At 42.7% G+C, this 107,215-nt stretch overlaps 6 protein-coding genes across 8 annotated transcripts; 3 read left to right on the forward strand and 3 right to left on the reverse strand.

The window, feature by feature from the left end:
- The first annotated feature begins 329 nt into the window (after positions 1-329).
- On the forward strand, positions 330-12,340 carry cmya5 (cardiomyopathy associated 5). The gene is made up of 14 exons (XM_006784159.3): positions 330-792; positions 1,609-2,254; positions 2,381-5,065; positions 7,996-8,091; positions 8,181-8,399; positions 8,488-8,510; positions 9,062-9,186; positions 9,279-9,413; positions 9,597-9,743; positions 9,973-10,120; positions 10,225-10,358; positions 10,818-10,935; positions 11,009-11,185; positions 11,277-12,340. The coding sequence occupies exons 1-14, from the start codon at positions 677-679 to the stop codon at positions 11,527-11,529; spliced, it is 5,022 nt and encodes a 1,673-aa protein (XP_006784222.2). The 5' UTR covers positions 330-676; the 3' UTR covers positions 11,530-12,340.
- Positions 12,341-13,886: 1,546 nt separating this feature from the next.
- Positions 13,887-19,868, reverse strand: mtx3 (metaxin 3). 3 transcript variants are annotated; one of them, XM_006784161.3, is made up of 9 exons: positions 19,776-19,868; positions 17,874-17,943; positions 17,255-17,331; positions 17,078-17,170; positions 16,821-17,003; positions 16,631-16,707; positions 15,584-15,762; positions 15,258-15,346; positions 13,887-15,113 (listed from the first exon to the last, which is right to left on the reverse strand). In XM_006784161.3, the coding sequence occupies exons 1-9, from the start codon at positions 19,866-19,868 to the stop codon at positions 15,018-15,020; spliced, it is 957 nt and encodes a 318-aa protein (XP_006784224.3). In that variant the 3' UTR covers positions 13,887-15,017. The 3 variants fall into 3 exon arrangements, with proteins under 3 accessions (XP_006784224.3, XP_087705216.1, XP_006784225.2); XM_087849090.1 differs by having other exon boundaries at positions 15,605-15,762; positions 19,776-19,867; XM_006784162.3 differs by lacking the exon at positions 15,258-15,346 and having other exon boundaries at positions 19,776-19,867.
- Positions 19,869-22,599: 2,731 nt separating this feature from the next.
- thbs4a (thrombospondin 4a) lies at positions 22,600-32,087 on the forward strand. The gene is made up of 23 exons (XM_006784160.2): positions 22,600-22,687; positions 23,461-23,658; positions 23,762-24,009; positions 25,701-25,803; positions 25,898-25,989; positions 26,761-26,812; positions 26,900-27,099; positions 27,266-27,403; positions 27,500-27,580; positions 27,659-27,811; positions 27,941-28,045; positions 28,141-28,248; positions 28,683-28,842; positions 29,756-29,874; positions 29,957-30,009; positions 30,093-30,177; positions 30,284-30,380; positions 30,469-30,647; positions 30,723-30,771; positions 30,856-31,052; positions 31,174-31,346; positions 31,434-31,573; positions 31,668-32,087. The coding sequence occupies exons 1-23, from the start codon at positions 22,606-22,608 to the stop codon at positions 31,721-31,723; spliced, it is 2,868 nt and encodes a 955-aa protein (XP_006784223.2). The 5' UTR covers positions 22,600-22,605; the 3' UTR covers positions 31,724-32,087.
- Positions 32,088-32,097: 10 nt separating this feature from the next.
- Positions 32,098-49,873, reverse strand: serinc5 (serine incorporator 5). The gene is made up of 12 exons (XM_006784163.3): positions 49,682-49,873; positions 41,802-41,969; positions 39,179-39,357; positions 38,882-38,964; positions 38,500-38,593; positions 37,360-37,571; positions 36,742-36,834; positions 35,651-35,777; positions 35,112-35,181; positions 34,901-34,937; positions 34,374-34,518; positions 32,098-33,877 (listed from the first exon to the last, which is right to left on the reverse strand). Exons 1-12 carry the CDS (start codon positions 49,706-49,708, stop codon positions 33,733-33,735), a joined length of 1,380 nt encoding a protein of 459 aa, XP_006784226.2. The 5' UTR covers positions 49,709-49,873; the 3' UTR covers positions 32,098-33,732.
- Positions 49,874-51,580: 1,707 nt separating this feature from the next.
- cdk7 (cyclin-dependent kinase 7) lies at positions 51,581-59,740 on the reverse strand. Its single transcript, XM_006784164.3, has 12 exons — positions 59,638-59,740; positions 59,346-59,405; positions 59,220-59,253; positions 59,068-59,135; positions 58,858-58,926; positions 56,203-56,313; positions 55,979-56,097; positions 55,648-55,747; positions 55,449-55,535; positions 55,175-55,324; positions 52,695-52,833; positions 51,581-52,023 (listed from the first exon to the last, which is right to left on the reverse strand). The coding sequence occupies exons 1-12, from the start codon at positions 59,701-59,703 to the stop codon at positions 51,995-51,997; spliced, it is 1,032 nt and encodes a 343-aa protein (XP_006784227.1). The 5' UTR covers positions 59,704-59,740; the 3' UTR covers positions 51,581-51,994.
- Positions 59,741-66,897: 7,157 nt separating this feature from the next.
- setbp1 (SET binding protein 1) lies at positions 66,898-104,546 on the forward strand. Its single transcript, XM_006784165.2, has 7 exons — positions 66,898-67,690; positions 73,202-73,794; positions 90,998-91,419; positions 91,647-93,587; positions 93,709-93,916; positions 94,038-95,106; positions 99,635-104,546. The coding sequence occupies exons 2-7, from the start codon at positions 73,360-73,362 to the stop codon at positions 100,138-100,140; spliced, it is 4,581 nt and encodes a 1,526-aa protein (XP_006784228.2). The 5' UTR covers positions 66,898-67,690; positions 73,202-73,359; the 3' UTR covers positions 100,141-104,546.
- The last annotated feature ends 2,669 nt before the right edge of the window (positions 104,547-107,215 follow it).

Here is a 107,215-nt window from a genome sequence, read left to right on the forward strand (position 1 = left end):
TTGGTTTCCTCAAAGTAATGCAGTTTATTCACCCTCACCCTCATGAGCTTATGCGTATAATCTTTTCTAAAGCTCTTTATAGAAATTAGGATCTTTTTTTATTATATTATTTGCAGCCTCCTCTGGCATCAGTGTGCCACTTGCTTTTTGTTCTATGGTTTGACGCCCTATTACAACTTGTTTTATGACTCCTGTATAGTTCTGGTCAGCGGTTAGATAGCTTACAAGATATGTGGGTGCGTGTGTGTTGCCACCAGCAGCAGGGTGGCAGGCGTAGTGTTTCAGCACATGGCCTATATTTAACTGGGGGAAGGGGATTTTGAACTTAAAGTCATATTGCCTCTGTCAGCTGCCACTGGCACACACAAAGGTGCAATGAAACATTGCTTTTTTTAAAATTTTGAAACTCTAAATTCTTAATGTTCACTGTGTTTGACTCAGTCTCTACTGATATGCACTCCCACCAATTGCTTTGCCCTTGTCTTACTTGATTCCCCACTTTTCATTCCCGGCTCTGTCTATTTCTGTCCCTCGCTGAGTCAGATGGACATCTCCCAACTTAGAATGACACAAACAGGCGGACTGACTACCAATTCAGAGTGGCTCAAAACATCAGGAGGACTCTAAAAAACAATACTTGGAGTTGAAAAGAGAAGATTTGGGGGAAATTACCAAGATGGACGAATGTGAGAGTCTGTATTCGGAGATGACGGAGCTGCAGGAGTTTCAGTGTGAAGCTTCAGATGTCATGAGCCAGGATGATGAAGATGAATTGGAAGAACTACAAAACAGGTAATTAAAAAAAAAAAAAAAAAAAGAATCTGAATAACCTTATTTTTATTCATATTATCCCTGTTTTAGAGTGATTTTTTAAAATGTTAGCTCTTTGTCTCTGAGCTTTTTAACATCAAATAATTTGTTATAAACAAGGAAAGGAGAAGATGTAGCTCATCTCCATCTGGAAAACATAAACTCAATTTAGTTTCCATTAATCTCCATTAATCTAACTTAATGCCTTAAATAATCACGTAAAGAAGTGTCAGTGTGGCAGCTATATCAATGTTCGATGTTGTTCACCACCCCATGTTTTACATCTCATTTTTATACTAGTTTCCTCTACTTATTCTTCCCATTTCATAAATAGTAGAAGAAACTGATATGTTGGAGGCATCCCAGAAGGCCAGGTTTCGCTTTTCTAATATTACATGAATGACGCCTTGGGACGTCACCTTTCAGGGGGCTCTGGTGTATTCATAGCTGGAGGGATGGCTCAGAGCGCATCAGATCATTATTTTTTTCAGATCATCACTCTCACTGGCAGCCCGGCACCAAACACCTGGTCTAATGCTGGAGATCTGCAAATCTCAAGTGATCATCTTGAGAAAAGATTAACTGGTGTTACTGTGCTTTCATCTTAGATTAACTCAGCTGCCTCGGTGGTCCAAAATGTTGCTCGAATATGTTTTGATTTGATTAATTGCTTTGTCCTCAGGTTATATTTCCATGAGCTGTGCCAAAAAGATCTCCTCTTGCAGTCAGACTGTTTACTCATGCCGTTCCTTCCTCCCTCCTCATTCCTCTCACTCTGTCAACTCCTCTCTCCTTCAGTCTCCGAGAAGTTGTCCAGGACCCATCGGTGAAGCCCAAGCTCCAATGCCTAATGGTGGATCCGTCGTTCTCGATGGTAACAGTTCAGAGCGAGGACAGTGGTATTGTTTGGGAGACTGCCTCTAGCCGCTGCTCTACTCCGTGGGCCTCTGAGACGAGCTCCACCTCTGAAGCTTACAGCATGGAGGGCTCTGGAGCTGCAGGAAAGATCACCATCGTCTTTGATGAGGAGAAAGTAGTCCGCAGGAGGACGAGGTCTGGAGGAAGAAGCAGTAGGCTCGGGGACAGGCTGAGCCGACCTGGTAGCTCAAGATCGGCTTCAGCTCTAGGAGTGGAGAGACCGGAGATGGCAGAGGTTTCACTTCCCAATGTCAAGCAGGAAAACAGCAAAACAGAGACGGACTTGGAGGAAATCAAAAGCAAAGATCAGCAGCTTTTTAGTTTGATTTCAGAGGGCTATGAGATTCTTAACATTAGAGTCCCCTCTAAACTACCCACTGTGGACGAGGAGGAGAGTACAGAGCTGCAGGACAATTTGTCTTATCTGGATCAGACTCCAAAGATCAAGTCTCATAATCACATTGAGTGGATGTTGCAACATAATCAAGTCCTGCCAGAGGGGGAGGAAATACTGGAACACCAGGAGGTACTTTTCTGTTTCATTTGAAAGATTGTTATAATGAACTTTTTGATCTTTATTATGTTTCATTTGTCAGTTTAAGTGTTACAGTGCACTTTTTGGATTGAGATGCTGATTTTAATTTCTCCACAGCCCTCAATGCAAGATTCTTCTCAGCCATCAGCAGACACAGAGCGTGGACACACACCCACTCAGAGAGAAAGCACCAGTGACATTGACTATTTCGAGAAGTTTACCCTTTTGGATGTGGTGGCTCCTGGAGAACAAGCAGAGCTGCAGGAGGAGTTTAAACAGCCTGCAGCAAAACTCCAAGCTGAGGAACAAAAGCCTGCTGGAGAAACAGCCACAGGCGCCCCCTCTGCATCTGAGGACTCTTTCGTGTTTGTTTCGGACGTAGATATAGTTGGGGAACACCTTGATGAGGTCTTCTATGGAGAAGGACTTCCTGCTGATGCACTACATCAGAGAGAAGAGGACAAGACTGAAAGCCGAGGAGGGATGAGAAGCAGACGAGAAAGCCAGAGGTCAATGAAGGGGAGCGGATCAGTGTTGTTTGAGAGTGAAGAGACCACTCTCACGCCCATCTTTATCTCTCCTGGACCTCCTAAGATCATTGACCCGATCCTGCTGGAGGAGCCCACTGCCATGTCCTTCATGTACTCTGACCTTTACGAGGATGCTGTGGGTGAGAGGAGGAAGAGTGATGAGGAATACTCTGAGGCAGAGAGCGTGGCATCTGAGAAGTCTTACAGGAGACGTTTGTCAGATTCAGAGGAGGCACATGGGTACCTGGAGAAGTTCATTTTAAAAGACGAATCTCCTACGCTGGATGTTCAACCAGAGCCGGTGGCCAGTGAGAGCGAAGGAAGGATGATGTGGCCGCAGAGTAAGTTTGAAATGACAGGATGTTTAATACGAGTGCCAGAAGAAGAAAAGAAAGAAAAGGTAAAGAAGGAGGAACCAGAGGTGCAGGAAGTGCAACTCTCTGAGGCTACTCAGGAGGAGACTATAGGAGTGACCTCGGAAGATTCAGGTCAAGAGTCTAAACCACCAGAGAAAAAAATGGAAGATCAACAAATGAAGCTTGAAGATAAGACAGACAAGACCGAGTCTTCTGAGTGCAGCTCAGAAAAGCCACTTCCTGAAACTCCCCAGGTGGACTGTAAAGTAGACCACACACAACAGAGTGAGGGTCATCAGAGAGAAGAAGAAAAAAAGTGTGAGCAAAGCTGCACTGAACCTGAGCATGGCTGTGAGGAGGTGTTAGAAAAGACTGATGAGAAGACACCTGTAGTGCGTGCAGATATAGAAGCACCTGTAAGCAGCGAGGTGCCTCCTGCGGTCAATATATCTGAAGTACAAGCAGAAGCCTGGAAGATGAGTTTGTCTGAGGAGGTTGTTTCTGACACCAAAATAGAGTCTGCTGATGAAGAACTAGTAACCAAAGCAGAGGACTTAGCTGAAGTGAAGGAACCTGAGACTGTAACACAGGAAACGTTCACTCTGACTGAACCCTCAGCTCAAACACCAGCGTCACAGCACAAAGAAGCCGAAGATGTTGGACCCGTTGAGGTTATCACAGACTGTGATGCTGCAGTGCACACTGTTGTGGAGGTAACGGAAAAAGCAGTGAATGAAAAAGAGATTCAAACCCAAGTTTGTGTTGATCTTCAGGAAGTGAGAAGTATTCCTGAAGGACACGAACCTCTGACAGGGGAAACTACTGCTGAGGACAAGTTGGATAAAGAAGGGTTAGAGGTCACAGCCACGTCCATTGAAGTAACCAAGCCTGTTTCAGAAGCAGTCATGACAGATGCAGATGAGAAACTTCATGCAACCCTTAAAACTCAGCAGAAGCAACAAGACATGGCTGATGGTGAATCAGACAAAACAAACTCTAAAGTACCCGCAGAGACCAGTAGGACTTTGGTTCAAGACATAGTGACCGTAGGTGATGAGCTAATCCTCCTCGTCCCCAAAGGAGAAGCTGTAGAGATGGATGTAGAGATCAGCCAGTGGTCAGAGAAAGGTACGGTTCCTCTCCCTGAGTCTAACAGCACAGCTGAACTTCAGGCACCAGCAGAAGAAACAATGATGGAGCCTGAAGTCAAAGTAGAACCAGAAACCTCTGCAGAAGAACAAACCAGGAATGATTTCGATATGGACTATTCGCCACCTGCACCTGTAGAGGAAGCTGACTCCAAGGAGGCAAAGATTCAGAGACCCATAGAAGAAGACAAAATCATCTTTACTCCCCAAGAGGATTCATATGAAGTGCACAGAGAGGAAATACATCCTGAACAAACAGTCGTAGAACAGATGGCAGAGATTCACGAGATGGAAGAAACGAGCGTTATTACAGCAGATCTAGTTCCACATGTTGATCTGCACAGAGAGGATGTTGAGCAACAAATGGAGCAAGATTGGGGATTAGCAGAGCACCCAGATGTGCCTGATGTTGAGATGGAATATGAAGTGATTTCTAAACAGGATGCAAAGGAGATGCCAGAACCTGAAACACAGAGAGATGTGGCTGGGCTATTACCACAGCCTACTCTGAAGAAAGAAGAGGATGAAGAGATGGTGGTAGAGAAGGTAGATTATTTCCCAGAAGAAGAAGAAGAAGAAATGATTGAGGCCGACTATGAAATAATCGACGCAGAGGAGGAAATGCAGGCCCAGTTAGCTGCTGAGCTACAGGGGATGGACTGGTTCTGTCTCACCTGTGGACTTCTGATGTCAGAGAAAGACTGCATGTCTGGAGAGCATCACAGCCACGATGTGACTGCCGTGGATACGGCTTACGAAGAAATAAAGGTAATCTAATATTGAAGCACAGCTACACACGCAGGGCAGCACAGTGGAGCAGCGGTTAGCACTATCTGTGTGGAGTTTGCATGTCTGGTTCTCTCTGGTTCATGCAGTTCGCGGGGTTAGGTTTATTGATGTTTCTAATTTACCTCTTGGTGTGAATTTGAACGGCCATCTGTCCAGATTGTGCTCTGCCTTTCGCCTTATGGCAGCTGGGATAGGACCTACATCCTACAACTAATGCTGATGTAATTGCTCTCTATGGTACCTCACCTGATTTTGTCTAAAACAGCCTGTAAGGGGTTACCTAGCCTACAGTGGTTATTTCCTAAAGCCTGAAAACAAAGCCAAGAGCAGTAGTCAGGATATAGTTTCCTTTCTGAACTACGATATAGAGTGGAAAACAAAAGGTGGCACAGCATCATGAACTGAACAAAGCAGAACACCAGTTTTTATACCGTAAAATCAAATCAAAATTTTTTATTTTCTCTGGTTCTAGAAGGTCAAAGTGGCTCCCGACTGTTTCATCATTCAAACATGTAGCTGCTGACACAGCACAAAAACCACACTCATGACTGACGAGTACTGCAATCAAACAGCAGCTCATTATCCTACATCTCACCAGTGTTATGAACTCTTGTTATGAACATCACACATTTTACAGGCATTAGTATATAATAAACTGGTCTTAGATTAGTCAACATTTCCATTCAATGCCAACAGGCCGCCACTTCTCAGGCTGCAGCCAAGCACATTGAATTGTAGTGATGCAATGCTCTGCTTTGATCGGTGCAAAGGTCCAGTGTGACATCATCACGTAGAAAATGATATGCGATCCGTACACACACACACACAGGCGCGCTTTCCTCTCTCGCTGTACCTCTGGGTGAGCTTAGGGTCAGCCATCACGTGTGGAAATGAAACCTTCTAACAATCAGCTATTTTAGTCTTTTTCCTCAAATTAAAATGTAAACAAACACAGATCTGTGTTTTTGGGCTGAAGGTTCAAGACACATTTTACTGCAACAATCAGAGAAAACGCCTAGACACACACGCCTCACTAAGGCATAAGTTATTTAGGCTTTTCTGTGTGGTCTGTCAGGAAACACCTGACAACAGGAGAGGGGTATGTCGGACTTCTGGCACTTAAATGATGAGAAAGTTGGAACAATTTTAAGAAAGATTGAATGTCATTTCCAGCTGATATTTGAACCAGGTCTTGGTGATGTGTGATCCACCATATTTATGTGAAGTATTGACAGCTGTAGAGAGTAAACAACATAAAGATCAAAAGAGCAAAGCTCTAATCTAAGTCTGACTTCAGCACCAAGAAGTGCAGTATATTCAAGTACTCCACAGAGGAGGAAAATTGATCCTGGCATGCTCACCATGGAAACTTAGCAAACTCGTGTCCGGTCCAGTTCTCCAAGCTAGAAATTACATTGCACCGCTTCACTTTGTTTGGGCTGTTTGTCAAACATGTGTTAAACTGCTCTGTAATGTTATAAATCTGCTCTTAGATGAGAAATTCATGGCATTCAGAAAAATAAAGACTGGCTTATTTTAAGCATAAAACATTACCCAGCTGACCCGCAGACTAATTTAGAACTAAGATGTCAGGGCCCATAATTTGTGGTTGAATATTATGGAGCCAGCAGTGTGAAGGGAAATACCTTTTCAAGACCACAGTTACTGCTTTGAAAATTTACTGTGGTTATGATTGCTAATAACTCAAAGAAGTGGCTGTTGTTTGGGAAAAAAATCTTAATTGAATACATTCAGACATATGACTAAAGTCTGGCTGTTGGTAAAGCTAAAGGCTATCTCTGTGTGACTGGCCCAGGATTGTGTGTGCAGGTATGTTCACACGTTCTCCTTCAAACACCTGTTCTGACTCTTAGCAGTGAGGAGGTTGTTGTCAAGAAGCAGAGAGCAGGGAGCGATCAGTGACCACATCTTGACCCTGTTAAATGTGAGCTGCTTGTGCTGAAGCGGTGACAGGGGATCGCCGCTGCTCTTCTTCCTGGAATAGCGTCTCTGATGGCTCTCCTTAAAGCTGCAGCAGACTCGTGTTTTAACTTCAGGATGAACCCGTTTTATCTCTCTGAATAGTAACAACTTGCGGGAGGGATTTGTTTAATCTTTAAACAAGATAAAGAACTCAACAGAGCAACTGAGAAGTTGTTATAATGAGTAAAAAAGAAAGCATGTTGTTTTCAGTTGGTTAATAATGTTGTAAAAGATGAAACACCTTCTGTGAAACCCTGGCAGAGATACCAGCCCACAAAGAGATCTGTATTCTTGTTTATCTGCTAGATTTTCTTTAAAACTTTATAATCTTTTGAGGTTACAAACTCTGAGAGAGCTTTGGCTCAGCTTTGGCATCATATGCAAAATATTTCACTTTGCACATTTGCATTATTGTCAGAGTGCTTACAACTGATATTTCAATAAGAAGAGATCACTTGGAAGAACTGAACATCATTTATTGAGACAGAAAAACTTTTTAGCAATCAGACTTTGACGATGGTGGTACAAAATCCCAGCACTGACAGGATTTAGGACAGGAGCCCCCCGAAGTCTAGATGCTGGTGGTGGTGAAGATGATGACTACATCCAAGCCTTCTTGGATGGAGCTTTAACTGAGGTGTCTGTGAGGTGGAGATGGGGAGGAGAGTCTGAAAGGGAGAATGACGAGAACACAGATTTAAACCACACAAAGTGGATGCTGATTGGCTCAAAGAAGGTGGGCAAGAAGATGACTGGACTAGAGTAATGATGTCAGTATTGAGACTGACAGGATGGGGAAGCAGTAGTGATGTAAAGAACAGAAAAGCAGCTGAGCACCCAGGAAAGCAGGGAGATGAGTGATTGCAGATCTTCCTTACTGAACTTACGCACAAGCTTCATTTAACCTGTAAGTGTTTGTAAAACAGGAGTCGCTGAGTGGTTTGATCTCAGAGCTTCAGGAGAGATCGGAGAACATCGAGGACTTGGTGTCAGAGCTGGAGCTTGCCTACAACTCTGTGGAGGTAAAGCATGCTTTAGTTGCTCTAAGCAGCACTGTTAGCTCGTGGTAGAGTTTAATCAAAAGCCTCTCTTTGCTGTTCGTCTGGCTCAGGATCAGTTCATAGAGAGCGAGGCGGCCATGAAGGCTCAGAACAAGGAGATGATGGATGTGGTGATGGAGCAGTACAATAACATGTCTGTCAGCATGGAGGAGGAAAAGAAGACCAAGCTGGAGCAGCTTTATGATCAGATTGTCTCCTTCCAGGAGAGCATTGACTCGGCCAAGGCCATTCTGGAGACCGCAAGCAGAGAGGCTGAGACTGAGGCCAGCGTGAGTCCTGAAGCTCCTCTGGTTCATTGCTCATGAGGGTTTGTGTCAAATTTCTAATAAAATCTTCTTCAATCTGCCCCCCCACTAGTCGCCTGAAGACATTCATGCAAGGTAATTTGCTTTCAATTAAAGATTTGGGAACGAGTGTGGTTTCCCAGGACTTTAGTGGCAACCAGTTTGGCATGCTGCTTGACCTCCAGAACCTTAACCTGTGGAGCATGCCAGTATGCTGGATATTAAAATGCATGAGTGAATTTTTGTTTTATTATTACATATCTAAGAAGCCGTGACAAAAAGTCAAAAAGTGCTAATTTATTTAACCAAAAACATGAATTTAACACAAAAATGTTTTGCCAAGAGGTGTGAAGGTCAGTATCATCAGAAGACAGATTTTATAATTATACTGATTGCCACAAAATAAAGATCCATGTGGTGTGAGCATGGGTGAGGGTTTCTAACTGATCTACCATAGCATACAACATATAGGCTGCGTTTCCCAGGCATGGATTAAATGTAGTCTTTATAATGGAGATCGTCACTGAATTTTTCTTTAAGGTTAGGTTCAGGCTTAATCTATGTCTGGGAAACTGGATGATAAAGTTGGACAAGTGAGCAGATCGCTCACACTTTTAATGCTGATTCACGTTGTGGTTTATGGTCAGACTTACAGCAGCTCTGGATTCAGCCTCGACAATGGAGCTGGGTCCCAAGGGACTGCTGGTGTTTGAGGACTATGCCAAGGCCAACACTTCAAGCTCAAACCTCGCTCAGCGAAAAGGAATCCCAGGTGGGTCTGCTGTGAGCTTACCCTGTGTTTGCAGATCTCGTGATATCACATGTACGTATATGTGGCATAAAGCTTCCTGGTGTGTGTCTCAGTGCCCCAGAAGCCGACACTGCTGCCGCAGGAGCCGGGCTCAGCCACCAGCACCAGCGTCACAGTTTACTGGAAAGTCAACCCTGGAGATATCATAGACTGCTTCCAGGTCTACTGCATGGAAGATCCACAGGGTGGTAAATACTTAGAGGATGTTTCTTAAACTGAAAAATTGTGGAAGACTAATAGTTGTAGATCTTTTTAAAAAATAATGATGTTGAACAGTGAACAAATTAAAAGGTTTCTGAGTATATAAATGTAAGGAGATGTTTGTCTTCAGGGTTACATTTGAGGTGTTTTATATCTGCTGTGGTCCACAGCTGTGTCAGAGGAGTACCGTGTGACAGTAAAGGAGAGTTACTGTGTCCTGGAGGACCTAGAATCTGACAAGATGTACAAGGTTTGGGTGATGGCTGTCAACTATACAGGCTGCTCTCTGCCCAGCGAGAGACTCACCTTCAGAACTGGTCAGTCTGCACGCCGGACTTATAGCAACACATCTGTTGTCTGATAAAAAAAGTTGAAGAACTGCTTTCATTTTTTCCTGACATGCTTGACAGAATTCAGATTTCTCCTCTGCTATATTAAGACAATGTGCTTGGAAGCAATCTGGCTGTTTGTAGTTTACAGACGAAGCAAGAAAAGTCCTGCAAAACCATAAAGGTGTACTTTTCATTAGTTGTCTCTCTCTGGCAGCTCCTTCAGTGCCAGTGATTGACACAGAGCGCTGCAGCATCCTGTGGGATTCAGCTACTCTGAGGTGGAGCTCAGCAGAACGGGCTCCTGGACAGAGTTACACTTTGGAGTACTGCCGACAGTATGAACTGGAAGGAGAAGGGCTCAGGTGGGTGTTAACCAGACCGGTAAGCACACTGACACATGTTACTATACTAGGTGTTTATGTAAAATGTTTGTTTGTGCATATATTTTTGCTGATGTGACTCCCAGATCCATCTCAGGTATCAAAACCTGTGAGCAAAAGATTCTCCTGCAGCCCAGTGAGAATTACCTGTTTTACATCAAAGCTGTGAACCAGGCTGGGGCCAGTGAACAGAGCGAGGCTGCACTCGTTTCCACAAAAGGTATCAAGAACACACATTTCACAAATCATGTTTAGAAATTTAAAGGATGTACATGACATCATGGGCATGAATGGTACAGTAATGTGGTGCTTTAGATTACTTTGTATTGTTCTTTTTCCAGGCTGTAATGATTGTGCAGCATACATCTTTAATGCCTTACAAGAAAACAAGAATTGTTTTGTTTTTTCTCTAATCCACACAGGGTCAAAAGTGTGCATGCAGGCTTAGCAAGTTGCACCCAAGAGATGTTTTTTGGTAGCCATCAATAAGCTTCTGGTATAATTCTGACTGAATACTACTCTACTTGGCAGAATCAGTAGAGTTAATTTAAATTGGTAAAAAGAACAGTCCACGGAAATCTTGATTATGATGATTTTATGTTCACAGGTGTACAACCACCCTACAGAATTTCTGCTCCCCTGCTTATGTTTTTATACTCTCTGTTACTTTTGTCTTGAGGGACGAGGTTCCACCTGCTGAAGGCATCAGCTCATCCTGCTCTCCAGCTCTCAGAGAACCAGACCACTCTGCACTATTCCCAGGATGCACACAAAACCGCCTCGCTCACAGACACACAGTAAGTGTAACCCAAGAACACATCCAGTAGACCTTATTAGGAAAACTCTTTTTAAAATCATCGTGTCCTAAAGGTGTCCATCCATCCTTGGTGAGCTGCTGCCAGCACGAGGGATCTATTACTGGGAAACCAGCGTGTCACAAAGTACGGCCTACAGGCTCGGAGTGGAATACAGCACAGCCAACAGAAACAGCTCAGTGGGGGAAAACAGCCTGTCCTGGTGTTTGCAGTGTACTCCCTCACCATCAGGGTAAACATAAGGAATTTTCACCCATTGCTGTGATGTTTCTGATAGTTTTGGTCTTTAACTTCCACTTTTCTCTGTCTTTCTGTCCCTCCAGTTTCAGGTATCAGTTACTCCATAATGACATTCAGTCCAGCGTGTTTGTAACTGAGACGCCTGACAGAGTGGGCACTCTCCTGGACTACCAGCTCGGTCGTCTGTCTTTCTACAATGCCCAAAGCGGTCAGTTATTAGGCACCTTCAGACAGAACTTCACTCAGCCATGCCAACCCGCTCTGGCTTTGGAGTTGCCTGGCAGCCTGGAGCTCAGCATGGTGCCGATGGTGCCGGAGTTTACCAAGGACAGCTAGCTCTGCTAGTAGCCTAACACAGTGGAGAGTTTACAGGTCACGATGGACTCTTAAAATGTTGAAGAATAATGTAGAAGAGATGATTCCTCTAAAGCTAATATATGGGTTTGTGTGTTGTTAGCTGATGGAAGAACGATCGCTTCAAGCATCCTTGGGTTTCTTGAAAGGTGGAATACAAATCGAAGTTATTATTATCAGTACTTCAACCACATAAAGCTTTAAAAGCTAGTTTTCTGCAATTGAATTCAAATTATATCTGTATCTAGGTAAAAAAAAAATACCTAAAAAGGACACTGTCAATTTAAAAAATAGAGGTTCTATTTCATATAAATGGATTTAAATTAAGTGCTTTGATTTATTTCCCCCATTGATGAGCGTGAATGAAAAATGAAATGTGAAAAATGTTATAATTCTGAACATGTGACAATCTTTTACTGTTTTTGTAGATGTTTTTCTAATTTCTAATTTCACCCTGTTCATTCAATCCCTTCATCACAGATGCTGTTAGTAAATGCTCTAATAACATATAGACGTTCGAACACAACCACTGCATAATTAGTCCTTTAACAAATTATTACTCATGGTTTTTTTGATGGTTTTTTTTTGTCACCACAAAGTTTTGGACTGAGTTTGTGTCTCCAAACATACACTGTGGCACTTTTTAAACTGTTTCATAATGTGAATATGTTTGTTTTGTGTAAATAACCTTTTTAAAGAGATGCAATCAGTTCTTTGTTTCTTATGTGCGAGTGTCAACAAATGTAGATCAGCTGTTTTTCTTCTTCTGTCTTGTAAAAACGGATTTCTCTGGTCTGAAAGAACATGATTATTTTTCTATCTGCTCAACTGAACTAATTGGTTTGACTCATTTACCATCCAGCCATCCTCCCCTTATCAGGTTCAGGGTTTGATGAAGGCTGTCTCAGCTGTCACAGAGAGGCAGAGTACACCCTGGACAGGACACCAGTGTGTTGCAGGGACTGTCGGAGGAAGCTCCACATAAACTCCGCATAGAAAGGACCCCTTCATTTGAACCAAGCACCTCTGTGCTGCAGATGTGTTTTGACTCATTTTCCTAATAATATGTCACCACTAGGGGGCCTTGGTGCTCCGTTAACTGTATTACTGTCTTTTTAAAAATAACTGTAAACCTGATCTGAACCAAATGACCACAAAAAGAAACTGAAATCTAATTATTTTCCAGACAAGCTTTTTTTCTTTTTTGGTGTTTGTCCTAAAGATCGTATTTCCACCCATGTATTTGTTACTCCATTTAGACTTTCAAATCCCCTTTTATAAGCAGGTTTGTGAGCCACAAGCGGTCATCACAGTTACATGCTTTTGGAGAGGACATTCACAGTTATTGCGTCATTATTTTCCAGGCAATCACACCCTTTCCCCCTTCTCGCTCACCTCTGACACCTTTTATCATTTCTGGGAAAATGGAAAGAGGGAGGGAGCAGAAATGTGGAGGGTACACACATGCAACACATCAGTGACCAGATGCTCCATGTGATGTACTGGACTCTTCGGCTGGAACTTGGAGAAAAGCCCTCTGAAGAGGGACAGCCTTCCTGTGGTGGACAACACTCTGCTGGAGCCACCAGATTTTTCTTGATGCTATTTAATATTACTTGACAAACATATTGTTCCAGCACAGAAAGGTAGAAGAAGAAGACTGAAATTTCTAACAGATCCAAAATGTGGTATTTATTTCCAGCTACTGCACCCGCTTCCCAAACCATCCAGGAGAAATCTGAGCAGGATACTCGCCTTCATGTGACTGACTTGGACAATACCTGGAGTCAAGTATGCGTCGCTTCCTCTCAGCTTTCTCTGCGATTAATTTTTTCCAGGCTGAAGGCCAAAACCAGACAAAGAGCCCTCTATCCTCCCAACATCTAAACAAATGATCACACAGTCAGAGAGGTACAGCAGGCAACAGAGAAATTTTCTGTAATTGTTACTGGAAAAACCCAAAAGCATGCCTTGATGCGTTGGCTTGGTTTAAGGATGGAGGAAAGATCAGCATTCAGAAATTAAACAGGATGGCGAGAGTCTGTGAGAAAGTTCTTGTCTGGTGTTAGAGGACATTTTGACTATTGTTCAATTACGCCACAATATTCAACAATACTGGGAGAGAAAAAAGCCAGAAACGGTTTTTATCATATATGTAATTTAATAGACACTTACAGATTGTGAGCAACAGAAATTACAAATATAATTTTGGATACATGTATCAAAATGATGAAGGACACAGTTAGCATGTTGACACTTGTACAAGACACGAGAAGTCATGAAGGCACACTTTTCCCTTATGGTCCTTACAAGACGGCTGACCAGCATCCCCCCCTCCCCCCCCCCAGCACATCTGTTTCAGAGCACGGTGCTTTCAAGGGCATGCAGCCATGAAGTGAGTTTTTGAAGGTCTGAGGTGAAGAGAAATCATGTAAAGGAATCACACGGAGAAGAAACACTTCATCGAGGGAATTTCTAACTTTGTGGTCCAAATTATAGTGTTTAAAAAAAAAACAAACCAAGATAACTAATGAGACATTTCCAACCCTTTCAGTCTGTGGCACAGGAAATTATAGCAGCACAAAATTGAAACAAAACTGAGCGAAAATGGTAGTGGAAAAAAAGAAAACAAAAGCAACAGCAGAAGTGAGTATTTTCTTACAGCCACATGACATCGTGAACAAAAAAAACACATGATCCTCGGGTCACACACAAATATAAAGCATGGATGGCCCTTCTCTTACCTTCGTGTGTCTAGCAACAACATTTTGAATAAGCTGCTCCTTTTTAGAGGAAACAGGAAGTCAATTTCATTGATTATCCTCATAACAATATTTACAACTGTACACTCTGTACACAGCAGAGGAGTTAAATTAGTTACTCTTATAGTCATGTCCGCGCACATACTGTACATTACACCCATTCAAATGTTTACAGAATTTATGGAACATTTTAAGGTTGACACGAGCAAGGTACTTAAAGAGATCCTTGGTGGTAAAACATGTTAAGTGCTCTAGCTTAAAAGTGCTCTACTGTAGTGACCAAGGTCTCGAAGGTGCCCTTTAAACGAAACAAAAATAGAGTGAAAAGGTTAAAAGAAAATCTGCCGAGTGGTCCACATTCAGAGGTTAAACTGTGCTGCTGATTTTCCCTGCTGGACTTTTTCTTTGAACTTTCTGTGTCTTTCTCATTAAGCACCACTTCACAGCAATCCATCGCTGACCACATACATGCACGCTTCATTTTTTTTTTTTTTTTTTTTTTTAAAAGCCTCACATGCACTGTCACTTCTCTTCCAAACAAAATCTCTCATCATTATCTTAAAATAGCCTCTTGTATTTATATAGTTATGCTTCCATTCATTTTTTGTTTGTTTTTGTTTTTTAGAGTCATGTTCTGAACAGCATCTTATGTGTCCAGGGCGCTGCTCTGCGATTCATAGAGATGGAGCAGGATTTAAAGGTCAGGTGTTAGGCAGGAGTAGAGCTCTTTGCACTGGACAGACTGGGTTTGGGCTCTGGTCTGTGGGGTTTGTGCTGTGGGCTGCTGCGCAGGTTGTCATCCATCTACAGCAAAAGGATGTACAGTTTAGTTAGTGCCCACAAGCACAAGCGAGAAATGAAAACACACCATAAACACGACTGAGATGGTACCTGCAGAAAGCAACTATGAACCCAAGCAAAAGAAGAGAAAAAGGAAAGCAGAAGCACCTTTTCTATCAGATTGGACTCTTTGTTTACAAGCTGAGTTAGTTTCTGGAGGTTGGCATCCATTGTTTCCTGAACAGGTGGGAGAGGACCTGGAGAGAGATCAGGCGAGGGAGCACAGACAGAAGAAGAAGAGGAAAAAGTAGAAAGCAGACAGTGAGTGGAACAGGAGCCGTGTTAGACCATTTAACACCCAGAAGTAAAACCAACAGAAGAAAGAGAAGAAAGAAATATGTGCGAAGAATTAAAGTGCTGATGATGATCTGTGTAAAGATGTTAGTTGTTTCAAGCGCTTACAAGTAAAAGCTATAACCACTATAGAGTATTACCAGCTTGTGCAGCAATCTTACAAAGGTGGTCCGAGCTGAAGTAGACTGCGAGGATATTGTCACAGAAGCCTGTAAGGTTATCCAGCTGTCTGAGATGGCTCTGCAGAGGACTGCTGGGAAGACTGGCTTTATGAAGGGGAGCCAGGAAACCAAACACAAAGGCATCCAGACTGCTCGGCCTAAGAGCACAAACACACACATGTACAGAAACATACACTCAGACATGTCAGAATTTATACAAGGTCTTTATAAACCCTCAATCAGAAAATCTGTAAAGCAAAATTCTGTTGCTGTTTCCCTGCACAAAATAGAGCTGCGAGATTAATCAACTTCTCATTTAAAATTTCGCCTTCATGACAAATTATGGAAAACAAAAATGATGTTTAAAATAAAATATTTTGCTGTGATAAAATATTCCTGATGGTGTTTTTCTCCTTCCTAAAAACTTAAACTCACACAGTGTTTAATTCAGCTTGAGCCAGGATGATGGGAAAAAAGTATTTTATTAAAAAGAGCAATCACAAAGGAGTAAAAGTTGTAACCAGACTTCTATATATGAGCTAACATGGGATCTGTCCTCATCAGCACTTGCAGGCTCATGTGGTGGAAGCTCAGGCCGGTGGTCACTCCATTCTGGGCTAAAATGCTGACACATGCTACTAGAGAGTAATGAAAGGCCAGGAATCGAGCACGCTACAAGAACCAGTGTTGATCATCATCGCATGGAGCCTCCAAAGGGAGGAGAAAGAGAGGACAGCCAATAAACACCTGGTGAAGACCACTCCAGGTAAACACCCAGAAAACCTACAGAGGTGAAGGACTAAAGAATAAAGAACTTTGTTTATTCCATGTATTCATTTTTAATAGGTTTTCAGCTGAATTGCAATCCAAGGACAAGCAAAGATAAAAAGTCAAATAAATCAGAATTATGCGAGTTTTTCAGGGTTTTTTTTAGTATATTCTGCTTCCCCATAGCAGTCTAACTGTGGTGTGTATGAATGCTTCTCTAACTAAACACAAAAAGTATGCAAACACTGGAGAACTCACGAGTTGCCAAAGAAGAAGTTAGCTGTTCCCAGTCTGTAGGAGAGCAAGTTCAGGCACTCTTTAGCATCACTGTAGATCTACAGGACACAGAGAGAGAGAGACACATTTACAGCTCTGAAAAAACAGAATCTCACTCCAGGAGAAGTTTAAACTGTGTCTAAGTGATGCATCGGTACAGAGCGGCATTTACCTTTCCCTCCACCTCAGAGATTCTGTGCAGTGGCGCCTCTCCTGTGGTTAGAAGGATGCGGGAGAGGGCGCCACTGGCGAGACGTCCTGGTACGAGAAAATTCAGCGGGAACGGCGAGCGTGAGGCGAACCAGGGCCGTGTTAGATTGGAGTAGTTTTCTGCATCGACCCAGAACGTGTGCAGCTGTGGGACGCAGACATCACCCTGTTAGCTTACGACCAGATGTTGCCAGGGAAACAGCAAAAGGAAAGACTTACCAGAGCTGGTCGCAGCTTCTCCTCCAGCAGAGCGATGTAGGCCATCGTGTCTGCTCCTTGTCTGGCTGTCAGCTCATAGTCTGCATTAAACCTCTGTTTAAATAAAAAATAGATGTATTGATTTATAGATTTGGCTAAACAGTTTAGGACACATGCTGAAGAAGCAGGCACACTCACTTGTTTCCTCAGAAAGTTAAGAATTTGTGTTGGTTCTTGAACTGCAGTGTCGCCACAAAGCAATTCTGGGACAGTCACTGTGATTAATAGAAAACACACATTAAAGTTGGATATTACAACTGACTAATGTCTTATTAAAGACAATCAAGTTCATCATGCTCAATGTAATTTACATTTACCGGCCACAACGGGGAGGCTGGTAATGCTTTAATCATGTGTGTGCGTACTATCAAGGAAAAATGCGGTCTCTCAAGAAATAAACTGTGGGAAGAACTGCCTCAGAGATGGCTCTGAGTACTCTGGCAGGCGTTTACACAGAAGAGTTTGTTAAGTCTGTGCCACAACCGTGCAAGACGCAGTCGCAAAACCTTTGCAAGTGTGCTGCAGAGATCAAAAGGCATGGTTCAGAAACTCACAGATCTTTGAGTTTCAATATGTAAATATTTATTTAATTTAAGATGCATGAACAGATACAAATATTTTAAAAGAATGCATGAATTATGCATTCTTTATAACTATATGTACAGTTATATATTCTTTTATGGGTTCACTGATTCTCTGTTTAAGGCATGCAGAGCCTAAAACTGTAAGACTGTGTTTATGGGAGGGTGCAGCCCACCTGTAATTGTTTTCCATGTCCAGTCTATTGGAGAAACTGCGACTTTTGCCCCAGAAAACTTGGTGTATGCCTGAAAGAAAACACGGTTTAGGGAAGGTTTTTAAAAATATATCACTTATAGTTCAAATGTAATGTTATGTTGGAACAAATGATCTAAGAGCAAAAGTACTACAGGATACAACTACTTTCAGGGAGATGAGTACTAGACTTTTTAGAGCCACAGTGCAGGACTGTGACACTTTAATCAAAGTTTTACACAATCTCAGTCTTGTAGTACAGATGAAAGCTCGCCGCAATTAAGCAGGACTTTGGCATCGACTGCAAATTCTAATTTGGCACAGGGACACTGTGATTACAGCGCTCACCTTCAACAGCTCCAGAGAAAGAGAGAAAAGGTAAATAAAATAACAAAAATTAGAAGAAAAATTAAAAAGGCATCAAAATAAAGACCAGCAGGTGCAAAGGTTAGGGCTACAGGGGACTATTGTAAAGGTGTGTCATTCCCCCATCTTTTAAAAAACTGGGGCAGATACCGATATCTATTTTTGTTCTATTCAGATTAAACTATCAATCGATTTTTTTGGTGTTTTTTCGGTACAACTTGGCATATTTGTTCAATCCATCATGAAAGTGGAATCAAAATAACATTTTGTGACTAAAAGTTTAGTGTTAATAAAAAATACTATACATGTTTTATTTAGCAGTATAGTGAAATGTAACTTGATTGCATTCAGAAATTTTCACTAGTTGTCTTTTGTATAAGTTTTTAAGTTTTTTTTAGTGTGTGCGTAAATATGAGAGTATACAGGACAGCTTTAGTTTTTTCAGATTTTAGCTAATCAGTATTCACACAGAGTTTTTGAGATATTCATGTTCAAACACTGGTTCAGACTTTTTTTAAATGGGTTGACGCACCAGTTTTCACAAAAATATATCTTGAAACACAAAGCACAAGTTTCAAACTGGTCATTATACATGTTCAAACTTTGAACCATAAAATGTTTAGGCGTATTTGATGGTTTGAATCGAAGAGACCCAGGTGCAAAAACCTTTTAGTAAAAGAAAGTCACTTTCAGTATTTACAATGATCTACAACACACACACAAACGCAAAACAGCAAATCACAACATACTATAACTAAACCATAACTAAATCAATACATAATTATTTTCTAAATCAAGAAAGGTTTGCCGAAACAAAATGATGCATTCAAAACAAAGAAATTCCACATTTGCTTCCAAAAACATTAAACTACATTAAAACTTCTGTTTTTAAATTGAGTAAAAGGTTCAAGAAGAAATGAAGAGGGCACACTCTGCCCTGCTTCTTCGTACGATTAAATTGTAAGGCTGTTAAAGCCATCAGAGTCACAAAATTATTCCATTAAAATCTGACATTTAAACTAAGAAAAAGTGTCACCTTGTGGCAAGAGCACCCAATGACAGATAACATGTTAGCAGCAAAAAAATGTTAATTTTCGGACGGTGTTATCAGGTTAGCTATCATCTACAGCTTTTTAGCGAAAATCCTTCAAATACACCTGAAAATATAAATATTTTTTAAATCCGAGGCTCAACCAGCTGACCTTGAGAGATCACAGGTTTTCAAACAATGGGAGTGACTTATGACAGCCAGCAACACATGAAGGACAAAGCCTGCAACCAGCACAGCCGTTACTCTGTGCTTGGGACATGAAGTCCAGCTGGACACGCTGTTATTTTCTATCCTGCACATCGATGCGGCTAACTTACCAGGCAAGCTGCAGCAGGTAAGTTAGCACGGAGGCTAACCACAAAGGACAAGAGAGGAGACGCAAAGCAAACCGGAGACGTGACGTGCCGTTTTAAAAGCGGCTCCAGGTGCACTGAGCGTGTTGTGTTTGTAAACAGGCTGTGAGCTTACCAGAACTATGAGGGACTCGGTGTGAACAGAAGGCAAACCCCAGTCTCCTCCCCAGCATCTCAGCTCCATGGCAGCCGCCATGTTTTGGTTCATTCAATGGGACACTGACGTCACAGGGTACCTTTCACATCAGAGCCTCCAGGGTTAAAAAAAAAAAGAAAGAAAGAAAGGAAGGAAGGAAGAAACAGAAAAAATCAAGCCACATAACAAATATTAAGCATTTTCTGTAACTCTTTTTTAAAATTATTAATTCTTTTATTTATTGATTCATAATTCAGTACTTTTTTTTTTTTTTAAAGCTTTTTTTCTCAGCCAAATTATTTTAAACAAAGATACTGGCCCAGCTTCTTCATGGCTGCTTCCACGGTGTGAAACAGTCTCTGTGGGACTGCAGGTCACATGGCAGCAGCATTATGTGTTTAGGCACCATAGTCAGCTTGGGAAAGTTCAAACCAATTATCAGAGTGGAGTAGAAAGGAGATTGAGACTACTTTGTGCATGGCATGGTTGTTGGTGGCAGACATGCTGTCCTGAGCATTTCATTTTTTCCCCACACACAACCATCTCTGGGGTTTACAGAGAATGGTCCAAAATGAAGACAATATCCAGTGAGCAGCAGTTCTGTGGGTGAAATTACCTGGTTGGTGTGAGAGGAGAATGACCACACTGATTTGAGCTGACAGGGAGGAAACAGTGAACCCAATAACTTTTTTTTTTATGAGCGAGGTATGCAGAAGAGCATTTTTTAAGACATAGTACTTTGAAGCCTTAAGGCAGGTGGGCTTCACCAGATGCCTCGTCTGTCAGTTAAGAACAGGAAACTGAGGCCACAGTTCACATGGGCTCACCAAGATTGTACAGGGAAAAACATGTTGCCAGGTCTGATGAGCCTTCATTACTGCTGACACATTCGGATGGAAGGGTAAACAGAATGAAAGCACGGATCCATCCTGCCTTGGATCAACTGTTCAGACTCCTGGTGGTGGTGTAATAGTGTTGCAGATATTTAGATATTTGGCACACACAGATGGTTCCTAGTACTAACTGAGTATTGTTTAAACGCCACAGCCTACCTGAGTATTGTTGCTGATCAGTGTGCCCATTGTCGGATGGCTGCTTCCGGCAGGATAACAAGCCATGTCACAAAACTCAAATCATCTCAGTTCTTCAGCATGATAGTGAGTTCAGTGTACTCAAACAGCATCCTCAGCAACTAGCTCTCAATCCAGTAAAGCATCTTTGGGATGCCATGGTTTGGGAGAGTCACATTCGATATTTGCAGCAACTGTGTGATGCTATCATATCAATATGGACCAAAATCTCAGAAGCTTTTTCAATCTATGCCACAAAGGATTAATGCTGGTGAAGGCAAAATGGGGTCCAACCACCTTCTAGCAAGTGGACAGTGAGTGTATATTATACAGCAGCTACAGTAGTTCTTAATTTATCCTTTATTTGTTCCTTGCCTTGCTCCTTAGATACTTCCAGGCAAATTTGGAGCTATGGTGACGAGGTTAGCAAGAAAAGCAAATACTCAGTGAATAAATGTTAATTGTAATTAAACTCTTTGATCAGCAACTAAGTCATGTGGTTAATGATTCTCCAGTGTTTTATGCTGCTATTATGGCAATACTTCAGAGCCAGAAATGACATGCTGAAAAAGTCAAATCACTCAGTTTCTCTTTAATGTTCTCTAGTTTCATACATTTAAAACAGCAATCTGTCACGAAACACTGATTTATTAAACAGCACCAATGGAACAAGCAATCATTTCATATTTTGATTTCCATGTAAAGTAGTAATTTCCATTTCAGTGTCTATTTATTGATTATTATTTTTACCCGCCAGAGCAAAACGTCTGTCCAAGAGCTGATAGGCAGACTGTTAAAGACTGCCAGGTGTTTTTTCAAAGGCCAGGCAGCCAGACACAGGCAGATGTACCGCAATAACACACCGAGGGATGGTAAATGTCTCTCACTGGCTCGAACCAGCAGCTGAGATGTTGAAATGTACTTGAGGTTAGCTAAAGGAGAAAGCATTATGACGAGCACCAGACATCTATCATCAAATGTTTCCAGGACTGAAAACTGCCCCGAGCCTCGCCCTCTCTGCTCCTCCTTTCCTGCATTCTCCTTCTCAAAAGAAGCTTCGCAGAGGTACAAAGAACCCGTTACATTAAATCAGTTTAAAATTAAAAACATCTGCTGTATATTTATGTAGTTCAGCTGGCTTACTGAGGATGAGCCAGGGCATCGGATCCTCATTTATGGCACACATTCATGATGTTTGTGAAAAAATAACAACAGCCAGCTGGAACCAAAATGTTCCTCCCTTGAGCTTCACAGGCATCTGGTTGGCTGTCTCTATACAGTGTGATTTAGAGCACTTTTCAGCTACTTTATTACAAATCCCCCAATGTAGTATGACTCTAAATAAAAAAAATGGGTCATAAATACATAAATCCCGCACACATTTAGCTCATACAGTATGTGGAGAGAAAAAGTTTGACAGTCATTTTCAGAATCAAACAACTTTCCAATTCCCTTTTTTAGTTTTAAATTTCTTGTTTACAAATTATTTAATCATAATTGCTCTAGCAAAGGGACACTCCCCCGCCCAGACTATTAAATTGGTCTCTTCACTGTGCCACTTTCGTAACAGTAGCGGACACTCCCCTTTGCTTTAAAGGCTGTGGCTGTGGACACAAGACCATCTCACCTCTGCTGAGATTTTGGTTCAAGATCTGGAGTTTTTATTTTCAGCCTGTGTGAGATCAGCTTATTGATCTTCAGGAGGGCAGTTCAGAAACAGGACTTCTTTTGAAGCACTGATGATTGGTATGTGCCTCAGAGCGGCAGCTCTGTCCCTGCTGCTACAGCATCTGGTGCTCACTGTCACAGCTCAAGGTGTTGGTAAGTGCTGGCGGCATCTCGCTGTGCATGCCCTTCTGCAAAGCATGACATATTTTCTTTCTGTGTTCTTTATGTGTTAAACTTAATCTTTTCTGCTGATATATTCCTAAAAAGCTTTTGTTTGAAAGTGAGTTGCACACAAAAAAGGGAGGGAGGGGTAGATTTGGTGATGGTGATTGCTGGAAATTAGGTTGGCTTTTTTGTGGTTGTAGAGTTTTATGTCCAGGATCCAGAACAGTCTGACCTAAATAAGGTGGTAGAAGGACACTAACCGTCATCTGAGAACTGCATTTGCAAATCTTTGATTTTCCTGGAATCTACATACAGATTTTTCCGTGCAATTTCTTGTCACTTTGTATTATTCCTGAAATTCCACTAATGGCTATGTGAAAGTGTGTGAGTGGGTGTTTATGTGCGTGAGTGTGAGGCAGCGGGTTTGTTCCAATGGAAAAAGTTTACTGCTGGACCTTTCTGCAGCTCCCGTCTACTACACCATAAAAACACACAGCAGGATGCTGACATGAATGCACTCATGTGCACACGCACAAACACACATACACAAGTACACTGTGACACATAATAAAACACCACAGTGCACTGACTCAGCAGGAGCAAAACAAAGTGTGCTGGGAGTCGCAGCCAATAAGACAAAATACTGAAAATACTTAGATGAACTGGTCATTTGCTTTGTTTTAAAAATATGTCTTTTCTCTTAAGATTTCTTCTCACAATTGTGGTATAGTGCTAATCCAGTGTTCTCCTTCCTGTGTTAGTCTACGACCTGCTGGTGTCACCAGACTGTCTGCCAGACTTGCTCCAAGGAAGCTTGAAGAACAAAGGAAGAGATGAGGCTTTCCTGCTTTCGTCCTTTAGGCTCCACAGCAAGGCACCCACCTCTCTCTTCAGTGTCATCAACCCCACAGACAACACTAAATACCTTGACCTCACCATGCAAGCCAAACTGAGCAAAGGTGAACACTGACACATACTGAGGAGCCTGTGGCAAATGCAGGCCACTCTATTCTTTGTTTTAGCTTCTTTACAGCTTTCATTCAAGCATCTCTATATCTGCAGTGACTGTTCGTTACCAGAAGACTGATGGCAGATTTGGTACAACCAGTTTCAACCATGCATCCCTGGCAGATGGACAAGAGCACCACGTGATGCTCCATGCCAGCGGTCTACAGCGTGGCCCTGGTCGTGTTCACATCTATGTAGACTGCAGGCTGGCTCACACTTTGGATGGTGTGCCAGCCGCGTTTGGGTCACTTCCACAAGGTTCCAACAAGGTGGCACTCAGGACGCTGCAGTCAAGAGGACAGGTGAATGAGAAGTTTGTAGCTGAGAAAAATAATGTACTGACAATATGGTGCATGGAAACAAAAACAGTGACGTTTCAAGATCTCATTTTGAGTATATTATTTTGAATAAGAAACAACCCCTTGTTTCTCTTCAGCCCGAGAGATTCAGAGCTCCGTTGAACCGAATAGTCGGTTGTATTGTAACTGTAACCAGTAATGACTTCATGAATTTCTTTAAAAATAACATTTTAATAATTAGAGAAAAAAAAATACTCGCAACCATCTCACAGATGTATCATTACATACAGCTGCTTTCAATACTATTGATATTTATTTAGAGTTTTTCCCTCTGATTGATCTTTTTGGGTCAATGCCCGTAATTACTTACTCCAAATCATCAACATGTCCTTTAAACCCCGTTCCTACAAGAGTGCTCAAAGAAGTCCTACCATTAATTAATGCTTCAATCTTAAATACGATACGATATTAATCAGCTCTGTACCACAGGGCATCAAGCTGGCAGTAATTAAACAGTTACTTAAAAAAAAAAAATCACTTCACTCAGTTATCTTAGCTAATTATAGGCCAATCTCAAACCTTCCTTTTATCTCTGTCACGGCGAGTAAGATGAGCCGTGTGGAAGTAATAAAGGAGAATCCTAACGCAGGCTCTTGTAAAGGTGTGAAGGTGGTTTATTAAACACAAAATAAAAATAGACAAACGGCAAACGGAGAAGGAACTAAACTATACTGGGAACAACTAACTACTGAACACGAACCTGAACATGAAGGAAGATAGACGATAATAGATGATGGTGACAGCAGGGAGAACACACAAATGGAACATGCTAGAAACACAGACAAACCAGCAACTACTGCAGCAGAAGACACGACTTAAATACACTCACAAACACAGGGAGATTACACACAGGTGGGGGACACAGCTGGGAGTAATTAACGAGATGAGACAAGGGAGGTAAACTAAACACACACACATGAGACGCAGACCTTCACAATAAAACAGGAACAAGACACCACTACACAAAGACGCAGACTAGACACAGAACTAAACCCACACAAAACATGAGAACACAAACCCTGTGAACAAAACCCTAAACCAGAACCACAGTAATGTAATCTATCGTAAATAATCAAAACACCAGAGAACCCCAAAACACTCCATAATGCAAAAATAAACCCAAAACATAATAAACTTAAAATGCTGGGTCGATATTAGATATATAATTTCCTCTTCACACACAAAGGTTAACTATGGCGTTCCACAGGGTTCTGTGTTAGGAACAATTCTGTTTATATCATACATGCTTCCCTAGGCAGTATCCTTACAAGGCATAGCATACATTTTAACTGCTATATAGATGACACCCAGTTCTATCTGTCAAAGAAGCCAGAAAACACTCACACACAAGTTAGTTTAACTGCTGGAATGTCTTAAAAACATAAAGACCCGGGTGACCACTACATTCAGATAAAACTGAGGTTATGGTTCTCTGCCCTAAAAAATAAGAAAGAAATATGATACGACTAGTCATTATAATTAATTATAATATTATAATTAGAGTATAAAGTGCCTTGAGGCAACTGTTGTTGTGATTTGGCACTATATAAATAAAATTGAACTGAATTTAATATTCCAATTAAACATTCTCACTCTGCTCCTGTAGTTTATTCTGTTGTTGTTTATTCTATAAGGGTGAAGTGACAGACTTGAAGCTAGTAATAGAGGACACCATAGACAATGTGGCCACTCTGCAAGACTGTACCATGGATCAAGCTGAATCTCTGCAGCTGCTGGGTGAGTTACAGCACGCTGACTCACATCACTGGATATTTCTCTTCTTGCAGATGTGATTTTGACTGTCTAATTATGATTTGCAAAATCTGCACAGCTCTGCAAGGTGGCAGGATGGTGCAAGATCAGGCCACCATAACAGAGCTGAAGAGCATGTTATCTGAGATGAAGGAGCTGCTCAACCAGCAGGTAACCTTTTCTGCATGCCGGTCTTGTGTCTCTCTCTCATGGATAGCTACTTGATAGCTACTTCAGGGGCTAACAGAAAAAAAATAAAATGAAAGGGCATCCGAGCATTTTTACCACAGAGCTTCAATAAGCAGATCTATAATGATGATGTTGTTTATTGCTTTTATGGATGTTTTTCTGAATGCACTTTGATGCTGAGATAAAATGAAATGCCTGGGGGATGCTGGTAGAGAAGAGACTTCCTAGGTTGTTTGGTAAAATATGCTGCATTTAAAATAAAAGACGGGGGCATATTCACAACAGAATTGGTTTTGCATTGTAACATCAGCTTTTTGCTGTGAAATGTGAGAATCCAGACTGTGAAAACCTGCTGCTTTTGTCTGAGGGTGTCTTGTTTCAAGGATTTATGTAACCCTTTGCATCAGACAGCTGAGTAAAAGCAAAAATCACACATTCAACGTAGCAGCAGATAGATGTGCATGGTTTCAGATTACCATCTAAAGCAAGGGATTTATTAGGCGATAAGACATGAAACTGAGAGCCGGAGGTGATAACAGACTATTATCACATTACAGAGAGAACTGCTTATGTAAGGAAACACTTATCTTGGCGGAAACACATTTAAAACCTATCAAGCCTCAGTTGCATTTTTACAAGTTATTGAAAGGTAAAAATCTGGTTTGCCTCCTTTGATAAGCTGTAAAGTGATGACACTAATACTCAAGCACACAGTTTATTAACAGTTTTACACTCTGTATCTTTGTGCCTAAGATTAAGGAGACACATCATCTGAGGAATATCATCACAGAGTGTCTGAGCTGTGGTAAGCAATACAGAAACAATGTACTGATTTACAGTATTTAGACACTAAAGGGACCTTTTAACCTTTATCTTTGCCTTTGTGCTCCAGACAGAATTAATGGCGATCCAAACAAACATCCTGTTCCAACGCCTCAGAACTTTGTCATGCCTGACCCCCCGGCTCCGTGCCCACTTGGGACCTGTTTCAGACAGGACATGTGTGTCCGTTCCCCATCAGGGTCTTTCCAGTGTTCCCCCTGTCCTGATGGATTTACAGGAGATGGAGTGTATTGTGATGATGTAGATGAGGTATGAATTGAGTACAACTGAGTCCAAGTAGCACTATATATGTGTGTGTGTGTATATATATATATATATATATATATATATATATATATATATATATATATATATATATATATATATATATATATATACCTAGGATTTGACCATCTTGTTTTTCTTTGTGTTTCAGTGCCAGTTTAATCCATGCTTTCCTGGTGTTCGGTGCGTAAACACTGTTCCTGGCTTCCGCTGTGAGAAATGCCCCCGAGGATACACTGGACCAGAGTTAAATGGAGTAGGAGTTTCATATGCTAAGACTCACAAACAGGTAAAACAAAATAATGCACTACATAAGAGTAATTCTGTTTGATTCACTGCTTACAAGAACTTTTATTTTGTGTACTTTATGCACACTTTCTCTCAGGTGTGTGAAGACATAGATGAGTGTCTGGGCCCGCCTGAGAATGGAGGTTGCACTGCCAACTCACACTGCTACAACACAGCTGTAAGAACACGGGATCTGCATGGTGCATGCTTTCAGTGTATTGTTTTTTTCACATTTCTGACTCTGAACTCTGCACAGGGTTCCTTCCGCTGTGGAGAATGTAAAGCTGGCTTCACAGGTGACCAGAATACAGGCTGCCATGGTACCAGACTTTGCCCCAACGGTCAACCAAGCCCCTGTGACATCAATGCCGAGTGTGTTATGGAAAGAGACGGCAGCATTAGCTGTATGGTAAGACTTTGTGAACAGAAACATAAATATGAATATGAATAAGTTTATTGTTGTGCCACTCTAAACAGGGTATTGAAAATGTCATCACCACCCACCCCGACCCTCTTTTTTTTTGTGTGTGTATGTCAGTGTGGGGTTGGTTGGGCTGGCAATGGCTATGTGTGTGGAAAGGACACAGATATTGATGCATACCCTGATAATAAGCTTCGGTGCAGAGACAACAACTGTATCCAGGTACTACTTTCAACATACCCCACCTTCTCTCACATTCAGTTCATCCCAGTGTTAAAAAAAAATGTGCTGCTTGTGTTTTCCTATTCGTTTTCCAGGATAACTGTGTGTTTGTGCCAAACTCTGGCCAAGAGGATGCAGACAGGGACGGGCTGGGTGACGCCTGTGATGATGATGCAGACAGCGATGGCATTATTAACGTAGACGTGGGTGACTTCAGCCTCTGCATGTCTGGCATGCAGTGAACTTTGACTTTATTTATTTAATTTTTTAAAAGCATGACAGATATATTAGCCGATATGTTCCATTGACCATGAAATGAAATGAAAATTTAAACAGTAAAAAAGTGATGGGAGAAACATACTCCAGCCAGGAGTGTTGACGTAACATAAGTTATCCACCAGAACTAAAAACAACTAGCTAATCCAAGCACAGTCAGCCAGAGCATAAACAAGTAATCAACAACACGATTATTTTTAAACTGCATTGTCAGTTTAAGATAATAATGCCAAAATATTAGAATAATAATTTTGGTAAGGACTCAATAACTGTCTGAAAGAAAGGAAAAAATATCAATCAACATATCGGGTTATCGGATTCTGTATTGGTGTTGATATCGGTCTTCATTTTTCTAACCCAGGATAACTGCTGGCTGGTTCCTAATGTGGACCAGAGGAACAGCGATAAGGATGTCCACGGCGATGCCTGTGACAACTGCAGAACAGTCGAAAATCCTTCACAGAGAGATACAGACAAAGATGGTCTGGGGGATGAATGCGACAATGACATGGATGGAGACGGTGCGTGCGCGTCTGTTATTATCTACTTAACACATAATAACTGCTGTACTCACTTAATTTTGTTTTCCTTTGCATCACCGAGTGTCAATGAAATCACTTCTGCAAATAGGTTGAGTGGTCATCATAGTAAAAAGTGTAAAAGACGGACTATTAGTGACTTTATTGCATAAATTAACCATGACTAATCTGGGGACATAATGTGAAAGCAAACAAAAGTTAAAAAGTAATTGAACTTTTTCAGGTTACACAGCATGTCTGGATCAGCGTGTCCAGACAGGATGCAGACAGAGACATTTTTCTTGCTTCAACTGGACTGACCTGTGCTTTATCTTTCCAAAACATCCTCCTGGTCTGTTTCTAATCCACATCCTCTAACAGTTAGGTCACTTTTTGAAAAACAACTTTTGTGTAATTTTAAAAAAACAAACAAACAAAAAACAGTGTTGAATGTAAAAATGTTCCAACTGGAATTGTAAGCCTGTTTTCGAAAACCTTTCTCACATACCTCATTTGATTGGCCTTTCAGGTGACCTTTCATTTGCGCCACTGGAAACACAGTTTATTAGCACTGTGTTCCCACATGTAGGCATTTACGCATGTTGCATGTTTAGACTCTGTTTGGTGGACGCTTTTTGCTCAGTTTGGCAGTGCTCCCAGCCTCTTGATCGTTTGGTTTGGTCTTTAACTCCAAGGCTGGATTGCTGAGTGCTTGGTCATGTCTGTCTCCTCACTAAAAGCATTTTTCCACAGTAGGTCTCCGCCAGGCATTGAAGGCCACTGGAAACTATTTCACCTTCGTCTTAAACAAACACTGCCATCTGTTTATGTGTTTGACTGTGCTGAAGTCTGCATTCTGTCAACGTTCTTTTGTTTTGTTTTGTTTTACACATATCCTGATACTTTCTGTCCTCAGGCTTGAAAAATATTCTCGACAACTGCCCACGAGTCCCCAACCCAGACCAGAGAGACAGAGACAGTGATGGGGTGGGAGACGCCTGTGACAGCTGTCCTAATATGGCCAACCCCAACCAGGTAACAAACCACACAAGGGCATGAAACAGATTCATCAGCTGTGACACATCTGACCACCAGTGTTTGTTTTGTCTACCCTCAGTCTGACTCAGATGATGACCTTGTAGGAGATACCTGTGATGATAATATAGACAGGTAAAGCCCACATCATGATCTGTGGCGTAAAAGTCTACAAACATCTGTCAGACCTTTGATTTTCCCTACCTCGTCTTTGTCAGTGACGGTGACGGCCACCAGAACACAAAGGATAATTGTCCCACAGTCATCAACTCCGATCAGGTGGACACGGACAAAGATGGAATGGTGTTTATCTCTTCTTTCAGTTTCATTCATTCAATCCAGCAGCAGTTCATCCTATATAGTCCTCAATTATCCACCAATTTATTGTGGGTTTTTTTTTTCTTGTTAGGGAGATGCATGTGACAATGACGACGATAACGACGGCATACTGGACGAAGACGACAACTGCAGACTAGTTGCCAATCCAGACCAAAGGGACTCTGATAGTTAGTATCTTTTCTGTGTTGTGCTTGGATTTGCAGGAGTGAGTGAAGCGTGAGTTACTGTTTTCTAAGCGGTGTCGCTGTATTTCAGACAACAGACTCGGAGACGTGTGCGAAGGAGACTTTGACAAAGACAGCGTCATCGACAGAATTGATCACTGCCCAGAGAACGCTGAGATCACCCTGACCGACTTCAGAGCCTATCAAACCGTGGTGCTGGACCCAGAGGGCGAGTCTCAGATCGACCCCAACTGGGTAGTTCTCAACCAGGTAAAAATGATAACATCACCTCAGTTTCATCGATAACAATTTTTCTTCAGCTTCACACTAATTTTTTCCTGACAGGGCATGGAGATAGTGCAGACCATGAACTCTGACCCTGGGCTTGCTGTAGGTAAGTATACTATCACACACCCATTCATAATTCACTTACCTAAACTTAATCAGCGCTGATCTGCGTTTCATGTTCAATTTGCAGGCTACACAGCTTTCAGTGGCGTTGACTTTGAGGGAACTTTCCACGTGAACACAGTGACAGATGACGACTACGCCGGCTTCATTTTTGGCTACCAGGACTCCTCTTCCTTCTACGTAGTGATGTGGAAACAAACAGAACAAACCTACTGGCAGGCCGCGCCCTTCAGAGCTGTTGCTGAGCCGGGAATACAGCTCAAGGTGTTGGGGATTAACACTTTCCACCATAAAGACCTCCACTGTACCGTTTAAAAGAGTATATATCAGTAAAGATTTGGTTTGGTGAATTTATGTCTGATCTTATTTGTTTTTTAATCTCCAGGTGGTGAAATCAAAGACAGGTCCTGGTGAATATCTGAGGAACTCCCTTTGGCACACAGGAAACACAGCTGACCAGGTGCGTCTACTGTGGAAGGATCCCAGGAACGTCGGCTGGAAAGACAAGGTTTCCTACCGCTGGTTCCTCCAGCACAGACCGCAGGTTGGATACATCAGGTACAAACACATACACCTTGTCACGGACACGTCCACGTTCGCTCTGTGTGAACTGACTCAGTAGTTTCACTTTGTGTATGGAACTAGGGCTCGCTTCTTTGAGGGTTCAAATCTGGTGGCGGACACTGGTGTGATCATTGACACCAGTATGAGAGGTGGGCGCCTGGGCGTGTTCTGCTTCTCTCAGGAAAACATCATCTGGTCCAATTTGAAGTACCGGTGCAACGGTAAGCATCTGCAAGCATCGGAAGACAGTTGAGTCATCCATGTGAGATGTAGGTATGCTCACTTGATTTTTCCCTTTCTTTGATTTTTCCACAGACACTATACCTGGTGACTACCAGGATGTGCTCAGAGCACAGAATGAAGGGCAGTAAGACACAGGAGAAACAACTTAAGCCCTGCTGTAAACATAGATTAAAGGGGCAGAGCGGCGGTGCTCTGAGCAGAGAACTAAAGTCAGATTAATGTCAGAGGAAACATCACGGGCAGTTTTAGGGATTGCATTTTGAAGTTTTAGGAAAGCAAAACATTGGGCATTATATACTTAAATGCAATGTAACTGAAACAGTGCATTCACTTTGCAGTTTTTGTTTATATCTCTGAAATATCGCCTTCAGTTATCCAGTTTATGAATGCACTGTACATCTTAAGTACAATAAAATACTGAGCATTTTGCAAAATTCAAAGCATGTTCCCATTATTACCCATTTAAATGAAAATTACAGTTAATAAATAAAGACACCCTGTGTTGTATCAATGGATGTTTTATTGAAAGAGTGCGAGCAATGCAAACTCCATGGCACCTACTTCAATTTATTTCAAGCATACAAGATGTTTCTGTGGTAGTATACAGCCTTCACAGTGGGTCTTTTGATTCATTTTTTTTAATATATCAAAGTTGCTCAGCACCACAAAATGTCTACATTCATACCAATAATTCAAAGGCAGGGGAAAAACGTTATATAAAGCAAATAAATTCAAACAAAAAGCTTCCACACACCTTGGATGGTTTTCCAAAATGTACGTAGAAATTATAAAAAAAATTGAAAAAAAAAACATGTTAGGAATCCAATTAGACAAAAGAAAAGCAAGAACTGAAGGAAGTAGATACAAAAAAGGATTTGCTTGTGTAATATATCTTGTATTTTTATACAATAAAAAAAAACAGTTACATAATTAACACAGGAGACCCTCTGAAACAAGTATGTATGTAAATTCGGCAGTAAACTCAACATCCAGTGTTGAATAACTTGCTGATAAAAGCGGTCGTGCTACTTTATTCTGACCACAATGATAAAATGGACGCATGTAACAAAGACGAGGCAGAAAGCACTTATAACTGTACAGAAAACAGCTGGTTTAAGTGTCTATGTATGCATGCAAATATATAATGCTTTCAGTGAGATGTTTCTCTGTAACAGATTAGTAAAGAAATGAGTAAACTAAGTATTTTCTGGTTTTCTGACATCTACCTTTGGCAAATGTTTCTCATCTGTGTCACTGCAGCTCTTTGAGAGAGGTGGCGCTCCGCTAACGTCACTCTTGCGTTAGTCAGGTTGATTTTTTTAAGAGTGCTGCCGTGTACAACAGCGACGATGACTGGAAACCTTTCAATGACATGACATTTTCCTAAGAAAAGATCTGGCTCAAAGGGAGCACTGACATATTAAAACCTTAAACATTTTGCTTTGAATCTAAGTGGAAACTTCACAACACAGAGTGTCTAATATTAAAAAGAGCTGTTGCATAGAAAACCTCTACAAAAGGGCACAATATAACAAAGCGTCAACATGTACAGCTTAAACACGAGCCTGAGAGATGAGTTCAACAGAGTCAGGGACAAATCTAATTCAGTTCACACCGTATTCCTTTTTTGATTCCTTAAGACACATTTAAATAAATACAATATCTTCTGTAACATCTTAAACTTGAAATAAATATGTCCCAAAACCTTGATACAACTTTGTGATCTGACTGTACAGAACTAAAATGCCTGGGTGAGCATGAAAGCAAGAGAGACACATAAAGAAACACACTTTCAGGTCTGAAGTCATCTTTAGAGGTTGAATGATTCCCAATGTAACTCAAATCCCATGATTCTTCATCTAGTTTCAAACCTGTAAGCCATAGAAAACTTTGCGTGTCAGTGGTACTAAAAGAAATAATAATAATACAAAAAATCACCATCAAGGTATTAACAGCTTAAAATTGTAAAACAAAGTAAACACTAGCATATAAAATAAAAGGCAACAGATAATCCTCCATTTCAAACACTGAGGGTAGTGTAGGGTTGTGTTTCAAGGTAAGGGAGGTCTGTGGTAGTCTCTCGGCCCAGAGTGTAAGCTTCCGCCCGGCCACATCCAGACCACAAGTGATGTTACAACTAGGCCACAAAGCGCTTTGGGCAGACGATGGGGGCGACGAGGGTCCACATGTAGAGGATGAGACACACCCAACAGGAGGCCATCTTGATCCAGAACACTGACCAGCTCCCGTCCAAAAGCTTCTCAATCTTGTGGTCGTCGTAGCTGCAAGAGACATGTGGTAAGAGAACTGAGCAAACGCACACTCTGGTTCCTCTCTTCAAGACAGAGCTGATGAGGTGCATTAAAGGCAGTGTAAACACAAAAACCTGAGGACTCAGTGCACTAAAATAAAAAGACAAAAAGAGAGCACTGATGCTTTGATGAAGGCCACGAGACCAAAACGGGCAGAATAAACCGATGAATATACTAAATGCATCCTCTTCAGAGATTAATAAATAGGACAGCTTTGCAAGTCTAAAAAACACCCCTCAAAAAGCCCAGTCAAATAAAAATATGCAGCAGAAAAAGGAAACCAAACAGACACATAGCAGACATAAGAAATGTTTCAGTGCCAAAGTGAAGCTTTGATTTCAATATTTTTCAGAGGTTTGCTGTCAAAGTGACAGAAATATCTACAGAAACACTTCAGTTCAGTAATTATGTTGCTAAATGTGTGAAGATGTCTGTTTTGAGGTTAGTATGTATGGGAATCACTTACTGAAACCAGTTGGTGGCGGTCATCATGACATAGAGGGAGCCAAGGAAGAAGACAAAGTGAAAGAAGGCGTAGCTGTAGATGGTTCCCTCTCTCTCATCATACACCACATTCTGGCCTGAACCCGTCTTCTCCTCATCGTATTCTTCTGAAAAGCAGTGCAGTTGGGTCAGGGACACATTTAATGTGTAAAAATGTCAGTTAAAAGGATGATACTTTTCTCGTGGCTGTTTCTCAACACTGCAATTTTATTTCCAGCAGGTGGCAGTGTTAGCTTGCCCACAATCCCACTTACCCCGATCTTGTTTTACAGTGTGATACTAACCTAGTAACAGTGACATCATCTACGCTTGCTGACCAATGTTTTCTCACCGTACTCAGTCTGGCTGAGGAATAGCAATACCCCGTGTGTGTGCAAACACCATGGCTGAGTCTATACGTGTACAGACAGACAGGCCAAAGAGAGGCTGCTGCCAGGCAAAGAAAGAAAGATGTTGGAGAAGGAGGAGGGATTATTTGACTTTCCTCACCTGTGTCATCTCCAAAGCAGAAACAGCAGCGAGCTCTCTGTGAGGCAAAGGAAACATTCAGGTTACCACTGAGCTGGGATTAAATATATGAGAGATGTGTATCCTGGGCTTAATTTGTTCCATTTACTAAGGGCATCTAATTCCTGGTAGGTATGTATTTAACCAGTCTGCACATTTAATTAACCCACACACGGTGAGGCTGTGCATTTACCTCTGTCTCCGGCTCAGTGTTCCTACACACTCTGAGCGCTGCTGAGCTTCGTCGAGTGGTGGACGTCAAGCTAGAGGTAGAGTGGACAAAGAGAAAGAAAAGAGAGAGATGAAAGGAAGCAAGACTGTAATTCCGTCACTCTGCATTCCTCCCCAGTAATTTGCAGTTTGAGATTGCTGCAGAGTCCAATTTCCTTCTATTCGGGGAATGGCCACAAGAGACAGGATGCCTCCACTTGATGGAAAACATATGTGAACAAAAGCAAAGAGTCATAGTTCTTGTCTCGCTCAGCCATATCCAATCACGCGCTGCCTCTTCAGAGTCACAGCCAATCCAAACTAGCCTGTCTGTCTCCCCACAGCTTACCATGAAGTAAATTTTATTCCACATCACCTGTAGCAGAAGTGCTATTAAAAGGTTTGGACTGTAATATCTCTATACGATCAAATCAATGAAATAACAAACAACATGTATTAAAGAGAAAATGTGCATCTGTGCTCGTTAGCAAAAAAGAGAGGCAGGAATTGTGTATGTCTTACCAAGAGTAAAGGACACAGCCAAACAGGATGACGGTTCCCAGTCCAGTGACAATCTTTTTGTCGCTTTCTGTCCCAGAGTTGAAGGGGAACACACATACCGTAGTGTTCACACCATCGATTACCACCACTAGACAGACAGAAATATGCAGACAGAGACAGATGATTGAAGAGTTGAAAGAAATAGCAGGGAGTACAACTGTTTGATGGAGTTCTTTGGAATTGGAGTATTACAGGGAGTAAGGATATTGTGAAAAATGCAGCCTATGCTTGTGCTTGTGTGTGTGTGTGTGTGTGTGCGTTCTGGCACCATGTTAGCAGCAATGAAAGGGAAAAAAAGAAGGAAAATGGAAAGTTGGTCCAAAAACAACCGCCTTTCTAACAGTATGTAGGCTAACTGTTATGAGTAGGAGGCATGTCCTGACATTTACTTTGTGTCCTAACATGTCCAAACATTTATAAGAACTTTTTTGCACATATTTATCTCAGTGTAGATTATCCATTATATATTAAATTGCAAATTCACAAACATCTATATACAGTTTAATTTGTGGTCACATAATCACTACTCCCTCTAAAACTCTCACCTAAACTTTGAGTTAAGCCTTTATCGCTTTTCCTGATGCATTTTTTTTTATTTATGAACATCATTTCATGCTGTAAAAATTAAGATCTGTAAAACAGTCACTACAAAAACTAAAAAAAACTGCATTTGCAAAGTTCACTGAAAGAAGAAAAGGTTGTGGGCTTTGTGAACAACTTTGCTCTTGCTGGGCTGCACAGTTTCCATTTCACAGCATGTGCATATGTGCTTGTGGGAATCTCTTTTCCTGTTCATGGTTAATTGCTGCCATACTTAAGGGAATAAAACCTCAAATTCTGCTGTAATCAAAGTTAAATGACTGTACATTAGGCAAACAGCTCTCCATGGAAGGATGGATGGTTGTACTGAACATGAGAAGGTGTTCATAAGAGCTTTGCAAATGCTAACTTTGTCAAAGCCTAACCTGTGACTTAACATAAATAATCAGTTTTTAAGCTGACAGCCAATAATGTGATCACCAATGTGAAGATGCATTATTGTGCATACTCACTTTCTTTTGGCTTGCTGGAAAAGGCTGAGAAGGTGAGGTACATGACATAGACAGTGATGACTCCTGGCTGCAAAAGTCCTGAGTTGGGCTGCACTGCAGGGACACAAATGTGGGAATTTTCATATAATAATAATAATACTATAAGAACTTATTATTATTAAGTAAAAATGGTAAACGGTAAATGGCCTGTATTTGTATAGCACTTTACTAGTCCCTAAGGACCCTAAAGCGCTTTACACGTTCAGTCATCCACCCATTCACACACACATTCACACACTGGTGATGGCAAACTACATTGTAGCCACAGCCACCCTGGGGCGCACTGACAGAGGCGAGGCTGCCGGACACCCTCTGACCACCACCAGTAGATGACGGGTGAAGTGTCTTGCCCAAGGACACAACGACCGAGACTGTCCAAGCCGGGGCTCAAACCAGCAACCTTCTGATTACAAGGCAAACTCCCAACTCTTGAGCCACAATCATGTATTGTATTACAAACATCTTGCCACATGAAACTTCTAGGCTATACAACTATTAGCCCCACCTGAAATGCAAATTTGTGTATTTTAATTTAACTGAGTCAAATTCGATGCTGTGCCTGGTAGAACAGGTCCTTACGTTTCTGTATGAACGGGGAGATGGCCAGCAGGGAGACGACGAGGCAGAGGCTGCCGTTGATGCCCAGAAAAATCTTATTGAGTAGACAAGCCTCAGGGTGAGTGTAGAAAACACCCATGAAGATTACGGCTCCGACTCCAACGCTGAACAGAACCAGAGTCACAAAGGCCAGTGCTGCGTACCACAGGCGGTTATACTTCACTCCTGAATACCTGCAAACAGAAAGAGCGAAAAGCTAAGAGAGAAAAAAAATCACATGCTTTTCCAGGTCACCTTTGACTCAATTTTAGTTCTACCTGTGTGGGTCAGTGTTGGTTTTAGGGACTCATGAAACTGTCTGTGGGTACTTTATAATGGGTCAGTGGTGACAAAGTGTAAGTGGGGACGAGTAAAACAACATAAAGGGCCCTTCACATACACTCATGCCCCAATATGCAGAGTTTTTGTGATCTGAGTGTTAAGCGTTGTTGAATGATTACTAATAATTATAAATAACACCGTGTGTGAGCCGAGGTTATTATAGCTAACCAAAACTGAACTGAAAACAACAACTAGACTCTTGAAAAAAGTTAACTGAAGCCATTTTGGGAACATGGAAAAATAAAATAAAACAGAAATGTAGAAGTTTATGAATTGTGTTAATTTAGTAAAAATTGCATATAAACTGTTTTTGCATTCTCAATAGATCTGTATTTCAAAATTTACTATAAACACTTATTATGAGGGACTTTTTGGACAAAAGTGACCCCGATCACACTGTGCAGGCATGAAATATGAACAGAATGGTGTAGGTTAAGTTAAGAAAAACAAAAAGGCACATAAAAGAATTCAACTAAAAGGGAAGAAGTGAATACAGCTTTGTGCCTTCTCACTGATTTTTCTTGATCTGAAAATCTGTTTTTATTGAGAGGTTGCGCTGGTTTTTAGAAACCAATCTGCTGGATTTTGTGTGTAGGAAGTGGGAACTCCTAAACCTTATACATCCTGTGAATCTAACACAGCACTGGCCTGCTGCCAGCCACCAAATCACACTTTCTGCATTTCTTAAAAGTCAAACAAAAAGCATTACAGTGGTCTTATTTCACACAGTGAACCAGGGACTGAAGAGAAAGGTGATGAGAGAAGAAATGTTGCTCTCACCAGTTTGCGTTCCATCTGTGTGCAAACTCCACCAACAGCATGAGCTGGATCAATAGGAAACAGAAGCCGCCACCGGCTCCTATGTAGCGCCAAACTGAGCCAAAATGAGAAGAGAAAGAGACAGAGACAATTGTTTAACTGATGACAAGAGCTACTTGCCAGGCAATTTGTGCCAGTATTGAAATTGTGCTCCATAAATAGATAGAGTTACAGTGACATTTGTGAAAGTTTATTCAGGTCAGATGACACAGGAAGTTGTTTGTTACTTTACATACATTTACACAGCTCTACGTTATGTTCCCTAATGCACCACTTTACTTATTTAAGCTTTAAAAGAAAACTTTACAGTATTGAAGCCTCAAGCTGAGCGTTCAGCTTTTACCTTCCAGGAATGTTGACTCATTGGGGAGGAAGAAGCCTCCAGCGCAACACGCCACCAGCGCGATAAACTTCAGTAACCAGAATCTGAATCAAGGCAGTGATAATGTTATAAAAAAGGGGAAAATGCAGATAAAATAACATCATAAAAACTATGATTACTGACAACTGAGACACAACAGAATATTTAATGCAATAAATCCAAAAATAACCAATTTAACAAATCTCGTGTTGCCTTTACTCGTGACTCTTATGAATGCAGCTGCTTTTTTTGATAGAAGATTAAAAAAATTCTTCTTACCCGTTATGTACGGCTGCCCGGCAGCCCGTGCTGTTGTTGACCCCTATAGTGAAGATACAGAAGAAGAAGAAGAAGCAGGCCATGCCAAAGCACACCTTGTACACAGCAGCATATCCAACCAGAGTTTTGCAGTCTTCTCCTGCATTCACCGTCTGGCAAAACTCAGCGTAGAAGGGGATCTAATTGGGGGAAAAAAAACAACCCAAAACCCCCAAAATACTCAAATTAGATCATCATGTCATGTCAGTGAAAAGCAACCCACCTCTGCTCATGTTTGTCTAGTATGAGGCCTCGGTGAAAGGGCCCAATAGTGTCCATCTATTCTGAGCGTCACGCCCCTAAAGGAGCAGAAAGAGAGAACAGGCAGCAACAACAACCCCTCTTTCTCTCTGTGGAGCCCTCTTTCATCCTTCACTCTCTACAGCCTGTTAAAGGGGCCTTACAACTAACTGTCAGTGTACACAAACAAAGGACATGGATGAATAAATTAACCGCCTTTTGTCACCGAGTCAGAGGAAATGGGAAGAGGGGAGAACACAGACAGCATGAGCAAGAAAAACGTGGAGATTCCTCTTAAAATAAACTGCGAAAGACTTTTCAGAACTACAGTGAGCTGCGTAATACAAAACTGGAGTTAAGGTAGCAAAGATAAGGACCTTGCTGTGACATTCAACAGAAGACTGCACATCTGTGGCAGAGAGCCAACAGAAGGGACACACTTTGAATTCGATAACCGCCAGTCTCGATACGTCGTTCCCCTTCACCGGAACGAGCTGTGGGCCGAGTACAAAACGTGCTTTTCAAGCAAACACTGCTTTTTGAGAGCGTTTCAAATCTTTACTTGGGGATAATAAATTGCTTAACTCGGCTTTACTAATTACTGGCAGAATCCTTGAAAGTTGGACACACGGGTGAGATGCTGGCGGATTGAGCTGTCATCACCTCATTGTGTTAGCAAAGTGCAGAGCCAGATCACAACGTAAGGCAAAAAGCCCATTTTTGGAGCTTTTGTCTCAGGTTAAGGACCATATTAGCATGTCCATTGGTGTTGTGATTAAGGAGGGAAATGGGGCCGACTGTTTCGGACTGCTGTAAATCTCTTGAGAAAAGACCGGCGCTCTCATACGCACAATGACTGCTCTCTTAGCTGGGACTTCCCACTGTGCTCGGTGTGTGACTGACAGTGTGTTTATGGGTGTGTGTGTGAGTCAGTAGGCTTTGTGTGGGGCTATCAGAGGCCATTTTGTGCCTTGGATGAGTCTTTTACAGGGGCTCCATTCACAAAGAGACACACAGTAGGGAGTAGTTTTATTACTGCACTGTAGACACTGGCAGAAAGGAAGAAAAACTGCAGAAGAAGGAGACTGATGAAAAAAAAGAAGATCACCTACAAATATCACTTTGACTCAAGCAAGCCTGGCCAGTGCCATGGTAACACAGTCAGTTCAAGACATCTTTCCCAGAGATAGAAACATCATTATTTCCTGTTATAATATAAAATGTGAGTCAGCGAGCGAGCAGTGTATCAGTGAACCAGGACATCACCTCTGAGACCTTGTTCCAGACTATATCTACACACTGTGTTGACAGTCTGACTCTCCCAGATGACAAGGATAACTATATTGTAGCAGACAACAGCCGTTATCGTGGCATTCCAGTTTAATGGGATTTTTTTTTAGAAACAGTCACTGGAGGTCATCTTCATTTTGTTCATTCAGAGAAGAAAGCAAAGGTTCACGAAAGAGTTTATCGTCTCCACTTCAACGGCTTGATAGGCTCTTAAAACAAACAAAACCTACCAGGCAGTACTCGTGTCCTCAGAGCTGTGGCCTTGCTGCTGTGTAGATACACATATCTGTTAAAATAGTGGGATGTCTGTTTTGCTCATAGCAATGCTGTAAATTTTTAATTTTTCCTGTTAGCATCGGGGTGTTAGCATAGAGGCTGCTGGCCTTGTTGTTTAGAGCAGACGGTGAACAAAATTGTTCAACCACATGACAAAATCTGGTTCAAAATGTTTTTGTTCTTGTTACACTTTCCACTCAGTTCAGTTTCATTTTCAGGAGGTGAAAAGGTGTGAAGTGAAGTTGGAGAAGAGTGTACAGACTAAAGAGTGAGGCGAAACTGTGTAAAAGGTCACAGTATTGAGGTTTTTATTCTTTTGTTTACCAGAGGCTGCGAGCTGACATTTCAAAAAGCGAGGGACAGAATTAAGACTTCAAAGACAAGAAAAAATCCTTACAGAGACAAAAAAAAGGCAGAAATAACACACACGGGACACAGCCATCGGGAGGACATTTAACAATATCTTAAAGAAGACTCCACACCTATCGAGAAACACACTGGCCCTCTATATGCAATTTGTACAGCATATATGGGGGAAATGTTCAATTGTTTCAGTGAAGACCCAGGAGTCATAATCTATAATGTAGTTTACATTACTGTAATTAAAAAAAAACTTACTTCAATTATTATTTCTTTTTTAGATATGCCATCCACTGATCATGTCCTATTTAAGTCCTTTATTGATATATAATGTAATTACATTTGTGGGGGGGGGGGTTGTTGGCAAAACAAAGAGTGTGCATGCATTTTGAGAGAATGATGTAATATATGTACTCACGTTCTCTTTCAACGCTTGCTCCACAGTGGGCGACATCATGACGGCACAGAGGACGGTGACCAACAGGAAGTACAAGGCATACATGATTCGGGTCCCTGTGGATTGTTTGATCTTCGGGCAGCACTTACAGCAGCACGAGCAGGCCGCTGAGCCGCAGCAGCAGGCCAGCTGCATGCAGAGAACAAGGCAGAAAAGGTGGAAGAGAGAGGGGGACAACAACAACAACTTGATTATCACTCTTCAGAACTTTAAGCAGCTTCTCATACAGACGTTATGTGTTTTGTGGCGGAGCTGGGAAAACCAGGCGTCAGTGCAGTTATCTCTCTCAGCAGTTTCACTGGATAAAAGTAAACTGGTAGAAAAATATCCCCTGAAATTTGCTTATGTCTTCACCACCCTGAGCATGCCCAATCTTGTCAGGCCTGGTTAGTACTTGGATAGGAGACTGCCCAGGAATACCTGCGTGCTAAAAGTATTCCTGGGCAAGAACCCAGAGTTGCTTCCGATCAATTTATTGGACTGTGTAAATATTACATAGAAAACAGTGCTTATGTGTTGTATAAAACTCTCAAGAGTACTCAATTCGAGCACAAAATTACTATACAGGAACCAGTCCATTTAACTACATTCTAACCTGGGGAACAGTGGATGAAAAGACATGTTGCCATGATCTGCACACAATATGAAATGTCTGATAGGTATGTCATATTTAATCCCATCACTTCAACTGATATAAAGTCAAATATCATATTATGAACATTTTAACACTCCACCCTTAGACTCTATTCAGTTAAGGCAAATTGCATGTGAAAGAAAAAAAATGTTATCAGAATAACAGGACCAGGTCAGACTGACATGCAACATGCACACAGCAGAGATAACAAAATGATCTAAAACTAAAATTCTCAGCTTAAATCCTCTTAGTCAATAAACTGTACAAGGAACGTCAAAGGAGGTTTCCTGAGTTGTCTTCATGAGATGCATTGCAAATCTTTTACTTTTAGTTACAGTATCAGCAGTTTCAAATCTATCTGGTCTGTGGGAAACCAAACAGTTTTGTTTGCTATTGCAGATGAGTTTCAGTGGTGTTGTGCAACCGTATTAGGGCAAACTTCATTGTATTAAAAAGCTTTCCATGCTTTACACTCAGCGCTTAACTGAGTTTGTTTTCTACTGAACAGTGAATAACATTAAAAAAGGATCCCCATTCATGCTTCAGTCAGAGCCCTCTCTTTCCTTCACAGAAGAAACTTTTGAGGATTACAAGACAGTGACGGCAGTTGTCTGAACACACACACACACACACAAACACACACACGCACACACACACACACACACACACACACACACACACACACACACACACACACACACAGAGGCCTACTCTGTTTCTTCTGATAGGCGGTCATATAGGAGGAGGACAGTTACATAAAGGCGGGCTTGTGTCCTTTAGGAAAGAAGAGGCTCTATAATTCTACAGCACTGGGTCTTTCTGTAGCCACCCCACCCTGCTTTTATAAGCTTCCTACCCCTCACCATGCAGAATAAACTTCTATGGTGAGAAGCAAAACTTTGTTGTGGGGAGCAGTCAGGTGTGGTGGCACCAAAGTTCTCACCATGCCTGACTGCTTCCCAAAACACAGTTTTAGTCAGGGGTGGAGGGCGTGTACGCACCATTTCCATTTCTAAATTAATCCACTCTCCTCCTTTGGGACAGAGCAAGATCTTTCTTGAGCTATGAAATTAGCTCCTGTAATTATGGCATTAGGTGAAAGGCAGTAAATTATAAGCAAATGGCAATAATGACGGTGCCATTTCTGTGGACTGGAACATCCAATGAAGGTTGCACACTGTCTAATGGCATTAGCTTATAGGCCAATGTGCCCACATTTTAAATTTTTTGCCTTAAAATTAAAAGACCAAAGTATTTTTTATGTACGTGTCTTTCTGCATCTGCATTTTTAAGCGATGTGTCTTTCTGTATAAGACCGGAAATGAGTGTTCATCTGATGCTATGTTAGTTAATATGTTTTCATTTCCCTACAGACATGCTAATGCATCCTAGTGAGATCACGCCACTTTGTATTTTAGTCAAAACAGCGGCCTTATCTTACTTCTAGGAGTTTGTGTCCTTTGTAAGTGTATAATATAGCTAGGGTGTACTGAGGTTACAAAGCAGCTCTGCAACACTGTCTGGTCTACAAGTAGCAGCGTTTTAGTTTTACTGCCTCTCTACAGTATACATGTAAACATTGAATTGTTTGACTCTTTTGTAGGTGGTCAAAATGTACAAAAAATCCCCCAAAGCAAACAAACAAACAATCACATGCCAGCTTCAGTTCTGCAAAAATACCCATAAAGCAGAAGCTTTATGGGTATTTATATATTGTGTTTGATAGAATGAAAGCCAAACAGCGGAAGACCTGGAGCTAACGTTAGCACGTCTGTCGACAGTGTAAAAGAAGTTTAACCTGTGAATGATGATGAAACTTTTAGTAAGACATAGACAGCATCATCAACGTCTTCTTCAAGTATTTAGCTTGTTGGAAAAGTTGTTGCCAGAGAATCCGTCCTTTTTTCACTATGCTGGCTAACATTTTAAGTAAATAATAAAATGCTTCAACTAAGGAGTATGGACTTACTTTGTAAGAGGAAGATTTTTTAATTGATCGTTTCAAAATGAATTAAACACTGAAAAAAGATACAGTTGATTGCTGAATCAAAGGTACTGGTACTGATATTGGCAGAAACGTGAAACGGCAAACAACAACAGCACAAAAGCAAAAGTGTCCTAAAACCGGTTGTACCACATAGAAGACATACAATGTCTTCATCGACAGCAAGCACTCCCTGCAAGCAGACGGGCCATCCCTGGACTGTCAGTGTATCATGAACGTGCTACTTCTGCTGAACCATAAATTCTGCTTCAGGTGTGAAGATGTGTGTGACTTCATAATGGGGTGATATGGTACTATGAGGTCATTAAGATAAGATGGGCCCTGATTAATCAACACCTTGTACCTGAGGAGGAGGACTTTAAATTCAATTAACTGGGAGCCATTGAAGAGAGGTCAGTATAGGAGAAATACCAACCGTGTTGGTTTATTCAAGCATGAGAATAAGGATGAGCCAATAAACTTAGCAAATACTTCAAGCTAAAGGGAACACAGTTTATTCCCAGTTACAGTCCAGCGGTGTACATCTGTACACAGTTTACCAATGCTTGAGTATTGTCAAACTGTATCAAGACGTTTGAAACGCTGCCACAAAGGTCAAATGTGCTTATTTCTGCTTTCATGCGTACACGGGCTTGCAGCCTTGAATCTAACCATGTGCCTCACGGCCTCAACGCACAGCTCAAGAGAATAAACGGTTTCCTCTTTCTCTGCTGCGCCCACGTCTTTCTCAATGGGTGATTAATTAGCCACAACAGACTGAAAGTAACCAAGAAAAAAACAGAACAATTTAGGTTGTGAGGGTGTTTAGATTTAATTAGTTAGGGGGTGTTTCACCAGCGGACTGCACGCAGCACGGGGGCCCAACGGTAAACTCTGCAGAGCTGACAGAGAGAGGGGGGTGTCATGAGAAGGGGCAACGTCTCGAGGAATTCCACCACACACAGAGACAAAAGGGTATCTATGGAAACCAGCGTTGACCCTACCCACTCGATGAAGCACCCACCACCTCCTCCACTGCCCCACCAGCATATCGACAGGTGGTTGGCGGATCAGCAGTTTGCAGCCCTACTTAAATATCAACAGCAGTCCCCCATCTGTCCCATAGAGCGGCATACCATGACACATTAAAGATGACACATGGCTACTAGCAAAGCGCTAGTCTGGTCTAGAGTTAAATTAAGCCTAGACTCTCACAACCCACACAAAAAAACCTCACCACACTGTGATTGTGGGACTTTCACGTCTCCCTTTTTCGTGTCACCAGAATCTCTGTTTCATTATTTTAATCCTATTCCTTTCATCCTCCCCAACATGTTACTGGAAGATTTAGTGATGTCATTTCTTTTCTTCTTCTTATTTTGTCCTCTTCGCCCTTTCTCTGTATTCTTCAGCTGTCCTTAACTATTTGTCACTGACCCCTCAGTGCTTCAGCTTTTCTAGAGGTGGTGGCAAAGACAATGTTGCCTTTCTTTTACACAAAGACATACCGACTCAGAATCCATCAAGACGGGGTGGATGGGACACAGCGGTGAGAATACACCTAGAAAAAAAATCACATTTAAAATAAGGAAGCTGAATAAGTCTGAATAATATTAGCTTCCTTGACAGGGAGTTTGGCCTAAAGATGGACACTTGCATAACGAACGTGACAGTCTTGCGTTCCACCCAAAGACGATATCTGCGACGGCTGTAAGCTGTTTGATTTCATGAGGATTACATTCCTTTCACCCCTCTTTTATGCTCCGCTGCCTTTCATCCTTAAAGCGCCCACGATGAAAAGGACTGGAGCATCTCGCAAACAGGAAATGGAAAGGGTGGCCTAAATCAAACCCACCGCGGTAAACCCCACCGCACATAGCCACGCTTATGCAACACAAAGAGAAATGGGTCATACACTATACCACCGTAAGGACCACAAAGGAGAATGAGGATTTCAGATACAGAGCCAGTTGACACCAGTCCTGACAGTGAGTAAACAAGTCCATCTGGCAGACTCTGGATTTCTAAAAGAATAAATGCATTCGGTATCTGTCTTTTGCTGTATAGATTTGAGATTGTGACTTCATGTTTATCAGCAGACGTGTCATGATGCACACCCAACAGCAAATTGGGAAAACATACACACACACACACTGACAGGAATGACTCATGAAAACAGGCAAAAACATCCTGACTGGAACAATGTGGAGCGACAACGTCCCCGCAAATTTAAACCTCATGTTGATTCGCTCATTCGTCACATCTTATGCACTATTTATTCCATGCCCTATTTTAGTTTGGTACACAAACCCTTACAGACTACGCTGTAGCTGGCTGCTTTAAAAATCTTTGGGACTTTTTGCTGGTTAAAGCTTAATGATAGCGGCCACTGTTCAAAGCACATTGAATCATGAGAAGCCACTAGCTCTGACACACCCTGTTATCTCAAATTACAATGCTTTGTGTTGCAGGCGGGTTACGGGAAACCAGCAAACATATTAAAATAAAGGGCAACAGAAGACGATGCGGGATCTTCCTCACATGTCCAGTTGGCGCAAGCTTCCAGACTAAGATCTACTCCCCTTTCCCTCATACTGTTGAGTGACAGCTCCACTATTGTCTATATAGCTAGGCAGCTGTATACACACAGCAAAAATGTATCACTCCACTGTTTCCTGTACACAAAGGGAGGTCTTTGCTCTCTCTCTTGGCAAATATAGTCCCCTAGCTACAACCAACACAGAGAAACTTTAGTCCGGTGGAGAGAAAAGAAAAGAAAGTAACAAAAGAGAAAAAAAAAACAAACCGTGGTACAGCGAGGAGCAAAAACGAAACAAATTCTAGCAGATGAAGGTGTTTGTTATGAAATAAGCAAAGGAAACAAACTAAACAAGAACAGGAAGATGGTCAAGATACAAGGAGGCATCACTTTTTTTTTTGTTCACACAGGAGGCCGTTTCACTTCTCAGAATCAGTTGTGAGTTTCAAAACACAACCAGCTAAAAACATAATAATAAATGATAAATTACAGAGACACAGACATATGTGATAAGGGGGAGGTTGAGAAAGAGACATTAACACTGGTTTGTGAAAATTCAGTGGGAAACAAAAGGGATGAAGGGCTGCTAGACATGTCCCGGTTTGGGAAAACAAGTTCCTGCTGCTCGCTGCTGACCACAGCAAAATTCCTGAGGGGAAGTTGAAAACAGCAGACATCTCTGATGTGTACACAGTTAGAGAGTAATTCTGATCATATGACAGAGCCAGAAATGTATTTTGGATAGGAGTGCTCCAGATGTTTGCAGGCAGAATTCACTAAGGATGGTTTTACAAGTCGAGTTTAAAAGGTAATCACCTACCCCCGCTGCTGCTTTACAGCTACTGTGTCATGACCCCATTTACTAATGGGTCAGCTCTGTTTGAATGAGCGGTGCTGGCTCTTCACACACCACTTCCTCTGATTTTTCACCACTCCAGCGAGGGCCTGAAGACTTCTTTATCAGTATGTTTGCAGAAAGTGACACTCCATCCTCTTGACTCTTGTACCCTGGTAAGGCTTCCTGCTCCATGGCTGCTATGCGTAAAGACACCCACATGATTTCAGTGCTCTCATCACAGTTTCAGCCAACACTTTGCAGCGCTCTGAACTCCACTCAACGCTGAGCTAAAGCCTTCAACCGGCCCTTGCCCCCATCGCAACATGGCATACATCCCTGATCCCACTGAGAAATTACAAGTGAGCTGCTCCCACGTCGTGCTTCCTGCTGCCTTCAGATCTCTCCCAAACAACAGCCGCCCTTGTCTAATTTCAACCTTCAAGCCAGGGAGGAAATTAACAGACCACACACCAGTTTGTGCCACTCTGAACCTCAAGTGTGGCAAATATATTCGCACGCACGAAGTTAATTGCAAGCATACACTTTAATAGAGATGGCAAGTAAACGGGGTGTCTGTGACAGGGATTAGCACACCACCAGCACAGCAAGACAAAACTGATCTTATTCTTTGCCCTTCATTTCCTCTTTAATCCCACTCTGTGAAAAGAGCAGGAAATAGAAGTGACCTCCCTCAGTTTAGGGATGTGCATATGTAATTAAATTCCTAGCCAGATCAGCTCAGCAGTGGTGACCCACTGGTCAGAGCCCAATCTGTAAGCTGTAGAAAACACGCTCAGCATGAAAGGAAACCTCTCTGACTCTGAACCAGCACTCTTTTAAAGTATTTCTGTAGCTTCACGGCACTAGCACCTCTCATAAAAGTGATGCAAGTAAACAAATCAAACATCCACAAATATTTAAAGCAGCAAAAGCAAGCAAATGTATTATAACCAATCAATAGCCCAAACAGTCACGCTACTGTTATTACAGGGCACAAAAAACCAAACTAAATTAAAACAAGAAAGTAATCAAAAATTTGGTTGGCTTTCAATCCACACGGTATGCAACCCAAAAGTAACTGTTTATTCTATACGGAGAAATACTGCTTTAATGATGTATAATTACAAAAATAAAAGATACAAAACAACTGTCCTTTAAAAAGCAACAAAGCACATTTAAAACGGTGCCGAAACAGAAAAGAAACCAAGACAAAGACAGACTTATTGTTTTTGTTGGGTATATAGCTATGTTTACTTTTCAGCAGAGCCTTTCAGCACCTATATATGTAAATAACAAGTTAGACCGAGCCACAGCTGGCTAGCCTCTTCTTTAGCTCCTTCATCTGTTTCAGTGTTTTAGGAGCTGGGGCATAAGATGTGCTTAAAAAAAGAAGTGTAACTGTCCTCCACAGCACTCACTTAATCACAGCCATGGCTCGTTGTTGGCTGTACCCGTCAACACATTTCTGTATTAACGGCCACATTTCCCGTAGTTTTGCCTCGCTTCGCTTTGTCCTCCAACGGCTTTACAGTGAAGTTATCCAGTCAGCTCAATGAGGAGGAGGAGGAGAAGGAGGAAGAATGGGGGTTATAATTAATTATTTCGCGCTGTTATTACATTAAAAGGCAGCTCGATAAGGCTGACGGGAATCACTGAGACTCGGGACAGAGGCTGGCTGGCTTTAGCCGACGGTGAACGGCGAGAGACGAGGACAAAAAACAGTAAACAATACGGAAAGGGTCAACGTTGAGCACGTCTCATTGTTACAGTGTTTCAAACCGCTGAAGAGCAACAAACACACACGCACTCACACAACAGTAAGTCGGGGTCGGCTATTGTTACTCACCTGCGCGATACAACAAGGAGTACACATGACGAGGGGACAGAATAAATAAAATCCGTTTCAGAGTGAGGACAGCTCGGGGATTTCTCAGCCGCTTTCCTTCTTCCTCCACACAAAATCAGCGACACACGGGGAACCAAAGCGCTTCTGCTCCGTCCACCCAGCCTTCCTGTCCCCCCCTCCTCTTCTGGTCTCTCCTCCCACTGACTGACTGACTGCACATCACCGCCAAACAACAAGGCTCAGCGCAGAGCTGCACCGGCTCTACCACAGAGAGCATCAGAGAGATGACTAAATAGGTTATATCACATTTACTGTCATTAAAAAAAAATCCTTATTGGCATTCTCAGATTACACGTTAGACGTAACACAAAGCCACGTGCCACACAAGTTAGACCCCTGGCCTGAATGTTTAAAATATATGAAAATAATGGATTTTAAAATACTATAAGAAAGCTGTGTTATAATAAATAAAAAAAACTACAAACAAACAACAACAAACCAAAGGGGTGGGTGCAGGATTAAAAAATAAAATTATAAAAATTGTCAACAGCTATATCCAGACACAGGATGACCTGGATCTGATCCCTCCATGGCTCATTAATCATCAACACCGAGCTGTTAAGTCTAGGTGGTATTCTGCTTATATTCACATTTAATTATTTCAATTGGGAGGAAATGTCTATCATTTAAGTCACCTGTGTTTTTAAGTACAACAAAAAATGGCAATGAGTCTGACATGCACACAAAGCCCGGATGAATCCCTGCATAAAATATTTTTCAAATGATATATAACCTATCAGAAATAAGGACATTTTAACATCACATAATATAATTTAATAGCCTATTGATCCCAGAATACTGAAATTATTTTGCCTCAAATGTATTACTTATTAGTCATAGATGGGTAAAATGAAAGGGCAGGTGACTTGCTGCCACACACTTATACTGTATAATGAACTTGCATTTTTCTAAAAATCAAAAGCTGGACTTTATCTCGTCTTTATCATTCCACTGCACTTGTCCACTTGGCTGTATCTTGCTGACTCATAAGTATGAGTAAGTTTCTATTTGTCCAAAAAACCCTGCTCGTGGTTTTTAACGGCACGTGTGCAACTGTGTGTTGAGCGCAGCAGTGCAGTAGGAGTCGGTTTGCTGGCCAATGAAGGGGCCTTGATAAGGCTGAGCTGCTAAGGCTGCTACTGTAGCTCTCTGTGGCTTGTGTTGCCATTTGCCAACACTGTCATATGACCAAATGACTCAACACACACACTTTTTGTCAGTCACCACTGCCATTGAAAGACATCCCCAAATTGTAGGACTTTTTAAATAGGCGTGAATCACGCGGGACTGCCAATTTATGAACGCATCAAATCAACAGCCCTCTGAAAAGCAGAAAGCACCCATCTGCAATGGCCTGTGTAACAGAATCAGGCATATTTTTGATTGAACGTGAAGAGAATATCCATACTGACCTACACACATCTCAGCCTCCATCTTCACTCTAATCTGATTGTGTTTGACAGGAAACCAAAAAGGGCAGCAGAACATCAGGCCTATGACATGTCAGAGTGTATCGATCAATGTAACGTAAAAAAGAAAGGACAGAAAGCAGAAAATACAGATCTAGTATCACACTGTTGCATGATACTGAAGCACAGTGTCACCGTGTGAGTCCTGAAGACAGTGCTTTTGCTTCAATCCTCCTGCTGAGTGAACGAACCACAAGTGCACTTCAGCTCACGTGAAGTCAGTCAGTACTGTGTGTGGACTGTTACTGTGTGAATTCATAAGTGTTAGGAAGACATCAGTTTTCAGATTTGACCACACAGGCTATTAATAAAACCATCACTACCAACCTCAGCACATCTCTAATCCAAACAGGAAACTTCAACATGAGCATATGCAGCTTTTATTGCTGTGACATACAAAATAATAACAATACAAAAACATTCACATGAAATAAATCATCACATGTTGGTTTGTTTTTCTTTTCCACACACATAAATAGACGTTTTTCCCCACAGGCTCACAGAGTTTAGGCATCAGTGAAGGAGGACCAGAACCAACGCTACTGACAACAGCCCTCTGCTGTAGATCAATCGCTGGCCATCTGGACACAGCAGCATCCTGAATATTTTAGAGTTAACGATTCACATACGCTGGCTACAACTTCTAAAATGTCCTAAAGTCAACCACGCGTGAGGGAGCCTCCACTGGTTATAGACTTTTTTTCCGTTTTCCATTGGACTGTCCTGAGAAATGCAGGAAGCTGAGCCATGCAGTGGTGATCCTTGGATTTAACCCGGTCCATGGTCAGAAAATGAGCTTCTTCTTCATTGCAGCTGAAAATAACAAAGGGTTTTGTTATAAACATTATTTAAAAAAGAAGAAAAAACCAACTTAAAAAACCTAAGTTAGATTAGACAGACACGTATTTCTGTTCTATGTGTATGTACGACACATGCTCAAATCAAGCATATAATGAGCAACGCGCTACCAAGAGGCACCAAGGTTTCAGTTATAAATGATTCAAAAGTCAAAGCCAGATATTTTCCAAACCACAGAGGACCTGGAAAAGCTTTGAACCTCCCAGTGACACTAAAAGGTTCCACTTTAGTAAAACATACCCTCCCACTAGCCACGAAACTGTGGGCGCGTGTTCAAATTCAGTATTTTCTGAATTTGTAACTGCAGCTAAATGTACAGCCAACACCCGCTGAATTGCTAGGTTAGGTTTCTAACTTCAGCGAGAAGCAGTTAAAAAACTCACAACATGCTATAAAAAAGAGAAGAAAAAAAAAAATCAGGTCAGTGTCGGAAGTTCTAAAATATTCATCCCCTTTAAAGTCCGCCTCAAACGAGTGACGCAGACACCTCACGTTTTTGCTGCTCAAACCACAATATAAACAACATGACTGAGAAAATATTTAACCCAGAGTCAGGGTGGTCTTCTGTGGATTAAGGACACACACAGAGGATTTAGTGCAAATATGAGATCATATACGGTCATTACTTGTCTCCAGGCCTTCAATTTTTCTCTTGAGACCGACTGTCTCCTTCTCCCTCAAAGCCTCGGCTGAACAGTTTGGCCGGGGGAGCTGGGGACCAGGAGTGGGACCAGGCCGATTGCTGAAGTACCTCATCTTCAGAGCCTGCAGAATAAAGGAAAACACCATTTTATACATCTATGGCATCAAACATCAGAGTTGTGTCTCTAATTTGATGTATCAAAGATGCAAGAAGCTGTTTTTTTTCTTATTACTGAGATGTGTAATAGAGAAAGTGGAAGATGTGTCATTAATGCAGTTGTTGAACAATGAGATAATTCAGGTTTTCTCTCTAATATTATGAGTTATTTAGTGCAGTGACTGTTGTGAATTGGTGCTATGTAAATAAAACTGAAGTTGCTCAAACAGAAGGCAAACATTAATTCCTGTGTCCAGTGTTGGGGAGTAACGGAATACATGTACCGCCGTTACGTTTTTAAAATACAAAATGTGAGTAACTGTATTCCGTTACAGTTATCATTTAAAAAGGTGGTATTCAGAATACAGTTACTTTGTTGAAATAAATGGATTACACGGCGGTCTTTTCCTGTTTCATATGTTCGGCTATGCCCTCGCTATTTTTGGTAATTCCACGCTGGTGGAAACCCAAACAAAACACGCATTAAGAGGCTCTAATGCCTGTGTCTCAATCTCGTGGCCTATGTCCCCTCTACTTGTGGCCCGCATAATGAGATGAAGGAATATTTTTAAATATTATTCACAAAAATGATTTAATATGAAGGCAATAGGCAGAGTGTTACAGTCATAGCTCTAAAGAATGTAGCCTCATGGGCAGTGTAGTCCGTGCTGCAGGGAGAATGGACTGCCATACCCGTTATGTGTCTGTGAGCGCGAGGAGGGAGAAAAAGAGTTGAAAAGTACGAGTTGTCACCGACCAGAAACGGGAGCTGGAAGCATGTAAATATAATAATAACCACTGCAGCCAAGAAGAGTGCCTGACGAGCCCAGTTGTAAGTAAGCTATTAAAACTCGACTGTACACTGTGTTCGTGTTTTCCTCCGAAACAATAAGTTCCGTTGGAGCAGCCTTTCAACGCCTCTCTCTGTCTCTCGCTAGCAAAGTTGACCCAGACAACAAAGTAAAGCTAGTTTTCAGCTACGAGTCCGACATGGAACCAGACATATTAGCCAGAGGTCCCTTCACAGTTTTATATCTTTATGGTTCGTAGCCGTGGACCTGTTTTATATATGCGCGGAATAGTTTTCTGTACGAGATCGCTGCTAAAAGTGCAGCCTTACCTAATGTCCACCCTACTGTTACTCATTTTATATTAAGATTTAAAAATCTAGCTGGTATTGGTATTTCAGTAACAGTAATAAATCACACAGCAATAGTACATTCATGTAGTTGTAAAAAGCATGATAATATTATTAAGTAATCCAAAGAATTCAAAATACGTTACTGTCATTGAGTAACGTAACGGAATACGTTACAAAATACATTTTGGGGCATGTATTCTTTAATCTGTAGTGGAATACATTTTAAAAATAACCTTCCCAACACTGCCTGTGTCAGACTGACTGAGTTTTTATGTCAGGGATTGTCACAGGTGATGAAAACAGGCTCTGTGCCTAGGACTGGAGAAGAAACCAGTTTTCATTGGGAGAGCACCAGCTATACAGAGCGCATTCACTCTCCTGGATCAGACAATAGCGAGTTTTACTAATATACTGAGACTTCTGTGAAAGAACAAACAACCTACTGCTTACACCTACTACTAAGAGGTTCTTCACACTACACATTTCACTAACACAATCGCTGCTCACCAACACTTCTTCTTTCCAGAGTTAAATCTCTGTGATGTTCTTGTTTCAAAATAATACTCAAATTTTAAAGGTTATAATTTGGACAGAAGAAACTTTGAAGGACGAATTCCAACCAGTGGGAGCACTGGGACTCAGAGGTGCACAAGCAAGCGGCATTGAAGAGGATAACAGCTACTTAACTCGGGTACGGTTTATGTTCACAACTCGTCAACCCAAACATCCCAAAAAACATGTGCATTTAAAAATAAGCAAATAATAAGCATTTATATTTATTTCTTTTTCCTAGCACAAAGCTGTGTGGCAACCACATCATGACTTGTACGAAGATGAAATGTCTACTTTTTGTTTTGCAAGTCTTGTAAAGTCAAGTTTTACAAATCTATTAGTGGTTTATCTTTGCATTACACTCTTAAAGTAAAGGACACTCTTCACCGGCTGATCACAATGAGAGTCGTACTGCCTGAAGCGAGGTCTGTAATTCTGAGGGAGCTACAAATGAAGCGGCAGGGTTTCAGTGCTGAAGCCGATCTAGCAATCATCAAATAGACTGCAGTGTAAGAATGTTAATATTCTTATTTTAAAACTTATCTAAAAATAATTTTAAATGATTTGTTCAATAATATAAAACTGAGAATAGCTACAGTGCTTTAGCTTATTACCTGTGTAGCGGTGGTCCTCGCTGAAGGGTTAAAGGTAAAGAGACCTTGTAGCAGCTCAAGTAAATCGTCTCCAGCTGCACTAAATATATGTTCCAGCGGTGTGCCGGGGAATATTTTGAAGGACACGTAGTCTGGTAGACTACTCAAGCCCTAAAGAGAGATATAACAATAGAATGTAAGCAAGAATCCCCACATCTCATCAAAATTGGGCCAAACTGTAGAAAAATAACAAACAACAACAACAACAACAACAAAAAACCCCAAACAAACTCACAGGCCACGTTTCTTCTGTGGGTGTTCCCAGAGCCTCAAAGATCTTAGTAAGCTGGTCGAGATCCGAGTCTCCAGCAAGGAACGGAACCTACAGCAAACGGGTGTAGAGAGACATTAGCATGAATATGAAAATAGCTGCGTCCCCTGAGCAGTCTCAGGGGACGCAGCCTGCTCATATCTTTGAAGTGAGGTTTATTTACCCGAAGCAGCAACTCTGCCAAGATGCATCCCACTGCCCACATGTCAACACCCACACCGTACATCCTGGCACCAAACAGGAGCTCAGGTGATCGGTACCACCTAGGAAAGACATGAATGAACAATAAATAGAGACATATTTTACAGACCTTGCAACCTGGACTTCTTAGTATAATTCTGTCACATTTAACCAGTCCTAGTTTGGGTAAATGTTTGATTAAATCATGGAAAACATTTTAAAAAAAAAATATTGCTGCTCTGAAGAACTTCTAATGAGACTAACCCTGGAGAAATTCTGTATTTTTAATGAGGTAACATGGAGACTAATCTGACCTGGTAACAACTTGATGTGTGTAGACTCTGCTAGGGCTGCCAAAAGACTTGGCCAAACCAAAATCAGCCAACTTCAACACCCCACTGCCATCTAACAACAGATTATTGGGCTTCAGATCCTGCACAACAAAAAGAAAAAAATTAAGAGGAAAAGGCCCAAAATATAAATTAAAAATTAGACATGAGCATATTTATGTGTAAATGCTGCACACAAGTTTTCTTACCCTGTGTAGGACCCAGTGCTGGTGCATATACTCTAATCCCTGCAGAGTCATGAGGATGTAGGCTTTGATGTTGGCTGGAGTTAAGACTAAACTAGTGTCTTTGATGATAACCTTAAAAACAACAAAACAAAGACCAAGAGTCATACGTATAGCCAGACTTCTCATAATTAATAACATCCATGCATAAATTCATGGTTTTTCATAGCTCTAGGCCACACACACACACAAAATTAAAATACACTTTTTCTGAGCGGACGAGACAATCAAAAACATCTGGAAAATATCCATATACAGAAATCATCCAAGATAGAGCAGTTCAGCCTTCATAACAAGAACCATCATCACCTTTGAATGCAGGAGTCTAACTAAAGCTAACCTTGCAGTCCAAAAATATATAGGCTTTTATAATATAGGCTTTTAGCACCGGTAATAAGATCAGCATCACATTTCACCCTCATGTGCATCCTGTTTTTCTGCTGCCTGTAATGGCATCACTTCACTGAGCAGCCAAAAGCAGAGTGATATTGATTATTTTTAAGTGCGTTTATCTTATTTTGCATCATTCGATTAGGCTCTAAAGCATTACTGGTGGGCGCCTATTTGGAGCCTTTTTATGCTTAGATAATCCAAATAAAGCCAGAGTAACACCTAGCTTAGCACTGGTGACACTTTGTTTGACCTCTTGTTCATGCTTTCTTGGATACTCAACTTTAATCTGACCTTACACTATGAGTGTGAACAAAGGTTAAAATTTCCACCTGCTGGCCCACAAGGGAACTGCAGCATAAAAAAAGAAATTTTTTTTTAAAGACATGTTTAACAGATTAGAGATGACTTACAAATCTCCAGACAGAAGCAGTCATAATGCAAAACATGACATCTTCAGGTTTTGTTACAAACAAATGAATAAATAATATCATACAATACTGTACCCTCTAGGCCATAGGTGTCAAACTCTGGCCCGCGGGCCAAATTTGGCCCGCAGCCTAATTACATTTGGCCCGCAGCCTAATTACATTTGGCCCGCGAAGCCATACCAAATTACTATTAGAGCTGGCCTACTGGTATTATACAGCTAATATATATATTGTTTAGTATTAATTTTTGCCTGTTCCATATTCAGTTTTTCAGCAAAACGTGTTTGAGTCCATAAGAAAAGATTCATTCTTATATCTGGAGGAATAAATATATTTCAATAAATATTAATGTTAGCCCGCGACTTTGTTCCAGTTTTGAATTTTGGCCCACTGTGTATTTGAGTTTGACACCCCTGCTCTAGGCAAAACTGTGCTGGAAGACGTTTCTAGAAATAAAATAAGTAAGTCTAAGATTTGGCAGTCTGTTTGTGACTTTAAGAGCTCTAAATGTTATATTATTAATATTTAACTACAGATAAGAAATATATTCTATTTACTCATTCACACTGTGCACAGATCAGCTGGGTGTTGTGTTTGTGGCCTTCCAAACACCCCTTTCCAACAGAGAAGTTATAGAGTTGTGGAGAAAATAACATAGACACTTATTTCAAGTTTTTTTTTTTTAATCAAAATACTATTTTGAGTTTAATCTCAGCATTTTGAATTATTTTTTGACCCATTTTTTTTCTTCCTTGGTGACTAAAGCTGAGAAGTAAAATGTATCAGCTGCTCAGGAAGAAATAAAAGAGACAGTTTGTAAGATGCAGTGCCGACAGGTCCCAACAAAGTCTAGTAACATGTTGCACTTTGTTCACCAAATTTGCAAAAAAACCAAACAAACACCAGAGCTATGCAAGAATGTTTACTAAACCTGAAGCTGTGAACAGATTGGTCTTCTTAGCCAAAAACCAGTAGCATGTAAAAGTAAATGTGTGAATGGAACAAGATGAAAGCCTAAATTATTATTTGCTCAAAAACTGATGCGAGAATAATGATATTTAGTGCAATTGTTCTTAAAATGGGGAAAAAAGCCTTCCTGTTTTTAAGGAAAGGTTTATTGTATTATTTTTTATTCATAGTTTATTTTTTGCTTGAAGATTTAAAGGATTTAGAGAACAAACATGTAATGCAGACATGCATTACATTGTTTTATGTTTTCACTTTAAGATATTCACACTGTTAAATGTGTTTTATACCTCTTCTTTTCCTCTGTGTTTCCTTTTCCTTGTTATTCGGAGATATAGGAACAATTAATAAGATTTGTTTGACTAAAAACAAATCTCCAAGTTAGATTTTTGGAACCGTGTAATGCATTTTTTTTATGCTTTTACTTAAATATATTTACACTGATGAACAGTACAGCACATTGTTATACTGCCAGTTGATTTAACTGTATTTTATAATGTCCCATAACGCTTTTATTTTTAGTTACAATTGTGAATGAATTGCTCCCACTTATACAATGACAACTGACCCCACACAAATTTTGTGTTGAAATTTTTATATATATATATATTTTTTAATTTAATTTAATTTTATTTTATTTTTTTTAACTCGAGTTACTCGATGAATCATTAAAGCCGGAAATTAGAAAAACATATTAAGTGGGAAGCTGCTACCTATTGTATCCATCTATCTACTCCCCACACACAAACTAATAAAAAAGTGAATATTTTTTAAAAGTGCACAAACGCTGTGTATGAAATTCCTCCACATTTCTATTTAGGTCTCTACTCACCTCCAGGTCTGTTTCCATGAAATCAAACACCAGGCTGATGTTTGATTTGTGTCCAAAAGCATCCAACAGCTGCAACACACATAAAACAACAATATTTAGGTTAAAAAAAAAATACATAAACTGCACAATATAGAAAGATTAAGGTATCTTTCTATACAATCGATACAAGTAACACAAGATTATGATGATGTGCGATGAACATTTAACTACCCCGATAATGTTCGGATGATGGAGCTCCTGCAGCAGTTTTATCTCTCTGAGTGCAGTCCGATTAATTCCTATTTAAAAAAATAAATACGTAAAAAAATTGTATAAAATGGATGAAAATGAGCTGCAGCATATTGATAGGACCCAGCACTTACCATCTTTAGCCTCAGTCCTGTGGCCAACCTTAATCTGAAGGGAATAAAAAGATAAATGTTTACTGCGGCTCATCAACACAGTGTGAATGGTAGTAGTAAAACACTAAAGCAGCTCGTTTCTTTTACCTTTTTAATAGCAACTATTGTGTCGGTCTGTTTGTCCCTGGCTTTGTACACTGTGGCAAACTGCAGAGAAAAAACATCATTCAAAAACCAAAAGTTACATTTTTTTTAAACTTATTTTGGTGAAATTCACTGGCACAAGAAGCAGCGCAGCATGAACCAGCGAGGCTTTGTTGACATTAGCAACCAGCTAATGCTTTGTTAGCTCGCCATCGTGCTTTCTACGGAATAAACAAAGCGGACATGCGAAGAAAAAAAGCAAAGACATATATCTCTTAAATATTTCTCCCCCTACCTGACCCTCTCCAAGGAAATCCAGCTTCTCGTACCGCTTGGCTCTGCTTTTCACATCAAGCGCCATGATAAATAACTGTCAGTGTCGTGCTGAGGCACTTCCTGCTCTGTTAAAGGACCGCAAGTAGTCTTTCCGGGTTAGAGGAGGCTTTAAATTTAAATTGAACAACAGCGACACCTACCGATTTTATTTGTCTAACACCACCGTGAACCAAATTATAGAGCCAAATTTAAAAAAAAAAAACCCAGCATGATTGATTTATTCTGGATTTGTTTCACTGGATTTTTAAAGGTTTGTTAAATTACAATATTAATATTAATAATACTAACAATACTAATACCGCTACTAATACTAAGATTAATAATAAGTGAAGCCTCATTCGCCTCTGTCATATCTAACATTTTACTGTTATGATGCAACATGCAGTGCTGTTATTTTCCTCACAGTTTGTCTTTTTTGGCCCCCTTTATTTTTCTTTCACCAGTTAGCAGTTTGACATCTGTCTCCTGGGAGTCTCTTCTGTCAGTTAGGAAGGTTTTGTGATCCATGCACCACTGAGCACATCTCTACATCTCATCTCCATACGCAGTGAGATACCCTCACATCCCACAGGATTAGGCATGGCTCTTCTCCTTTGACCCTCCTCGTCTGCTGCCTCACACGCACACACACACACACATGCACACACGCGCACACACTCGCCACTGACTTTCATTTTTATGTTAAGTTTGACAAGAGGGGTGTGAAGGATCAGCAGGGCTAATACACCCCTCATTCTCCTCTCAGATGTGTGCACATTCATCTGACAGCTCCCAGATGTGAGTGACAGGACCGTATGTGCCCATGCAACCATGCAGAGAAGAAAGAAGAGAAGAGAAGAGAAGAGAAGAGAAGAGAAGAGAAGAGAAGAGAAGAGAAGAGAAGAGAAGAGAAGAGGAGAGGAGAGAAGACAGGAGAAGAGAAGAGAAGACTTTACTATCTTACAATCAAACTTTAGAAACACACGTGGGGGGAGGGGCTTGGGACATTAATGACCACGGCTGACATAACTCAGATCCATTTACATCACTTGCTTTAAAACAAATATGACATATTGATGTCTACTAATTCTGCCATGATTTAAAAGCATTCTTGCGCTCATTCCCCTCCGTGTGTCGGTGAGGCTGCGGATGAAGAGAGACATAAGTGATTCTGGTAGCGTTTGTATAGTTTGTCACTGTAAATCACATGACACTATGGGTAACATTATGCACAACAATAACTCACTCTGGTTATGTGTCACATTAGCAGATGGTGATGCTGTTGAGCGGGTGTGTGCATATTTGTGTGTGTGCGCGCGCCTGTGTGTGTATACCTCTGTTTGACGGGCAGGAGGAGAGTGAAACCACAAAGCTGTTTATCAAACTCATAGGAAGTGGGTGTTGTTAAGCGAGGACGTGTCGCGCCACCACATCCTGCTGCTGGAAAGCAGCTTCAGATGGGACAGTGTTCACACAATGTACAGTAAACAACAAATGCAGACCAAATGCCGTTTATGTGTGTATATGCGTGTGGTATGTGACCACCTAATTCTTCCTCAGAAACAATTTTTACACTGATTGCACAGCTATGATAATCTGCTCATTTGGCTATACAAGAGTGTGAGGAGGATGCATTTTGGGTGACCTGTTCAGAGATGTAAAAAAATTAAATAAACATTTATTCGCCCTTATTAAAAATTTGCGTCTAACACACATGCTGTTACACACACTCACAGATGTCTTTTAAGTCACTGCCACCCACAAACCATGCATGTCTCTTCAAAATGCCGAATAGAAGATGTGTTGATGGAGTGAAATGTTGAAGTGCAAAGGCAATTTTTCTGCAGAAGAGCAGTGTCACAATCTCAAGTGTGCCTCGAGAATATGCCCCAAAATGTTGAATGATGCACACCGGATGTTCTTTTTTGGTCTTTTTTGTTGGTCATTATTTGCTCTGTTCCACTTTTTAGTGATTTAGGTGTAGTGTTTTGGGTCAATACTTCAGAAATGAAAGGTTAAAAAAGATCCCCGATGGTGTCACCGTGTGTAAGGGATGAATGATTCAGCGCTATCGCAGTCAGTGGTGTATCACACACCTGCTGCTGTAGGTTTCTGTCCTCTTTTTACTCACAGAGTCTCTGGGGAAGTGGCTGCGTTCTGTCATCTAGGGAGTTTTCCTCTTTCTCTCTTTCTTTCTTTATGTTTCTGACTCTTTCTCACAGGCCCACACACGCACATGCACACACATACACCACACACACATACACATGCAGCTGTATCTGACCACATGCACAGTTATAACACAACAGGATGTTGTAGGGTGGATGTTTGAGGTGTGAAGGTTCACACAAGCCGTGACAAACAATATCTGTTTCTCAGAACAAATTATTCATTATTCATACGTCTAATAGATTCTGACATTTGTATTTTTACTTTTTTTTCACCTCTATTTTTTTATTGAAGCACATAAACCAGGTTTTGCACGCCATTTTTTTTAAACTATTGACTTACTGCAAAAGCATCAGCCACACATGGTCCACAAACATGCTTCCCTTTGCCCCTTTCATTCTCTGCAGATGTCTGTAGTGACAAGACAATAAGAAAGCAGAAGGACAAACAGAAGGACAATCATTATTTTCCGTGCTGCTGTGTGTTTACAACCAACGCAGAGATTTGTCAAATTGGTGCTGTCAGTCCCGGGCTGCATTGTTAGATGCCAGAGCTGTCAGTCTGAATTAATATTAGGGCAGAAATGTTTTTGTTCACCACTGTCTTCCTCAGGCATCTGAAGCATCTGCGTACACCGGGGCTCGTGGACGACTTCAAGATGAGCCCACTTGATAGCTGAGCTCGTACGGAGCCAACATTATGATAATGTCCTTATAAGTAGCAGGGGGATGGGCGCAGTGTCATCTCTTCACATAGACAGAGCCAGCGGGGAGTCCACAGTCAGCTGCATTTAGGGCGTCTTTGTTGTTGTCGTAGCACCCATCTGTATTGTTGTTTTGTTCTGGTCTGTGTCTTTTCTCAGACATCATTATTGCTCTCATTAGAAAAATCTCTACCGCAGCCTCAAATGGGGAACAAAGTCTTGCAGTGTTTCTTTTCCTTTCCTTTGTTTGTCTGCGTGTTTGTGCGTGTGTGCGCATCTTCTCTTGAATATGTAAGTCTGGCTGTATTTGCAAACTACATGTGGCCACTTAAATCCTTCAAAGAGGCTGAACACTGTGTGCTGAGCTCCCTTGTTTTAATGCTGTACATACAGAAAATATTCCATTGTTTGCCTTACCTCTTATATAGGCTTATTTGTCTTCTAGTTTGCAGCAGGGTGTTGTAAGAGAACTTTGGGATGAAAGAATATGTGAAATGTAGCACCAAGATTAATTCAAAACCCACAATGGCCACGAGCACAGTGAGGGAAGTCATAGTTGGAAGGCAAAGGAAGAAAAGGCCACTCTGATTTGTTTGTGCGTATCAGGATCTGGAGAGATGGCCCCAGTGGTGTGTTATCCAAAGAGCCATTTACTTCATTAACCCAGTCAGATCACCGAGGCCTCAGTAATCAACCTTGTCACACGTCCCATTAACTTCTCATTCCATCAGCACGGCCCTCGCACCTTCTGACACACACAGACATGCGCATGTGTGCACAGATGCACTTTGGTTAAGCACATTTGTGTCTGCATCACACACAACTGTGTTTCTTTATTTTTTTCCCCCCTCACTGATGCCCATATACACACACTCCTTCTCCCACTCTCTCAGCTCACCCCATTACCTCCATCAGTCCCAGAGGTCTCGGAGCTCTGATGAGCCCGCCGCTGCCCTGCGAGATTAGTGGACTCCCTGAGAGAAGCCCCTCGCTGATTGACCGTGAGTCTCGGCTGCTCACAATGTCAGCTCAAGGTTAGTGTGTTCGCTCACGGCGCAGTCAAGCTGCGTAGCTCTGTTATGAATACAAGTGCGTTATTAGTATTTTACCTCTGCAGATGCCAGCGATTATAATATTTATAAAGATTCCCAAATCAATTACTGCCATTCACCTTTGCTTTCCCTCTCAGCTTTTGTATCTCTGCTTTGCTCTCTAGTGGCCCACTTGAAACGTTTGCCAAAGCATTTATTAATTAACTTGTTTTTTTCTCCCCTCCTACTCCACGTCTTCATCTCAATCTTTCAATCTCCCCTCTCCCCATTGATCAAACCACAGAGGAGCCCAGCATTCGGCTAAAGTGGTTTGAATTCACTTTTATGCGCTGCACATCAAGCACAGGGAAGCATTTACTTTGCATCCCACTTGAGGGAATGAAGATCTTCCACACACAAAATGGCAGGGAGAGATGAAGGAATGAGGGCAGCTCTCGGTCTGTAATAGAGCGTCGCATAAGTGGCTGGATCCGTAAGACAGATTGATCTTTTTATGTTGAACTTGATGAGCATGAATGATGCACCAGATTTCCTGTAGCGGTGAATAGAGATGAAAGGATTATCCAGATATTTAGATCATTCAGGCAGGAACGTTGCCCTGCACTGCTGTCTCTTTTCTCCCCATCATAATTCAATATTTACAGTTTAAGCTGGAAAACTGCTCCCTCTTGGCCGCCTGTATCTGGTATCCATGGAAACAGATTTGAGAAGAGAGTGCTGTCTTTATGTGTCCGGGCACGTGCGCGCGCATATGTGTGTGTGTGTGTATGAGAGAGAGAGAGCGAGAGCGAGAGTGTAATGTTTACTGATACACTGCAATTGATTGGTTGTTGGGGAGCAGCTGTTGACCCCTCTCTCTCAGGGGTCTCTTTGTGTTCTTGCACACAACCCAGATCAATAGACACACACGGACGTGAACACAGACACACACAGATTTTGCTATTTTAAATTTATTCTACAGTCAGTTTCTGTTTCTCTCCTCCAAAACCCATAAAAATCACCCCTTCCCCGATTAATTCAAATTTAAAGGTAGCCTTGACTCGTAGCCATAAACCTGAGCCTTATTTTAATGAATATGTTGAGCAGATCATGCCAAATCTGTTTAGAAATCCTGGGACTGTTGCTTTCACTGTCATAACATTTGGTCTACATAAAGATAAAGTAAAACACGCAGAAATACACACACGCTATAATGTAATACCGGCCCCATGCCCTTATATGGAGAGATGATCAAAGGCGCTGTTATGAAAGCGCTCTCAATATAATAAAGACACAGACACACAGACACGCAAACGCAATTGTGAAACTAGTCAATGTGGCACAGCAGGCAACGTGCAAAACAGTAGCATCCACACTGCTGATGGCACTGCAGATTTTTAACTACAAGTCTGAAACGGTGCCGAGTGTTTACATGCTACTGAGCACACCACCCTGGCTAATGAAACATCTCCCAGTGGGTGCTCTACACAGGGACACATCGGCATGCATGCACTCACGGACACACACGCACAGACAAACACACACATGCCAGGGATGAGTAACAGCTAGTAACTGTGGGGCACCAAGAGAGAAAGGTCATCTGACATCATTTGCATCGCTTGTTAATGTTAAAGAATGTTTTCCATACAAGGAAGGTCAAGTTTTGCATGGAGACCCGATATAAACATAACTTCTGACAAAGATGAATTAATGGAACAACTCCGGCTTGTTCATGCCTGGTTGATGTGGGTTTTCCATCCTCCTCTAATGTGACATATTAAGGGGAAAGCACCAGCACTAGCACGACACACACACACACACACACACACACACACACATGCATACCCCACTCTAATCTGCCTTTTTTTTCACCCACTCAACCCCACCCACGCACCCACCTTGTCTTACTCTGAATACAACGTGTCAGCAGCGCAGCGTGGAGTGGGAGCGTTTGTCTCGCTGAACACACACGTTGAATTAGAATAAATGAATACCATGCTCACCAAACAGCACCATCGCAGCTCATTCCAGTAGTAGTGGTTTGCGCACAAGCCATTTCCTACGAAGACAAAGGTGATAAACTTTATTTATAGTTCAGCCCACGGGCTTGCAAAATGTTTCATGTCAAACACCCCCAGAGGATATGCATTAGAACCACTACTGATAAGATTTATGTATTAAGTTATGACTCAGCAGAAGCTGCCTATTCTGGATGAGCAAAGTGAAGGCAATGATCACAGCATCTCTAATATTCTAAATCGGTTATCTTTTATTCATTTTGACTATATGGAAAAAGATAGCTTTTATTGTAACCCCAACCCTGATAAGGATAAGCCAAAGAGAATGAATGGATGGACCTTTTTTTTTTGCCTTTAGTATATCTGTTATATCATTAAGGCTGCTAATTGTGTGCTCTTTTTTTAATTTGTTTTCTAATGACAGAGCTTTTTTCATCTTAAATTAAGTGAAGCCCTTTACTGGTTAAATAAAATGCTACAGCTGAATTATGCCCAATTGTTCATGCAGGTGTCCGGTTAGTGTTCAAATGAAGCCACAGTAGCTCAGATGCTGATTCAAACAGGACTGGCCAGATGTTGAGCTGAATTAACATCTGTTGTCTGGTATAATTGCTCTGAGACAGTGATTCTCAAACTTTTTCTGGCTTGCCCCCACCTCAGAAGTCAACAGCCCCAAAACACCAATGCATAATAATAATAATAAAAAAAAAATCTACAACTTTAATGAAACTTTAGTGAATTTAAACACCAACTCTTAGTTTGCCTACAAATTATATTCACTCAAACTTAGCTGTAGTCCATATTTTACCCCTGTTTGTTTATGTCCAGCCAATTAATCAAATCCCACAGCTCTAAGACCATTAAATATTTATTTATCATTACAATTCAGGCATTTTAAAGCCAAGCTCAGTAGACTACAGTTACATAGTATCATATGCATATTTCCCTTAAAATATTTATTTCAGTCGCAGTCTCTTCTGCTCTGTATGCAGGTACGTATCTGAACCTGTTGAAAACCAGTGCCAAACATGTTTCTCCTCACAGCAGTGACTCAGTCAAAACAACAAGCCTTTTGCCAGATGTTGCTTTCCCTATTTGCATTACATTAAAATAACACCGTGCCAGTATGAGAGCAGTCCCACGGGAGAAAGCCCTGGGAATTAGGGGGAGGTTTGGAAAAGAAAAAAAAAGAAAAAAAGGGGGAAAAAGGGAGACTCGTTGAGGTTGTTTGCTGCCAGGGGGAGGCGATGTCGCTCCTCCTCTTCTCATCTCTCCCCTCTGCTTTGCTCTGCTAGAGCTTTTAGTCTGCTGGGTGAGATCATTACCAGACACCAGGCTCCGGGACCTGACATTCACCGATCGGAAAAGCAGAGAGAGAGAGAGCAAGAGCGAGCGAGAGAGAGGCACAGAGAGAGAGAGAGAGGTAGAGAAAAGCTTGACCCAGTGCAACCGGCGACGAGCAACCCCCACTACCATCTCCTGCCTCTTGTGCACCCACTGACGACTAAAAGCGCGGTCTTGTCGCTGAAATTCCACCCCCCGCTGCTGGATTTGGGCTTGTAGTCGGATGCGGGCTTGTTTTGACTGCAGTAACAGTCCTGCTCTCACCCCCCTCCTCCTCCCAAACCAGCCGAGTAGCGGATTTGCGAGGGATCTCAGTGCCGTGCAAGCTCCCCGAGTGACCAGCGATCCCGCAAGGCATCGGAGATTCAGTGCGCACGGCGGCGGCGTCAGCGGCGGCTCTCCACAGCGCGAGTCAACGCGCCAGAGCCTCTAAAGATTTTATTTCTACCAGGAACTGGACCCAAGTTTCCGATTGGATTTTTTTCTCCTCCCCTGTGCGGCTACCTTGATTCTGCCACCAGATCGACTGCAAATCCTATTTTCTCGCTCTCTTTTTTTCGCTCTTTGCTTTCCAAAGAACCGTTGACGCCATTTTCCCCGGGATTTTCTGTCAAAAAACATATCCGTCTCTTCTGGCACCGTTTGACAGCTCCACGGGAGGCTGTCACCCCATCCGTCGCTTTCTTAAAATGTCTCTAAATGGATTGTAAATGATCGTGATAAAATATTTACACGTTAGAGCCGAGTGTGAGACAACATTAGACATGGGTAAGTAGCCCCGGTTGACTGACCACATTCCACACCTGAATGCACCTCTCCGGTGAAAAACTGTGTTCGTGTTTGTAACGCCACTCGGCCGCCTGTGTCTGCTTTCCATGTGTGCTGTTTGAGCTGCCTGTCACCTCCTACAAAGCCTTCCACATTCTGCCCGCGAGACTGTTATTCCTTAAATGTGAAATTGCTTGCAGTCACATGCCAGCAAAATCGCCCGAAACACACGCGCACGCGCGCACATGCTCGCGCCACCACTCAACGAGACGCACACCAGCCCCAAACAACTGTGGTACCACTCGGTCTGCATTTGTTATTACTGTGTAATACCTTGGTAATTAGATAGTGGTGGTAGGGGGCGGGTAAGAGAAAACAACCAATTAAGGCCAATGGGATAAAGTGTCCACTGCTCAGATCAGGGTTTAACTCAACCACAGCTCGGCCTCTTAAGTTTAAATCTGTTTCTGCTGTAGTGGACCACCTGCGCCTTCACTGACATGGACAGTCCATCACATAGCATCACAATCTGTGGCATGCAGCAAGCAGATGGTTGTCACTCTTTCGACCTGTCAGTTGTTCCTTTATCTGAAGTTAAGCTGTGATTTTTGTTTGCTTGTTTGTTTCTTAATGTTTTCAGTGTTTTTTTGTTGTTGTTGTTTTAGAGGGAAAAATGTGATGTCATGTTGACTTTATCTTTATTCTGATTCTCATCATTTTTTACTAGTAGCACAGTGTGCACAAACTGTAGCATCGTCATCACAGATGTGTGCCCAAATGTAGTAGCTTGGTAAAACAGCTCTGCCCACTGTGGTTGTATTTATCAGCAGGTCATCAATTTCACGTGGGTGTCAGAAACTACGTGTCCAAATGCCATGGCCCTGCGGAGGAAGGTGAGGACCGGGGGTCGGTGGTTATCATTAGCGCCTAGAAACCTCTGTCACAACCAGACCACCAAAAGATAAACGGATAAACATGACCAAGTCTCACTGCGGGTTCTCTTGGCTATATCAGAGGGCTTGATTTTATAAAAAAAAAAAGAACAAGGGTTAAAGTAAAGGACAACTGTAAGAGAGGTGCGTGAGTAGGTGGTAGGAAAGGAGGCTGAGGAACGGATAATAGAGGTGATTCAAGCTCGGATGGAACCATCGATCTTGTCTTGTTAACAGTTTCTGCTCCCCCAGACCTGGCGGCATTTTTGTGGTGCAAAAGTATGAAACAGGCTATTAGACTCCCGGTTAAGTAATGAGATGCCTGCATGCCACCTTTAAATTAAAGTATGAGAAATCGATTAGGTGTATCCCCTTCTGCGCTGGATACCTTGGGTCGAAATAGGATCACAGAGAAGGTGGGTGGGGGAGGAGGGAATGTGAACGGGATCCAAGGACAAATCTAACTGTTGGCAGGCTCTCTTAACAGAATATCAGCACTGGAGCACCTTTTGGCAGAGCGCACAGAAAGAGGGGAGGGAGGGATAGGGAGGTGGAGGGGAAAGGGAAGAGGTAGCAATGAGGAGAGGGGAGAGAACAGAGGTTGAGGGGGAGTGAGGTGAGGGGAAGGAGGAAGACAGTTGGGGAGTAGGGGAGGTGTTTTTGCTGACAGCCATTTTGTGGCTTCTGCTGCAGTTAAAATGGTTTAACATTCATCTGCTTCAGCCGGGGAGTTACGTGAGGATGGTTTTAGTGCTACCTGGCATATGGCTCATCCAGTGGATGTGCGCGCGTGACTGCGTGAAGCAGCTTTAAGGCCATCTTTTTCAATTATGGCTGTCCCACACATGATATTTTACGATTGTCCTTCTCGCTGCCCTGCAGCTGAACACATGCACATGAACTGGGGAGAGAGAGAGAAAGAGAGAGAGGGCTTTATTTTGTATTTCATATCCAAATATATATATGCATTTATCCTGCTGGGAAAAACCCCAGAATAGGCACTTTTTAGGGCTTCCATCACCTCGCTCTGCTCCGAGGGACTAATAGACATCAAACTTGAAACCTCACGCTGTGCCCATTGGACTTGTGAATACTAGAAATCTGGGCCCATTCTCTTTGGTTTGTCTCCAAGCAAAGACTGGACCCTTCTAGAAACATTGGCATATGTGGCTACCCTTCACTTGAGAGCCCGAGGAACAAAATAAGGGGGAAAAAAAACTGCATATGACAGCCAGACTAGGATCATCATCTCACACCAAGATGCTCATCTACATCCAGGGATGGTCGTGCTTCTGCTACGTTTGCATAAAAAAGCATGAAATTTAAAAAAAAAAAGGATATTCACCTTGTGCAATCACGCAGGCGTTTGGTGCGTGTGCGCGCGTGCATCTGTCTGCATTTGTGTATGAGCTATTTGTGTGTGCACCTCAGGCACTGGGCTGCTGGGTATGCAGCCTTAAAAGGTTGTGTTTCTGCTGCCATCCCTCTCTCTCTCTCTCTCTCTCCCGCTCTGTGTCTCTCGCTCACACTTGGACTCCCCTACCTGTTTTGTCTGCTGTCTGTATCGCTCACCATCACCGTTCTGTCCATCTGTATTCCATTATCAATGCTTTATCGTAATTGTCGGTAAAAGTACAAGGCGAAATGTTGGAGGACTGTCTCATTCACAGCCTTTCACATCCAGCACAGGCAATGACCTTATGCTATTTGAGAGGGAAGCTGGTTAGCGCTGGCAGTTTTGAGAACATAATAAAGCTATTTATGCAGCGAGTCTGGCCTCTTACAATCACCCTGCTGTCTGAGGCTGGTCGAGGTGTGTGTGCGTGTATGTGTGTGTGTGTGTGTGTGCATCGCTGTGTTTGTGTGCATAAAAGAGAGAGTGAGAGCAGGGAGAGGAGACAGTGAGGCTCAGGCTAAGTAAGTGAGGGAGGCCCGAGGAGGGGTCAGTCTTACATAAACTCTCAGCCTGTCTGCCAGTAACAGAACTAACACCGCTTAGGGCAGCGAGCAGGGAGGGGAGAAGGAATAGTCATGACCCAGCTAAGGGGCTTATGCAGTAATGGCCCAGAATGACCAGAATTGTACTAATGCACGATGCCATTTTGCTGTCATACTGAGCGATAGCTGTGAAGGGGTACTAAGTCGTAGGCACAGAGTGGATGTGCGCCTATTTAATGTGCGTGTGTGACTGAGTGAGTGATGTTGTGGTTGGCAGCTGTCTCTTTTTCCTGTCTTTGTCCTCAGTCACATGACATCCAGGGCAGCTTTTACACATGCCATTAGGGCGAGTCACCGAGCTGACATTAGGAACTGGGAGGCTCCTGAAGGACCAAAGGGGGTCATGTGGGCACTGTAAGACCAGGCTGGGACTACACCTGGACTGCACCACCTTTTGTTTATATCTGTAAAACTTTGTATGCTTAAAAGTGTGATTGTACAAGCACGGCGATGGCTGTGGAGTTTGCGGGAATGAGTTTCTAACTTCCAGGCAGTCAGCAGTTTTCATTCTTGCTGGCAGGGTGTATGCAAAATCACTCTTGAAACAGGCAATCCATCAAACTGAGCATTATTTATGTCTCAGTGTTACTGATTGATGTAACACTTGCTATGGTGTGGTTGTGCACTGAGCACGGTCTGCTTCGAAGACACGTGTTAGTCAAAGAGTTAAATGAAGGAGGCTCTGGGATGTGAAATTTTACCCTGCCAAGAAAGCTTTGCACTTAAATTCTTAGTTGTCACGATGTCACTCATCCCCCCCCCCCAAAAAAAAAAGTGAATTTGGTATATTCTTCCATTAAACAGGCTGCCGTCAAGGAGCTAAGTTTAAAAACCAGTTATTTTGAATGAAAACCAGTGATTTCCAAGGTAGGAAATCAATCTGAGAATGTATTAATGTGCTTTGGGAAATGTTTGGCAGTAGAGCCATGCGAGCAATTTGGGCTTCATAAGCTTAAACATGCAAAACCGCTGTTACGCTCCCTTAAATTTTTTGATCCTTGACCGCCACTGGGCTACCAGAACCTACATCAATAACCCTTGTAAGTGGTTTCAGATTGGCAAACTTTACGGTTAAAGAGAGGGTTCGTTGAAACAAGTCTTTTTTGACTTTTGTTTATTTAAGGGCATGCAGAAGAAAAAGGACACACGGCTAACTTTGAGAGCTGGACACTGTGTGCAGTCTTGCAATGGTTTGTTGGAAAACTTGCTGTGGATTAAGACTGCTCAGTCACACTGCAAGCATGTGCTCTGAGGCCCCTTAGATATTATGATGGGATCAGCTGTTTGTACAGTAGCGTGGGCTGGTACAGTACAGCACACTGAGAAAACACATACAGCTAAAGGAAAATGACTGTAGTAGTCATGCCAGGGAGTGTATTAGGTTAATAGGTATGCAAATCTTGATATATGCTCTGAGCCAATTGTGCTCTTTCAGATCTTTTTAAGTCTGCGGGAAGCAAGATCCCTTTACTTGAGTCATGTCGACAGGTAGTGGTCTAGTCTGGGTTCACATCAGTGTAAATGGTGTCAGGCTAAGCTCAGCATGTGAGACAGCATTCCCCACTTCCCACTCAGTCATGCCTCATGTCATATTGACTGATGGGATTCCCTCGAGCTGTAGTGAGAAGTGTAGTCCACTGTTTGTTTTGGTTGCTTTCTGTTTATACGCCTGTGTGTAAGTAGGCCTGTGCAAGCGCACGTGTGTATGTACGTATGGCGTGAGTGTGTAATATGGATCTGCGTCTGCACGTGCAATGATCCAAAACAGAAATTCCGAATCCTCCTGACAAGCAGCGGCCACAGTGTTTTTCTCCAGAGAGCAGGAATAGCAGCAGGGGGTGCAGCATGTGTACGGCAACGTTGTCATTTTGGATGTGCGTCTGTGTGGATGCGCGCACTGTTTTTTTTTCTGTGTATGTGTGTAGCAATGCGGCTGCATGCGTGTGTAAAATGGTTCAGACGCTAGTTTTTCCAGACCAGCTCGTAAACCACATCTGGGGAAAGAATTTAGATTCCTTCTCTCCGTCTTTCTCTGCTGCTTTTCCTTTTCCCCCTTGTGTGTTCCCCTCCCTCCTCCTTCGCTCCTCTGAAGAAGAAAAAAAACAACAAAAAAAACGGAGCCAGCTTCGTTCATTTTTTTTCTGTCTTGTGTCCTCAGGCTAACTTCAGCCTGGTTTTAGAGCAGAGAAGAGGAATGTCTTATTTTGCACTGATCACTCTAGTGTCTGCGCAGCTCTGCTTCAGATCTGTCACAAGGATGGAATAAGTAATGAAGGGTGAGAGAGAAGATTTAGCAAAGAGGGAGTAAAGAAGAGAGCAGGAAGAGAGGAAGGCAAGTGGGTGTCAGAAATGAGTTTGTTTATGCGAGGTACAAAATGCAAATGATAGCTAGGCAGCATGCCTCTGCAGCTCTGTGATGATTGTGTGTTTGTCTTCATACTTAACAGGCAGGCAATGATGGCGATGACAGAGAACAGGCCTGTGCTGAGAGGTAGCAGTGGAATGGAAGCTATGGGGATGACAGAACGGGTCTCATACGCCCTTTTTTCCTAATTATGTCATTCACCTGCTCTTTCCGCAGACTGTCCCTGGCTTCGCTGTGTTCCTGTGGGACAATCAACACAACCCCAGTAGCTGATTGACAACAACCAACCAGCCCGACAGACTACTGCTTTCTATCTTCCTATTGGCTGGCTGCCAAGGCTTCCCCCATCCTGACTGGCTCTGGTGGGAGAGTGGATGGAGCAAAGGGATCTGGTTGGCTCAGCCCGACCCAAAGAGGCTGACCTTCAGGGAGGTAGGGTGGGGCCAAATGAAGGGGACCAAGAAGGAGCAGGAGGCATCGGGTTGGCACGCAGCGATGATGTGATTAACGGTGCCATCAGTGAAGGTGAGGGGTTAGAGGAACAGGGGGACGGGCTAATGGAGGAGCAGGAGTTCTCCATCAAGGAAGCAAGTTTCCAGGAAGGAAGTCTAAAGCTGAAGATACAGACCACCAAGCGCACCAAGAAGCCCCCAAAGAGCCTTGAGAACTACATTTGCCCACCGGAGATTCGGACGACCATCAGACCTCCAGTTGGAGAGGGCAAAGGGGGACGGCAGGGGCGAACAGGTAGTGGAGGAGGGGCGGGGCGGGCCCCAAAGGAAGAAGAACGAGGGCCCCCCAGAAAAAGGGTAAGTCATGACACTGTGATGCAAGTTTGAGCGTTATTGAGTGAAAAAAAAAGGCTTCTCTCACTCTCGAGATCTCTGAGTTGACCGCTCCCTTTCTCACACACACCTTTCTCGGTAGCTCCCTTCCCGGCTTGGTTACACAGGGTCAAAGTTTGCCCCGTAATTGAAACCAGCCTAACTGAGATCACACAGCGACACACATACAAGCACACAACACACACTCACATCAGAGCTGAGAATAGGGCTGACATAAGCAAGTGACAGCTGGCGTCTGCTCTCTCCATTTGTGGTCATATACACAGAGACCTTTACTGTCTCCTCTCCTCTCCTTTCCTCTCCTTCCCTTTAATGAAATCAGCTTTTGCGGGTCAGTGCCTTCAACGCCGCCCCCCTCCTCTTGCCTCCATCACACCCTCTACACACTATACTGGTGTTGTACAGGTCCTTGGGGGAATCTAGTGTTTGCAGTGTGTGTTGACCTACACAGTGGTGTGCGTGTCCAAACCTGACAGCCATCTCGATGTCACCGAGCTCGACAGGCCAAGCAGGAGTAAAGGCGTCATGTTGTCAACATGATGTTGTGTCGTGTTTTCCTCCGCTGTGCCTCACTTCTGTGGCTTCGGCTCTTAATTGGCTCGTGAGACGCGCCTGTGATTGGGGTTTTTTCATCAGTTTCAATAACAGTCCTGCCTAGTCTCCATTCAGTAAAAACTTTGGGTCAAAGTTCAAGCGAGGGCTGCTCCAAGATGAACATGATATTGTCACTTGTTGGGATGTTTTTCTCATTTTTCTCAAGTAGATGGATTTAGAGTAAGGCAGTTAAAACAAGTGCAGCATTCAGCGATTTGGGGCTTTCATTTTACTTGAAAGGGTTCGCGCATTCAGGCTAGTCACCATCGAATTATCTGCCACCCTGCTAGCTACAGAGGTATTGTTAGGCTATTAAAGAAGTTTTTATTGAAATTGTTTTCAATAAAAGTTTAGTTTATGGCAGTCAAGCAGTGTGGTACAGCACCTGCGAGGGCAAGAGTGGCAGAAATAAGTACAATCATATGGCAGGAAGAAGACAGCAGAAAATAGACAAAACCGCAGACTAGAGTGCATATGAGGTTAGTTTTTAATATAGTGAAGGGTTGTTTGAAATATCTTTAGTAAAAAAAAAAGAAATCTTTGTTGACTTTAGCTTTTATGATGTGTTTAAAGGCTGTATTGTAGTTTTAAGTGTTTAGCTTACAAGTGGAGTGTCATGAGTAGTGAGAATAAACACAAAGAAAGCTAAATTTTTTTATTTCTATCGACAGTAGGCATGTCACAACAGTAGAATTTTAAACTTGATACCGATACCCGTGAAAATATTTGGTACTCGTCACAACATTTATATTCCAAAATTAAGAGGCGCATTTTAAAAATATATATTAGAACAAATGATGGTCCAGTCAAATGTAATCAGCTACAGCCCTGTTTTATTTATACCTCTGCTTCTGACTACTTGGTATCATAATTCTTTGCTGAGCAAAGCTGCTGAGCACTGTTTCTGTCTAGCTGCCTGTGGACCTTTCATAATATAATACGTATTAGACACAAATAATTCTATTACCCTGTCAAATTATCACTGTTTAGTAGCAGTAGTTATAGTAGTTTAGTAGTAGTTTACACACTGATTGGCAGGATTGTGAATAACGTTTGCTGCTAGCATTAGCAATAGCTGCTACTTTAGCCGCTACCTTATGATAACCTAACTAATTTGGCTAATATGGCTGTCATATAATTGCTAATAGTTAAACTGGCCAGGGCAAAACTTCTGATTATTATTTAGCAATTTTCTGTTATTGAAATGAGAGCTTTATTAACCTCAGGAAACTCTTTGTAAAGATTGGGGGTTTCAAACTTTAAGATGCTTTGCTAAGTTTTTTGCTAGTGTTCGTGTGTTCACGTGTTCAGCTGCTAGTGAGGGCAGCGGCTGCACGCCTGTCTGTTTGCAGAGGTGCTGTATGAAGTTCTCCGTCAGCTGGAGGAAGCCAAGCCAGTGCCGCTGACATCGATACTGTTGCAAATGAGTATTTCAGCTGATTGTTTTTTGTAGTATCAATCAAGGATCAACTTTTTCCAATGACACTATTCAGTACATACGCTGCTTCTGGTGAAATCTTCAATTGACAGTGCCGTGCCCCATGTCTTAGTAATTTGGTGCATAATGAAACCCTGCAACATGTCAATTCAATGAGCGCCTCGTTCGATATAGTAGAGCCTTAGAATTAAAAAATGCATTATTGGCAGGTTGTTAAGTCACAACTCAGCGAGCAGATTGTTCTCTAAATAAACTGGGAGTGAGTGGGTGTCAAGTGTCGCCCCATGAGTGACCTATCCAGGCAGTAATGCTAATGCTAACAAACAAAGCATTTCCAGTAGTGTTGTGTATTACATGTGAAATAAAACAAACTTTGTAACTTTACAATTGTCCAGACTTCATGTGTGAAAATGGCTTTGACAAGTTGCACATTCATTCATAATACCTTTATGGGAAAAGGTTTTGTTTTTTACATTTTTTTTAATGAATTGCTGGATCGTTCTAGTCCTCTCTAAGTTTTTGGTTGTTTATAGATATTTGCAATTGGTAGACAACGGTTTACGTAAAGATTGCTTGTCAACATGATTGCTCTACACTTGTGTTTTTCCAACAATTGGAACACTGGCTTGGAAAAGAAATTCATGGTCATTTCTTTGTTGCCGGCAGATTTCAGTGTGATTTACAGCCACAATTTCCAGTAGTTGTCTTCAGGATGTGTATTCTTGTCTGAGCTTTTCTGTAAATAAAGTATGAACAGGCCTCTGAAAAATTTCAGTGTTTACATCCATTAGTAAGCTGAATGAGCTGAGCTCGGCGCTGTGATGTTTTTAGCAGCCATTCCTAATCTAGTGCCATCGGCCCCCACTGGGAAGCCCACTGCTACAGTATGATTGACAGGGGTTGTCATAGTGACACGGGCAGCAAGCTGGTCTCTATTGAGGTTTGAGGTTTGGGGAGGGGAGAGGGGGGTTGTGGAGGATGTGTTGGTGTTGATTCAGATCAGTTTCAACCCTTCATCCCTTGCACTCTGTCCCTCAATCACACCCCCACCATCCCTCTCCCCGTCTCTTTCCCCCTTACATCCTTTCCCTCCATCTAGCCATCACCTGCCACCCCAAGGGTGTAATACAGGCAGGCTCAGTGGAGAGGAACGGGTTAAAGAGAGAGGCCGGGCTGCTTTTTCTGTCTCACTCTTTTTCTGTATGTGTGTGTTGAGGTTAAATACTCTCTTTGTGGTGTACGTGAGGCTGTGAGTCAGGAGGGGGACGGGAGGTGAGGGGGAGCAGATGGACAGCCTCTCTCCTCTCTGTTGTATTGTGTCCACATATATGCTTTCTCCCTCTATTCTTTTAATCAATCTCTCTTTCCACACGTTTCCCCCTCCAGCTTTTCTTTCCCTATGTCTTCCTCTTTCCAAGCACTGTCTTTCATCGTGCTTTTCTCTCTCTTTCACCCTCTGTTGTCTTGTAGCAGATGGCAGCGTGGGGCAGCAGCAGCAGCAGCAGCAACAGAGCAGAAGCCAGAGTGTGAGCAAGAGAGAGGGGTAGAGGGGAAGGGGGTCGTGGAACGAGGAGGAGGAGGAGAAAGGAGGTGGGGGTCAGGCATATGGAGAGCCTGGTTAAGGGGCCTCCTCAGAGGGAGTGTGTATATGCGTGTGGTAGTGTGGTGAATAGAGGAGGGGGAGAGGCAGGATACAATAGAAGCCCATTAAGACAGAGATTCGACTCTAATAGACAGAGAGGGAAAGAGACAGGCAGACAGATAAGAAGGCAAACATGTAGAATGGTGCAAAGAAACAGATGGAAATTGTGTTTTTTAGCCATTCTTTCTTTTGTAGCAGCCTAAGAATCTGCCGTCAGAAAGGCCCCTTCTCTCTTCCCTCTGCTGACTTGTAATAACATTAAAATTTTAGGTTATTCCATGTGGGAAAGCTGTCGTTTTGCAAACCCCAAAAACAGCAGCCTAAAAAGATAAATCCGAGTTATGCAAATTGCCTTTTTACACTAGAGACGTGGCAGAATGTCAACAAAGGCTGTGCTTGCAATCCCTTGTATTAGTATTTACCCCTGACCATTTTATGTGATTGTCCATATTCACAGTGTAAAATTTAAATACCGCACAGATCCATCGCTGGCATTGATAATTACAGTGCACAGTGCAGTGCATCACATTTTATAGGCTTAAAAGTTATATTCATTTGACTCTACGCCTGTCAATGATGACCAATAATGGCCTGGATTTATTTACCGCTCTCTATAAAATGCTATTTATTATGCAGTGAACATGGCTGCAAAGGCAAGAGAAAAGAACAGAGTTAGCCTGTCTTAAAGGGAAGGGAAAGGGGAGTTTCATCCACCTATCATCTTCATAGCGAGCATCCATAACCGAGGAAGTCAATGAGGAAGCGTAGTGTGTCAGAGGACAGACCCAAACACACATTAACGGGATATGATGGGCTCCCCTTCTCTGTCTCCAGCTGACATCACACACATGCTGAACGTCCTCTCACACACGGCTCTTTGTCTGGGCGCGCTGTGTGTGTTTGGAAGATGAATGTGTGTGTTTTAATGGATTGGGTCCTGGGTCAACCACTGCATCACTCCTACAGACACACACTCTTCTCGCGCGCACACACACACACACTTAGAAACACACACTGACACGCAGTTAGCGGTCCGATGCCTTCACATGGGGGAGCGTGCGGTAGCTAAAATACATCCACTCTTTTACTATCTCTTCTATACACACACACACATACATACAAATCATGTTGAACAGCGATTGCAGTTAGAGAGAGTGTTTTCCTGGTTATCTGTCCAGTTCCCTGGACGTGCCAAATGTGGCTCTTAATCCATTTCACTATCTGTGGGGAGAGATAAGCCAGAGCTTTTCCAGGAGTCCAGACCAGGCCTTGTGTTGTTGTTGTTGTGTGTATATGTGTCTGTGTGTGTGTGTGTGTGTATTAGTGGGTGCACGCGAAAGCTCGACGGTAAGACACACACTTATCTTGTCTTGACAGCCCCTCTGCTTGGTGGTCCTCCTGGCTATGTGTGTGTATGTTGCTGCTTGGTGGTCTCCCAGCAGTGTTTGGGATTATTATGTGTTAGTCAAGTGCATTCACAAGGAAATTAATGCTGCCACAGTCGCCACGCCAAGTGTGTGCATGCAGTACGTGCACATGCGTGTGTGTGAAATGGTTTGCCTTTTGATGTGAGCTTTTTTATCCCTGGCTGAAATGGCGGTTGGTGACCTGAGGGACTTGATGAGCTCATAAAATAGGAGTGTGTATGGGTGTGTGTGTGTGTGTGTGTGTGTGTGTGTGTGTGTGTGTGTGTGTGTGTGTGTGTGCGTGTGTGTGTGTGTGCAGGCGTCAGCTTGAGCGTATAGCATCGTGCTTACCCACAGAGAGCACCCCCTGACGGATTTATGAATATGTATGAACATGAAATGATCACCTATAATATGGCCTGACCCACCTGTCATATTGGAGGTTTTTCCTCTGGTGACAGTCACTGTGGTCCAAAGACCCAGGCTTTTATATTCAGTGTGTGTGTAAGTGTGTGTGTGTGTGAGTGTGTGTGTGAGTGAGTGTGTGTGTTTGTGTACGTGTGCCCTCACTGTGCTGTCTTTGAGAGTACGGACCGGGAATGCTTTAAAGGGGCGTTTCCCTGTAGTGGATGGGGGGATGGGACATGTGAATGTGTTTGTGTGCATGTGTGCTTGCATGCTGGGGAGGGGTGAGTGATTTAGCACTGCTGAAACACCAGCTGTCCATCTGTGTCTGACCCCCCATACACACCCCGTGCACACTTGAAACACACACACAGGCACGTCTCCTCGCGTCTAAACTCTGATCTGCTCTCCAGTATCTCTCAAATCTGAAGAAAGTCCAGACAAAACACAATCTGTTCATCGGCCTTTCTCCCTCCAAACACAGGCACACTCGTGCTCACATTCATCATTACACAGACTTACATTAATTTCCTTTGGATATAACTACTGTTTGCTTAACCCTAACCCTCAAGCCAAGTCTTCCTACTAAAATTTAATCATTTGCCTTATTATCAGAAGTGAGATGAATCCCCAGAAACTGATTGTCTGTCCCTACAACACACACACACACACATCTACACACACACTAAGGAAGACTGCTCCCTAATAAGCTCTGCGGTAGTGCTGGTGCTGCAGTGTATCCACAATGAATGACTCTGCAAGGTCACTCCTAGTGAGCACATGTAAATGCTACACACAAACATTCACACACACACACACACACACACACACACACACACATACACACACAGCCACACAAAGGAGCGCTGAAGGCTGGCAGCAGAAGAGATGAACTTTGACCCTGCTGGACATTCAGAAGTCGAGGTGATAGCTGAACTCCACAGTTGTATAAGCCGTAGTGTCTGTGTGTGTGTGTTCGTGTGTGTATGCTGTGTGTGTCTGCCTGTGTGTGTGTGCTGTATTGTTTGTTTGTGAGAGTGGGTCAGGGTTGAGACAACTGGAGTCTGGCCTTTGCTTTCTTAGCCTCAGGGCTGGATTTGGTGTCTGTGTACGCGCATGTGTCTGTGTGTGTGTTTGTGTTGACCATTTGGTTGGAACTGTAGCTAATTTCTCAATCAGACACACACATACCATCTTCTCAATCTGTCCTAAAGGTCAAGAGCTATTCATTCACTATTGTATCCAGTCTCAGTGGGTTGCTTTTCCTCTTAAGTCTGATGCAGGGCAGCAATAATAGGCAGTCCAGCTGAAGGTACATTTTAATAAAGACCTGAGGCAACTACACTTAAAGAAATGCCAGTGGGTCACTCAGGCAGCATCTGCCAATGAACATGAAGGCATTTTGTGTTGCCTTTTTTTTCTGGCAAATATATTTTTATATCTTCCAAAAACAAAACAAACCCAAAACAAAACAAACATATCAGTTTCTGTCTTTTAAAGATACAGCTGATAGGCTTCAGCCTTTTTCAAACAGCGTGACATTACCCAACAGAGATGCACATGAGAACTGTCTGAAGCTACAATTAAACATTAACTTCGATTAATTTAACCTGCTATCTCTGAAATGCAAAACCTGTGATATTGCAATATTTTATTTTTTTGCATCATGCCTGTCTACATTGGGTAGTGTAGACAGGAAAGCAGGTGAGAAACTTAGGCCTCTGCATTGGCCTTTTGCATATGGCTAATGTAGATGTATGAACTATGCCAGTATCAGTGTAACAGATATTTGATTGCACAGATTTGAAAAGGTCATTTACCAGTTAAAAGGTTGGTGGTTGAATCCCCGGCTCACACAGTCTGCTCGTTGCACGACCCAGCCCCAAACTGCCCCTTCGATTCTGATGTGTCCATATAATGAAGCCTAGGTTATACTCTGTTGCAGACATGGAAATGGACATCATTTATCAGTCATTCCTGTTATACTTCTCTAAAATCTGCTGCTTGTGGTGGATGCTTGGTTGGTGCATTATAATGAAAAGTTGGCATGGACAGCTCTACGTGGTCACAAAGAACTGACAGGTGTCTGCACTGACCCTCGAACCTTCTGATCATGTCATTTACTTTTACCAACTTACCATAATTTGCCACTGGGATCCAAGTGGACCCTAGCGGACTTTTGGGCAGCGAGCCCTTAAAGGCATAGCATAAAGTGCACTATAAATGTGTGTGTAAATGGCTGTGAAAAAAGTGCTTTGAGTCTTCCATTACAAGTGCTCTTTAAGTGCCATTATACTTACCATTTAATAATCTGGTGAATTCACAGCGAGTGACTGGTTATCCTGCCATTTGAATTCTCTAGTAAGGCAGTACTCTCACCTAAACCAGAGTATTTCTAGTAGTGAGAACATGTGCAATGTCTAAACCAATATTTGTGGTTCTCGTGTCTAAAAACCTCATATGGGTCATAAAAAGAACAAAAGTCAAACTTCCTGGAATATCATTCCTGAAATTAAAATAAGGCATAATAAGCTTATGTTTACCTCAAATTTGCTGTTGTTTGCTACTGTGGCCAATATCACTAAGTTTCACAAAGCTGTCATGGTTTTATGCCACTGGGCCATTGTTATTTTTCTCACTCTAGGGGGCTTCAGCCTAATAGCAGAACTTTCACAGACTTCCACTGTTCCATTACCAACTCGTTTTTTTATAGCATCAGGATGATCCCTGTAATGTAGATATTGACTGAAAAACCAACGAGAGATCGTGTAATCTCTCTTTACTGATGACTGATCCAGGCTATAATTTTATAAAAAGCATAAAATATTTATTACTGCACTGTTGAATAGTTGTAAACTCAACTGGAAGTTATGACTTGTTTATAAAAACGTAATTGTAATACATCATTTTGACATTGTTTGCCCTTTTTTATTCATTGAGGTCTTCAAAAAGAACAGATTGCAATAAACATCAAGAGCAAACTGTATAGAAAACACACAGGCCTGAATTTGATTTGTGCGACAGCACAGTGGTTGACTGTGACTCACTTGACTGTGGGATGATCTGGAGGGCAGCCATTTTTGATGTCCTCTGCAGGCACGGATGATGTTGAGTCACAGCATCATGTGTTCCCGGTGGCTGCTTTGTTAGTGTGGCTCCATCATGCCTCTGCCTCTGTGGTTAGTCAGTGTGTGTATATGTGTGTGTGTGTGTCTGTCTATGTGAGGAGGAGTGTATTCTGTGGTTTTGAGAGGAGGTCCGACAGGAATAGATGCGGATGTTTGGTGAGAGGAGTGAAGGAGACGGGGAGTCAAAGGAAGAGAAGGGAAGAAGGCGAAGAGTATTGACTTTCACTGTGTCTCACTGCAAGTGTGTTTGTCAGTGAAATCTGATGGGGCCCATCAGCTGTCTGGGATGTGCCTGTCAGAAGGTTGGGGGCGTGTGTGTTTCTGAAAGAGGTTACAGTGTTCACAACACATAATTCGATAAAAGACATTTTGGCATTTACAAATGTTTTCATCAAATTTAGTGGATTCATCTCTACTTATTTTTTTTTACACTGGATTGATGAATTGTATTGCACAGATGGATACGAGAGATTCACCAAGCCGACCTTTTACAGTTGTAATGCTTCCTATAAAACAGGTACCGATACCAAGCCACAGTCTGACAACAGCATTAAATTAATAAGCTTAAATTATTAAGCTGTTATCATCACAGCCTGGAATTTCTTTCTTTTATGCATAAAGCTCAACTTCAACATTAAAAAATTTAATGTAGCAAATAGGCTCCAGCCCCTACATGACTGAGAATTGGATAAACTGAAGAGGATTTATGGTATTTGAAAGCATGTGAAATTAAAAGAAAATAATGTATTTGTGTTAGTCACCCGATAGATCACGCACTAGTTTCGCTTTCAGCTCAGTGCGAAAGTTATCAGGCTGCCGCAAACTGCTGTTACATATGGTGATGCTCATGCTTAATTTATGGTACCGCAGTTGTGTCCGACCTACGCAAAAACGCTTTTGTGTCATCTTCCAAAAACCCAACAGCACGCAGCATGCATGCATGAGGCTATGCCGAACGCTAATTGGCTGCAATAGGCAAGGGAGTGACGAGCAGAAGTGCAAACAAACATCAAAGATTATACATATATATATATATATATATATATATATATATATATATATATATATATATATATATAGACGAACGGTAGAGCTTTCCGTACGACCACAACAGAAGCATGTTTGAGCCCTCAGTCTGAGGGCACCGCCTTTTACTGCTCGTAACACACATTGTGTGTATGTTACCGTAACTTTAGCAAAACCTTCCGTACAACAAGTGTTGTATGAAATATGACAGTGAGATCAAGTTTAAAAGAAAGAGGAAGCTCACTTAACCACAAATCAAAAACTGTTGTAAAGATACAAATAAAAACTGTCGGTGGAGCTCCAATTAAATACCCCCACCCTGTTACACCTTTGCTTTTAGCTTCCTTCATGCTGCTTTAGTTCTCCTGCTAGCACCTGACGCACCGCTGCCAAAGCTGTAAAGCTAAACTGAATGGATCAGCCATAGATCGTCACTGACTTCCGATTCAGTGTTTTGAATGCGGATCAGATCGATACACAATCTAAACATCGTAGAAGTGTATCGCTAAAAATTTTCAACCTAGCCCTTCCAATGTTGGCCAGGCTCTAAAACTGTTATTATTCTTCAAGTGTTCGGTTTGAAAAGATTCTGAACTTTATATAAACACATCAATGCGCTACATGTTTCACACTGAACATTCAAAAGCATGGAAGCCAGCTGCTTTTTACAGTCTTTTTCTTTCTGCCCAGTTTTATCTCTTTGCACCAGGCTTTGTAAAATAATCAAGCTGCACTTCTGCTGTTTGTTTATGCTCGTTGTCTCTTAAGTATGGATACAGACATGAATAAATGATATAAATGTGTCTGTCTATCCCTCTGTCTGTGTGTCTGTCCCTTGGGGCAGCTCAGACTAAACAAACAGCTGTGTTTATGAAGCAAAGAAGAGCCACAAGGGTCCTCTGTTTACTGGTCCATTTCAGCACACAGGCATACAAAATGTTCACATGCACGCACTGAAATACACACTCACGAATGCCCCGTGCTCCTCATCTTTTACCTGCCCCGCTCTGTTGCTTATTTGACCCCTGGTGTTTTCTACTCTCTCTCTTTCCCTCTGCCCCCTCTGCTCAGTGCTCGCTCGCTCTCAGACCGAGAGGAATGCCACTTTGTGTGACCTCTCACCCACACCAAGGAGGGGTGCTGCTTTAGATGAGGGAGTGAGGGGGCAGCTGCAGTCATGTGCCTGGGCTTGAAGGGAAATGCACATACACATTCACACGCACTCACACACACATACACAGAGAGCCAGGTTTCTAGCTAGCTAAAAGACATTAATTCTGGCAGTTTTGTATACGCATACATGTAGTTGTTGTAGATGTGCTGCTCTCCTTCACCCACCTCTTTTTGTGACCATCTGAGAAAGTGTAGGATGCTGCGGTCTGTGCGCGTGTGTGTGCGAACACACGAGTGGAGTGCAGCCTCACACAAAGGCGTTATTGTTGGTGAGAGGGGGCCTGAGGGGAGGCAGGCAGTCTGATTGGTTAAGACTATTGTGTCTCACTTTGCCCATTCTCCCTGTCACTGAGGATGTCATTACGGTGGCTCTCTAACTTGTTTTCCGTCTCCTTCCTTGCCACCCCCACTCCCCCACACCCTTACAAGCCAGAGATCATCTGAGGACTTGAGATATTCACAGAAACATTCAGACTGAGCAATGAAAATGTTCCTTTGCAAACTTCAAAACTTGCCTTGCAGACGCCAGAGTCCTTCTACAAGACATATATTTAGTCATCCATTAACAATTGTTTGCAGGCATTTTACATGTGACATGTGGCGTGACATGCTAAGGTGTCCTCACTCCATATGCCATGACAAGCAGAAAAAAACATACATGAAATATACACTAATACATGAGATGCATGGCTAATGTAATGTGCAATGAGTTTTTCATTTGCTTTTCTTTATCAATATGAGTATGATATTGCAGTGTTATATAGTAATATATGCTGGATGGTAAAGAAGCGAAAAAACCTGCAGGTGATGTGGCTGCATATCGATTCACTAACCAGACAGACAACAATAACTTGCAGTGAATTATTTTTAAGTAGCTAATCAGTGAGTGGGGCTGTTACAGACTGCTGTTTGCCAGAGAGGAAGTGTTTAATCTCAGCACAGCTTCTGTCTTGAATTACCCATCATTCCACACAGGAAGTCATCCCTTAGGACTTTGAGCAGCTCATTGGAGCTTAATTGTTTCCTGTTGTACAGAAGTGCTATGATTGGGTCATATGGTGCACAGAGTAAAGTGACCAACACAATGCGTTGGTTTTATACTATGTGCAGCAGCACATGTGCCTGTTTTGTTGTATAATTTCCTTACCCTAAAAGATGCGCTGTTCTAACAACTTTCTGTAGTCATGTTGCATCCAAAAATCATTACACTTGTTCTAATGTTGTACATATTCTTTGTTTTTAAACTTATGTGCTGACTGACATCTATAGATTGTTTGAACACGTACATACAGGGAACAATTTGTGGATAATTGCCATTTAAAAAAAGTCAAATGTGGTTGTTAACGCTATTCAAAAACCGGGCACACCAGCGCCCATGCACACCATTAATGCTAATAGCAGGGATTAGATATACACTATATGTAGCATGTAAATGTGTCTGTCATTACTGAGGGGGTGAAAACCTCCAAATGCACCATAATAGCATGCTTCGGTTCAGCCAATCACGGGCTTTGTTCAGATTGAGTCATCTACCTCTGAGCGTGTCTGAAGAGAGTGTGACAAGGAGACTCTTTGGTGTTTCGCTGCTATCTTTAGGAGCACTCCAATCTGAAGGATTACTGCTGTGGACGTAGGAGGAAACATTTTACTTGAGACCTACTGCTGTGCCTTGAATGCAGCTTGTGCTTTACAGCTATCTAAAGGAAGAATACACAATAGATCGAAGGCTTGATCATGCTCAGCAGGAAGGGTACATAAAAAGGCACGTAGGAAAGAAAATACTGCAGAAAAAGTTAGCTCGAGCCCCTTTTTTCCTACTGTGGCTGTAGGCTGAACGCATAGTTTTGGAATTGCAGCATTAAGTGGAGAGTGGAAGTTTTTCAATGGAGCCCAGTTTCCAAACTTTCCCACCCAAGTTTCCCAGATGAAGCTTTGTCTGGCACAGATGCCACCAGATCTGAGATAGTAAAGCGCTGGCTGAGCGGGAATATGCTGAGTGAAAACAGACATGCAGACACACAAACACAATTTTAGGCAGTAGGCCTGATCCCAGTGATCCACAAACTGTCCCACCTTGACAACCCCTCCTTTTTCCTCCCATTTCTCCTCCCTCTTTTCTCTCCCCTGCTGTGGGTTGCCTCAGGCGCATGAATGGAAGTCTTTATTCCCGGGAGAACTGGTGGGAAGAACGAGAGAACGAGAAACAAGGATAAGGGGGTTGGCAAGGAGGGAAGGGGGAGGTCTGTGAGAGTGGCCACAAGATCAACACAGTGCCACAGCTCCTCTTTTCTCCTCCACCGCTTTTCCCTCCTTTTCTCTGCGCTCACCCCTCCGCCCCCCCTCCCTCTTCCCAACCCGCGCCTTTCTATCCCGTTTTAAGTGCTGTGGATACAAAGCCCTGTTAGTATTCATGGTGTTTGTTTGCAGAGGAACTCTCTCTCTGTCTCTGTGTGTGTGTGTGTGTGTGTGTGTGTGTGTGTGTGTGTGTGTGCACAGACCTGTCAGAAACACAGATCACAGAGAAGCAGCGCTGTGAATGGAGCTGGGGAGAAGCGGGCGGGGTGGTGGGGTGGTAGTTCCCACAGGAGGAAAATGGTCAGCTCCAAAAAAAAGGGAAAAAAGAAGAAGAAGAAAAGGACGATGGGATGAAGGGGGGGAAGGGGGGTTAGTGCACAAGGCCATGGGGGCAGAGGGAGACAGTATGGTGTCAAAACCAAGAGAGGCTGCGTGACAAGGTGTTACAGAGAGGAAAGGAGAGGATCATATCAATCATAAGGTTTCGGAGGGGAACCAGTAGCAAACGAGTCTAGGCACCTCTCTCCTTGTTTTTCTGCTGGTCCTCTTCTTCCCTCCCTTTCTGCTGCTCTCATTCTTTTAGTTGCACCCCATTCCTCCCTCCCACTCTCTCCCTCTCTCCCTTCTCTCTCTCTCTCTGTGCCTCTCTCTCTCTCCCTCTCTTTTTCTCTTTGTGTGTCTGTCTGGACAGCTGCCCAGTTCCATACACAGGGAAAAATGAAACACTCTAACCGCTGGGCGTGCAGCCAAATAAAAGGCTGCGAAAAACTATTTGAAGGGCAGCGTGTTTGTGTGCGCCTGTGTGTGCGTCTGTGTGTGTGTGTGTGTGTGTGCGCGTGCAAGGAGGTTGTGTATATGTTTGCCCCTGTATATGTGTGTGTTTATATGCGGGTCTGGTTGTGAGATTTGGGTGTGCCTGTTTAGGGTGTTCTTTCCCAGTATAATGGTGCAGCCAGGGTGCTATGTGCATGTGTGTGTGTGTGTGTGTGTCAGGGAGCGGGAGCAGTTCCTGAATTTCAGTTTGTTGGTGGAGAAATGAAAGGTTGCAGGAGAGGAAAAGGACAGCAGGGACCGGCACATACCTCCCCTCACATCAAACTGGAGGATAGAAGAACACAGTGTTTTACATCCAGATTGTCATTTAAAACAGCCTGCTCAGCGTGATACATTTATACACACACACACGCGCACTTATTTGTCAGTAAATATATGCTGACTCATTTGCAAAGTGCCTTTCAGTTGGGTGATTGCAGCACTTAGTCACATATTATCCATGACCTCCTCCTCCTGTTCTCTGACCTTATCTGATGGTTACGTCACCACTGGAAAGGAATGTACAGCTCCATATCTGCCAGCAGTCAGGTGTTGGACAGCCAGCATTAAATCCATGTTGCTGCGGTGCTGATCCAGAGAAAGACATCTTTGAAAAAAGGCAGTTGACTCAGCTGTGTTGTAAACACAGCCCCAAGAGCCCCGTGGGCCCCGGGGGGAAGAAGAGTGCGTCGGATGGGTTGAGAAGCAAAGATGCTTCAGATGGTTCGGCCCTGAGCTGGTGTTTATCGTTATGTGATCAGTAGGGGTCTTGTAGAAAGATGGCCTGTGTGGAAAAAGGTTGAAGCTTCACAGTTCTTTTTCGCTCGTGAGCTGCACACGGGTCAGAGTCCAGTGCTTATGCTCATTTCCCGACGGCTGCCCCCTGCTGCAGGTCAGCAGTAGCACAGGGAGATAATGGCTTATTCACAGAGTGCACCACAAGAGCAGGCAGTGTATAAAAAAAACATTAGAAAAAAACCCATCTGAATCAATTTGCTTGCTTATGAAGGCTCTGGAGACCTATGAGTAACAAGTTTTTAGTGCATGGTATTGACCACCAGTGTGGCGATGAGTTCTTTATGAAATTGAAATCAAAATGTGAATAAGTGAATGGTTAAGTGAGTAAGCTGACCCTGTCAGGAAAAGACAAAGAAGGAAAGTTTCACTGTGCTCACAGCAACAACAACTATGGGAGTGCCTCAGTTTGTATTTGCTTGCTGGAATATCAGACATTGCGTGTTTTTTCCCTGGAAATGCTTTGTCGAGTATAAGAGGCATAGAGGAGGGGAGACGGAGGAGAGGGTGGTAGAAGGGAGGAAACTAAGAACAAAAAGCTGAACTGGTGCCAGCAACCCAGCTTCAACCGGAAAAATGTAGGAGGAGGGGGCTTTCTATTTCTTAATTTTTTTTTCTTATTTTTTGCTCTCCTGTCTCTTGTAGGAAAGGTGTCCCTCTCTTTATTATCTCTCTGTGGTTGCTTTGTGGTCCGTGGGGAAGATACATTTTCTCTGTGTGCGTAGTGTATGTCTGCTGGTCGCACTCTTAACCGCCCCCATCGCCCTGCTGTCTGTTTTTTTTCCTGTGCCCTCCTTTAACCTGAAACAGCAGGTATTCTAGGACAGGTTAAATGAGAAAGCAAGTGTGTATCAGGTGTCTGTCATCTTACCCCTCTGTGGACTCACAGCGCCTCTTCTCCAGTGTCAATGTGTACACACACACACACATATACTTGACAACTGAAAGGATACCATGGCAGTGCGTTCAGGAGATAAATTTGAGCGTGCATTTACATACCTGCATTTGCTGGCTTCGTTAATCATTTACAGCGCTCAGAATTTGCGCACGTGCCCAGTATGTGTTTTCACCCATGTGTTGTGAGTGTTGTGCCTCTCAGCGTTTGTGTGTGTGTGTGTGTGTTTTTGTGCTTGTGAATTAGTGCAGACTGCTTCTGGCCAATAAACAGCTTCTGCAACAAGTGTGGAAACATAATGAGTGTCACTACTTGACTACCGACAGCAGTCGGGAGAGCAGGGAGAGTGATAGGGAAGCAACAGAGGAGATGAAGGCTGAACTGGATGTTAGCAGGGAAGGGAAATATATGGCACTCTTGACCTCGCAAATATGTACGCTGTCATAAAAGTGCACGATAGATTTTATTGTTGTGCGTCTGCGCGGCTGTGTATATTTATCTGTGAAGAGGAGATATCTTATCAACTGACAAGGAGCTGCTCCATCTAGACCAGATTAGCGTTTTCAAACGTGTGTAGCCGGGATTTTGTAAAAGTCTTTGAAATGTGTGCATCTACTGTATACAAGCGTAAGTGTGTGCGTGTGCACTTGCACGCCCGTGTGTACATGCTGAGAGGCAGGCCTGTGGTTAGGTTACATCTCCCTGCAGCGCAGCAGAACAGTGTCTCGTTGCGTCATACTGAGTCTGTTAATAACAGGCTAAACCACAAAGGCCATCCGCTGCTCTATTTCTCATCTTCCAGCAGTACACTGATTATGCAGCAGTGATACATTAAGCAGAGTTATGTGGGGGCAATACAGTATATTAAGGTTTAGTATTTTCTCCTTTAAGTGGACAAGTCTAACCGAGCAGAGGCTTACTTCAGATTTGTGGCGTTTCAGTGAAAGAAAATGTATATAAATTATATCTTACTTCCGGGACATATGTTGTGCACGGCGCCTTCTTGACAGCATGACATTGCAGTTATAGTTGAGAAAAGCGTATGAGAGCTGTCACAAACATAAATATGATCTGCAGTAAATAATGATGGATCTAGTGCAGGGATGCAGCTTCGCTATGCTACTGTGTTTAGTACTCAGACACCCCCAACTTGATTCCCTTAGCTCTCACAGCATGCAACATCCTTGCCACAGGAATTTAATTACTCAGTAAACAAGCCTTTTGTTGTGTTGCACACTGTTTTCTCATGCACGCGAGATGCATGAAAATCTTCAGATCTACTGCAAAAGCTGTCATATTAGAGAAAATCAGAGATGTGATAAGTGCTGACAAAAAAAAAACGATAATATATGCTGAACTGGTTGCTGTGCTATGCACATGTTATATCTGTGGAGATAGGCCAATGTTAAGAAGACAGGAAATAGAGCAGTCATAGTTTTACGATCACATTATCATTATCATATCATTTGTCTATCCCTGCAGCTATATAAGGCTGTCTCATGATTGCAGTTTAAATGTAGTCACCAGTCTTTGTGTCTCTTTTTGTGTCATCCCCAGACATATGAGCGCCAGTTCAGAATGCCAGAGCAGAGAGAGGGAGGCCTGCTGCAACTACTGGGAGATAATCCTTCTCTCAAACACCAGCTTCGCAGCTCCCTCCATCCTGCACACGCACTCTCGCACACACAGCAAACGCAGCACTCCCCCACTCAGAAATTTCAACACACTCACGCACCCCAGCACCAAATCGGTACAGACTGGATCCCGTCTGCAGCACCTTCTGCGTCTCCAGCCCATCCTGCGGATTCTGAGGCAGCCAGAGACTTGGCGGCAGACAGCAGAGGCTCGTTGCTAGATCCGAGCCAAGCTTTCTCACGAACGGCGACGCAAAGTCCCTCACCTCAGCGGTCTCTGACTCCAGATCTGCAGCTGCCAGTGGTCACAGATGCCAGTATTCTCAACTTGACCTCTCTCAGCAGGTATATTTTAATTTCCTTGTGATGCATGATATCATGAACTGTGCACTGTGAATGGAATGTGAAAGTTACAGTAGTGAAATGTAAAAGGAAGATGTTTTAATTAACTTGACACGGTGATTCAAATTAGGTAGTAAGTATTCTGCGCAGTGTTGGTGAAATACAAAACTATCCATTCTCTTCGTTTTATCGCACTCATCCTAATTATTTCTCTGTGTAAATCTCTCCAGGGGGAAGGGTCTGCAAGAGGTCAGTGAGCAGCTCTTTGGGAACATTAAGAGGAAGTACGGCAGGAAGGACTCCCAGAGGATGCTCTGTAATCCCCACAGTGCTGATTCACATTGGGGACAACCAGAGAAAGGATCAGAGAGCCCAAATAATTCAGAGGAGAGGCAGAAGTACAGGCAAGAGGAGACAGCTGAGCGGTTCCATGAAGAAAGAGAGGAAAGGAGAAAAGAGGAACGAGAGCGAACAATTGCTGGGAGGAAAGGAGACGAAGAAGACAGAGGGATGCCCATGCTGGCAGAGGAAGCGAAAGGAAGAAAGAGGCGGAGAAGGCCTTCTTTTGACGAGTCGTTTTCTGTAGAGGAGCAATCTCAGCAGCGGACTCTGGACTCTGATGCAACAGAGAAGCAGCAGCCTGGGCCTTTAGAAGCCAGAGGAGCACATAAGATAGAAACTCACAAAAATGATTCTCGATTCGTGAGTCAAGCTGATATCAGCGCAGAAAGGCTGGATAAAGCAGAAAGAGGAGATAAAGTTGACAAAAGAGAAAAGGGAGAGAGAGTGGACAGGGTGGAAATGGGAGAGACAGTTACAATTGGGGCTGACCAAGAGTCACATCTGAGCGCAAACAGGATGAAAAAGAACCCCTTGGGTCGTCCTAAGATCAGCACGGACACCCTTAAACCCAGAGATCCAGCTCACAATCACATCAGCAAACCCAGTCTCAGCTTGAACCCTAGATTCCCCTGCCCAAACCCCAGCCCCAGTCCCCGAAGTAACATCAGCCCTATCCCCAGCCCCAGACCCAGGGCAAACATCAGCCCCAGTCCAAGCCCCAGATCAAGAGCCGATATGAGTCCGAGTCCAAGTCACAGCACCAGCTCTATGGCCAGTTCCAGACCGACCAAGGCCAACGACAGGTGGTCCTACCTGAAATCAAAAAGCCATGCCAGCATTACATCACCGCAGAGAGAAAACGTGGGTAGCCTCGCAACCTTAGCTGACCCGCCCTCTGCTTTCCCCATTACCCCTTCCAGCCCGCTCTACACCAACACTGACAGCCTGACAGTCCACACTCCCATTAAGAGAAAACGAGGACGCCCCAAGAAACAGCCACTCCTAACTGTGGAGACCATTCACGAGGCCACTTCCACCTCACCTCCAAGCCCATTGGCCCAGGAAACCACTGCAGGGCTAAATCGTAGGAGGAAGACGCACACACTGAACACTTTAGTGCAAATGGCCTCCACGATGACCAATGCCAACAGTCTCAAACTAAAGCGTGGAAGGGGGCAATCCAGGCCAGTGAATAAGACAAAGCTTGGGAAAATGCAGAGCATCCTGAATGAAATCCTTTCAGGATCAAGTCAAAATGGCACTCTGGCTCTGAAGTCATCTTCTGCTCCTGTTACCTCAGCTATGAGTGCCATGGCATCCACCATTGAAGCTCGACTGGGAAAACAGATAAATGTGAGCAAAAGAGGAACCATCTACATTGGTAAGAAGAGAGGGCGGAAACCTAGAGCAGAAACTCAAGGCTCCACTCCTCCCAAAACCACTCGGGACAAGCCAGCATTGTCTGTCTCCACATCGAGTCTCTACGAATGCCCCGCAGTGCCTTCCTCCACCTCATCTCCCAGCTCTAGTGCTCCGTCTATAAGAGCCAGTCACTCTGATGCTGCTATGCCCAGTTTGCAGCCCATTTCAGCCTTGCCCTCTAAACCAGCAGGCAGGAGCTTTCTCACTGGGGGATGGAAATTGTCTCCTCCTCGACTTCTGGCTAATTCACCATCCCACCTGTCAGAGGGGGCGTCAGTGAAGGAGGTAACTCTGTCCCCCATCAGCGAGTCCCACAGTGAGGAGACTATTCCCAGTGACAGTGGGATTGGGACGGACAACAACAGTACCTCAGATCAAACTGAGAAGGGTCATGCCTCTCGACGAAGGTGCAGTAGACTGGTGTTATACTCCTTTACTTGCTTTATAGGCATTTTGTTCTGTATCTAATAGATTGGCACACATTCATTTACCTGCTGTTTTAATGTGATTTATGTTGTGTTTATACAGGTACTCATTTGATCTGTGTGGGTTTGAGGCTGCGGAGGCAGCAGCTTTGGAAGCATCCAACAGAGGTGGCAGAACACGCTGCGAGCGCCAAGTAACGGCTGTCGATAACTTTCTGTCGCAGCAGGAGAAGAAGCAAAAGCATCATCGGCGGAAGAGGAAGTGCCTACAGAGTCGGGATCATCTTCATTTTCTCTCTGAACTGGACGAGGTTAGAAACACTGTAACAAATCCTGCGTGTGAGCCTTTAACAACCGCTCTAATGTACAAGCGTGCACTAAAGGGTGTGGGTTTGTTTTTCTAAATGTTTCCTGTTTCCTTCCTCCCTGTAGGTCGTGTTAAAGCTCCAGCAGTTACGAGTGTCTCACAGACGATTCACCTGCTACCCCCAGCATCCCTATCCTTCCATTTTCCGCCTCAACTTCCACCATTACTACCCTATTACCTACGACTCGTACCCTTGTGACTCCAGTTCATACCTCCGCAGGAGTGCTGATCTGAAGGCTAAGAGGAGACGCGGTCGTCCAGCCAAAGCCAGCGAGCCAATCACATCGAAGCTGCCTTTTGTTCAAGGATATGGTTATCCGCTGGCAGGGGGAAATTACTATGCAGCACCGTATGCGATGCCTTACGCTCCTCCTCTGAGTCTGGGCTACTTTCCCCCTACTCCCCCATTTTATCTGCCCCATCACTCGCTAGGACCGGCGCCCCCATCTCCCTTCATGAGACCTGCTGTGCCCCCTCCCAAAGCTTTCCACTCCAGCGGACACTCAAAAATCCAGCCCGGTGCCAAGCTTTGCACCACTAGTGGTCCACTTCAGGGGCCATCTGTAAGGGGAGAGGGTTTGGGATCCCTGGGCAGCAGCAGCGCAGGTGGTCTTGCAGGGGTTCGTCTCCACAAGAGGAAGCACAAGCATAAACATAAGCACAAGGATGAACCTCTTCTTTCACCACGAGACCGGCAGGACCTGGGAGGGCTTTTCAGCGGAGCTAAGACCAATGCACGCCTCAGCATGCTGAGTGAGAGGAGAGACTTGGCCAGTCAGGGTCCTTCAAAGCTTCTGGACAAGCAGAGGAGCAATGGCAGAGGCTCTTCAAACCTGGGATCCAGCTTAGGGATTTTTGAGTCTGACCAGCTGTCATCACACTCTCTTGCTGACAGTCAGTTCCATTCCCTTCAGACTGGGCAGCCTAAAAAGAGCTTCATGGGCAGCTATAGTAGCCAGTCGCAGCGGCCAGAGTCAGCGTCTGACCTATTTTCGGGGTCACAAGAGGACGAGTGCGGCGGAAGGAGCAGGCGGACGAGGCTTACCGTGTTTGGAGATCAGGGCTTAATGTCATTCCAAACGACGAGGCAGGAGCCAGAACAGATGAACAAGTGTCCCAGTCCCTCCCTCACTGGTAAGAGAATACACTATATTTATGAGAAAGCGCACTGCATTGTATGTTGGACTTAAAAACAGCAGCAGTTGTTTTCTGTTCACTGGGACAGCATGATAAAGCACATTGCTTTCTTTAATGAAGTGTTGGAGGTTTGAGGTTTGCCTAAAACGCAGTAACTCCTGTTGTTTGCTTGTCTTTGCTTATCCAAGCCGTTCATTCATGGCTATACACAGGCTCACCCTGTGTTCCAAATCTGAGCTGTAAATATCATTCACTGTACAGGGGCCTACAGAACCATAATGTGACTCCCCTAAAAGTAGCATCCAGGAGCTGCATTTTCCAGCAAACTACAAATGTGCTCACCCTGTTAAATATCTGCACACTCGCTATAACATCAACACGGCCACCACTTTGAAACAAATGGTTATGTTAATGTATTTGACTGCTCTGCATGACTGATGTTCATTTACAATTAATATACTGGAGATTAGCATATAATTGCACAGTTAGAGCTCCGGTTCCCATTGTGCTTGTAGAGGGGGGATAATGTTTAGCCAAAGTATGTTTTATGTTAAGTTACATGTGCACAGATTTGCGTTTTGGATTGGTGGTGAGAGAGATATGTCCTTTACAAAATAACAGCGACGTTGTTGTGTCCATTATCTTAAATGTGGTGCACATGTTCTGTGACGTGTTTATGTGAACAGACAGCGGTGCGTCCAAGTAATGTCCAAAATGTATGAACAGCTGTTTGCACTTGTTCCTTAGTGATTTCCCAATGTTTATATGCGCTATATAAAGCGCGAGGGAGTGAAGAGTCCAGACACAGGCTTACTTTACCTCTAAATAAACCCATGAATGGATCACATGTGGAAAGCTTATGATCTGAAGCATCGGCAGCGTGTAAGCAGCTGACATTACCAGCAGTGGACCTTATTACATCACATCACTACTTATATAAAACAACAAGGTTCCTATCTGTTAGACAGAAGCCGGAATTTATTAATGAAAGAAAAACTATACGAATGATATTTGATACATGATACTATGCTAGCCCGTGGAACTGGAAGAAAGAGACACATACATGCCTTTACAAATCACTTATATGTGATCAGAACTGTTAATGTAGCCAAATGAGAGCATGTTTGCCAAAAAAAAAAAGGTTATACATTAATATTAAACTCTGTTCCTGAGTGTTAATTGACTTCTGTTATTTGCTGGATTATCACATTTAGTCAGTTAACTGGGTTTTCCCATTTTAAATGTAGATTTAGTAATACATGTCAAGGTGATTCCTATTATAAATATGCTTATGCACATCATTATCGGGGCTTAAAGCAGACAAAGAGACTGGGTAGCACCGAATTCTCACCACCCAATGAATGTGTATTTTGGTACATTCTGTATTCTGCTGTCTTTGAGCACATCTGGCTGGGGATAAAGAGAACGTAATGCATGGATGGAGACGACTATAATTCACCAATCTCTCCTACCTCCCCACCCTGCCTCCCTTCCCTCTCTCCTGCCAATGCTTTTGCCAGAGATATATTATTCACACAGTATGATTTATTTTCTACAGACACGCCGTAAAAGGCCCTTGCCTGTGTTAAAAGAGCTGGCTGGTAGCCAGGGGTTTAATGACTGGGGCCTAGTCCAGTGGCGGGGAGGAGAAGCCAGGGGCTCAGTTAGAATACACCCCCCCCCACCCCAGGGGATCCAGGACGGATGACTCATATACACCCCTCCCCCCTCCCCCCATAATGACTCCTCCTCCCCCAACCCATCCATATTATCCCTCTAGTGTTGTTATACCTCTTCTACCCTCTGTGTCCTTCCCTTCCCTTTTGCTGCTTCTGCAGTTCTTGCCCTTGCTTTCCCCCTCTGCCTCTCTCCCGTGGTTCCCACATCCACACGCAGATTTCCCCTCGTTCCTCTGCCTCATCTCTCTCTCCATCTCCCCCTTCTAGCTCTCTCCTTCTTCCCTTTCACTTTTTGCTTTTTCCCTTGTCTCCCCTCCCCCTCATTTTCCCATTACTCTCTTTACTCCCCACCTCCCCCCCCCCCCCCCCCCCACACACACACACACACACTCCTCCTCTAGCATGACTTACTGCTTCACTTCACAGCTTTAGTCCAATTAAAACACAGACGCATGTGCATGAGAATGCTCGCCGCACATGCAGGCGCAGGCCCCCGCATACACACAGATATACGGGTCCCCATCCAGATGTAAAATTCATACTATTATCTGAGCGTGCAACAATGAGTTTGACGGTCATGGACAAATCATTAAGCACACGCGTGTCTCTGCGTGTGTTGTGCGTTTGCTTCTTACGCAGACCTCGCTGAATCAGTTGTAACTTTCTTACATGAATGTCTGAATGAAAGTCTTTAATGAATAATTCGGAATAATTTTTTGTGGCATGTCAAGCCAAGTTGTATTTATTTTGCCCAGTATAACAAATCACAGATTTGCCTCAAGGGGCTTTGCAGTCTGCACAGCATACGACACACTTATCTGGACTGATCCCCGGTCCAGATAAGATAGGACATGTGATAGATGCTCTGTGTACGCCATAAAACAACATAGTAAATTACCAGTGTAAACAGTCAGGATGACAGAAATAATAGATAATAGAGAAGCGTAGATTTGGGAGGACATCAAGCAGCTTTCGGTTAGGGGGTCGAGAGTGCAAGAGGAGAAGACGAGGATATAGATTAAGATCCAAAACATCTGGAAAGAGGCACCCACTGCCAGGATAGAGAAGTGACCGGACCTGCGGTAGTTCGGCAAGTCACGCAGCTTGTTTAAACACATGCACAGACCTTCATCCAGAAAAAAAATTACACTAAATGAGATACATCAAGGATTATTTTAATCTGTCTCCGAAAAGTGCTCTCAGCTACAGCACAGGCAGTGGATAAGTGAGCATAGCTGTGACTTCCTATTTCACAGAGAAACAGGTTCTCGGTACTATACTGCCTCTCACACTGCTGAAGGTCACTGGTTTTATGTTCCGTGTATGGAGCTCATAAATTTCTGCTACTTTGTAGTGTGTGTGTGTGTGTGTGTGTGTGTGTGAACTGAGCATGTGCTCACTTCTGCTGCAGCTCATAAACCACTGCTACTTAGTGCTTTGTGCATTAACTAATTTCACTGTCAGGCCCGAATTTTTGACCAACAACAGCGTGATATTCTTCTGCGGTTTGTATGGGAGGTAGTTAGGCGGCTTTTTATCTTTCCCTTACTCTTAATTCATAAGCAAACAGCTCTCTTTAGGATGAAAAAATATTGTATTCTGCTAGTTGTGGCAGTTCACTGACGTTGTGCAAATCTTTAAAAAAAATCTATTAAATATTAAATGCTCCCCCCTTATGTTTTATGAAAGAGACATATTCTAAATGTCTTGAGCATCATTTTTCACACATTTTCCTGTAACACAGCCAACAATATTTAAAGTATAAAACTGAAAAAGCATCTTTGATTTAATGTACTCATCAAATGTTAGAGCACTGAAGAAACCTGCTACACCATATCAGCAGGAGTCTGCGGGAAAGGAAGAAAGGCTAGAGCGCAGGAATCCAGCAATAGGAGTAAAAAGCTCAAGGAAAAGAGACGAAGCATGTTGCGTGCACACTGCTTGGGGACTGGTGGTTGATTGTGCTTTTCCTCCATTTTGGCTGTGGCTCAGTCCGAGCCCCGGGAACAGTGCCCAGACAGGGAGGAGGGGGAAGCGAAGAAATGGGACATAGATGGGAAACAAAAAGAATGACAGAGACAGACTAAGATCAGGAAGCGGTCTCTGAAATAAAGATGGAAATGAAATGGTGCAGTGTTACCAGTTTAATTGAAAATTAGAGAGTAGCATATTGCCGCCCATGAAGAGACGAGTGGAAGAGAGAATGTGAGTGACGGGGAAAGAGTAAGGATAGAGCAATGTGTAAAGGGCATACTGCCCAGTTCACCAGTGTGAAGGAAACAATATGGCTCCAGTTTCTTCTGCTCAGCCATTCTGAACTGCTGAATTCATTTTTTGTGCATGTGTATGTATGCATCTGTGTGTTTTTGTATCTGTGTCTGTATGCGCATGTGCATGTGGACAAGAGTGCCGATATGTGTGTTTGTGTTGCTGTGTGTGTTTAGCTTTTTGGCAGTCTGTGCTCCAGATGCACAGGGTTGTTATTGTGTAGCGACATATTAAATGGTTGAAGGAGACATTTCCTGCTAGCAGAATAGGATCTCCTCCTCTCCCCTCTTCTCTCTGCTCTCTAGTAGACAATTACAGGATAGGATCTGCTCTCCTGGCTCAGCTGGGATTTGAAAAGCTTACATGAATATCTCAAAATTAGCAGGAAGCTCTTAAAGCAAGAAAAGACTTTCTCTCCATGAGCTAAATTGGCATGATGTCTTTCCTAGTCTTTCCAAGACCGCTCTTTTTAACTGACACGCAAGCACAAATGGTCCTTTCTTTTTATAGACCTTACTTTGCTCGTTATTTTCCTTGACATTTCTCACCTGACTCTTTCTCCCTCTCTCCTCTTCCAGGTGTTCCCAGTAAGCGGAGGTATAAACGTCGCGAAGTGGAACAGATCCAGAAGGACGTAAGGAGGATGCATTCTCTGAACTTTGAGCATGTGCAGAAGATCCTTCGTGCCAAGCGCCTGCAGCGACAAGCCAAAACAGGAAACAATGTCATCAAAAGACGACCCGGACGACCCAGAAAACAACCTCTGGAGGAACCGGAGCCGACCAAGACGAGGAAGGAAGATTGGGCTGAGGTTCGAGGCTTGGACATGCTGGCTAGCAGGAGAAGTGATGAGAGGACTCTGGGGATGCCTGTTCTGGAGAGGTGCGATAACCTGCCAGGCAGACACAGCCTCAGGCCGAGCCTGACCCCCGAGCCTCTGGAGTTCTCCAGTCACGATTCCATCTCAGCAACTATTGAGACTGTGGTGCATCAAGCGCGGTCTGTGAATCCGCTGGCCAAAGGGGGGAAACGCAGAGGAAGGGGCCTCAGCAGGGATGAACTGTGGGCTCCCTCCAGTCAGTAGACTCGCAGGAGAAAGCACCTCCAGCAGAACTGGAGAGCAGTTAACGGAGGCAGTGTTTCAAGCCTATCAGATGCAGTGCCCTTAATCTTGGGACTCCTTGGTGCACTTTGACTTGTTTCTCCTCTCTGATTTGTCGCGAGGAATACAGTGGGTTGGTGGAGCAGGAGGAGGGAACACTGCGGGTGCCATCCCTCAGTTTGCTACACCCAACCAGACATGGGCCTTTCAAAGATTCATTGGACCTTTATTTACAATGGCACTATATGGTACTATTTGATACTGAATCTGATGCTCTAAAACTGTGTGGTACTTATGATAGTGTAGGATATTATGTGACTCTTTATGTATCTGATACAGTGATGTGTATGGTACTTTATGATACTGTATCTGAATGTGGCTTCAGCCATATATTTACCAGCAAGGGGAGGGGGGAATGGTTAATATAAAACTGTGCAGCTCTGCTTATTTTTGCCTTTCTGAGGAAGCTTGTCAAAAACATGTGGAATAATAACTTCAGTAATTAAGCCACCTTACCCTATTACTTCCCCTGTTTTGCTCCCATTCATCTATACCTTCCTAGTGTCCTCGCTCCCTTTGAGAAGTAACTGATACTTCCTGGCAGCTCCGCACTCGTGGTCCTCCTCCCTGCTTGACGCTCACCCCAATTCTTTAGCCCTCCCTGGTGCCTGCCGCTTAAATCCATCCCCCTTTGTCCTCTCACCTATTCCCACTAATGTTTTACATCTCCATTTCTTGAGCTCCCTCAACCTACCCGCTGTGTCATTTTTTTTCCCTCTCTCCCTGCTCAGGCCTCTCCTGGGCAGTGACATAAAGGCAATATGGTGGGTTAGACTGTCCCAGACTGTACATAGAAACAAAGTCCACTGTTGCCTGCCTTGTACAATGGGAAAACCAGCTCATAGATGTGTACTGGCACACAGTATATTAAATAGAATTGTTGTACCATAGACAATGAAAGTGTGTATTGTTTTATAACCAAAAAAAACAGACATGGGTGTGACTCAAGACAAGCTTGTTTTCAGACAGACAAGAACCACATGTATTCATTCATACACTCATTATTGTGTTTATAACCAGGGGGCATTGCATACAGGAGGAATATCAGGTGTATTTTTGGTAAACCTTAAAAAATTGGTTAAATGCACTATTAAAAAAGACAACAACAACAAAAAAAGACATACACTTTCATCAATCAAATGCAGCACTTACATGCTTGTTCCAGCCTTATGTTTCGGCATTCGACGGTGTGGTTATCCAGTCCAGAGACCATACATTATTTTAATCAAATTGTATATGCAGGCTGCGCAGCCAAAAGCGTCAAACCGAAGCCCGCCGAGTCTGAATTGGACAGTTCAGCAGAAGAGGGCTCACACAGTCAGTGTTTTGAAAAAGCTAATCCCAGTCTTTCTACTTAACATAATTTTCAATCCATATCCTTGGAAAAATATTTTTGGAAAGTAAATCCAGTATTTAGATTTAGAAACCAAAGTCTCAGTATTCAGTGTATAATTTAAAAGTATCTAAATCAGAGTTTGACAAACTCTCCACCATGTTGGCACCAATGTAAAGCATTCCTATGTGCACTGTAGAATGTAGCCATCTTGGATTTTTTTTTTTTTTTTTTTTTTTGCGTGTGTCAATATGTTAAACCTTTGTTAAACTCTATCGACAGTATCTGTGGCTTTGGGTAGTGGTTGGTATTTTCTCGATTAGGTGTTTCTGAATAATAAGCAATGGATCAGTGTTTCTTTGGCAACCTTGTTGAAATTTTGTTTCAGGAGATTCTGTTTTGTTCGGCCGGGGGTGGGATTCTCAGTTGCAGCAGTTCGACTTGTGCCTTATGTTTCTTTCTCTCACAAATTACCATTTGACCTGAGGAATATGAAGCGGCAAGGAGTGCCCCAGACAACGACCCAAAATGTTCATGATTGTGCAAATGACACGTGTGTCTTATTCACGAGAACCCCGAAACTGCCGGCATCCCTTCACAACTTCCATAGTTAGCATCTTCTGTCGCTGGACACTGCTGTCTGGTGTCTCCCAGCTTCCTCCTGGTTTATTTTCTGACTCATATCATCATAACAGAGGTAGAAGGGCTGGACTGAAGGAGCTATTATATTACTGTTTTAAATCCGCATCATATACCTACCTACATACTGCTATAGCAGCGGAGGTGGACAGTGTATCAGATGTGTCTCCATCCAGTGATATTGATTGTACCCAGAGTCTTAGATATATAATTAAACACCACTTACTCTGCCCAGTAAATAATGAGAGATATAACTGATTATATACTTGGCAAAGGAGGAACAGCGGAGATTTTTATGGAAATCACGTTCTCGTACATTGTTGTTTGCTATGCATCAGGCCATGCCTGGCAGTGACCTTAAAAGGAATTTCTGTTCTGGGTCCACCCTTCGACAAAGAGAAATAAGTGGTCTTATTTACTCAATAAATTGAATTCATGTATCAAGAATTGTGAATAATACCAGTAATAATTTGTAATAAGTTGTGCAGAAAGTGACTATCATCTCATGAAAACTATAGTGACTGCAGCTCTATGCAGTACAGCCTTAACCAGATGTAAAACTACAGTATTAATGTGTCTGTTGTAAATAGTGTTAGTATGTCCATCCTGCATGGATACCAGTTAGGCTCAGCTATGCTGGGACTGTCTCCTCAAACCACAGTAGACCTTATCTCTCTATCAAGGCTGCTCAAGACCCAAGGAACTATTCAGAAAAATGACAACCTCAAGTGATTTTAATATTTGACAAATTCCACTGCCTATTGACAGTCACGGCTTCGGCCGGCTAAATTACACCGAATGCTAAAACGATTTGCCTTACCGCGCTTTTTAAAAGTTGAGGATAGAAGCCCCAACGTCGTGCACTCGACCAAAAATAGGAAATCCCGGCTGACTTGTAGCTACTTTGCCTGCGGCCAGCTTGGGCAGTGCCGTAGCAGTGAGTAAGTAAGAGGGTTGTTTTGTTCGGGGAGCTCTCAGAGGAAATAGCCAAAAATACACTCGCCCTGATGTTAGTGTGCTTAACCTTGCTTTGCTAGGTGGGTCTGCAGTCTGTTGTGGCAAAGATGGGGTCTAGAAATGTGAGGCGGTGAGGTGTAGAGGATACACACTTGGCAGCTTACTCCTTCATACTGTGGTCAGTCAGCGGTCTCTGATGCTAGAGTTAAAGACCCCAGGTGTTGTCTGTCCTGTCTGTCTCTCCTACCAGCCAATGCTTCGGTGCCTTCTAACACTGACAAGTATTGTCCTAATCCAGAGCTTTCACTCTACACAGAGACTGCAGAGGGGATGTGGTTATGTATAGGGTTCAAGGTCACTGTTGTTGTGATGTACTTAGCAGCCAATCTGGACCGGTGGCTACAGGAGGCCCCTAAACACTGATGTAAGGATCCCTTACCTCGTCTTTGGCTTCAGCACCAAGGGCGGCGCAGCAGTGTTTGACCTTACGTTAGCGGTTTGGGGTGTATTTCCTGTAGTCTGCATTTACCACTTTAAAACAGCAACTAGGATGAGAGATAATGGCACCTAAGTTTTGATTTCGCCCCTCGTTCAATATGTAGCGTGCTTTGATGTGCATCCTACACATGGAGCAAGGGGGTCGTGCGGAACAGAGCCTCATAAATGTACATGTAGTCATCCTCACAGCATACGTTACCATTTCTAAGCTATAATGTTCGAAGCTGAAAGTGCAGATGAAGCATTGAGAAAACCAATAAATGTACTTCTTTAGAGCACAAAGTGAGCTCTTCTAACAGTGTGGGCATATTTTAGTTTGTATACATAGTGTATTTGAGCCTTTTTCTAGAGTGGGTTTCCTTTATTTGCATGCTCAACTTGATTGTATGCATAAATATTTTAGACAAGCCGAAAGTTGCATTTCAATTGAATTTGAAGGAAGACTTGTACATTGTTTGATATGTTTCTTTTTGTAATGAATTTTTTAATTCATGAAACATTTTTGTACATTGTATGAATATTAAAAACTGCAAATATTTGACATATAGAGTAAATACTAGAGGCGCATGCATATGCATATATCCTTCACAGTATGTATGTGTAAAATGTACACATATATTTTGTATTTGCATTTGCTGGCATACAGATATGTGTCTTAAGCACATATATACCTGTAATATATATGTATATCCATGTCTGCTGGCATGCTTTTGGTCATGTTTATCTTTCATGATCTTGTAGGTTTCTTTTTTTTATTATTATTTCTCTTTCCTCAAAAAGAAAGGCTCATTCTTTTGCTACCCTTCTGTTGGCTGGCAGCGTTGAGCACTTATTACGAAGAACTACAGTTCAAGTTGTTCATGTTATCCATTGTGTGAAATAATAAATGACTTTATTGACAGTTGATGGGATCATTTGCTTCTTTCTGGTTAAGACCGTATCGCATTCGATTTTCCGATCTGTTTGATTTTGTGATGAGAGCCAGGTGCTTCGTGGGTGTGTGTGAGTGTGTGTGCAGCATGCATGTGCACGTAACGTGTGAGGGGAGTGCGATGACAGGGGACTTGCTGCACTGTTGGTGCTGAATGTCAGATGGTCTCGGTGAATGAGTACTACTCTACAATGTGTCGAGGTTAAACGAGAGGGAATCCTCTCATCAGATTATAGCACAGCCTCATTCAGTCTCACACACACACACATACCTACACACTCTTACTCTTGTACTTGTTCATTAACCAAGCCTACATCTCTAAATCCTCACTGCACTAGCCCATCAGTGTTAGTTCTAGGTGGGCTGGGCTGCAGGCTGCTCTGTTATTGGACAGAACTGAGTGGGAAGTGCCCCACTATTGGCTGCTGCCAACTAGTAAAATTCTTCTGTTACCATGGTTGCAGGGTGAGCTGCCCAAATGTGTCTCAGTGTATCTTGTAGTGCTGATTGAACCGTTGGCACCGCCGGTGTTGTGGTAAAAAAAAATAAAAAAATCTCCCCCTTCATTTGATGGCAGTCAAGGCTGCAGTGGTGCTGCACCCAAATCACTCACTACTGATGCCTGTAAATGAGCCCACGGCCCCACTCCACCCTCTGCACAGGAGGACGAGATAGATCACAGTGAAAAAAAAGAAAAGAAAAGAACAGCGAAACACATCCTGTATGATGGATGTACTCTCAAGCAGAAGCTACAATTAAAGGAGGGAAAAGAGAATCATCAATCTGATGATACGTGGATTTTCTCACGGGGTTTAGTGTCAAACCGCGGTTTACTCTGAGACACTGTGGTTGACTACATAAAACACATGCAATATTATCAATGATTGGACGAATGCCTGTGATAATTAAAAGTCATCTGGCTGAAATGGGCAGACAATAACTTCAGTGATATTATTTCAAAAAGGGAAACTGGAGCTTTTAAAGGGCACCAGCTTCCTCCAGTGTATCCATGCAGAGAAATACTAGCGTGATAACTACAGCTGTGCCCATACGAATATATATATATGTATATATATATATATGTATATATATGAATCTGTTTATAATTAAGTTAGAAATAGATTCTAAGCAGTCAGAAGATGGAGCCACCATCCTAGACAAAAGAAAGAAAACCACTGGGAATTTCTGTCACAGGTACTTTTTGGTATTCCTGTCTTATTGCTCCACACTGTATCTAAAACTTTTCTGTTTCATGACAGTTCTGTGAAGGCTGATCTGAATTATTCCAGTAAAAATATTTTGACTGCTGCCACTGTGGCCCACCTGTTTGCACAGGAGATCTTTAAGTCACTTCTGCGGGGGCCATCCCAGACCATTTCCTGGGTGACATTCCCGTTACACTCAGTCTCCAACTTTCCTGTCCAATAGAGCCTAAAAATCCTAAAACACCTTTTTTTTTTTAAGTAAAAATAAAAAGTTAACCAAAATTTTGGGAGGCTTGCATCAGTGTCATGCTGATGGTATTTGAGGATAAAGACTGTCCTGGAAATGCAGGGCTAAATACTTGAACTCATGGAGTGTAGGAGGAGAACAGGTTTTATGATTTCTGGTGTGTAGCAGAGGCTGAAGGTTTACTATTCTCAATCTTAAACAAAAGGCTCACAAATTTGGGAGGATCTTCCTCCCAACCCTGTGTAGGTCCACCCTTTTGTGGAATGTAGATTTGGGGTTGAGGGAGAAGCACAGGCTTCTTAAAATGTGCATAAATCAAGTTGACCAGCAGTTTTTAATTTCTAGGGCAATCTACTTAGTTCTTCTGACTTTAGATTGGCTCTTTGCAGACTGTACATTTTCTTGCAGGCAAGACTGACCATTTGTAATAACTTAAATTTTTTACAGATTGTAATTTGTAATGTGTTGAATTGTTTTTCTCATGGTCCAAAAGCTGTGTGTGTTGAGCATGAGCTTGCTTTGGTGATAGTGGTTTTTGGTAGTATTGTGATTGTGATCTCGGCTTGCTGATTTTTCTTCTCACCAACTCCTCAAATCAGTGTTTTAACCCCACTTATATTCATGCGGCAAAGAAGCAAGTCTGTGGGAAGAAAAAGTACAGAAAGTATTTTCTTTTTCATACCAACATCTGCAGCACAATCGTCCTAACTAACTGTAAACTAAAACAGCTGCTTGTGTGGTCTCATATTTATGCAAACCAAAGCAGCTTTTGTACCTCTGGAACTTTTATTTTCATGTTTTAAGCCTAAAATTATTTAAAACATATTTTCATACACATATACCACTTGGTGACAGTGTGCTGTAGTGGTTAGCACTGCTGTTTAATAGCAGGCCTGGGGCATTTACTGTGAAATCCGTATGTTCTCCATCTGCCTATGTGGGTTTCCTCCAGGTGCTTGTGTTTCCTCCCACAGGCCAAAGCCATGCATGTTAGGTTTATTGGTAATTCTAAATTGACTGTAGGCTTCGAATTGATAGTTTGTGGTTGTCTCTATCTTTATGTGATGGACTGCAGTTGCCAACCACTTACCCATTCAGTTTGAATTAGTATGGATGTGTGTTTCAGAAAATTGATGGCTGGATATATATAGCCTTAAGATATTGTTAATGTGGTCTAGTATGTAGTG

Source organism: Neolamprologus brichardi, chromosome 12 (assembly GCF_056152115.1).
Source record: "Neolamprologus brichardi isolate AB-2024 chromosome 12, ASM5615211v1, whole genome shotgun sequence".
NCBI classification, from domain to species: domain Eukaryota; kingdom Metazoa; phylum Chordata; class Actinopteri; order Cichliformes; family Cichlidae; genus Neolamprologus; species Neolamprologus brichardi.

Bases quoted from the DNA above. Each gene is read 5' to 3' on its own strand.
- cdk7 (XM_006784164.3), bottom strand. From the start codon at position 59,703: ATGGCGCTTGATGTGAAAAGCAGAGCCAAGCGGTACGAGAAGCTGGAT. The intron at 56,314-58,857 runs GTGAGTAGAGAC...GTTGTTTTTAAG, and splicing joins TCATGGAAACAGACCTGGAG to GTTATCATCAAAGACACTAG. The intron at 56,098-56,202 runs GTAAGAAAACTT...TTTGTTGTGCAG, and splicing joins AGCACTGGGTCCTACACAGG to GATCTGAAGCCCAATAATCT.
- cmya5 (XM_006784159.3), top strand. From the start codon at position 677: ATGGACGAATGTGAGAGTCTGTATTCGGAGATGACGGAGCTGCAGGAG. The intron at 8,400-8,487 runs GTGAGTCCTGAA...CCCCCCCACTAG, and splicing joins AGGCTGAGACTGAGGCCAGC to TCGCCTGAAGACATTCATGC. The intron at 10,121-10,224 runs GTGGGTGTTAAC...TGTGACTCCCAG, and splicing joins CTGGAAGGAGAAGGGCTCAG to ATCCATCTCAGGTATCAAAA.
- mtx3 (XM_006784161.3), bottom strand. From the start codon at position 19,868: ATGAACCAAAACATGGCGGCTGCCATGGAGCTGAGATGCTGGGGAGGA. The intron at 17,171-17,254 runs GTGAGTGTGCCT...TTATTTAAACAG, and splicing joins TTAACTTTCTGAGGAAACAA to AGGTTTAATGCAGACTATGA. The intron at 16,708-16,820 runs GTAAATGCCGCT...TGTGTCCTGTAG, and splicing joins TCTCTGAGGTGGAGGGAAAG to ATCTACAGTGATGCTAAAGA.
- thbs4a (XM_006784160.2), top strand. From the start codon at position 22,606: ATGATTGGTATGTGCCTCAGAGCGGCAGCTCTGTCCCTGCTGCTACAG. The intron at 28,843-29,755 runs GTGCGTGCGCGT...TTCTGTCCTCAG, and splicing joins CAATGACATGGATGGAGACG to GCTTGAAAAATATTCTCGAC. The intron at 30,648-30,722 runs GTAAAAATGATA...TTTTCCTGACAG, and splicing joins ACTGGGTAGTTCTCAACCAG to GGCATGGAGATAGTGCAGAC.
- serinc5 (XM_006784163.3), bottom strand. From the start codon at position 49,708: ATGTGTACTCCTTGTTGTATCGCGCAG. The intron at 41,970-49,681 runs GTGAGTAACAAT...CTCTGCATGCAG, and splicing joins CTCCTTGTTGTATCGCGCAG to CTGGCCTGCTGCTGCGGCTC. The intron at 38,965-39,178 runs GTAAGAAGAATT...GCCTTGATTCAG, and splicing joins CGGGCAGCCGTACATAACGG to ATTCTGGTTACTGAAGTTTA.
- setbp1 (XM_006784165.2), top strand. From the start codon at position 73,360: ATGGAGCAAAGGGATCTGGTTGGCTCAGCCCGACCCAAAGAGGCTGAC. The intron at 91,420-91,646 runs GTATATTTTAAT...AAATCTCTCCAG, and splicing joins AACTTGACCTCTCTCAGCAG to GGGGAAGGGTCTGCAAGAGG. The intron at 95,107-99,634 runs GTAAGAGAATAC...CTCCTCTTCCAG, and splicing joins TCCCAGTCCCTCCCTCACTG to GTGTTCCCAGTAAGCGGAGG.